Here is a 102584-nt window from a genome sequence, read left to right on the forward strand (position 1 = left end):
CTTTACCAAATAAAACAGTTATAAACAAGACCCCAGCTTTCCTACCATTCCAGCATCCAAAAGCAAAACAAGATGCTGAAGCTGCAGAAACACTTCCCAGATGTTTGTCATGGGGTGTAGGAGACTGGCTGGTACGATCGCTCGGCAGCTCGTGCTGAGGACAAGGATCATAAAAACCTGTATGTAATACTCATTGGCTTCTGATGGCTGTGTTTTGAATGTCTCATGTACATAACAAAATAATGACACACTAATCATGGTATCTATCGGGTTTCCGCTGGTGTAAGTACATGCAACACACCACAGAGTGTACCCTAACACATGCTAAAGGACTTATCCATTACAAATAATTTCCATGTGAACACAGTTTTCATTTAGGCAACACTTTCTCATATTCCAATATGTGTGTTAGTACATTTTGAAGGCAACAGTGCATGTATTATTATGCAGCCCCGTTTGACTCTTTAAAAAAAAAACCCAACAAAACAAAACTTGTGTGCTGGCTGCCTGTCTGCGCTGGATCACCTCCTCCTCCCTTTACCCCTCCCCCGTGCAAAAGTTGTTCTGTGTTCCTATGTTGTAAAATGTGCCTATATGTGCTCATGTTGCTGGGTTTTTTTTTACCGTTCCCAAACTGTACTCCCATACAGAGCACAGTCTGGGAACTGCCTTTTTTTCCTCCTCCTCTCCCCTTGTCTCTTTCCTTTTCCTCTTTCAAATAAGCTCAGTCATCCGGTTATGTCTGTCTCATTATATGTATTGTATGTTGTATATGTACGGACGGGATGGTTGCTGTAATTTCGTTGTATTTCGGTACAGTGACAAATAAAGCTATTCATTCATTCATTCATTCATTCAATGGTAGCCACAGATGGAACTTATTTCTTTCTTGTAATACAGTGTCCAGCGACTCAACAGGAGTGCTGGAAGTCATACTGGTTTCCAGTCATGATTCTTGCAAAAGGCACCTCTCTCCGTTTCTCTCAGGTGGAGAAAATGACAGAATGTGCCAACGACACGTCATGTAACACTGTCCCAGGTAGGGAATGTTCAGGCTGTTGCTTTCAACAGGGTCTTGGATCTCATGAGGCATTTGCGAAAAAACCTTGCTGCTGTGTGCTGGCTGTGCAGGAACAAAAGCAAATTCTTTCCGATAAATTAATATTTAGGTACACAGGGATATGAGGACAGCTGCTGAAAAGCTGCTCCGACTGCTGGGGAGGCCAAAGAAAACAAAACAACAAATGATATGTAGTGACAACAATAGACATGCAAGAAAGAGTTTGAGAGCTTTTATGATATATCATGAGATGACAGGAGGAGATTTTTCACTATCGTATTTCATATTGATGAACAGGGCTCAATGGCAAAAACGTGGCCATAACTGAAAGCATATTCTACTCAGTTTAGACGCTGCACAGCATGTCTTCCTTTGAAGAGCATCTGTGAACTGACTCTTTTAAAGATGGAGGAGGGACGTTCGCCCAGAGCTATGAGGTCCATCTTGGGGTTCCACGTTTACTGTATAGGAAATGTCCACTGCCAAGGTCTACAGTGTGTTTACCCTATGGCTGCCCAAACAGACTACTTGTATATATATATATATATATATATATATATATATCATCTGCTTTACGTGGACGTGTAGAAAATTCCTCCAACAATATACGCATACACACACAGAGCAGCAGGTGTGAGCACACTTGTGTACACACACGCTCACCAATAAACTAACATTTTGGTTTTCAGAGAAACAGTTGGGTCTCTGTATTTAGGTGTAGGGTTAACAGATTGCTTCTTGTGGACCCGCACATCAAACATTCCCATAAAGGCAGAATTTGGGGAATGCTCAATGGAACATCGTTTCCAAGTCTGTTTGAACCTGCCTGTGGTGGGGAGAGGACGACAGGATGCAGGCTTAGCAGGGCTAGCTTGAAGCTAAGGTTTACTGTAAAGTTTATGTGAGTGTGTGAGCATTAGCGTGTGTGTGTGTGTGTGTGTGTGTGTGTGTGTGTGTGTGTTAATGTTGCAAGGTGTTGGAGACTAATATGTACCTTTGCTGAGTGTAAATGTTTTAGAGGCATGTTGTGAAGCAGGCTGAAAGCATCTTTGGCATAATTACACAGTCTGTAAAAGCTGAAGAGGAGGCTCCCTATGAGAGGAGTACTGGCCGGTCAGTGTGAAGAGTGGAAACCAGACTGCCAAAAATGGGAAGTTGTTGACTAAACAGCTGTGTGTGTGTGTGTGTGTGTGTGTGTGTGCTGGCACGTTTGCATGTTTCGGCAAAGTGTTTTCTACAGTAAGCAGACAGTGATCGAGAATCGGAGTCCATGATTGATGGAATTTTTTCTGTGAATTTTTTTTTTTTTTTTTTTTTTACAAAATTTGGAACTCTGCTCATTCAAAGCCAAAGACCGTTACAGGTTTAAGAAATATGTTTTTCAGATTACCCTGGCAGCCTGCTGGTTAAGGTGCATACCACATAAACGTCCCCCTTTCCATTCAAGCCTGGGACCTTTATTGCATGTCTTACCCCTCTCTCTCTCCTGTGTTTCCTGTTTATAAGAAACATATTGTGCCACAATTTACTGCCATATGCACTTTGACAAAATGATTGGTCGTTCACAAGAGGTGAAAGAAAAGACACGCAACACACCGGAAAGACTCTATTTCTTTCACAATTCATCTTGGAATGATCAAGCTCACTTTTGTTTCTGAACAGTGATGTTTGATTGATGGTCATCAGGGGAATGACTAAACCGACAGCTGCTGGAAGAAAAACAACACAAACTTATCAAGTGTAACTGACACTGTGGCAACCACTGAATCTACCTTTGACTCTATCCATGAGAAGCAACAGCATCTACCAAGTCCAGGAGGCTCTTCAAAGGCTCGGACTCATTTTTAAACGTATCATTGAGGACGGAATCAAAGATAACGGCATCACAGAAACAATTTATGGAGATTATAAAGATAGATCCAATGGTTTGGCTGTCCAGTATATTTCTGAATCGCTCACTGACAACAATCCAATCAGACCTCTAAGTTTGATCAGGTGGTGGTTTTCTTGCTGGACTTTTGAATAAGCTTCAGATCTGATGAAGGTGCTTTTAGATATTTTGTAGCTTTATATAGATGTACGCTCAATAGAAAACAAACATATCTTGAAGGCTAATGGACAGTAGTGTACAGGAAACCCATAAGCCTTCGTGTGTGTGCATGTCAGTGTTTGTTTATGACTGCAGCATTATTAATGGCAGTAGTAGCATCAGTTGAATATTGAATAGACAGATATGTACTATTTTCCTGTTATTCTTGCCGTCAATTAAATGTCAAATTAGCCGATTGTAAGATTTTGGGCAATAATTTTATACATATCATAGCATCCAAGACAATGGGGCTTTCTTCCCTGTCTTTATTTAAAAGCGTGTACTTTCACTTTGAGATCACGACGTTCAGATTCTTTCCCTCAAAATCCTGTCGTCGCTCTCCCTGCTCTAACAGATTTCCTGCTCCAGTTTCAGCTCTTCTCTTCACACTCAGGCTGCTTCTGTGCACTCGTCAAATGACCTGCTCTCAGATTTCGGCTTTGCTCTCAGGTTTTTTGTGTAATAATAACCCTTTCAAAATTCCCCAACCAATAGAATACCAGGTGTAGTGTTGACCAATAATATGATCCCTGCCTTTGTGGAAATGTTCGCTTTACTTCCTAGAGCATCCTGTATGGGTGGTAACTCTTTAACTGGGTTCATCTACTCCTGCCCTCCAGAGCTTTTTTAAATGTACTTTTCTTGATTTCTTTACAACGTTTGGAATTAAAAAAACATTAATGTATAAACCAGTGCTTGTATGTTTTCTTTTTATTAATAGTTACATATACAGTGCCTTGCAAAAGTATTCATACCCCTTGAACTTTTCCACATTTTGTCACGTTACAACCACAAACTTAAATGTATTTTATTGAAATTTTATGTGATAGACCAACACAAAGTAGCGCATAATTGTGAAGTGGAAGGAAAATTATATGTGGTGTCCAAAATTTTTTACAAATAAAAATCTGAAAAGTGTGATGTGCATATGTATTCAGCCCCCTTTACTCTGATACCCCTAAATAAAATCCAGTACAACCAACTGCCTACAGAAGTCACCTAATTAGTAAAGAAAGTCCACTTGTGTGTTCTTCAATCTCAGAATAAATATAGCTCTTCTGTGAAGGCCTCAGAGGTTTGTTAGAGAACATTAGTGAACAAACAGCTTCATGAAGACTAAGGAACACACCAGACAGGTCAGAGATAAAATTGTGGAGAAGTTTAAAGCAGGGTTAGGTTATAAAAACATATCCCAAGCTTTGAACATGTCACAGAGCACTGTTCAACCCATTATCCGAAAATGGAAAGCGTATGGCACAACCGCAAACCTACCAAGACATGGCCGTCCACCTAAACTGACAGGCTGGACAAGGAAAGCATTAGTCAGAGAAGCAGCCAAGAGGCCCATGGTAACTCTGGAGGAGCTGCAGAGATCCACAGCTCAGGTGGGAGAATCTGTCCACAGGACAACTATTAGTCGTGTACTCCACAAATCTGGCTTTATTGGAAGAGTGGCAAGAAGAAAGCCATTGTTGAAAGAAAGCAATAAGAAATCCCATTTGCAGTTTGCCACAAGCCATGTAGGGGACACGGCAAATATGTGGAAGAAGGTGCTCTGGTCAGATGAGACCAAAATTGAACTTTTTGGCCTACATGCAAAACGCTATGTGTGGCAGAAACCTAACACTGCACATCAACCTGAACACACCATCCCCACCGTGAAACATGGTGGTGGCAGCATCATGCTGTGGGGATGCTTTTCTTCAGCAGGGACAAGGAAGCTGGTCAGAGTTGATGGGAAGATGGATGGAGCTAAATACAGGCCAATCCTGGAGGAAAACCCGTTAGAGGCTGCAAAAGACTTGAGACTGGGACAGAGGTTCACCTTCAAGCAGGACAACGACTCTAAACATACCGCCAGAGCTACAATAGAATGGTTCAGATCAAAGCATATTCATGTGTTAGAATGGCCCAATCAAAGTCCAGACCTAAATCCTATTGAGAATCTGTGGCAAGACTTGGAAATTGCTGTTCACAGACACTCTCCATCCAATCTGACTGAACTGGAGCAATTTTGCAAAGAAGAATAGACAAAAATTGCAGTCAGTAGATGTGCGAAGCTGGTAGAGACATACCCCAAAAGACTTGAGGCTGTAATTGCGGAAGAAGGTGGTTAGACAAAGTAATGACTCAGGGGGGCTGAATACATATGCACGTCACACTTTTCAGATTTTTATTTGTAAAAAAACTTGACCACGACGTATCATTTTCCTTCCACTTCACAATTATGCGCAACTTTGTGTTGGTCTATCACATAAAATCCCAATAAAATACATTTAAGTTTGTGGTTGTAATGTGACAAAATGTGGAAAAGTTCAAGGGGTATGAATACTTTTGCAAGGCACTGTAATTGCAGTGCTGGAGGAGAAAACGACATCACCTTCATGACTCAGGAGCGGAAGTCTAGTGGATCTAGTGGAAACAGAGTAAATCTGCGTGCAAGCAGGGGCTATTTAAGTGCAAGAGCAGGGTTTTGAGGGAAAGAATTACAAAATCTGAGCTTGAAATCAATAAATCATGCTCTCAAATGGAAAGACCACGCTCTCGTATAAAGATAGGAAAAAGGCCCCTTATCACAGTTGGCTCACACCTGCAGTGGGGCTGCCCTTGAGGATGGGGAAGCAAATCAATTTCAATTCCTCATGTTACTCTGTGAGCTTAGGCAACAGTCCACAAGTTTATGCCCCGTGGTGATGTTTAATAAAATGTCTGCTGAGTTCAGACTCTTAGATAAACTTGTAGTTGAACAGGAAGTGTCAGGATTATGTATGTAGACTACAGTATTGAAAAGGTGAAAAGGAAAAATGCATCAATCACATGAAATATACAGGCATGTTCAGAGATGTTTACACATTTTTAAGGGTTTAAATTAGGTTCCCATTAAAAATCTGACGTGAAATGTTGTCTGAAGTAGTGATGACTCAAATTCCAATATCCTGTCAACAAAACACCACAGAACATCAGAACCAGGATCATTCCGATAGCAAGCTGTGAGGCTACGTCATGAATGCTCCTTCATGTCATGCCAAACTGAAGGGTGACTCAATAGATGTTTCTCTTTAGTAAAATCTCCACCACATTGTTGTTTATGAAATTTGCGGTTTTATGCTGGTGTGTTCTGGATTGAGGTTTCATGGCACATATAAGGATATGGGAAACTGCATCAATGTTTTATTTCAACCGCAACCTAGTCAGCCAATCCTTGGCAATGTCTGTGGCAGATTGTGTGTAAACATGTCATGTGAGAGCGATCGCTGTATGCCAAGAGGCACTTAGATTTGGCGTGCTTTTTTTTTTTTTATAGCTATTACGTATCTTCTGCATTGTTCTGGCTTGTCTTTGTATTTCAAAGCTGAGTAGAAGATCTTAAAACTCTACCCCATTTTAACCCATGATAAGAATCTTGCAGATTTGTTCCGTTTATTATTGTCCTTTAATTATAAGTTCACAACTGGGAGCTCCTCCTTAAACCTCTCCATTCACATACTTGAATACATTTTTCTATATATCGCCACATTGGGATTTATTTATGTACATTGTGCCACTTTATTGGCACTAGAAGACAAACAAATGATGCAAAAATGAAAACAACTGAACACTAATGAACTTCTGAAGCTTGTTGTAGTGTTTCATGTAGCATAAGGAACACAACACAAGATGACAATATCCTGTTATTGTGTAACATGAGTCACAACTTAATTTCTCATGAAATGCGATTGGAAATCCACCCCTGATAAACCAAGTTCCAGCTGAGTTTGACGCACTTATACTAAGCTGCCACAGTAGTAGTAATACTGGCAGCAGTACAGGAGGTATTGTTATTGCCCAGGATAAATAGACTTGCTGCCCTTGACACATCCCATGCATGCTGATCTATTGCCCATATGGCAAAAAATACCAAATACTGCCTAAGCCTTTGTGCTCACAAGATTTTTTTATGTCCCAGATGTGTTTGGTAGCCTGGAGATAATAGACTCAGTGCTTGTTAGCGTGTGGATACTTTGCTGCTTTGTAGACTTTGGAAATACTGCAGTTGAGTTGATTCGATAGACTACTTTAGTGCCTGTTAATTGTTTGCATTGTAATTAAAATATATTTCTTTTGTCCAGGTCTTTTCTTATTTTGTCTTTTTTCCCCCCTTTATTTACTGCAAAAATCTTATTTGTTAAGCATCACCACAATTATCATGGTTAAGTGCATAAAAAGCTAATTATTTTATTAGCTTTATTAGCATACAGCCTAATATTCTTGGAGGATAATGAAGCATAAATGTATTAACTACTACTTGACACACACAAACACATCTGTTGAGAGCGTCCTGCATTATAGTGACCTGAGAGGTGTGCAACACTCATTACTAAAACACTTTTAAATTTGAAGTCTAGACACAAGTGTGCTGAGACAACTGAATCACTCAAACTCCTAGCACTAAGTGGAAGACATAGTAATCAATGGAGGAACGTTTGGCATGCACAAAGAGGGGTGAGAAGATTGTAATTATCTGAGATACAGCTGACTCTCAGAGACCCTGCCTGACGCAGCTCTTCAAGCTTGACACACACACAAGCATGCCCAAACTAAAAGAAGCTTGTAGCTAATAGAGAATCTTTAGCAGAAAGCTGGTGTATTTATATTTTTGCCAATATATGCAGTTCATGTCAAAATACAGTATGTGGTTAGAAGGTAGCTGAACTATGTGTTCACTCATAATTAGGACTTTGTGGTGCTACATTTTTATTACATTTCATATTCATAAGAAAAGGAAAGGCAAACAGGACTTGTAAATTCATTAATAAACATTATGAGTCTATGGGGTACACCAAGCTAAAACCCAAAGCGGTCAATGCAGCAACCCTGCAATAATTCCTACTTTCATGAAACTTATAGTTCAGTTCTGTTGAAACCGTTTTAGAGAGGTGTTGATATAACTTCGTAATCATATTGGAGGCTATAATTTGTAGTGCTGTTTACTTGTATTACATCATACTAAGAGGTGTTTTTTTAATCTTTAAGTCATAGACATACATAGGGTGGTGAAATAACTTAACAAAAACTTGGAGATATTCTGGAAAACTATGTACTGTTTTAATGTATTCTTAATCAACCACCTAAATGTGTGGAATCACATGTATGGTCCTAATTTGAAACACTGTGACAATATAGCAACTCACAGCTGTAGTAGGCCCTTTTCATGTTTTATACCACAGTGATGAAATCACAGATGTAAATAGTATATTTTAATTAACAATTAACAATGGCTGAATTCAATCACGGTCCTGGTGTTGTGCATGCTGGCTCATTGCCGCACTGTCACGGTTTGCTGGGATCCTTGAAAAGAATCCTTGTTAATATTATTAGTAACACCTGTGCTTGTCCTACAATGATATGTTAAAAATGGGCGCTGTAAAAAAGGCCAATGAAAAGTATAAAAGACTTTCCAAGAAAAACTATTAACATTTTTTTTTGTTTGTTTATTGCCACAAAAACAAGACCAAACCTTTTAAAATAAAAACGACAATGATATTTCCAACAACTTTTGTCGACAAAGACAAACAACATGGTTATTTGGAAGATGGACAATGAATATCTTAATTTAATCTCATTTAATGACCTGCATGTGTGGAATCAAATATTCTCCTGATTTGGAAAACATTATCCTCTGCCCAAATCAGTTTTAGCTAGTTTTAGCATCATCTTGCATTTTGGTAACGTCATGTCTTGAGGGAATGTTAGCTAACGTTAACATTTTGAAAGTAACATACCGAAAATTACTGAAAATTAGACAGGAGCAGTTAATCACACTATGAAAAAAGCAAGCCAGTAAACTAATATTTACAATACTAATCAAAATTTTGGACATGCTCAGGTGAATGGGTGAATTTTGACTGATATTGGTATTTTCTTAAATGTTAGCTAATAGCTTAAGGGTTTTAGTTGCTCCTCTCAAACTAAATCCAGACTGGTAGTAGTACAGTATTTTAGCAAACAATCGACTGAAGAAAGTTTCTGAATGAGTGACATGGACAGATTGGAAGGAGTAGACACAAAGACTAAGGATGTGTGTCTATGTGTGTGTGTGTGTGTGTGTGTGTGTGTGATCCACCTTAGTGTAAATTTGTCTTTGGCTTAACCGAAAGTACAGCAAATGTACATATGCCACACAAAGAACAACACATAATAAACATACACATTTTACAACATACAATAGTGCAAATGGGCAAGCAACAGCAGGTTATAGAAACAAATCATACCAGATAGGCAATCTTATAAGACAATAAACATTCCCTGATGCAGTCATTTTGTGTTCAATGACTATATGGCACGGGGAATAAAAGACTTCTTGTATATTTTCCGTCTTTCCCTTGGGACCCTGAATCGACAGCCAGCCGGGAGCAGCTCAAACTCTGAGTGTAATGGGATGTGCGGTATTTGCAGTTAAATGTTTGGCCTTCCTTTGTACAGCACACTCTCAAATATATTGCAAAGTTGTTTTTGTGGTTTGCCGATCACCTTCCCTGCAATGTTTTGGAGAGCTTGCTTTTGCTCGTTACAAATAAGTTGCTGTATCAAACCGTTATGTTGAATGATAAAATGGTTTCAGCCAGGCTCCTAATGCCATTTCAAGTATGTGTTGGCTAACGCCAAAACTCCTTAGCTTCCTGATTAAAAACAATCGCTTTCTTGGCTCTCTTAAAATGCTCACTGAGTTCTCATGAAAAGTTCTGGTCTGATCAATGATTGTGCCAAAGTACTTACTGTTTCTTCTATAGGCTAGTCATTGAATGTGACAGGGAGGATGTTACTGATTCCACTTGGCTTTGATGTATCATAGGTTTTTTTGTTTTGGCCACACTGATTTCCAGTTTATTTGGCTGACACCAGTCCTGCAGATAACCTGTCTGAAATAGGCCTCCTCATGTATGGCATTGTCTTCCAGGAAACCAACTAGGGCTATATCATCAGCATATTTGCACAGCTTGACATTAGTGCTCTGAACAGTTATTTCATTTGTGTAAATGGAAAACAGCCGTGGTGACAACACACAGCCTTGTGGTGCCCCAATGTTTAAAAAAGCTTGTTTGAGTAGACCACGTTCATTAAAACTCTCTGAGGGCGGTCAGTTAGAAAGCTTCTAATAAAATAAATGAGACCATCAATCGTCTTTAAAAAGTCATTGTAAAAGAGTGTCAATTTGCATAGTGTTGAAAGCGGCGCTAAAATCAATTAAAAGAACATGAGCAAATGATTTTAATTGTAGGGGTCTACTTTAGTGAGGGCCGTGTCCCCATTCCCCCTGTGCAATTTATAAGCAAATTATAGAAGGTTGAGTTGATTCCTGACAGAAGACATAAGATGGGTGCTGACTATTCTCAGCTAAAAGTGGATTGAGTGCAATTGGTCTAAAATCTTAAAGAAATGTTGCTCCAGAGACTTTAGGCACAGGTCTTATTTGGATTTTTTCCATGAGTTTGGAAAAATACAACTGCTAAAACTACAGTCTGGGATGAATGTATGAAAAAGTACACAATGTCATGTCTGAAACTATTTTCTTTAAAAAAAATAGCATGGCTGTTGTATTGGTCTGAATTTGTTTAAGCTAAGTGAATCAAATGAACTGGAACCACAGTGTACACTGTAGCGTACTTCTTATGTTTTGACATCTATGCTGTTGTAGAGTAAACTATTGTATGGCTGACTTAAACTTAAACACATCAGTGCTGATCCTCTGTGTTCACTATCGTCTTCCTCACTGTTGATTGCCCTTAAAGTCGAAACCCCCTCCAAGGTCTTAACAGATTGGTTTAAGTCCTGTTCAGAGAAAGTATTCTTGCCAAGGAAACATGAGCTTTCGTAGAGGCAGAATTATTTGCTTTCATGCCATAAAATGCGTAAGATTGATGTGGTATCTGATTTTTGCCAAAAGGAAGCCTGCTTCCCACACTCCACCTCCTCCTCCTCTTCATCTCTCTTCACAACAGACTTGAGCTGACATGATTTAAAAGGTGATGGCCCACTTCATTTGAACGCTTGACCCTGTTTGTTTCTTGGAGCTGTTGTGGATCTGTTAACTCTACATCTACTATTATACAACACTACCAGAAATGCAGCACATCACCACAGGAGGGAACAGAAGTCTGACAACTTTATCGTCCAATTACTCCGGGCAGGCATGCTGAGTTTTGGTCCAGTGGAGATTTTACAGACAGGCGTGTCTGCCACTGCACTGTAGTCAGGGTAAGGATGTCAAAATTTGAGATGAAAAGTGAGTCTTGATAAAGAGATGGATAGAGATATAGATGCTACAGTTTTTTGTCTTGAGTTCAGCACAATCTAAACTGACATTACTGTGATAAGGACAAGCCTGGATATATAATTGGAAAAGCATGAGGAAGGCACATATGTGTATACAGGTGTACTGCTCTGCAGCATGCATTAGGACCCACTGGATGCTTGAGTATGGAAATTATGTTTATGCTATGGCCTTTACAGTCATCACATCTCAAGCCAACTGAACATCTATAGGAGATTTTGGAGTGTGAAGAGTTTGGTGGTTCTTCAGTACAATTTAAAGGACTCACCTCCTTTTTATAATACTTTATACTTTTACAGCTCCTTTACATTCCAGAAGGAACTATTTTACTACTTTTTACTCTTAGTTGCTAATTACTTTTCAGATTAAAATTTTACATACAAGACTTGAGAACCTGTGAGCATATATGATGTATTGCTACTGATCAAATAATAGAAGGAGTCACGTGATCATGGTCTTGAGTCAAATTGAATGGGGTCCCACTGGGGTCCCAAAGTTAGTTTGGTTATATTTTGAGTAAATGCAACTTTATTTAAGAAAAACAATATATTAGCATAATATCAACTGGAAAACTCTTATATTACAACTACATTTTGACAAAGTGTCCCTCTGGGTGAGGAGTTGAAGGTGTGCAGCTGGTCATGATAACAAATACGTTGTGTTTCCTTTGGCTTTTTTCCACCAGTCATCCGGTTTTAATGTGACAGTACGCTTTTCTGCAGTAGTTGTTTGGTTTTCATTAGCAGTCACATAACCCAGCTCTGATTCAATGTAAGGAGAGTGAACAGTAAAGCAGTATGGATATTATAATAGAGAGAAAATTACACTAAATTTCATGCATGCCTTGTGGGAATCCCTCCAAGCGTGTGAAGGCAATCTGGATACAAAGTGGCGATAGCAGACTAAATTATGATATGGCTACTTACCAGAATACTTCTTTTATCACTCTCCACCACCATTATCAAATTGCCAAATAAGAGGGAACATCTTGGGAAAAAAACATCATCCCTTAAGTAGCATTGAAGAGACATGGATAATAATGCAATTTATAATAATATAACAATGATCTATATCTAGGATGAAATCAACATCTGATTGTGGTTTTAAGTCCTGAGTCAGGCAATATGTGATTCATATGGTGGACGGTCTGGTCGGCTTCTACTTAAATCATGCGTATGAAAGGTGCATGACACATAATAAAGCATGCTGTGCTCATCGTCATGCCGGACAGCGGCTGTTACTGATCTGTTGTCAGTCAGCAGCACTAATAAAATGCTCTTCAGGTAACAAAATAAAACAGTTGCCTCTTTTTCACTGCTGCTGTCTGCTTTACCGTTCAGGTCTTTCCATGCTTTAGAGTGCACACTCTCCAACTGTTACACATTTATTGCTGGTCCTCTGAGCTTGATTAGCACTGTGCAGATTGGATACAGAGTGCATAGACATAGCTGTTTTATTGTTATATTATGAGCGGTGTGTCTGCTGTCGACTCTCCGTTGCTCTGGCTTCAATGCGGGTCACACATCTGTCAGCATCTAACCACAACAAGCTGTTTTCCATCGCCTCTGCCCAGGCCGGCACATCATTATTTTGTTTGGATGCTGGCCCTGTCACATGTGTGTCACACTCTCTGGATGTTTCATCACTGTAGCTGGTGGTGCTCTTTCTTCCACTGCCCAGAGAATTCGTTATTTGTGATTAAGTGCTCCTATTATACAAAGAGGGTCATAATGGGTATGAATAATAAAATACTAGAAGTACTTTTCTGTGATCCCTGCTATCAAACATGTATTAAGTGCATTAAGGCTAGAGATGTTTTTTTTTCACAGGGAATGTGTGAATGTCTCATTGGATCTCAGGAGAAGGAGCTGGAATATGAGGTTGGATATGGGGGTTTTATCTGGTCTAGATCAACCATGTGCCATGCTGGCTCGAACTGTACATCTGAGAGGCCTGTGTCACCTGACATCAGATTGAAAAGTCTGAAAAGACAAAATTCACTATCATCATGCTGTAGGAGCATCACTAGTTTCTGGAATGTGAACATCAAAGAGCAGACAAGAAAAAACCAAAAACCCACACACACACACACACACACACATACACACACACACACACACACACACACACACACACACACACACACACACACACACACACACACACACACACACATTTTGTCCTATGGAACAGGGTGAAGTAGTTACAACAACAGAGAAGATGAAGGATTACACAGCTGTAAATGCGGCTTGCAGTATGAGATCCATGTGGTCAAAACCAAGACCATGTGAAAACATATGGAACATGAGAGGATATGAACTTTTTAATATTTTTATTATTTTTTATGAAATGGAAATGTGTGTGTTTCCACAGTCAAACATTCTGATGTCATATTTTAATCAGAGACCAATCTCAGAATCATGCCTTTACATATTATTATATTATTATAGAGGAAATTACATGTGCTAAAAATAAATGACAGGGAAGAGATAAAAGAGCAAACGATAAAGCAATCCTTTTGATCACTAACTTTGACCATATTATCATCATTTAATCTTAATCATATGCATAATTCACCGTTCTGCCTTTAACACAACAGCATCTAATTATATCTGAATCCAAAGTGATGCTCGAGTCTTTGCATGACACGAGAGGCTAAATGTCCCTCGCTCCTGTGACTCACTTCCTCACATTGTCAGAAATTCATGACGTTGATAACATTAGTCAACACTTGAGCACTGCAAAGTGATACGAGACGTCACTCGGGGAGTCAAAGGTCAAGGGATGGGAATTAATAAATGCTGGCTTGTAACAGAGACGTGCAGCCCGTGGCTCGACACCATCAGTCAAAGATCACCGCTTATGACGTCTGCTTATGGGCATGAATCACAGCCAGTGGCCTATCATACACAGTAGAAAAGCACAGCCTGCCCTCTGGAGAGCCTGAAATCCTCTTCATGTCTGGGAGCATGAGAACGGTTAGTCATCTAAATGTGTACAGTGCGTTAAAGACCCAAAGCTTCTGTGATATTTAGGATCATTAAAGCTGCAAGAAGCACTGTGATGATATGAGAGAGGCGAACAATTTAACATTGGTGAGTCAAGTTTTGTCCCAGGCCTCAGCTGCTCTGAGAGATTAGACATTTATGCCCTGAATAGAGTCTCTGTGTTTTCCTCCAGGCTGTGTACCACCACAGACAAGCTCAACCAATCAAATGGTCGAGGTTATCAGTTAGTGTAAGGGTCCCCGGTTGGTGCCGGGGTCTGGCGAAGATCCAGAGTGATTCAAGAGTATGGAATTCACAAAGCTAACACAATTTTGCCTGTTATCAGACATTATGTTTATTTTGATTTTATATTAAGACCTTTTGATTTTAACCTTTTCATCTTGTATTCTGTTATCTTATTATCTGTTGCTTCATATGAAGGAAAAGATAAGGATTACATTACATTGTACATTACATCTTGTGTGTTTCATCACACTTTTCTTCACACAAATAATGACCATTCACTTTTATGTAAGTTGTTTTGTTTAAACAGGTAAAACAGATGAATGCTTCTTGTTGTGAATCATTAAAATAGCTTAAATCAGCATGAAATGACAAAAAGCAACATTTGGAGTTCAGTTGGGGTCTTTGGTTTTGACTTCCTGATGAATGTCCAGTTTTGCTATGTTTAACAGCTACTGTAGTTGATAATGTGTGTCATTTGGTCCTGGGCCTGTAATGTACAGTAGGTTTATCAGAGCTTTTGGTTAAACAGCTACCTGTTGCTGCTGGACACGAGGTTGACAGAGCAGTGAGAATGAAGTTTCAGGCCATAAAACCAAAACAATGAGCTTAAAGATGCTAAAATGCTGCATCGAGCTGTAAATGCTAGATGATAGTCTTTTGGGTCCTGATAGACTGGAATTTGTGCTGCCTGCACAAACAGGTTTATTCACAATGATGAAAAATGATAAGATGCATTAAAAATCACTAATTAACAAAAAGTCATAAAAAATCATACTATATTAATTATTTACAGGATGATTTTCATGATACATAAACAATAAAAAAAAACAACCCTGAAACCTGCTCTTTAACATTACAAACAGTAATTGATCCATTGTTCATTTAAACATGTTATGAGTCATTTAATTAGTAATGTAATCAGTGCAACTAAAAATAAATGACAAAACAGTAAATTCTAAATTCTACATTGAAAAAAATAGTAGTAGTTTTCAAAATGAAAACCGATGACTTTGGGCTTTGAGACTTCGAAAAATGTTTCGGGCAGACACAGCGTTAATAATACACTGAAAAACGGAAAAAGGGACAGGCTGATATGAATGCTGTAGGTTCACATTAAAATCAAGTCTGGTAGATAGACGATTGTAAGCAATCAGAATTGTATAATTTAATGAGGCTGCATTTGTACTGAAAATCCCATTAGAAAGATTGGAACACATTTGTGGCAGCGAAAATTGTCATTGCCATCCACATACTGTCCATCTGTAAAGTCTGCACTGAACATTTTGGTCTGAATCCATGGAAAAACATCAATTGTAATGAGGGGTTACATCAGCACAGGGTGGATGTTTTTTTCCCTTCACATGGGAACCCAATTTATGGTTGAATTCTGAGGTTGAAATCACAGAGAAAGTGAAGGCACAGCTGTCAGTCTAGTTCAGACGGGACGACATGGATGAGACGAGGAACACACAGGGTGGTACGGTACTTGAGGTTTAAGCCATAGCGTTGTCTTGGGCTGCTGCCTGCATACTTTATCAGACCCAGTGGGCCGAACACTTCAAGGTCCATTTTCAACACTGTGTGTGGGAAAAGCTACTGCAGGCACCGTTCAGGTCAGTTTAGGCCAAGTTATTACGAGGAAATTAGAGTTCTTTTTGTTGGCATTGTTATGCCCCGTAACACAAGAATAATATACAGAGGATGTAGCACATAGTTGTTGCATATACTACAATGCAAAACAGGAAAGAGTGCTATATACAGTGGTATATGATATAATCAACTGGATCTTATGAGTAAGGTCAAATGATAGGGTGTACTTCTCTATAGAGGAGGGAAGATGACATCAAAACTTCTCACGATATAACGCCATGAAGTTTCCACTCATCCAACCATCATGATAAACTGATGAGCCAAAGAGGACAGGCAGATGTATCTTTACTCCATCTCTAGTACAGTACAGTAGAGTTTGGGGATATGGTAAGCTGTGTGGAGACTGGTGTCCACACCAGCGACACAGTGATTATGACTGACCTGAGTAAATATTTTACATGGTTAAAGAAGGGAATTAAGGTTGAAAAGGGGGTGAAAACCAACAGATCTGTAATTATATCAGTGCCTTGCCTTTTGAAGCCATATCGCCCGGTACGGCCGAGGTCACATAAGGACACACACTGTACGAGTACAAGCACAGCATGGTGCTATTCAAGGCCCCATAATGGGAAAACACAATCATTTAGCAGGAGTGAGCAATCCACAGACTCCACAGCCAAACACAGTGTGGTAGAAATGGCTGGTGTTCATATCCATCTGTAAAATGAACAACCAGGGACTATAGTGTAACATGCAGCTTAATAACACCAAAATGATAAACCGTCTCCATATTTTTCTTCAATTGATCTTGTGTTGAAACTCTTCCTGTGGGAAGTGAAAGCAAAAAGAGATGCTGTGTCTCGCAGGCTATCTGGTGAGTAATGGGAATGATACAGAGTGAGTCAGGACACCTGCTGCAAATGTACTTGCCTGTTGTTAGTATGCGTTAACTCCAAAAACACATGATATCTACTAAAAAATTATTAATTTTGAAAACATGGCCATAAGATTTAACTTCACTGATTTCATGCAAGGGATTGCCAATTTAATGAATACAATGCTGATAATTTGATACTAATTGAGGCTTAGGAGTGCTTCAGACAATTTATTTCAGGGAATTTGGCATTTGTGGTCTCATATTTTCCTCTGTTGCTGTCTTTAATTTGTGACCTCACAGGTTGATCACCTCTGCCAAGATTTTATTTTGAATTATAGGTTTTTCCTCAGCTGATACTTTGCGATCCTCTGCTACTCCAGCTGGAAGATTCACTATACAGATCCAAATATTAGCTCCACATTCTCACAAACCTACAGCACTGGCAGGCTTCCTAGATCTTACCTGTGTTCTTAATCAGATCGGCTGCTTGGCGTGCTGTTTGCTGGAATGTGGTGAGAATCAATTAAGGGAAACCTGTGGAGTTTTCTGCATTTCCAGGTCTGATGAGGGAGGCAGACTCAGGTCTATGGGAAGGTTTGGGGGAAAAAAATTATAGCTAAATCATATCGTATGTTAAAAAATATTTTTACATTATCTTCTCAGTTGGTGGTGAAGACGGAGTTCTGAGAATGTCTGAAAGCCATATTTTTCTTTCCCATCTGTAATGAATAAAGTATTTTGGGATATCAGATTCTCTGAAGAGGCTCTAGATTATTGCTTTGAATGTGCTGGTGTCACCACAAAGTCAAACTATATCAGACTGAATGTACATTTATTTTGAGTGTGTGTGCAGAGTTCGACATAACATGGCCCAATAGCGCTGAGCCAGTAAAAGGTTATGCAGGGCAAGCTGATCGGCCCGAGCCAGTGACTGCCGATCAGACATGACCAGATTTTAGGAGACGTCATTGTTTTCAAGGCATGTGACCAATTAAAAACATCACGATTCGCTGAAATTTACATGGAGGAGGCTGCACTCTTAGCCTGCTACACTCTAATCGATGAATATGATGGGCAACAATACTCCTGTGGCAATGACTGTGGTATGTTTGCCGACTTATTCATTGGCCATTTAGCATCGTCAAACAACTCTCTGTTTAAATGTGGCTTATATATGACAACATATACAGTTTAGTTTAAACCAACAAAATGCTTGCAGCTGATGACCAAGGAGTGTTTTTTTTACATTATTGAGGTCTAGCCTTCATCTCTGTGACTCCTGCTGGCTTTGTCAACATCAACTACAGAAATCTCTCATGAAGTACAGCTATTACAGCTATTTCTCTGTCTCTGTTTGTTTAACTGGGGTTAATATAGGCTTAACCCAGACTGAACACAAACAAATGCCGTTATGTTCTTTCTGAATACATTTCAGCATTTATTTGATTATTAATATTGCTAATCTTAATTTATTTAAGTTTTCTTATCAAGGTCATCTATACTTGCTGAAATGTTCTCATCACAAATTATGTTTTTTTCCCTGTGTGTTCCATATGCTCCAACTTTACACAAAATGTAAAGAAACTTACATTTTCCCACCATTCATTTACTGATCCAACATGTGCCTTATTTTATATTTTGCGTGCAAAAGATAAAGGATAGAGTGAACAGACAAAGCATTGAGTTAAAAATAAAGTAATATATCAACATTAGATATTGATAATTAAAGGAAAACAACCAAATCTAATGGGAACTTCATTGTTTTATATATTGTGTATTGTAAATCCCCAGAATGGTGGGGAAAAAAGTTATTTTCATTTTTGGTTGTTGGGCCAGTGAAAATATACAAGAAGCCAGTACAACTCTGATCTATTGCCCAAGAGGGCCATTGGGGGAAGTGTTACGTTGAACCATGGTGTGTGGTCCCTAATGAACATTATGAGAATGTCAAAAAGTGTGTCCTCCTGTTAATATTAGTGGGTATCATAAAATCTCATAAAAACAACCAACACTCAAGTTTTGGCAAATACAGAAATGAGAAGAAACTTGCAGCTTCTCTCATCTGGTCTTCCTTTCTCCCATTCGGCATACTTTCCTTTGATCAAAAATAATAATATTTTCATGACAGCCTTGTAAGATTAGATACACCCAGAGGAAGTTTTAAGACAAGCAAAAGATAAAGGATAGAGTGAATAGACAAAGCACCGGGTTAAAAAACAGAGTGGCTCAGCTGTATTTAGTGATGTGTCAAACAGGGTATACAGTACATGGAGATGAGACACAGCCCTCGGTTCAAGAAACCCTGGCAAGTCGATGGATAACCACACAAATACAAACATGAATCAACTGAAAGTCAGACAGAGCGAATAGAAAGGAGTTACAAAAAGGAAGGAAGAAAGAAAGAAAGAAATCGATGGGTTTCATCCATGAAATGAAGTAAATGTTTGAGGGTACTTGGAGGTGACCTTAATTACTGTTAATAAAAAATAATGGCACCACTTCAGAAAAATATACAAGGCTCAGAGGAACATTTATAGATTTTTTAAAAATTCAAAAAAGTGGAGCTAAAGTGATGCAGAGTATGACATATTCTGCAGTAGAAGCTGCAGCCTCTCAAATAGATGGAAGGAGGTCAAACAGCACATGAATAAAGACTCCAGAAGTAACAATAACATTCATAATTTCCACAAGGACATTAAATATTAGCGGCTGTGTAATAAATGTAGACTTACATTACTTTTGTTATCCCTGCACAGTCCATAAAACCGTGAAACCAGAGCACCTACATGTTGCAACCACTGAACATTTGTAGAGTAAAAACAAGACAATCATTTCCAAACACCTGTGGAAATTATTGGTGGAAAAGGTGACAATGTTTTTTTTTAAATTTGAAACATCGCAAACACTTTTTACGATGGCTGAGGTGGAAAAGTTGGCGTATCGAAAGCAAAATTTGACGATGAGCGATGGAAACAGATTTTGTGGTTAAATCACGACGTCCAAAAAATGTGGCTTAAATGTCTACTTGCGTTTCAGCTCCACTGAAGAGACGAAAAATAGCAACAGACAAAAACATCATATTTGTGTGGTCTGATGAGGAGACAATGTTTTCTATGGTATGTTTAACTGCTTGAGGTTTGACTACCACTATGTATGTATTATAAGAGCTGGAGAGGGTGCCGCTTCTCAACATTGCAGCCAGTGTTTCCCCTAGTGGCCACTTGTGGTACTGCAGCCAAAAAAAAAAGAAAGATATTTTTTTTGGTGTATGCGCCAACTGAGCAATTATTATAGGACTGAATGGGTGCCATTTTTAGTCTGGTATCCAGCTATGCCAACATGACTGCCACTCATTTGCAATGGTTTAATGCGCCTGACTAGAAAAATAGCACCACCAGCTGTTAATCCTAATTTTCAATTGCTGATAATATGGTTAAAAAAATCGGTTAAAATTTGCACTAAATTTGAATGGATACCTAGTAAACGTGGTTTAATAGGTGACCAGCTTATCAGCTATGTCCTGTCCTCATAATGATGAGGAGACTCTAACAGGCAGTTCCACTCACCCTCCACCTACCTGAATGTATGCTACCAGTGGCTAGCATTAGCAAGCTATCCAAGAAGACATGACAAGCAAAGAAGCTACCAGAAGACGAAGTCCTCCTGTTTTGGCTGAAGTTAGCTGCCACACACCTCTAGCTCTTGTAACAACCTAGCATGTTGTGGATTAGCCTCTTCACTGAATGTCCAGAGACTATGATTAACTTTTCAATCTATGGTAAAACCGTTAACAAGCTACCCCCAATACATCCATATAATGAAGAGATACAGGGATTTGTGCCTATATTATAATGACTGAATTTCTAATTGTAATCACTTACATACTATAGGTTACCAATTAATTGCAATTGTAATTACAGTAACTCGTGTTAATGTGAGTTTCGAAACAACCCATTCTTGATGAAGCCTGAGTTCTTGTAGAGATGCTAGCTAGACCGTTGCCATTTTACTCATTTGAACACAGGTGTAACTAGCAACATTTGAACTTGTTGCGTTGTTAAGATTATTATGTTGCATTCCATTTAGTTTGTATCATTCCAATTTAGTCAAGAAGTTAGAAAATCAGTTCTAGCAAGGTTAGGCATTGATAGTAATACCAGGTGATAAACATTTCGCTGTATTTTACATGTACAAAAACCAAAGCAACATGTCCACAGATAGAGGTTGGACAGTGCTGTGTGTATGACTGATTTAATGAGACACAAATAAGATAAAACGGCTGATAAACAGGATATTACTACAACTTTCACACTGTCGATACACAGGGCTACCATCTTAGATTTTGAGGTCAGGGCTGGTGGGGTACATTCGACTTTCCCAGTTAAGAATCCGACTTAAGAGAGCGTTCCAGTTGAAATTTCCGACTGGGAACTTGGAAATGCCGACTTCCAAAAGTGGGCAGACTTTTGTCTCTGCAGAAAAGCTTGTGTTGATCATCAAGCTTTTTTTTTTAGCTTCTAACTGGCTTCTTAGCTTTGGGGATTTTCCTGGAAAGATACCAGCGCCAAATGTTTAGAGGAGCAAATTAACTGGCTATAAACGTACTGGTTACTGTGTTATATTGATTGGTAATACATAAATAATGTTAATTTTATTCTCGGGGGACTTCATTCAACACCTCAAACCTAAATGTCAGGTCAGAGACAGACAGCAGGTAAATTAATACTTTTTTTTTTTTTTTTTAAATGTCACACATCATTACTTTGAAGAAAAGGCATCAACACATGTTTGAGGAGTCAGAGCTTAACTTCTCCCTAACACAGAATTAACATAATGTTAAACCACATGATCTCATTTAATCCAGTCAACATTTGTTAACATGGTTAACTATCTTCGAGTGCCGGGAAGTGGAGACCTCAAAATCTGTGATGTCATGAAAAAATAAACAGGCCTAAATGTTTGAGATTGGAGCATTAAAAATGAGCTTGATTTGATTGTGGTGTAAGTGCCAGTTCTTCTTTCAGATCAGGATTTGTTACTAATGTGAAGATGATGCTTGGCTCTCTTGCTTCAGCTTTGGAAAAACAGTTGTTCATTAAGCTTTGGCAGGTATAGTAAGCACATTGTAACTACATTGCGAGTGTGTGATCATTTTGATTGTCATGCTATAGTAAACAGACCATGAGAAATTACATCAGGTTAATTTTTTTATGGGAGAATTGATTAATGTTATGAATTTACTTTGAGGTTTCTGAGTTGAAAAATTAAACAGCATTCATTATTTGCTGATATTATAATAATATATATTATCTATGTATTTGGTAATTTATTTAACAGGGAGAATATATAAGAAATTATATATTTATTAATGACATATATTTGTTTTATTAGTACAATTTCTGGGTATTTTTAGTAGTTAATTTTTAGTTTTCCATTGGATAGTTAGATATGTGTTTTTATGTTTGTTATGTGTGGCTGTCTTGACTATGGATATAGCTGCTATAACCAAGCAATTTCCTGTTACGGATCAATAAAGTATCTATCTATCTATCTTGTGTGATAGGGCATCTAGGTGAAGCTAAATTGCAGCTCTCCTTATCTCATCTGGTTTTTATATCCCCCCCCCCCCCCTTTTGGAGGACAACTTTTTATTTATTTACAGAATTAAAAAAAGTCAAACAACATAAGGAAGAAGTAAGGTAAATAATCAAACAGAAAGTAAATATTTACATAGTAATACACCAGAGGCCTAGTACGAAGCTGGATTTTCTCTTATCGAGGTAACTTCAGGGTTAACCCTGGGTTTTCCGTCCTACGACGTTGGTTCACTTCTTACGGGGGTAAATTACCATGGTAACTTAAGCTGAACGGCTAACCTGCTCCAGAGCAGGTTATGTTCTGCATAGACATATATACGTAGACGCCGCGTTGACTGCTGCTACCGATAGAAGCGACGCGCCTACACAGTGGCCATCTTGGTACAGTGCCACTCGCTCCTGCAGCACATTACGTCTATAGAGGAATGACGTGTTTGCACTATTAAAAAGATCATACATCGCTCAATTGTCAACATATATTCACGCGGGTTGTTTGTTACAAACGCCGGACATGGGGGACAGACCTTCTTATATACAGTCTATGGGACAGACAGACAGACAGATAGATAAGGACATAAACAGAACAAAAGTAACCCAGAAAACGTAGCAGAACTTTGAAATATTTAAGGTAAGTGCAAGACCATAAAGAATCCCCTTATAAAAATATTTACAAGAATATTTACAAGACCTTTCTTTCATGAATCAGGCCTATGGGAGCTAAAACCCCTGAAAGAGAACTGTTTTGCAGTTTCTTTCTTGTGCTGCCACCGTGAAGTCATTTTTGCAATGTGGTGCAGCCTAATTTTAAGAAACACAGACACCACTAATCTTAGTAAGTTTGGATGGTGGTTGTCAATGATATGTTCCCTGAGCAAGAACACATCCTCTGTGTGTATTTGGGTAGTAAACCGGCATTTTTAAAATATCCAAGCATCCCGTTTCATAGCTACATGTGTGACGTTTTTAACAAATCAAACCGTTTGGAAATCGGTCAAGATTTCAGTGAATAATTCTACTTTGAGAGTGTGGAGTAGCTCTTACCTCCGTAGATGTACATGCACTAATGCCTCTGCTAGCCCTGTACCAAGATGGCGGCGCTTTAGGCACGTCTCTCCACAGTCAATGCGGCGTCTACGTATATATGTCTATGATGTTCTGGATAAGAGATCAACGAGTATAAAAGCACCAGTTCTCTTAGAAAATGGCCTGCTCATTCATAGAAGATCCTGTCCACATTTGTGCACGGACCGTGAGAGGTTAAAACTATCCGAAAGGTACAGATTTTCAAGCGACATTAAGGTAGTTTAATATTCAACATTCATTTGACATTCAAAATACAAACCTATTATGCGCTTCAACCATTTGAGTGAATGATGTCAAACCAACTTTATAACATACAGACTAATATCCCTCATGTGCCTCAAGGCTTATTTTTCAAATATCTTTTCGTCAATTTTTTAAAAATTAAAATGAATAAATAACCTTACCACCACTCCAGTTTCACAACTTGTGTCAGGAAACCTGACAAAAAGTCTCAATAAGAACATCTTGAGAGTAATCGCTGCAAAAGTGCAGAAAAGCAGAATTTTATTCATATTTTTTAATTTACCAAAATATATATTTAAAAAAATTATCCTTGAGGCACATGTATGTTAATCCAGCTTCATAGTACAGGCCTCTGGTGTTGTTAACATTGATCTTTGATGGTAAACAAGTAGGAGGAGGGTTATTGTGTGGCCTTACATATATACTGACAAACAGACCAGCAGACTGACAGACAAACAGACAGACAGATAGGTAGACAAATCAGACAGATAAAGAGACGGACAGACAAATGGATAGACAAGGAGGTAGCCTAACTAATTGGGGATTTTTGTGTATATGCTGCACATGTGTATGTGTGTGTGTGTAAGTGTGTGTGTACTCTGTATTTATAAGTGCTTGTATATATGTGTGGATATTTCAGTGATAATGATGATATTAATAACAACAGAAAAACAACAAAAAAATAAAATAATAATAATAATAGTAGAATAGATAAGAGAAAAAAAGAGGTGTGTTGCAAGTTTCTGTGGAATTGAGATCAGGCATTTGTAGAGGTGGATTTTTGAATAAATGTGGACCAAGTTTTGTTGAAACGGGGTATGCTGTGATTAATTGATGCAGACATTGTTTCTATTGTGATTTGATCTATTAACAGATTCTTCCAGTGTGTGATGTTCAGTTGAGTTCTTGTTTTCCAGTTTAGGAGGATTGTTTTCTTGGCGACAGCTAGGGCTGTGAACAGTGTAGTTTTAATGTGATTATGTAATTGTACAGATGATATGTCTCCTAAGATGCAGAGCTGAGGGGATAGGGGGATGCAGCAGCCTAGTATATGTGATAGGTGATCTGTGACTTGTATCCAAAAGTGTCTAATTGGTGTACAGTGCCAGAGAGCATGCATGTAATTTTCTGTGGTGTGCTGTGTGCAATAAGTGTATTGATCTGATGTAGTGAAACCCATTTTATGTAATCTCTCACATGTGTAGTGTGTTCTGTGGTTAACCTTGAATTGAATGAGTTGTAAATTTGGGATTTTGCAGTGAGTAAAGTTATTTTTTGCATATCTGAGACCAGAAATCTGCATTTGGAGTGATGGAAAGATCCTGTTCCCACTTTGAGGTTGGGAGAAAAATTAAAGTGTCAGTAGTGTTTAGAAATGTATATATCCTTGAGAGTAATTTAACAGAGCTGGAAATCTTTGAAAAGTCATCTATAATAATTGTTTGATCATGCATATTAAATGTACTGTTGATTTTGGGGAGAATGGTGGACTTAAGCTGTAAGTATTGGAGATATTGACTGTTACAAATGTCAAACTTCTGGATTAATTCTTGAAAATTGATGATTTTGGGATCCTGTACAATATGGTACAATATGTGATACCTTTGTGTTTCCATGACGTGAAGTTTAATGGTTTCCTGTTTATTGTAAAATCTGGGTTGTTCCAAATTGGTGAGCGAGTGGATGGTGCAACCGTGGAGCCTTTGATACGAAATATTTTCCACCAAGCTGTCAGAGCTGAGGCTATGGAAATATTCTGAAAACAGGTGTCATTTTTAATTGTTTGGCTGATGAATGGGAGATCTGGAAGGTTTATATTCTTGCATAGTGCCTGTTCGGTTTCTAACCAGTGAGAATCATGATGTGAAGAGGTGAGCCATTGTTTTAAGTATTTTAACTGACTTGACAAGTGATAAAATTCAAAGTTGGGTGCATCTAGTCTTCCTTGAAACTTGGGTTTTTGTAGTGTTGATAGTTTTATACGAGGTGTTTTATTTTTCCAATAGAATTGAGATATTGCTATACTGAGGGAATTAAGCCAAGGTAAATTTGGAAGTGAAGGGATCATGGTGAATAGGTAATTAATTTTAGGGATGACTGACATTTTTATTGTTGAGATTCTTTCTGACAGTGAGATTGGTAGATTTGTCCAGCGACTGAGGTCATTTTGTATTGATTTGAGTAATGGTGTGTTATTGAGATTGAACAGCTCTGTCAGCTTGGGGGATATGTGGATTCCTAAATATTTAATATTTCCTATGGGAAGGTGAAACTGTGAGGTGAGGGCCGGCACATCCCTTTGGTCCATGCAGAGGGGTAGAATGGTGGATTTTGACAAGTTGATGAGAATAATTTAATGACTGACAGACATTCTTGTAGTGATGAGTAGGTTTCCTGGAGGAGGATCAACACATCGTCTGCATAGAGGATTGTTTTGTGTTCCGTGGATATTGATCTGATACCTTTGATGTTATTGTTTTGTTGTATGCTAGCTGCTAGTGGCTCCAAGAAAATTGCAAAAAGTGACGGAGAGAGTGGACATCCTTGTCTAGTGCCATTGTGAAGCGTGAATTATTGTGAAGTTAACCCATTAGTTGTGAATAGTGGCTGTCGGTGAGGTATATAGTGCCCTAATCCAGTTAATGAATGACTCTCCGAATCCAAATTTTTGTAATGTTGTGAATATATATATATTTCTATCAGCACCTGGAGCCCCGCTTCACCTTGTTCAATAGTGCCAATTTCTTGTCTTCTGTGTAAGATCCCTGGCTTTTGTCATTCAAGTTGTATTTATACCAATCAGTCCAACTGGAAAGCATTTCTATAGACTCTTTTATGGTGCCTTGGTGAGGGAAATCACCCAGAGCATCACTGAATTGCATAATGAATTCCCCATATTTAGAAGCTGGTGGTTGGGCAAGCTTATACGTACAGTATCTGTCCTTGTTCTTCATTCTTTACTGGCAGCCGGTTGGGGTTATATTTGTTATGGTTCAGTGCCATTACAATATATATATTACACCAAATACAAAAAGTCTGCCATGTCGACTGATGTTGAGAATAGAATAATCTTGCCAACATGCAAGTCAGCACTGCTGTTAGTATGTTAAGATGCTATTACCCTCTTAATATGTTAGTTTGCTAATGCTAAAATTAGTGTGTTAAATGCACGTTAGTTCATGACAGGCTGATGGCATACCAGGCCAACACCATCCATAGAACACTCTCAGTATGTGGCTGAGCTGAAGAAATTCTCCCAGTCAGTGATTTGTATTTCAGTTTTGCACCACTTTGGTTCTCATAATATATGGTGTTATACTCACTAAGGTTCGTGCAACATATGATTCAATGGACACTTTTCTAATAGGCTATGGGTCAAGACTCTGCTTGGGTTTTTGATCCGTGAAGGACCAGTGGAAGGTTCCCACAAGTGCAGTAATATAAATGCAAGTGTGTATATTTGTGTGTTATGACACAGAGTTCATTGCTATTTCCCCAAATATTTGCCTTGGGTGTAGGGCTGGTCAGTGGCTGGGTGTAGGGGGCCGTCGAGAGAGAGGGTGTGTCTGCAGCGACTCAGTCCCTTTAGAAGATCAGAGCAAGTTCTGGCCTAATTACCAGCATGTTTATACCTACACATCTGGGCCGTGCCACCTTCTGCTGAGCGAAGGCGAACATGGCAGCGGGCCAACACGGACAAATTCATTCAGTCAGGGTTGAAAACATGTGCGCACCAAGAGGTTTAAGTGAAGTAACTGAAAGGCACATCACATTTTTGGTTCAGAATTGGAAACACAACCTTTTCTATGTTGTCTGGGACTGAGGATCAAAAGTAATGATCTTGTGCCACAGTTTGCCATAATAATTGATTTCTTTCTTTTTTTTTGACATATCAGATTGGGTCTGTCTGACTGACCTTGGTGTCACTTCTGGATTGGGTCTGGATTTTAACCATATTTACTCTATCTGATGCAGTATCCTTAATAGCTTAATAAAGGATCAACTTGTTAGACACTGATTTAACTGAACAACCCCTTGCTTTGTTCCTATGTTACTGATCTTTTTTGAACCAGTGTAGTATTGTTCCTTTTTTAATATTAGTTCACATATTTTATATTATCATATTTCAGATTAGTACACTTGTATAGTACACTTGTTTTATCATAGTTCATATAGATACCAAAGAATCCCTGCCAGTAGGATAAATGAGCACCCATTGATGGAAACTCTTCTGAAACTTAATGTAGCTTAATGAAGAATTGTGTTGTCAAGCTTCCACCTACACATTCACGCAGCATTGTTATTTTGACACTTTTATTTCACAGTTCAATCTAAGCTCTCACTTGAAGTATCATTTACTGTGCAGCTGCCATACAGTTTTCATGAAAATGAAAATTGATGTGAATTTATTCCCTAAATATAGGGCAGTAGAAGTGGAGTCCCCTACTATTTACTCATTTGTGAACCACAGACAAGTGAATGTGTGGCGGCTTTGATTCAAGTTTCACTTTAAAAGGAGTCTCAGCGGGGAGCCAAGGGAAATGTCTGCCGGCCGCACCCACACTTCCTGTATAAGCCTGCCTCCACGGAGGACTTAAACCCAAAACAGCTATCAGTATTAAGACACAGCTTCCTCTTATCAACACTGCCACAGGGAGATTAAAACTGTTTGTTCCCAAAAAGTCTATTATTACGCCTGAAATCACCCTTGTCACCCATGATTAGGGGGAACAAACACTTGTCTTAATTACAAGCAGCCACAATAATCTATGATTCATTATTATTTATTCAAGAAACGTGCCAAAAACATTCACTTAAACTAAATCCTTACCAGACACTTTACCGCAGCTATTCATAATGCGTGTCAAACCCTGCAGCACAACAATCAACTCCCTGTCACTGAAGAAAATAAACTAGTTTCTAGCTTGTGCAATGAGTGGGTTGTTTAACACTATCTCAATTTGAACTGGGCCGACACATTGAAAAGATCTGCACTGAGTCAGTGATATGAAGACCTTGCCTGCTGCAGGCAGCCATTGTTTCCTCCATTGTTCTCCCTGGTGACTTAAATAAAGAGAGTCTCCAAAGCCACACAGCTCTAAATATGTATTTCTGCTGTACTAATTAGAGACTGTCTGTCACGCGGGCACTGAGCCCAGAACGAGGGATGGCTAAATATACCAAAACAAAAACAAAGCTTCCAAACGGAAAATTATAAACATTTAGACAGAAAGTCATGGACAAAATTGCAAATGTAACTGGAAAGGTGACTTTTTGTGTGAGTTTGTTTTATTGAAGGAGGAGCGCAGCACTGACAGGAGTCAGTGGTTTGGTCACAAGCTTTCAGAAATGTGACTGTGAAGCAGGATCTGTTAGTGACTTTAAAAGGCAGGAAAGGTCATACTTTCACACTGTGATTCCTTTCTTTTATGATGTCTTACCATACAATTTCAGATTTTATCCAACAATGTGACCTCATTCTGACTAACATGTTTACCTTTCACATCATTCAGTAAATTTAGATAATTTTTGTAATATGTGAAGCAGTGTTGCTGTAATGTATTTTGTTTGGCCACTTGGGGGAACTGGAACCAGCTGTGAACAACGCACACATATTATTACCGTAAAGCGGCTCTGATGAATATTTTTCATAATCATACAACGATGTGTAATGTCAAAGGCATCGCTGGTAGTGATGAGCCTACAGAGATTAATGAAGTGACTACAGTTCCCCTAGACTTTATGGAGCTTTATAGTGAGTTTTGGCTTATTGTTAAACTGTCTACAACTTTACTGTTTTTAATTCCCTCTCACCACTCTCATAGTGTCATTTTCAGCAGCAACAGGCAGCTGTTTTCAGCGAAAAAGCCATAAAAACCTACTGTACTCTATTTGCACACCACCAAATGGCAAACAGACACAGTTAGCGACAAGCTGGTGGACATAGTGGAGCATTTAGCAGCTACACATCCAGATATTTCCCTCAGGAGTTGGTAGAGATCAAAAACAGAGCCAAAATGGAGTGAATATTGGACTTAGATACACCAGGTGGACAGAAACCCGAAATGAATCATAAAGTTGCTCCTAAATTGCTGGATGTGTAAATAAGAAACTAGTGACGGTGACGATACGATGTGACGTGTTCACAACTTGTTTTTGCTGCCCCCAAGTGGAAACAAATCAGTTGATGCAGGTTTAAGCTGTCCTTGCAAACTTGTTAGTAAACAGTTCCCCAGTTAACATCCAGCAGACAGGAAGCAACATTTGCATTAATTTCGAGTCCAACTGATGAATGTCGTGATGAAGTCCAATATTCAGGCAGGTAGTGTACAGTGGATTTACCAGAGCTTTTTCACTGAAAACTGCTGCCTACTGCAACTGGAAACAAAAGTTGTTGAGGGCCATGAGTGAATTTGGTTCACACTGTAGAGTTATGGGCCATAAAACCAAAATAATAAGCTGAAAGGCCTTAACACATGACAGTGATCTGCAGCGATAGTGATCTGATCTGCAGGAAGTATGGAGATATTCATTAAGGCAGTCTCATGGCCTACAGCTCTTAATAAGGCCACAAAATGAAAAGTGTTGAAGATGGATATTTTACAGTGTTCTAATATCCTATGCAATATATTTACAGACAAGTACTTCTTATGCTGTATGCCATATGCTGTACAGAATCAGAGATGGTACAATTTAGTAAATTATGAGGAAAAGTGTGTCTGAAATTCCCTTTTGCTGGATGTATCCCTGTATACCAGTGCCAAATTCATATGACACACCTTGGAAAATTGGTGCTGAAAGATTAAGAGATTTTTCAACTAACAAATTATAGAAATAATAAGTAAGATCCAAACACTGGACTACATTGAATTTTCTCTGCAAACATATGGATGTCCCTACTACACAAAAGATCCAATAGTCCTGACATTCCAGACAGTAGGGCATGTTAGTTTCCAGCGTTTTTCTGTCTGTGCGTAGTAGCAGAAGGGGAATTATCTAATTCACTCCTCAGCAGTGTCACAGGTCAGTAGCTTGCCATCATTTTTACCGTCTTTTCAGCAGCCCCTCTCACTTCTGCCTTGCTCCCAGCTCAGATACAAGTACACTAACTCTGCCTCCAGGAAGGTGAAATGATTTACTGTTCACACATTTCCCCCTCGCTAACCTCAAATGACTCCTCTCTTCCCTCCCTGCAAAATAGCGTTCCTTGAGATCCTTCAGCACCGCCGTTCAACGGCACATCTGACACATCTGGGAAGTAAGGTTGGATTAAGTGCTCTGTGTCTACAAGTGTTTTTGACAAATTAGAGTGTGTTGAGGGATGAAGAATGGAAGCTATGCCATAAACCTTGACTGGCATGTTCAAACTGTGGAAATATGTGACCAGCAAAAATTTAAAACAGTATATTTATGAGCTTGACTTTTAGGTTAAGTAGGAGTCATGTTAATATCAAGCTGTGTTAATGGTTTGGCAAAGCTGCTACTGCTGCTCCTGATGGACTAATATCATAACAACCTTACTAATACATTTTCAGTAGTGATGACTACTGGGCACTGTTAAAGGTCCTATGTGTAAGATTTGGCCACAATTTTTGTTTAGTTTAGAGCAAAAAAATTCCCTGCGGCCCAAAACATATTTACCGCATAGACCACCTCTTACTTTTTCTATAATGAATTTTTCATCTTTGGAGGTTTTACATTTGTAAAACTTTCCTCAAGCAGAAAAAAAGTGAGAAAAAATCTGTCATATCATCACAATGTAAAGTCTATGAGCAGTGCGGGAACTTGCAGGTGGGGCCAGTAGGGGAAACACTACTGCACATATTCAGTGGGCTGCATAATACGGGAGCAAACCTGCAAGCTAGAAACTTTTTTGGTGTATGTGCCAGTCGAGCAATTCTTATCGGACTGAATGGGTACCATTTTTTGTCCGGTATCCAGCTCTTATAATACATCCATGGCCATGAGACACTGGCAGTAATGCCGGAGCCAGGCTGAAAGCTGCTGTAAGTGGATTGTCAATATGTCACTTTATTAGGGCTGAAACGATTACTCGAATTATTTGAATAATTTGATTACAAAAAATGATCGAGGCAATTTTTCTTGAATTGAAGCTTTGTTTAATTCATTCCACTCGCATGCTGACATGCTCTGCTTGTGTTTTACACGGATGGTTATTATTGATACACATCGCGTCACTCGCTATGTCGCATAGCAGTTTACTAGAGAGTGAAAACTAGAAAGTGTGTGCGGCATCTAGTCTGGGGGGGACATGGGGCACGTGCGTGCACACACACACACACACACACACACACACACACACACCAAAAACCATTGGTTTTCTATCGCTTATTTACACGTCAGGTCTTCTTTTTATAATGTTACCGTGTGGATCATTAACTGTCTTGTTCTAGTTAGTGAATTAACAGCTTCTACCTGCAGAAGTATGAAATGAGGACAGAAGCAGGTTAACCTCAGGTCTCTACACTGAAATCCTGAGGTAGGAGGAGCTAAGGAACCTAGTGCACTAAATTTGTATGGTAGCCTAATCAGTCACACTAAAAGTAAGTCAGTTCATGTATTTGTTTCAGATGGCACTGAAGTTAAAAGCAATAAAGGGGTTTAGTTTTGATTTAGTATTGATTGTTCATTTTTAAGAGACAGCGTTATTTAATAAGGCAAAATAATTTATTCGATTACTCGATTAATCAATTAAATAATTGATAGAATAATCGATTACAAAAATAATCCATAGCTGCAGCCCTACACTTTATTAAGTTTTTTTTTTTTTTCAGGCGAGAAAGTAACAATTTAGATACCAAATATGTGGTCAGTTCATTCAAATAACTTAATAAACTAATATTTGGAAAGCTGCACTGATGTTAGAGCGGTCAGCTGTAGACGCTGTTGGGGTGACACGTCAACTAGTCGACTCAGCTGCATGATCAGATGAACTGCGCTGAGTTACACCAGCTGTGTAAGCTGGCATGAGCCATTTGGTAGCGTAGCACTTTGTAGTAAGCTAGATCAATATATGAAATATATCAATAAATGAGCTCTCTACTGGATTACTGTGTTGTAAAAAGGCATGCAGTTATTGAAAAAAAAAATGCTGTTTGGTAGAAAAAGTGTTGTTTTACCTTTAGTGAGTTCTGTGACATTTTATGATTTACAGCTGCCCTGCAGGCATGTGAGTAACTATTTAGTGTGAGTGATGTTGTAACTTATCTTATGGTGTAACTGCTTTCTGATCTGTGCAGCTCTTTTGTAATTCACAGCTGGTACTAATGTCTCCTTAGCATTTTAATATCGTGACAATTCTGTAGCGCATTTTCTCTGTAAAAAATAAGCTTTACACTATGTTGATGATGGGGTAGGGTGAAGATGCTGCTCCCTATTTGTCTTGATCATGTGGCCAATTCTTACACATTGCAGATTCAAGTTTTCTCAGAAAAATAATGTTGTGAAAGGACTGCAGTCTGGATCTGCTACAGCTGCACATGAATTACAGACTCTGATAGTTTGAATCCTAATGTAAATTGAACTTTCCCAACACGCCTTTTCCCCTTTTGTTGATGTCTAAGCTGATTAACCCCACAGCCTGAAATGAGTCACTTTCCCCAAGGAAGTTCCAGTAATGCTCCTCGGGGGGAAGAAAAAGATGCAGGGCTTTGCTCAACTGCAAATATAAATCTTGGACATGCTTTTGAAATCAAAACAGCATTTTGTGATGAGTGATACAATTGGTTTACACTTGTCCTTCCCTGAGTTTGAGCACTGCCACATGGACATCAAAGTGTTGGATGGAGATGAAGCATTGTGGAACCAGTTGATCTAGCACATCCACACTCTTTCACCTATCTTGAACCTCTCTACGGCCAGCTGCCGAGAAGTGTCAGCACCAGCTGACCACACACAGCAGATAGTGCACTGAACGGGATTGTATATTCACATAAAAGATAATAAACTCAAAACTTGGCAGTGTTTCATTCACAGACACAAACTACATTCATACCGTAATACATAACCTCCAAATGAAACCTCACACCTAAGCATAAACCTAATAGTTCAGACCCAATAGGGATTTTAATGTAGGATGGGATACTCCTACTCTAGTCATTTCATTGAATTCAACTCATCAGTCACCCTATGTGACCAAAGCTTGGACAGTGCAAAACACAGCATAGTATGTTCTGGTGGAACCATTGTGTGCCTATTAAAATCAATGGAAGCTGCCAGCGGGATGGAAGAGGCAATGAAAGAAAGAAAAAAATAAAACCAGGTTCAGATTTAAAGTGTGTGTAAAACTAAAATCATTCCAAATCTGGCTCTGCCCATTGAGGGTATCACAAAAAAGATCTGATTCGAGGCACTGAAATGAATGAGCTTAAAGGGAACCTATTATGCTCATTTTCAGCTCTATGTTTTTATACTGGACCTTTACGTAGCCCCTCAGTTCAGCCTCTGTCTCCAACAGGCAGTCTTAGCTCCTGTCTCTTTAAGGCCCCCCTCCTAATGAACCCACTCTGTTCTGATCGACTGGCTTCCCAGAGGCCTGCCATGAGGCAGCGGTACCACAGTAAATTTAAATTACTGCAAACCCAACAGTTCCTGCTTTACTGCTTCACATTAAAAGCGTTTAAATGACGGGACACTTTTATTATGAAAAATGTACAGAAATGTGCCTCACTGAATTAACAAACCTTTGTTAACAGAGCTAAAAAAACAATGAATATAAGAAGATATGGGGGTATTTGTAGCTATTTATTGGGTGCATCATTTAGACAAATTGCAGGTAGGAAAAGTAGAAGCAGATACAGCCACAGTGATGATGATGTTTGATGAAGAACTGCAGACGACCAGCAAACCTCTAAAAGGTAAATTACTTATTTTACTTTGCCTGCTGTGTAATGGAAAAACACTCACAGCATGCAAGCTTGACTCGAGTTATGGTTCGACGTGACGATACCCAAAGCAATGGAAAAATGCCATAATGTTAGCGTAGCGGGGAAGTGAACCCGTGCACTGTGTGTGGAGCAGATGACCTTATAAAGAAATCTATTATAAACTGATGTGAGCTGGGACTATTTCTACATGTGGTTACCTCATTATTTTGACACTTTGGCCATGGTTAATATGAACATATATAATCAGGAAAAGCATAATAGATCCCCTTTAAAGCAAAACAATTTCAGTAGGATTGCCACATTTTTCTACAAATAATGTTATGGATGTTATATTGACATATTATTTTACACATCTTGGCTTTAAATAGCATGAAAACTGAATCCAGTGTTGAATCCGCCAATAAAATACAAATCCTTTGGGAAAACTTTATCAAATGTATTAAGGTTTAAGTTTCATCATTTGCAGATAACTAAATGTATAAATAACAAAAACGCTAAGATTTAACTTAGATATGCGATCACGTTTAGTTTGGGAGAAGGCAGAAATGCTGTAGCGGTAACCTAATTAATGTTTTTAAGCTACACCTGAAAATAGGTGAGCAGTTCCAAGATCTGAAGTGAAAGGCACCACGGTACGTTTGCACACATTATTTTTCTCTAGCTAGGTGCTCCAAACACAGGAGGTCCAGGTTCAAGAACTTCAAGAACAGAGAGCACATTTACCAAACAAAAACTAAAGTTTCCATTAGCTTACAGTCAAGTCACGTACCAAATTAATATTAATCAGTTACAGCTGGTCTATATAGTGCGGTCAGCTTCTGCTAGCAATTAGAAACTTGCTAACGTTACCTGAATGCTGTGTTTGATCAAACGAAAGAAGAGATCAAAGATTTGATACGGGTTTCGTTAGCGCTGGCACTCACCGATCCTGGTATTTAGCCAAATAAGAGCAAATGAAACCAGTTCTAAGAGGACAACCCCACCCGTTACTCCTTTGTGGTCCTTGCTCTTGATGAAGTGATTTTGGATGTTATATATAATGCCACTACAACCTCCACAGGCTGTGAAAAGCCAGTTGAAAGATGGTGAGATAATTGTGTCCTGTGTGAAAAGAGTCATTGACTTAAACCAAAGTTCTAATCCATATTAAATAATCTCCTGGCAAATTTGAGGGCAGACAGGCTATGACCTTCTTGTTGAAAGTTTTCCTCATCTTTCTTTTATTGACTTTTGCTCCACAGAAACTCTATTCAACAAGTGCATTTAGAAAAGTTGAACCCAGTGCAAATAGTGGGGGAAGAAAATTAGATTAAGTCTGAGAATAACTTTAAGAATAATGCTTAAAAAGTTGTTCGATTTTCAAATAGAAAGCAGTTAGAGACTGCATGTTTTCCGTTGTATGTACAAAACAGAAGAGTAGTCTGGCAATGCATCTATCAGAGTTTTAATTATCTGCCCCAAAGAAGCCAATCCAAATTTAGAACTGAATCTGTTTCCACTGCAACCAGTGCTATGATGACATAACCTTACCAATAACTATGATGTTTCCTCCACCAAAAGCATTTTGGGTTTACAACAGTCAACTGTGTGCTGGAGCTTTACAAACATCATGTTCCCTTCATTGTCAAGACTTGGCCAGATGGTACACATTTGTATCGTATCAACTTTCACAGACAATAATGTGCTGCTCCCACCAAGCTGAAGAATAGAAATGCTTCTCTTGTTTAAGAGGGAGGAGGGGGACAACGTCTCATCCCTGACTTAAAAACAGACTCCCTGTTTGCAGTGGAGGGTGTAAAAGCGTGTGAGCTTCACATGCGACTCTCCTACAATTAGGCTTGGAAATTATTTCGTTGCCACACAAATTAGAAGCACTTACGTCAGATGAGACTGAACTACCCTCTGTGTCGAACAGGATGTCATTGGTACACAAACACCCCGTCAAGCCGACAGCCAGGCAAAATTACCACTGTTGACCAAGAGTGTTTTTGTGTCTCCCCCCGCCCTCGCCTTAGCAACCGTTTGTCGGCCCCAAGCTGACGATGAGTGTAGAGAAATTCTTAATATCCAGCTCATTTGTGTGTGAGGGAAAGTTCTGAGTGTCAGATGGTAAATGTGCAGATGTACATGTGTTTTGTGTTTTAGTAATGTTGTGAATGCTCTGTTTGGGTTTAAAGAGGCAGCGGACCACAGCTTGGAAACTCAAGGAGTATGTGATTTGCAGTGAACTCTTTCAATCTTATGGCATCAGTGAACTCATGTACAGTACATACTTTATATATGTGTGTGTGTGTGTGTGCGCGTGCAGGTAAATGTTTGATGGGGTAATGGAGCTTTGGATAAAGGGAACAAAAACAGCTGCCGTTCTCCATCCGTCCCTTGTGATTCCAACTGGCAAACACTGGAGTGTTTCTAAAAGCAAATACTGTACACATATCATTCACTAGCACTAGTTTATAGGTAGTAAATTGAAGATATGCCTTTATATTCAACATAACATCATTTTTAGAGCTTTGGAGAGGATTTTATTTCTGCCCTTGAGGCAGGATTTGTATAATTTACAAACTGTAATCTACTTTTCTATGACACACAATGAGAAGTGTTGACCGCAATACTACGAACTGAACTCAAATGCCCCTTTTTCAAAGTCCAACAAGGGCTTAGCATCATATTGCTCCATCACAAGGAAGTAATAAAACATACATCCTGTTTGGCATTAATATGTCCTAACTCTATGTTCCACGAACCTTGCAATTCAGTGATCCTGTTAGATCTGAACTGGAATGGGAAAAATGGGAACCCAGACATGGTAGCCACAAATCTGTCCTGGAGGTTACACAGCACATTACTCAACAATTCACCACAATCTAGTTATGTATGAAAGAAAAAATAATAATCTAATTTCTTTAAGCCTGAGAAAAGAGGATTGGAGTGCTATAAGAGCGACAAAATAGAGAAATGGGAAATATTAGATCATGCTTACCTAGCTGGCATTATGTCTCTTATAGCAAAACGCTATTGGTATATTGATTTTATATGATATATGTTGTGTTATTCTTTATATATGAAATTATATATTTTTTTAAATCTTCCAGTTTACAGTATTAATAAAGGGCATTTTAAATGTTGGGTCACATGTGTCAACCGTAATCCACATGATGTCTTAACTGTACATGGTCATATATCACCAAGGTAATGTTAGTAATGTTAAGGTGCTTTCAGAGAGTGAGCGGTCCCTGCTGCTGCTTTCATAGTTTCCAATGTAAACACCGTGGTAGGCAGGGAGAGTGGCTGCTGCTCTCGTGAGCACACATGAATGTGCCGCTGCCGTCAGAGTTGATAATGATTCAACTTTGTCAACTTGCCACCCTGGCTCGCCATGTGATCATAGCAACCGGGAGGAAAACACAATACCATTTCAAGTGTATTTGAGTTCCTCGAATTATACTCCACTTCACCAGCAGTGAAGAGTGAGAGTCTTGGCTATAATATTACTCACTGTTTCATCTATTTTAAGCAACAACCTGCTCTATTTTAGCAGAGTGATGAGATTATAGTTAGAGGAGAGCAGCAGCCTGTGGTGTTTGGTTCGGTTTGTTTGTTTGTTGACTACTGTGGTTGTTGTGCCTCGCCGCCACCCGTCAAACCAACACAGACATATCAGTAATCACTTGCTGTATGAAGGCGCCTTTTACACCTGGTGGTTAATGAGTGGAAATATTTAGTAACAAATCTCTAGTTTAATCTCCACTTAGTTAAAAAGTTATAAATAGGCTCAGTTTGAACTCACAACTCCGAGTTTGAACTTTGGAGGACTTGTCTGGAAGGCTGACTCAAGGTGACTTGATTTGAAGTGACTGACAGAGCCCAGGCACCAGCAGTCATTGCTGGAGGTGTTGAACACAAATTGTATTGCATATCTGAACTGTCAAACGCTGTGGGAATGATATGGTGTACTGCTCATTTGCTGTTTTCAATAAAACCAGGAGTGTTTTTCTTATCAGGGGGGAAAATGAACATGTCTCTCAGGAATGAGTTCCTAATTCAATTATTGATACAATGTAATACAAAAAGGAAGAAAAAAAAGACAAACAAGCCTGAACGGAAACTGATGTGGGATCCTACAAGAATTTTTTTGAACTCATATTTTATTTTCAAATTCAGGATTAGACTTGAAGCATACAAACATATGCTTTCACCTTCAACACCCCACCCCCACCCCCACACATACTTATCTATCAAAATAAACCATCCAGTGCAGGCTTACTTGTGGTTACTAGTCTCCAAAAATAAAATGGGAAGCAGAGCCTTCACTTATCAGGCTCCTCTCCTGTGGAACCATCTTCCACTTTCAGTCGGTGGTCAGACACCCTTCTCTATGTTTAATAGTAGACTTAAAACTCTCCTTTTTGATAAAGCTTATAGTAAGGGCCGGCTTCCCATGACTTTTTCTCTCCTCCACCTTACCATTTGCACACAGTTATGTACCATTAATGCATGCTAGTAGCTTGTCCTGGAGATTCTTCCTGGAGTTTTTATGCTTTCTCGTCTCACTGGTAAATCCTTCAGGTGGATGCTGGCTTCCATCAACAGTGGCTGTGGGGACCCCCATGGTCCTGCTCGACTACAACGACTGCTGCCATTACTATCCTTATTAATCATACTTCTATTATTATCATTGTTACTGTTATTACTGTTATTGTGCTTCTCTCCCCCTTTCTTTCTCTGTCAACCCAACCAGTCAAGACAGATGGCCGCCCACCTAGAGCCTGGTTCTGCTCGAGGTTTTTGCTTGCGGTGTCTTTCTGTTAAAGGAGAGTTTTTCCTTAATGCTGTTACCAAGTGCTTTCTCATGGAGGAATGTTGGGTCTCTTAAAATTAAAGAGTACAGTCTAGATCTGCTCTATGTGAAAAGTACCTTCTCTTGTGATTTACTGCTATATAAATACTATTAAATTGACTTGAACTGAATGCTAGTTGGATAAACACATTCCTATCAAATCCCATGAATGTTTGATGACACTGTAAAACATGTAGAACATGACATGGCAACCATTAAAATGTACAGTGGCCCACATTATAGGTTAAGCGGTTCTATAATCTCCAGTAATCTCTGGTTGTAGGGTTCAAATTGCATCAGAGCATCCTTGCCCCCCATAGCTCTAGTTGTGACCTGCCACCCCTGGGTTTTGCTTTTCATGTAAATATAGTGTGTAATAACACACTGTCAGAGCACAGATGCTATTATGGCCTTCCTACCAAGCAGAGGTCATCTTTGCCACCCCGCCCAAAGGAGGGGCCGCCTCACCACCGTGGTTAAAGGCCCTGCTTTCACCCAGACCAAAATGACAGACATGATTTTATCTTTACATTTTGACCAAGGGTTTGTGGTGGAGAGTGCTGAGAATCCTATCTGAAGCTTTACAATGGTTTCGCAGATACTCGCTAATTAGTGGAATTGTTTCAATCATTTTCTTTTGTTTTGTTAGTTTTCTTTGGTTACAATCCATTTTAATCTTTGCTCTCTTTAGTCTGTAAGCTGCTCCTGGGTGCTGCAAATGTTATGATAGGTGTGATGTTGGCAAGGTGAGACTGAGTCCAACGAAACTCTCGATTAAAAAAAACAAAGAGAAAGTGGGTTTTTTTTTCTGCAGAGGCAAGAATCTACTACATTCCTGCTTTGAGCCAATCCATAAAGACATTTACAAATGTTCCCCTTTGAAGGTTCAAGATGGTGATTGGCTGTGTATGTACAGTGGAAAGGGTCTGGTCATTGTTACTATGAAATAAAAACATTTCGCATCTATCACAAGCGTTGCGAATGTATTTATTTTTATAAGCCGCAATCCGAAATATACATTGCCAACTGGTTTTATTTAGCAGCACAGTTTATTACTTGGATCCCTAAAAAAAACACCAGCGATGCAGTTTTTTCTTCTACTGTGCACAAATCTGTTCTGGTCACTTTCACAAACTGTTTACAAAGTAACATATTGAAAGCAGTTGCTCTAAAAGAGTGGGCTTGTCAAGCGCTTCACATGTTTTTTGATCTCGAGACTCCAAAAAATACTTCCAAACAATACAAAGAAACGGCCAAAAGTACAAACTGACGAATGATTGAGACTTTATCAGAAGATTTTCCAGCTGGCTGCGTTGAGTTAAAACCATACGACAATTTCTGGTGTCCAGATTTGACGTTTGTGCAATACTTTACTTTTAAAAAGGCCCTTGCCCATGCCATGGGGAAAACATCACTGTTCATTTATTAGATGCACTTTGAAGTCGGTCTCACCTTTCTCCTAAACCGTGCTGATGGGTTGAGTTCAGTGCTTCAGAAGCAAATTAAAAGCAAAGACCTTGAGGCATGGGGCCATCTGGTCTAGGTGCTCCATCTTTATGCTCTTCACTGTAAACGTTTCATTAGCGGGCTGATTATTTTTGCCCTACGGGCTTAAACTACTTGAGGAGTAGCTGGTCATGAGGCGGCAATACTGTACAGATCGAGGCCAAGCAATTAGAAAGCTGCCAAATGCTTTGTGGATTGTAAACTGAACATACGCAGAAAAAAAAAAAAAAAAACCTGCCACGTGAAGAAAATATACAACACTACATAGAATAAAATAAATAAATTTAATGTTTACATTTCACAAAGAAGAAAGCAGTTTCTACATGTTTATGTTTTCTTGTATGCTGACAGTGTGTGGTTGAAAGAGTGCAGGAGACCCCGGTGCTGTGTGTGAGTCCAGGTGCTGTGTCTAAACATGCTCCTCTGATGAGATGAACAGGCATGAATACAAATAATAAAAAAAGACTTGCATGGGAGTGGACTGAAGTGTCATGAAGGTCCTGAAGGTTTGTCAGCATTGAAGAATCTGCCAGAATGTGGTAGATATTGGAATTAATGGCTTTTAACAATTGTTTTAAGACTAAAATAAAAAAAGGCTACGAGGAAACGAAACGCTCATTTCAATCAGTTGAAGGGGATATTTTTTAGAGTCTCTCCTGGAATAGATTCAGTATTGCAATTGGTTGTGCACACAAAGAAAGACAGAAACAGTTGTGTAAAAATTGGGGGGGGGGGGGGGGCTTGAGAGAAAAGTTCAAACCCTGCTAATGTTCTCACCTCTGGCCAATTGCTGTGTAAATGGTTACCAAAATGGTCAAAATGTGCATTGTTATACCCATATTTCCAACATGTTGCATCTTCCCTGTCTCTATGATGTTTGGATTCACTCTGCATTCAAGTGTGGTCATTCCTAACAACTATAAACACAGTTTCCGAAAAAGTCGGACATGTCATATAAACTACTGTTTTTCGAGCATAACCTGGCCCACGCTTTCATTGTTTCACCCTCATTGCCCTCAACATCATTTCCAGCCACAAGAAATAGCTGGTCTCAGCAAAAAAAAGTGCCAATTAACCAACTGTACAATACCTGCCCAGCACCAAATGAAGAAGTTTGCAACAAGGTGGTGGAAGTCGCAGCATTTAGAAGCTAGCCAAATGTTTCTCGACCAAGCAAAAAAGACAGTGAATATTAGATATTTGTATTGTGTAAATAAACGTGTCAACCGTTTGCTAACATGTTATCTGGAATAATTTCACAAGGTGATAATACAACATAACACACTTGATCATAACACTGAATCAATGACTCCAGTTGTACGTAGCTTTTAGCCTCTTTTACTTGATTGTAGTTTTTCTCTCACACCACCTTCAGGTCAAACTGTGACATTTGTAAAAAAAAAAATATAGCTACTTGATTTAAAATTGTTTATTTATTTATGGATAAACCCTGTGTATTGTGGTGACCGCCTGTCTTACACTTTATCGTCACTCCCCGGCCTTCATTTCTGGTTATACGTGCCTCAAAAGTTATTAGGCAAATTACGAGATTTTCATTACACTTTAATGGCTTGTTTTAGCTTCAAATTTGCTCTAAGTGATAATGACCCAATGAGGATAAAACTTAATGATTCCAGCATTTTGGTATCACACTTGCACCAGCATTTCGACTCGTATACAGAGAATTGTTCAATCTAACAGGCTTGTCAAGATATTTGTTTATTCCCTTTTGAATTAGTTAAATTAGTGACCTGGTTTGTAATGCCACCATGAGGTCAACCTTTACATTTCTAGCCCTTCTTTAACAATAGCATACTCTCAGTCACTCCACCTAACTGTCTTAATGTGATGAACAGTGTAGCATTTAGAGGCAAACACCCTTTGCACTTTTCCTCTTACTTTTCGTAAGACACTTGTGTTCCCTGCACACACTACCTGTAAGAGCAGTTGAGGAAACCATTGTTTCTCTCCAGCATCTGCTAATGGAGGCATTGGCAGAAATCCAACTCCTGTCTGCAGTTTTCATCGTCCTTTACGTTATAGTTTACTTGTGATTCAAGATTTCTCAGAAACACATGCAGTTTAAGGACACAGAGTTCCAGCAATAGTCCTGATTGATTCCATGATGGTAAAAGATGAACAAGAAGTTTAACAAGGAAAGAATTTTTTCATGGAAGCGCTGATAAAATGGAAAGGTCTTTAAATTTTACAGCAGGACAAAGGTTTGCACAGTGATCATGATGTAAAATACTGACTTTTCCAAAATTTATCATTAAATACAAGTGCTACTGCAGTGTTTTCCCTGTATGTTTTCAACAGCAGTGCGGCTGCTAAATGATGAACGCCACTGCTGAAATTTCACAGTGTTCATAATACTGTTTTCACGACCATGCAAACCACGCACACTTTCTCTGCTTCGAGCATCTGACTGGAGCTGGTGGTGAGAGAATGTGAATTGGTGTCATGTATGGTGCATCTGCTCTGTGTTTGACCGAGGGTAAGCTCAGCTCCTCCACCACACGCACGCACGCACACAAATTCTTGCAAACTTGGCTACCGGCTGAGACTGCAGCCCCTCCCTCAGCGAGCGCTACCTGAAGGCAGTAAATCACATCAGCAGCAGAGGGAGGAGGATAGAGGACAGCAGGAATGACTGATACTGACTGATGTCTGTGTACTTCTTTCTTTCTGAACTCCACTCAGTATTTTTATGTCAAGAATATTTATTTTATATGTTAGGTTTGTTTCCAGGGAGATATTACTCACTTTATACCGTGACTTTGCTGTTGCAAACAGTGCTATTGCTGCTTTAGAAACAATATTGAGTTATTTTAAAAATAAAACAATTCCTATCCTGTTCTCAATTAGGATAACTTCAGCATTTACTGCTTACTTCATCAGAGAGCAGAATTCTTTCTTTTTTCCTGTACTGTGAAATACTACAATATGTATTGTTTTTTTTAATATATATACTGTAATGATAATAGTCCAAAATGATGTGAAAATGCAAAATGAAAATGGTCTCTGGGATATTTATTACAATGACACTTATCTGGACTTCCACAGCCCTTCTGCTGTCAAAAGCTTCTGTAAATCACACAAACATGACCCTTTGGACATTGATAAGCCTATCTGAAAGAAATCGAAGCAAGTTTTAAAGTAATTTTACTGCCGGTGTTCACAAATATGGGTCCTGGTGGCGTGGACAGTGCACGTGCACAACAGCAACGCTGCTGAAAAAAAAACTCAGGGGGAAACACTGGCTAATGTAACTGAAATATGCTAGTTCTTCTTCTGTTTTTTTCCCCCTAAGGCTTGATTAGGATGAGCAGCTGGCTGATGAATCACAATTTAATGTAATAAATGTGCTGGTCAAGTTGTAAAAGTCATCCCGACATTGTAAATTTTCCAGAGGTCATCAGAAGATTAATCAAACTCACAGACTTTGCTGGTCTATTATCCTTTCCTCTAAATCTCTTGGACATAGGGAAACCCTTCAACAGCTGCCAAAATGACACCTAGAGCACGCAATGAAATGGGACAATGAAATCTCAACAAATTCAAAGTAAGGGAAGTCGTCCAAACATATGTTTTCACCAGTTCTGATTATTTTATTTTCCTTAAAAACCACAGGTCCATTATATTAGTACAATAAGGTTCAGTTCATGTCAAACTAAATAAGGATTAGAGCAGAGTCGGAGACATTCAATCAAAAGTAACAGCACAGAAAGGCAAACGGTTACAAATTCAACCAAATTCTACTTCCAAAAAAGCTCCGACTTTTATCTGTGAGGAAATTAAATGATGTGCATTATGTCGACAGCTGATGCCAAAGTAGTTACATCGTATAGAATGGATTACGTCTTCACCACGGTCGTTATTTTTCCCCCTTGCAGCAGAATGAGGCTCCCTAATCCAGAGGTAATGTAACAGTCTTTTGGCTGGAGGACACAGAGGGACATGGAGCCCATCTGGATACTGCTTCCTGATTGGATGGTCAACAAAGTGTCTTTTCCTGGCTGCTCTCCACCGATTGGATGAATGAAGAGGAAAAGGGAGAACGCGGAGTTCAGGGCTTCCAGAAGTTGGCTCTGGGAGAGGAGAGAGGTTGAAAAAGTGAATAACTTGGCGGTCTACAGTGGATGGCAGATGAGGAGGAAAAGCAGGGCTGGAGATGCGATGGAGAGTGGAGAGGATGAGAGGTGACATGTGTTGACATGTTGATTTAATTACATATGTTATTGATGGCCCCTTCATACTTATCAATCTAGGCCAACATACTAATGGCTATGGCTCAAGATGACAGTGACAATTAAAAAGAGATTTAGAATAAGGCTTGAAGATTGATGGAATCCCACCTTGCAGGATTCCTGAACGCTTCTGCAACTAATAAAAGACAATAGTGTAACCTACAGTGTGAGGTTACGCAACTAGATGAGGCATATCCATGATATTAAGGCCCTGTCAACACTTGGCTCTAAAAATGAGTCTTGGGTGGTCTGATTATAAGTCACTGGCTCTAAATACAGGTGTGAGTGTGCCCAAAACAGATGCTTCGGGTTTAAAACGCTTAAGCCACATTTGGAGGCTTTAAGGGCAGCATTTCCACATATGTAGAGTAAACACAACCCAGACCGCACTGAAGGCCTTGCAGGAATGAGTGTTAAAATTTTGCTGCTGTTCTCTAACACACTTTCTATCAACAGCTGCTAATGCATTCTGATAGAGTGAAGGGGGGCGTCCACTGCCTTAGCACTCAAGACAATATGCATGTTAGGACAAAACAGGATTGTGTCATATTGGAGTCCATTCATAAAGCTGGTCAGTGTTTGATCAAATGACTGGCAGTTGAAAAACAAGAGGAAGTCATGTGGAAATTAAATATGACACATGAAATTTGTTCTGACTTTCATTAAAACTCTTCCTTAGTGAAAGGAACCCAATGATCCTTGAGCAAACCAACATTTACTACAGTCTGCCTCTAGGTAGAAAAGTTTTCTATGCTGAGCCAAGTATGCTGCGCTGAAATATACTGGAAAAATATGCTTGATGGATATTATTTGAATATGTGAAGCTTTAAAAGGAGCATTCTGTTGATTTTACACATCAAGATCAGTTTTCTTGTAATTATGGGTACTATCATGATTAGGATTTTATTGGCTTGAGTTTGAAAACCACGATTTTTTCAGAAGGTTTGAGTTAAAAATTGGGGTTGTGGAGTTCGAAAGACATCTGCATTTATCATGTCAGGGTGGGTCTAATACCTATAAACAGAGATCTACAAATGAATGCCGAATCTGTAGGCAATGGGACAAGATTTTGGTACCAGATGTGTTCTGGTTTCTGTTTGTAGTTAGAGTTGTTATGTTGTTTGAGTCGGCTTTTGTTGCATGCAGGTGAAAAGTCCCTGTGGCGAGCAAAAGGTGAATACATTGGCTGAAATGCAATATTGGAACCCATTGGCTATCATCTGATGATGATTTAGCTTTTTAAAATGCATCTGCATTCATTTGCATTTATGTCTGGACTGTCTCAAGTTGCTAAGTACACTGTAAACAATGACCAGTGCACAGAGGAGGAAGTCTTGGCCCAGATATCCGTTATATGGACATGTGCTGGCTACACTGGAACACTTGAAATATTGTCCATTGCCACCAGCGGCTAAATCATTATCTGACAGATAGCCAAGAAGGTTCCACGATTAGAGAGGGTCTAATGAAAGAGTCTATCAAGATGCATTATGGGAAGGGTAGGCTTGACCCATACTAGGGACTAAGAGTTAGGATGTCCTAACCTCTCTTGTATTGATCCACCAACTTTGATTGTACTGATTCACCAACTTAAGCAATGTGTTAATTGCTTGAGTGCCCCGTTCAATAATCACATTATAAAAATAACACTACCAGGGTTTGTCGATGAGATGGACTTATTTAAGTCTGTGATGGTAATAGTTGTTATAAACACACTCAGCAGTGCAGGCACAATGTTAATGCATTTTGTTTAGTCTTAATTGAGTTGCTTGGTTTTATGATTGTATTTGATTCCATCATCTTGCATGAAGCCCAATTGTTGGCTTCTGCACAATAAAAAAAAAAAATCACTTATTGTGGGTGGATAAAATGCATGTCAGTAAGTTGTCTAAGGAAGCAACAGTGCCCTCTGCCTTTACTCGAGGTACACGTGTGTAAATCTGCACTTTGACTATTTAGCAGTCAAACCTTTGGGACATAAAATGCAATCCCATATCGACACCTGAGGTTCATTTAAGATTTATAGTACACTCTCATGCCAGGTGTGAACGGTGAATCAAATAGAGTATACCATGTCTGAAAGGGTCGCTGGAATGCAGATTAGCAAGTGATGTCTGGATAAAAATAAAATATATGTCTAGTGGTTGGATATATTAAACAGATGAGTGAAAGGGCATTAGGAAAAAGAACCCAGAATGATGGTTGTTTGTTATAGATGGCAGGTTAGACAGCGTTTCACCGCTACATTACTGGAATAAACGCTGATTATAGGTTAGGTGTTGGCAGTAATGCACAGTAAGTGTAAGAAAATGACATAATGCCACTTCATAAATTTACTTCAAATGAAGCTGTCAGGTGTTCCCTACCTGAGTGGAGTTCAGTAGTTGATCATCTTCTTGATTGCTTCAAAGCACTTCCACTTGTCTGGGATGTAGAAGGGTTCAAAGATGTGAGGGAAGGGGGTGTCGTAACCACAGACCCTACTGATGGGAGCCTCCAGGTTAAGGAAGCACTCCTCCTGGAATTAAAAAATAAATAAAAAATTGTTGAAAACAAGTACTCTCAGTGTGGTTTGAATGCTGTCAGTGTGCAAACATTCTTTATTCAGACTAAGCCTGAAGCCATGCTAACATGTTCAGACTGCGATGGCTCTGACAGACAGCAGAGGCTTCACGTAGGCTCTGCATGTCACATGGATTTTCAGTCGACCTGTCACTGGGGGCAGTGGCATTAATGTGCAATGCCCCAACCCCACCAATATTCCATACTGAGTTCACTATTGTGCTTGCTGACAAAGAAATGAGATTCAAAGTAGGAGTTAAGATTTAAAAAACAATAAAAATCACCAAGGTCAAGAAGAAATAATAATTGTAATAAATGAACAATGCGGGTGTGTGAGACTGGTGAGCTGGATGTGAAAGGAAAAAATGGTAGAAATGGAAATGTACAGTGATCTAGAGAAGAGAGGAACATTTAGGGTTAATTACTGATCATTTGTCAAAATTTGTAGGATTGTGCTGCTTGTTTGCATGACAGTTATGGGCCTCTGAAATGAAAGGCCTGCAGCTTTGATCACCTGAGGTGTTTCACAGTTTTGTAAGCAGACTATCATGGTCACAGTCTGAGGGATTTGTCCCAAACACGCTCTCACTGACAGAACTATAGTCATCTGGTTTACCTTTCTCTCCATATCCCCATTTTCCAAAACTGTCAAGAGGGAATATGTAATATTAACTGAAATAAGTATGTAATGTTCCCTTCAGAACCAATGAAACAACCACTGAATACTATTTTTTATTACCATATCTGACTTGTACAATACAAGCCAAAAAGGCTCATTCAGGCCCCTCTGAGCAGGCAATTTGGTCAGAGTGCAAAACAAGCCATCATTCATGTCTCTACACTGACTTTTGACCTCTTCCCATGGAGACAAAGCCGAATGAAGTTGGCCAAAACACTCCAAATGGGACAAACCCCCTGATGAGTTGAATGAACACACTTGGACGCATGCACACAGACTTGCAGAAACAGACCTGAAGTACCCTCTGTCAGATTACACTGACCAGCAAACAACTGAAGCAACCAAAACAACAGTGTAATAGTTTACTTCGAGGAAGTTGCACAGCACCCTTCCTGTACTTGGCCTGTTTGACATCTAACAGATTTTAACCTGTTTCTTGTGACACTGACAGCATCGCAAACTCAGCCGTCCATGTAATCCCACAATTACAAACCCACCAATTGGCCGCCACGGAGCAGCTTGGCGTTTGGCAGGGCAGGACTTGTATGTTTCACACTATGTTTTTCATTTCTTATAAAACATCTGGCAGAGACGAGCGATGTCAGACTTGATGAGGAGCCTTTTGTGCTTTGGTACTTTTACAGCCTGTTAAAATACAACACAGAGAAACAGAGGGAGAGACTGCAGCAGACGCTTGCTGCTCTGTGTGCCTGTGGAGTTGACATGGTACAGTGAGAGGGTTTCAGTCTGGATGGCTTAGGATGTATTCATACATTCAAAGGACTGCCAAATAGTAAAAGAAAGTACAACCATAAAGTTTGGATGCAAGAGGTAATTACTTTAACAGTAGTGCAGTAAAAATATCAAACCTATCAATCTCGGCTTGAGACAGCATGAAGGACATGTGGCATGGTGGGAAACCTGTGGCAACTCTAAAGGGCTTTGACAAACTACTGTCAATGAAGCTGATTGGATTACCAATTTTAATACAAACCAAACAATCTTTTGCACTAAAAATTGATCGTCAATGTATAAAGGACTATACAAAACATTTCCAAGTGAGGCTTCGAAAATACAATTTCAAAGTGTCTTCAGATCTTTATACTTCAGCTTTGGTGATGCAACAGTCAATTCTTACAGGAGATTTCAAAGTTTTAGAAAAGACTCCAGCCATTTAAGGATGTTTTCAGACCTGAGTTTATTAGTCCGGTTGAATCGGACTCTGGTTAGTGTGATCTGTTTGGGCAAGTCTGTACAGGACACATGTACTAAGACCCTTTAGATAGTCTGGGCCTCGTCCCAAACAAACTCCTGCGAGGTTTGTTAGCAGTGAGAACATGATCCGACCTCAATCCAACCCAACTACTAGCTGTGCACTACAAGTTTGAGTAAACAGGTGTGCTTTGCATACTGAGACGCGGATCAGTGAAATCAACAGTTGCTAGCAGTTAGATAGAGAATAAATTGAGGTCTGAACTAGACTAGCACAACGATCAGCATTGCATTTTTGATATTTGGGCATACAAGATCTTCTTCAGGACCTTCATCGTGTGTTTAGGCTTTGCTTCTGTCCCAGAGACATGTGACCAATGAATGGAGTGAAAGCTGTCACGTGACTTGTAGTGATGCATATTGGGTAGCTTGGTTTTTTCTATGTGTGTAAAGAAACCAAGGGATTATGGGGAAAATGCACCAATTTTCCAACTCATCAACTGATTTGAACCAGAGCACACAAGCTACAGGTTTGCAAACACTCTGATGATGTGTAATCAATCATTTGATGCACTGTGAGCCAGTGAAGGGAGGCCAGCACAAGGGTGTAGTGGTCTCACATTCTGGTGGCAGTATGAATGAAAACTAAAACCCAGAGCGAGCTCCAGACACCTGATATGCTGTGCAGGGCTCTGTGCTGGCACTGCTATCTCCCGGCAGCTGGACTCCCGCACCCTAGGATTGGCTGTCTGCTCCACCCGGCTAATTAACAGTGATTAGGTTTAATGAATGTAGAATGAATGGAGACAACTAGTTCAACAAACCCTCCTTTCCTCTTTATTGCTGCTCCCTCCTCCCTCTTTCGCGGACTCCAACAACCTGAGACTGATTCTCTCCAACAGGCTGTGGCAGATCCTGACAACAGCCACTATACTAATGATGATGTGAAACCTAAACTGTAATCTTGGTATTTTCCATGTATTTCCTTCAAGTTTGCTTAAGCGCATTGCTTTCATGTGCTGACAAATGTCCACTGCTGCAGGGTTTATGAAGTGCATTTAAACTCAGCTGCATATGAAAAAAGGGTAAAATAGCCAGTGGTTCTGGATTCTGAAAATCTTTGAAAATGTTAGGCTTTTATTGAAAGTTACAGTACTGCCTGTTTTATGTTTCTTCCTGAGCTCTTACATCCTCCAGGCAGCTACGTCAGGACTATGTCATAGATTTTTTAGGGGGTCATGGTATGTTCAGAAATGTATCTTAATTAAAAGACTCTACATCCATGATCTCACTGTACCAGTTAAATCTTGTTTTAGGTTATTTAAACAGTAATAATCCCTGCCATAACTGAAACAGACACAGACTGGCTTTTTCCAGTAACTGGTTGTTTTCTTGGGCAAAGTTCGATGTAATTCACTGGAAACATACAAACTTGGGAAACGTCAAGTTGAACAGGAGCGTACTTGAATAGAGTGGGCCTGGGGCAAATCTGGATGTTGCTGTCATACTCTAAGAATTGACAGGCAGATGGGAGGCCCGCACAACATTACACTCATAAGAGGATTTTGTCTTGTCAGGTCGACATTGACACAATCAGAGAACTTTCATGAATTTGCTCCTGTGCAAGCTTGAATCAATTTTTTTTACTGCATTAACTTGACAACATAATAAGCAGTGAATGAGACTTTTTCCGAGGTATTTATGGGCCGTGGTGAAAAAAACAACAAAAAAACCCAGCTTTTCCTACCAATGACCGAAAATAATAAAATGCTACCAACTACCTTGCTTTCTTTTTTTCTCAGTGTATTGATGGAGGTAGCAGTGTGATTATCCATGTACATCGAGATTACAACCTCAAGAGCTATTCTCTGCCCTACTACAGACGACCAGGCAGACAGTAGCAGGGAGTTCTCTCTTTGGTCTGGATCACATCTGCAATCTCCTCTAAATACATTTACTGGAAGTGGGAGCAAAGTACAGTAGTATGCCTGCCTGCCACCACAGCTGGACGAAGAATGGCCACACAACTCAGATTTCATTCAAATCGGTGTTTATCTTTTGGGAAGTGCATCATTATATGTAATATACTTAAATGTCGGAATAAAAATATGTCAACATGGCATTACCAAAAAGCTTGCGTCCTGCAGTGGCACAGGATTTAAAAATACTTCACAGCAGGGGCTTGGAGTTGCAGGGATGAAGTCCCGTCTCAAAACAATCAGTTTGTCTCAAACACCCGCAGATTGGGGGTTGCAGTCAGACAGAGAAGTAACAATATCATTTGCGGATGCTTGATTTCAACTGAGAACTGGCTGGGATCACAGATACTGGTTTGTAAAACCATATCATGTTACAAAACCTTTTATTTAGTCAAAAGAAACAGACTGTATTATTTAACCTACTGTATAGACTGTGGGAGTGGCAAGCTAACATATCCCTTATCTTTATAAGACTTAACATTAACCTCTTAATCACACTCCAACAGCAAAGCATTTGCATACTAACAGGCTAAACATTAGCATGCTATACTTACATAAATCACTTATACTTGCTATGATGTTTTTAGGTTTTAACTATTTCACAGAAGACATGATATTCTGATTTTGAAACTGGGAGAAATAAAAATAAAAAGTACCATCTCCAACAGTAGCCTATTTCAATAAAACCTTGTTCTTTTCTAAGTCAGCTGCAGGAAATACCGACCTTAAAAAGTATTTTAAAATTGACGTTAAACTTTTTTGATTTAACTAGGTTTGAATTTATTTTCTGCTCCAGGGTAATGCTCCAAAAATACCAAAGTTGTCTCAACATTTTTTATCCGTTCATCTCAATTTATGGTGTGCATTGATTTTAGTTCATAAGTTGAGCTAGTTCAGAAGCTGAAACGACTCTAGGACCCCTGCAGTTATATGAAGGGACCAAATGTCTAATGAGTCAATCAGCTTTAGGCTATAAGGCAACTGACAGGGCCTGACAGGATTGAGCAGCAAGCGCAATATACCACCATTATATAACTTTCTTATCCAGCCTAGTGGTACTTCTACCCAATTCTACAGTCTATAAAGGGGCCTTCTTGTATAAACGCTATCCTTTGAAGGCAGTTTAGTGTTTCCCCTAATGGAGAAAGACGTGGGGCGACTGCCATGACTTTTACAGTAGGGCACCATGCCTGCCGCCTAGGGCCTATGCTGTCTCCCAGTCAGACAAGCCAGACAGGCAACCAGTAGTTAGACTGGGATTCAGAAGGACTATATGGCAGAAAACGTGCAAACTTTCATCCTCAGCTAACACCAACTGAGCCAAAATAGAGTCTGCAGTCTTTGAACCGTGTCCCAGAACAGTACCACAACTCGGTAGGATGCTCAGGGCTGGACGCTGGATTCTGTTGGTTTGAATTACACAGAAATAATGGAAAGCTCTACCAGTGGAACTAAAACCAGGAAATTCAAGGGCCTCATAGATAACTGTGAGAACCCCTGAGTGACGTTGCTATGTGATTCAATGCAGTATGATGTATGGTTGGGTGGAGGACAAGCTGTAGTTAAGACTACTTGAGACTTTTAATACTGTGGGGTATATGAGGCATGTGATCTGCACTTATCTTGCCAAGTAGTTGAGAGTTCTTGTAATACACAGTCTGTTAACGGTAACACTTACGCAGCACTTCATTGTTTTCTTTAATGACCAATGAAAAAAATAACTTTTTCCTCCAAACCCAAACCAATCAGGCAAAGAATCTCTACTCTGCAAACCATCAATTCTGTGATGGCTTACAGAGTCGAAGAAAGAGGGGTGATTCACCACTTCTCTCTTTGCATCCCCGAGGTCCATAAAAGCATCGCCATTGGCCACATCTCATTCTGCCCCACTTTGTCCTATCCAGTCATCAGCCAAACATTCGTGAAAGAGCCAGCCAATGACACATAATTAAATCACGAGAGCTGCAGCCAAAGCCTGATGATGGTCACTTGCCAGGTCCTGCCAAACTCTCCTCTGTTCTTAATACAAATGGGTAAATCAAACACATAGAAGGAGCTTTATGTGAGGGCGCAGGAGCCTTAGGTGGATAGGTAGTAGTTGAAGCCACTCTACAAAAATAATAGTCTACAGCTCCCAGACAACAGTGCCTAGACTATACAAGGTTTACTGACAACCAGTGTCCCTTTATCTTGAGCCTGGGAGGGGTAAAAACCACAATAAGCGAATAAACAGGGAGGTGTGGTACCGCTCCACACTGCTGTTCCTCTGTGCAAGTCCTCCTGCATCCTGAAACCCAACTGCCTTTTATTTATTATAACAGTCATGGTATTTGCTGATGACCTGTGACTCAATGTTTCTGCTCAAAGCTGTATTTTTGGTAGCATTTATATTCCATCCCATTATCTACGCCAAGTGGGACCGCACAATCAGTCATATCAACATCGGCATAGTGACTCATACTCCTTTTCAAATTCATTCATACATGACAATTTTTCTGCTGAATTTGAGCTGGCAAACTCAAACTGCATTGACGAATGAGGAGACCACATTAGAGCATGTGACAAACTGTGCATTGGCCGAAACAAACACAAATCATAGCGTGTTTGTGAGTTAAAGAAAAGTGACACTGCACAAGAAAAGCTCCGGAGGAAGGAGAAAAATGATGGAGGGTAATGAAGGAAACTCCTGTGATGACGGTAAGGAAGAAGAAGCAATCTTAACCAAGTCTGTTATGACAATATCTTGAAAGGGGTCATTTTGGCATGTATACAGACAGTGGCTCCAGCATTGTGAAAGCAACCTAATGACTGGGCTTCAGTGTTTTAGTCACAAACTATATAAGATAAGATTAGTCACACAATGGGAAAATTTACAGTGTTACAGCAGCAAGTGGATAGCAGAGGTAGACAGGGTATCAATAAAAAGAATAAAAACGAATAAATAATAAGTACACAAGCAATAAGTCACAAAATAGCAACATTATGTAGAAGAGTAATATTGGTGTTGTCATAATGATAATGTACCTCAGTGTCATATTGATATTGCACAGACTTTAAAGTGAAAGAAAAAATTGCACAATTGTAATTTACTGAAAGTAATAGTATACCTGAAATACTGATAGACACACTAGAGTACATTAAAAGGTGCAGTTTGTATCTGACTTTAGGGGAGCTTTTTTTCAAAATCTTTGCCATTTAGTGTTTGTTTAATTACTGTGTTTTTAACCATCTTAACCATTTAATACAAAACATTATATAAACTGCACCTAGTGACATGTAATCTAAAACTATGCAATGCACTTTAACATATCATTTGAAGTCTCTATAAAGCTCCTAAGAATATGTTTTTGTTTATGCTTTGAAAGAACGCAATTATAGTCATATTGTTTGTTTCACTTCTCTCGGCATCAAGACAAAAGATAATCCAATGAATGTTTTTATTTTACAAAATACCTTCCTTAAGAAACTAATTAAAATAAGAAATTCAGGCATCAGTTCTGGTTCAGATTCTGACTTTTAGTCCAGCAATGTGGGGCTCTAAACCGTAGCCAGCGCCACATCCCAGTTATTTTATGGTGAGTCACTGAGGTTTCGACCAAACTCTGAGTCGTAGCAAGGCTCCGCCCAAGATCTTATCTCTGTATGCAACACCCTATCACCCCCCTGTAGAACGAAAAATGTAGAAAAATACACTTTAAAAAGCTGGGTTCAGGTTGCCCCTCTTCAGAGGGCAGCAGCTGTAGTCATCTTGCATTCAATATGGTGACCCAGTTTCATGGTGAAGGAAAAACAATAAAAACAGCCAAAAAAAAAATCTCTTAAACCACTCGAAATAAGCCACTTCTCTACTCTGTAAATATCAAACATTTGTATTTTTCTTCTAAATCTGGTTAAAACGTCACACGTGGTCCGCAAAACAAGACACACAAAAGACTGGCTGTTGGTTTTGATAATGCCAACCATGTTCATCTGGGCGGAATTGGCAAAAGACAAAGCTTGATGTTGTTTATTAGCTGAATCAGATGGTTCTTTATTTAGAAATGTTATAGCCTCATAAGTTGGTAACTGGCTGAAATGTGTATGATGTTGATGACACCCACATTGTCTAAGAGGATTTGGCTTATTGACTATTTTAAACTTTTGTTTTTAGCTAGTAACTATAGTAACTAGTAGCTAGCCTTATTATATGTAAGCCCTACATTATGGCAGCTCTGTGGCAAGTTATCATATTTCTGAGAAGGTCCATCTGTGTGCCCAAAGCAAGCACATCACGCTCCCTTTGAAGAAGTAACTATAATATAATGTAAAGTTCAGCAGTGGTCCTGTCTACATCTGACATTAACATGCATCTTGGGTAATACGATCACAAATTAACAGCTCTAAGCAAAGCTGTGAAGACACCCAAGATGCACTGAGATCCAGTTGCTCAGATCTCATTCAGAAGAGGTTGCGTGTGGCCACATTCTTTTAGATGTGTGAATGCGTATGTGTCCTGGACCACACTGAAGATAATACAACTCAACTGAAAGTCCTTTACTTTGTTGCCTCTTGGTATGTGTACTCTCTGTCCAAAGCCGTGTTCAACTTTTTGTTTGCATTTTTCGTGTGAATTGGAACAAAAAACAAAACAAAAAATAAACAAGAAAACCCCAACCAAACCCACTTCCCATTTCTCCCCAATCCTTCAAGTCATTTTTGTCTTCAAATAGACAGCTAGATTAGAAATTAGACCAAAATCAGAAAATAACTTCTTTTTGCTTGTCTGGCTAAAATACAAAAATATTTCAGAAGCGAAACTTGGTCGCTGGATAGTTTCTCTGTCCTGTCAAATTGATAATTACAGTTTTTAGTTTTGCTGTGCTGCTCGACATGATGGAGGTCATGATTAATCAGAAGGACGGCTGCTTTACTCCAAACTATTTCACTGTATGAACCTGGACTGTGTGTGTAACAGCTGACCTTTTGGATGAGAAGAACACAGAACATTAATTAACATCAGATCCTGACTTGTCGGCATGTTGGGAGATTTAGATAATCAATGAAGTAATGCTGCTGTGCCTGGTGCGTAAATGCACACAGCATCTTTCAATGAAGAGACACAGCTGCAAGTGGATGGCTACATATAACTCTATAACTGTTATATATATTTGTCCATACCCTGTACTAGAGAAAATCAAGAGGCATTTGATTGTCATGAGGGGCACACAATTCACTGAATATTTGTTTATTCTGTTATAGAACAAGTTGAACACAGCTTTGGGTGGAGGGTAAACGGACCCCAGATCCTCCAGCTGGTTCAAAACAGCAATGAATGTGGTCTTTGTGAACAGAAATGATGTACAGTATGTTTACTTGCATGTAGGGCGGGAAAGTGAGAACTGATCACAAGTTGTCACTAGGAACGCATGTGGAGACACATTCTAATGCCAGGTGTAACCAGACGTTCTTACAGCTGTTCATTTGTGATTGGATCACCCAAGATGCATGTTAGTGCCTGGTGTAAACAGGGCTAGTGTGACAGAGAACTGCTTCCTTTTAAAGCTCAGCTAGAACCAAGAAGAGCATCCAACTGCAAATCAATGCAATACACCAACAACATACGTCACTCCTATACAATGTGAATACATGGAAACGTGGAAATGATGAGGATGACTCACTGGCCATTTAAGCCCTCAGTGAAAGGGGGAGAAAACATCTGACTGACAGTAAACGAGGAGAGGATCGATTGATTTTACAGCTTCAACTCTGAGTTTGTGCATATTATGAAGGAAACCATTCACGGTAAGTGTTGTGCAGACAACCAGATGATTTGTGAGGAGGCGTGTATAAAGGGGAAGCGTCGTCACTGTCGAGATGCAAATTGCTCATTGAGAGGACAGTGATACTCACTGCTAAGAGCCTCACGAGCAGAAACACCCCACATACTGAAGACCAGTATCTCACTATGCACAAATAGATGTAATTAGGAAGACAGGAAGGGGAACACTTTTCATTTAGTCATGCGTCACACTTAGCTTAGAATTTGTCAGCACGCAGTCTCTGGCATGTCTTGGTTACACTGTCCAGGCCTTTTGTATTGTCAGCAACAGGCAATATTTCGTAAACCTTATATGGTTAGTAAGATCCACTGTATCAACACTCTCAGATGAGGATCATAAACTTACAAAAACAGCCTCTGTGTACCTTTGTAGACAACTGTTGAGAATGAAGCTGCTCCTCAATATATGAACTCGGTCTACTCTGAAATGGCCTCAACTTGCATGTCAGTGATATCTGACATGTTCTATCACAGCCTTTAAGGGAAAAAATGTTTTTAGAAATTCAAAATTGTGAGATTTATTGCATATATGCTCACAAATTTTCAACACACAACATATATCAATGTTGAGGAGACATTTTTAAGCCTTAGTTATGTCAAAAATGTATCGATAAAGCAAAACAAATATATTGATGGATGCTCATTTTTTTCTAACTTCTACTCAGGAAAATCATAATATATATTTTTGAACTACAGTTCCCTCAATGCTTCGGGGCTGTGTCAGTATAATGTTTCAGTGGACTAAGTGAGTTAGCTGTGGGCAACACCTTTAAATCATGTTTTTGTTAACATTTTGTCTAGTTTTCACCATGAAAATTGCTGCTGTATTAACTATAAGGAGTTCCTGTTTGCAGTATAAATACAGATGTACAGATAAAAATACTAGATTACTTTTAATAATTAAGAAAACCTAAGAAAGTATAAGTCAGTCAGAACTGAACAGTATTTGTTTCACGTCATATTTGACAGAGTTTTAACTCTGAGAGGAGGGAGAGCATTTTTTATCACTCTGGCTTTTATGGGTTGATATAAGTAAATAGAAGTATGTTTGTGTAATATAGTGAAATGTACATTAGGTGTTCTCAGCCCTTTAATATCACAACCCTTTTCTAAAACAGCCCCTATTTGATAAATATTAAATCCTTAAGATGCATACAAAAAGATGTTTTATGGGTTTAGAATTGTAGAATTGTTTATATTATTCAAGGGAAGATTATGTTAATGACAATCTTGTGACAATTCGTAATTCGTATAACACTCAAGTGAGATTAAAATAAATCCTTTTTACTATTTTTTGGGGAGAACACCGGGAAACTCCCATGTTTGAGTCCCAGCATCCTGCCCCTGCAACACTCCTGTACATGGCTACAGACAGGCAGATGTAAGGGCTTCTTAGTGAGCAGTAACATGAAGTCTCTGTTGCTCTGGGCCATTCAGTGAAAGCCTATTTTAGCTTTATTACAAAGTGGGACTTTTATTGACAAAACCATTGCAACCTATTAAGCCCAATACCTTTGAAGGCCACCTCCTACCCCTGGGAGCTTCAAATCCCAATAAAATCTAATCAAACACAGTGTGTTCCAGACACAGACAAACACACACACACACACACACACACACACACACACACAAACATCTTACCCACCAGATCCGTGTATACACTCACCTGTACTGTAGAGCTGATTTCAGCTGCAAAGCCTCCGGTTATTGGTGCCTCATGACTGATGAGCAAACGTCCAGTTTTCACCACCGACTGAAAAACAAAGACACGTACAAATGATTATAGAAGGTTCTCAGTTTAGCTTCAAAGCATCAAACCAGCAGAAACTATCTAAGCTCACTCAAATCAAGTAAATTATATAGTCAGCACATTGATAATTAGGATGATTATGACTGAATTAAATACATTTTTATATTCTCAAGCATCTTGTTACATATTCTCATATGTTCAGGAGTGGCAGCATGTATCCGCACACTTGATAAACATTTGAAAGTGGTCTGCAGTTGAACTCACTCAGGCAGTTTAATTATTACAGGAGGGCGAATGGAAAAAGCATTAAAGTGTTTGTCAAATGGTCAACAGGCAAACAAACTTCTCTGCTTGGACACAAAAGAATGATTGTATGATGGATGTGTGCTTGTGTGAGAGAGACACTGTAGAGGTGAGAGCTTAACTACCGGAGGTGCCACTGGCGAGGCGGTGCGTGGGCGCCGGGAGACAACGGCTGTTACCAAGTAAGGGTGGTTCACATGGCTGCCTGCTGTGGTATGCTATATCTGCTTACCACCCTCGGGCTGTGTGTGTGTGTGTGTGTGTGTGTGTGTGTGTCTGGCTGTGCCACTGTGTGTATAAAATGGATATGACACAACAGTATGAGCTGGAGGGCTGATTTAGGCTGGTACGCGGGGCCAACGGGACAATCATGGACATTAGAGGTCTCAGCCTCCCAGGCATTTGCATTTGGGTTTTCTGTAACCTGACATTACTGCAGGATGCCTCTGCTCCACCCGTTATCTGCCACAGCATAAAACCAATACTATACTATAATCTCATCCACTTGCCACCGGTCCAGACCAAAGCTATGTCTGTTCTCTGCAACTTCAGCAAACATTTTCTCTCCTCTACCCAGTTGTTGTCTTTCTGATATAATTCATGTTAGTGAAGACAACGGAAGACCAAAACTGATTATTGAAGTTGTGATTTCAATACATTTTCAGTAAGAATGAAGCACAAATGTATGTTGACTATTATGTGCAAGTGGAGAGGAATCCCTGCTGAGTGTATATGCACTGAAATAACAGCACTATACGATGCCCTCTTCATTTAAACACAGAGGGGGTAACTCTCTCAAAGCCACAAACCAAGCAAAGCATCCAACGTAACTACACTCACTGAAAATAAGCAGCACATGGCCATATGGTGCTATAAATTAGGCCTGACAGATCTTTTCCCCTAACAGGACCGCATAGTATCAAACACAGGGGCATTCTGGGGCTTCTTGCTGATGCTAAACAGGCAAATGTTTACATTGCTGAGGTCCTGGGTTTGGCTGTGATTGTGAAGGATTGAATAACTGTGGAAAAGCTTGTACCACTATCACACATGCTTGTATCGGGGGCCCGTGAGTCAGCTCTGTGTCATTCTCTGAGACACTTCACGAGATGCCAACATGCCTCTTCCTGGTGGGGCACAGTGGAAACACTGTTATGTGCGCTGAGCTATTTAGAAGCTAGAATGTGAACAGTCTTAAAGTTTTTCATTCAACACTAGTGTTGAAAAGCTAACCTCAATGTCCGCGCCAGGTTACCAGGCGTGCATATTTAGCACTTCGAGTTGAATGAGTTCAGTGTGCAAAAATCACTGATTATATGACACCGTCTTCAGGAATGTGGAAGTTAATAACAACACTGGAAGACAATAACAACAGTTGGCAATCTGCAGGGTGAGGAGGAATCAAGCGAGGGGTTGAGAGTAGGGCGATGTCTTGATATGACATGTTGTTGTTAGGTTCGCCTGAGCACGATGACTCATGCAGGTCTGGCGAATAAACAGTGCCGCTGCCCGATCTTCTACCCCCGCCCTGATGCTGAACCCATTCCTCATCTTACACACACTGCGCAGACACACACACAAAAACTGCACTAATAAAACTTCCAATTTTACACTGGGACACCAGCGTGGCCCTGATCTCCCTGTTGGTCATCTCCCTGAGGGGATACGGTATACCCATCATAGTGCTCGCTGCATCAGGAGTGCATTCTTCAGATGCTTTTGACACAAAAGGAGGCTGCCACTGTTTTTATAATATCGTGGGATAGAATGTCAGACACTGGGGGCTCGGGGAAAAACTCAGTTAATAGACTTGCCCCTAAACACTCTTGCTTAAAACACAATTGACGGTTGCCGCCAAAGTTTCCACTAGCTGGGCATAAGCGACTTCGGCAGGCTACTACAGAAGGAGGAGTGCATACCATTGCATCACATGACAATATGCTCGAAAAATGGCAAAATGGAGTCATGTCTGGTGGAAGTAAATTGGCAGTGGGTGCGCTGGTACAGCAGGTAATGCAATTCATAAAATGAAGTCACTGCATTTGAGTCACAGAGTAACAGGAGAAACAATAATACACACTGTTACATTAACACTATGACACTTTCTCACTGAACTGCTGCTACGTGTTGCTTTATGAACTCAGTAAGGTACAGAACCAGAGATATTTGATTTAATCGCTTCCTTTTCTGGACTTGGTAGATACGCATTGCACTGCTCAACCTCTGTAAGTATAACAAGGCTAAAGCTGGATTTATTTTTGACGCAAGGGAGTATGTGTTTTGATTTGTGAATATGGGACTATTCTATGCTGTCTGTTTTGTTCACTATGATACAGAGTGGGATTTGCAATGAGCAGTTTACAGAGGAAATTGCTTTGCTAGAGGTGCGTTTAAGAGCAAACCTTTTTTAAAACATCGGAGGCTCGTGGGAGAAAACTCAAACTGACCAAATCCAGTTCTTGTGGGTTGGTACGTGCCATTTCTGTTGCCAACTAAGTCTGAAATGCATTTTTAAAAAGGTTGACTACAGCATAGTTACGGAGTCAACATATAGCCACCATAGCTACAGTGGTAAGGGAGCAATCCATTTACCACAGAAGTATAAATGAAGCTTAATTGTCTATTGCCAAATAAAATTTTGGAACTGACAATGCCACATACTACAAAGAAGAGGGGACACTTGCACACTGTCTTCACTTACTAAATTAAGATACTTTAATATATGTAATGTTTCAGTCACAGACCCTTTTCAGGTATATGCTGGCAAATGGAAATAAACATCTTTATAAACAAAAGGCAAGGTCACAGTGACCAATTACCACTAACATTTCATTAGTGGTAATGTTGCTGCACCTTGTGATTCAGAGTGAACTCCTCCTACAATTGGTCAGAGGGCATCATTTGACCTCAATCAGATACAAATCTGTATGATACTTCAAGTTGTATCACAGATTTGTATGTGATTGAGGTCAAATGATCAAATGACCAAAGTGGTGGGCCATCTGTCTAACCGACCGAACAAGCAAACAACTGACCGACCAACCGACCTTGCCATGCCTAAATTAATTCACAAACTGTTCCTTCTATTTTAACATTTGTTGGGTACACATTTCTCTCCACTTTAATGTACTGTATTCAGTATTTATTTTAAGGGACACGTGTAATGGCTCCTGCTGTCAGAATGTAACCTATTCATGGCCTCAATGTCCAACTCACCTCCATGTCTGAGGGTCCATTACACAGTCTCAAGAGATGGAAACAACACACACACACACACACACACACACACACACACACACACACACACACACACACACACACACACACACACACACACACACACACACACACACACACACACACACACACACACACACACACACACACACACACAGTGTATCATTTTTACATCTCTGACAGGAGACTGTGACAGCACTCTAACGTCTACATAGTAATTGTGGTTGTAGCCTTTAACCCAGTTGCTTCCGGTTGCTGGATGGGTTTTCAGGAGACAGAATCATCCACTCTCATTGTGCGGTTTGACCCTTTTCTCTAAAAGTCATCCAGTCCTCTTATTTGCCCATGACAGCCACCTTTCATGTCGGTAAAATTGGGACTCGGAATGGGGGCAAAGCCGTTACTTATAAGGCAGCGGTGGAGCCACAGGAAGTACGTTTGGACAGTGCATGAAGATGATCAGTTAGTCGAATCCAAGGGGGAGAAATTATATGCCTAGAATGAGGACAGGACAGTTAAACATGTCATGAATCTTTCAACACAACCTCAGGAAGACGTGCCGACTGGGGGACCTCTTTGTTATGGTTTTACACCATGGACTCGTGCCTGATGAGTTTATTACTGTGTGACTCATGTCCTCTGAATCAAAGAGCATCCTCTTACCAAAACAAGAGCAGTTAGAAGAGCTTGTTTAGACAGAGAAACTGACTCTACACCAACATTAAGGAAGATACTGATGGTAGACAATCTAAGAAAAGACGCAAAAAAGAGGCAAGTGGGGAAAGCAGAGATGCGAGGCAGGGCCTGAGTGTGAAGTTGAATGTGGGTTTATTCTGGAAACGATCCTGTTCTGCTAGTGAAGTGGATCTCTTTCAAAGACTAAACCAAAGCCATAAGGGATTTCTACAGTAAAACAAAAGCTAGAGGAGATTCAGTGTTGACAAATGGAAAAGGGTGAAAATAATTCAATAGGAGAAATTCATGGATGAAATGTATAAATAAAGTTGTACCAGAAAGTGGTGGAGCTGCTTTGTCCCATAATTTCATGTATAGAAAACTAATTTTACAATTTGTGTTGTGAAAATGTTTGACTTCTACTGTGTTTGAATTGTATTTATAACTTTTTCACAGTTCCAAGTTCACTACAATTTATTTTGAATGTTTCCTAACACTGTTTCCCTTCTGAGAAAAGCCAACAATCTGCAGGAACGTTGAGCTATAAATTAGTAAACTTGTCATTTACTACTAAAATTTCCCCAGACAGTAATTACATGACAAAACAAGGCTACACACCCACAGCCATACTCGATTTAAGTGGTAGCTCGGGTAACTGCGGCATCACCTCAGTGACACCAGTTTCGTTTTGGTGGAGGGTGAACATATGTCAATGTAAGGCCGGGTAGATAAACATGTAATTGCTTCACATAGCTTTCACACAGCCAAAAAAGAGAAGTTAGTGCCTTTAAGTCTAGAAAATATTTGGGGGTATACTTAAGCAGTTAGCTAGCACCCGCACCAACATTAGACTGTTACTGTTTTTGGTCGGTGGAATACATTTCTTCAACTTCTGTGCTGTTTGTTATCAACTCAGTATATTATTGCTGTGAGTGCTTGAAACATCCAGCTCCCTGCCTTGGCCCTGGCTCTAAGACAGAAAGAGTTGGTGGCAGCTGGTGGTAGTTGGGCAGGGCGACAGCTCTGGTGGCTGCAGCTTTACTACTCATTGTGCTACAAGGCTGTCATTAGATGCCGGAGTCGTTCCGCTGGCTGAAGGGGAAATGTCATGTTTACTGCCATTCCCATACACACCCAAACCTAATGAGCAGCGTGGAGCTTGTCCTGCCGCAGTCGCTCCATCATCGTTACTTCTACGTTCCGTCTCTTTCCTCCATCAGGCTCCTTCCTTCCTGCACTTCTTTCCTCCATGAAGTGGTTTGTCTCATGCTCGTCACTCGTTTCCCCACCTTCAATCCGTCCTTCAAACTGTCCATTTATCTTCCTCTGCTTTGACGGGGGCCTGTGCTCTCAGTTCCAGCGCCTCACCACTGAGAACCTGGCGACCAGTGACCTGGCATGGCCTCAGAGGCTAAGGTCAGAGCTGTCACTCTCCCATGGCATATGTACTCAGTCACACACATAGACAGATTGGGGAGGCCCCAACAAAAGCATGTGCAACACCACATAACCACACGTGCGGACACACATGGCTTCCCCATTGCTGCTCGTTCAGGATTGATTGATAAATGACAGCGAGTCACTTTCACGGGTTATCTCCTACCACAGATGCTGTTGTGGTATTTTTGCGTTAAGTGTTATAAGGTCATGACATATAGGGACACACATGAAAGTAGAGAACAGGAAATCCAACCCTTATCACAGGGCAATAACTCATTCAAAGAGGACAGTGTACAGACTGTGGGGACGAGAAGTGAATAAAAACAGTTCATACTTGGAGCTAAATTTGGGCTGCGGTTTGACTGGTGCAGAATCCCATAATGTGCTTTCGAATGAGTTCTAAAACTTTTTCAAAACACATGCAAGAGTCTTTCCAGGGGAAGTTGCCAACACTTATTTGATGGATCTGTATTTTTTCACGCCACTAAATAGTCCAAGAATTATTTAAAAATAGTGATGATGACAAAAACAAAATCTGCTGTGCTTGTACTGTATGCACACACACAGAGACACGCTAGACTGTAAGTGACTCCTGGTCTTCCCATATAGTATGTCTTCTCTTCCCTCAGGCCATCCATCAAAATGTGACAGGAAGAGAAAGTTTAGTTCTGTACCGCCACCGAGGAGTCGTCCTTGCCGCTGGATCCGCTGGCTTCGCTCTCTTCCCGCCGACCCTGTAATTGCGCAGCCACCGCAGGGTCCTAACTCATGCGCCACCATGTGATCTCCATGACAAATGAGAGTCGGGACGAGGCTCGACTACTTGCTGGGGCCTTTAAAGTGGCGCTCTGCGATTAGCGGAGAAGGGGTGAGTGCTCGGCGAACCAGAGGCCCCTGTTAAATCACAGCTCAGAGGGAAGGCGGGAGCGGGAGGAAACACAAACACTCGCTCGTTCTTTTGGTGCCATACAATCACTCGCTCTTTCTCTCTCTCTCTCACGACAGAGAGAGGGAAAGTGAGAACCAGAAAGAGAGAAGGGGGTGAGAGAGCACGAGAAAAATGAAAAAGCAGGAGGAGAAAGTGTAGGAACAGCCTCTGCACTGGGCGGAGGGCCAAGCCATCCTCCAGAGGAGCCAGGACGCCAGAGGAGACCTCAGACAGAAATAACTCCAAACATCCCATAAAGACCCATTAAAACCAATTCAACTCAATTACTCCCTGACACACACACACGCATACACACACACACTACCTTTCTGCCCTCCAACCACACTGTACCCCTGACTGTGCATCAGTGTGTACACACAGACAGAACTACTGCTGCACACTCTGATTTGATGACAGCTCTTTGTGAGCATCTCACAGGCAGCTGCATGAACGGGCAGACAGCGAAGCGATAAAAATCAATCAACGATTTTTAAAGGGTCTATAAAGCCACGTATAACATAACAAAGGAGGAGTTCCTGTGGTTATAACATCTTTACTATTTCTTGTAAGGAGGAGTTTTTCTCAGTAGGATAACTTGTATATAAAATGAAATTAACTATAGTATCTGGTGTAAATGGACTTGAATTTTCTAATGAGATGGAAAATGTTAAATGCACAGTAGTATGTCATGGTGAAAAGCAACGTCCTCCTCCACAGTGGCCTCCTTGGTTAGGCTACTCAACACTACAGGGGGTGGAAAGAATAACAGGAAAACACTGCATGGCACGATATAATGCTACAGCCTCACAACCACAAGCGACATTGTGAAGCTTAGTCTGGTTAAAGTCATGTAACAGTGTTGAATTGTTTTTATTAGAGGTGATTGATTTATTGAGAAAATAATCAGGAGATTAATCATTGAAAAAAAATGAATAAACTATTAAACTTTTGTTGGCTGTGTTTAAAATGTGTTAAAATTAAAATATTAATATATAAGTGGAAGTCAATCTTTATCTGACAGCATTTCTTTATTTTTGCCAAAAGAAAACTTTTAGAATTTTTGTGTGAAACATTTAAACTTCTAATACAAGAACAAGCCTACTTCGTATTGCATCATTAACTGTTTTAATTTGGCAGCATTTGCACCTACATACTGTACAAAATAATAACATTAGTGCACTTTTAATATAAATATTCATTTAAAACATATCCAAACCTCCCTAGCAAATAAAATGAGAAATTAAGTGTTTCCTGCCTAGATGATATAAAAAAGGGAGTCTGCACCATTGTGTGTCAATTTTGGGGAGATTTAGTTCCAATGATAACAGTTGAAAGACAATACTGTGAAAGCTGTGGTGAGTTGTGGTGGTAGGAGCATCACAAGACAATGCCACAGCTCTATTAAACACCACAAAACACAATATGAGGAAGCTATGAAGGAGAATAGTCAAACACCCCCCCCCCCCCCCAGCTCTGTATAAACCTCCACACAGGAAACGTGTTTAATGTGTCCAAGTAGCCATAACATTCCTACAGGAGCACAATAATCTTACAGAGGCCACTGCATCTGGCTCCCAAAATCCATGTCCTAAATCTATTGTCTCCTTTACAGTGACTGAACACAACACCTACCATCATTTACCGTGCTGAAGAATTTAGATTGGTGTCATCAATGGATATTATGCACACAGAACATATTTTTTAAAGAAGGGATAAAAAGATCTATTATTTTTCCAAAAATTTGCAGCATCCAAGAACTCCTGAGCATGGACAAAAAAGTAATATATTATATCCCGCCACCATTACAGTAGCTTAGACTGGCAGGGATACTGCGGCTCAGATGCTCCAGAGGATTAATAACCGTAGTTTCAGAATTCCAGACTTGAGACTTTATCACTGACTTGGACAACACAAAAAATAAATAAAAATGGCTCAAACACACTCAATCCAAAAAAGCTTTCACATCTCAAGTCAGGTAGATATTTCTTAGAAAAATCCTGTCTTCATATACTGATGTTTTCACCAGAAGCAACAAAGGTTAAGTAAGAAGAAAATAACTGGATGGTAGATTTGATCAGTGATGGCTGAACAGACAGAACTTAATAGCACAATAGATCCCAATATTGAGTGTTGAAAAGGGCCAGACGTCTCCAATCAGCAGCATTTCATTACAATAACAATGTGAGCTGGTTGAAAAAAGGAGGGAAACATTTTATATTAATATTGATTGGGCTACAATCGAGGGCTACCACAAAAGTTGACAGCATGTCTCTGAGTACTGTCAAGCTTCAGATGTCAGTCAAATGCTGCCATGGGAAACACCCAACCAGAGGCTTGAATCGTTGATGCTGTTTCCACGATATAATACAAGTCAAATATTTTAAACTGAACAACTAATGTGAGTTCAGAAACAATAAATGGAAGGTCTGAGTAAATAAATATGGGTTTAAATAATTTTTAATAATTCCCAAATGTGTTTGATAGTAGAATCCAAAAGAATGTAATAATTAAAAAAAAGAGTCATGACTCTTTATTTGATGCAAGTCCATGATACATTAATAAAAGTCTTGAAATGTTGATGTGAGAAACAAAAACCCATAAAAATCTCTAATCAATGCCGAGGAATATTTTTATTACAGTTGGTCTGATTACAGTTATGTAACTGACCTCATGATTTATTACTGACTTTTAAAGGATCTGGAGAATCCCTGGGCACAGAATATCTGGTACAGTGTGTTGTATCCTAGTGGATGTCTCGGATGTCTTGGATGTCTCTCTGTCCTTGTGACTTCAGACACTGCCTTTTCCACTGAGTCCCTGCTATCAGCCTTCATGCTGACCTCGATGATCTCAATCTGCCCACACCTCTGGCCAAGGCTCCTTAACTAAACCGTCCTCTCCAGTGGAAAACTGACGACCTGGCCCAAAGAAGCAAAAGCCTGTCCAATCTAAAGGGCCTTTTGCTTTTAGAAGCCCGTTTCATAACAAAAACTGTCATCGCCATCATCATTATCATCTGGTATCAAAATTGTGTTTAGCCAACAATCACTGCACGAGAGAGAAGGAACAGGAGAAAAAAAGTGTAACTCCGCTTCCTCATTTTAATTTTTGTGTCCGTTTTTAAACAGTCTGCGGTAATTAATCTCATCTGTTTGATCTGCATGAGAGACAGCCTGGGTTGAGCGATACAGTCTGTCTCTTTCAAAAACAACAGAACAACCGCGGCTAATCCTCACAATGTGTCTTTATTCTGAGTGTCTGTCAAAACTATGAGCCTATATGATTTTTCAATATGTCAATATGAGTGGATTTGGCGAATATAAAGCCACCTTTCTCCAGTGAGTGACACGGGGAAGAATTTGAGAAATCTCCAGTGCCTAGCTGAGGAATGTGAACATTGGTTTCAGCCAGGAAGGAGAATGGAAAAGAAGTCAGTGAGAGACGGACACAAGTGGGGGGTGGCTGAACGGGAGGAGACACACACAGAGAGAAGATTAGTATACCTTGAAAATTTCAACACGCTTCTTCCAAGTTAAATTTTTAAACACATGCATTTGCTTCAGATAAATGATCCTAATGCTTTAAAATGAAGCTTTTTTCCTGGTGTTACATTAGGCCATACTTTTCACCAGCAACACCAGAAGTGGATCTGGATCCATCACCGAAAAACAACCATGACTAATTTTCCACTTATATAACTGCAGAAACACTGCTACAGCACGACACATGACAAGAGTTATGACACACACTGTCCAAAAGGCAAGTATGACCCCTTTCCCCTTAAATCCCCCCGCCCCCCTCTTCTGACTCCATTCTCTATCCAGCTCGCTCTTGCCCCACATGTTTTCTTTCTTTCTCTCTCTCCACAAAGTCCTGCTAGTTCGGTCCGCAGCGCCCAGTGTTAACATTGTAATTACAGACGTGGGCTACAATAATAAGAATGCAGGCAGTGGGGCCCAAACCTCTGGCCACTTTCTTCCTGTGCCATTTTTTAAAAACTTTGATTGTTTCCAGTGTGTGTGTGCGTGCGTGACAGCGGGCCAAAGATATTAGGAGTGTTGTGGTGGGCCAGTGAGCGCATACTGGCTGAGACCCCGCGACTGAAAAGGAAACACAGGCACGATCCCAGTCCGTCTGCGGGATAATCGCTAGCAGGCTGCCTGCCCCTTCCCTCGCCCGCCTCCAGACCCCAGATTGAGATTAAGGTAGTCAAGCTCGCTGCCATGGTGGGTGTCAAATCTGGCCGGGTGTCATCACGGCAAAGACACTGAACTACAACGAATCCAGACGCGAAATGTGAAGCGCATCTGTGCTCAAAGTGATATTTCCTGACTTTTTTCATTTAGAAGAAATTGACTTTGTAATCTCCCACATATCGATACGACGCTGACTGAATGTACAGCCAGTTCATCAAAGGTTTGACATCTGCTGCTCTACACACTCGGCGTCTGGTATGTTTTTCCTGGGAACAATCCTCTGGCACACAGCAGGGGTTCCCATCTTTTTTCTTAAAATCCTTTTCCTGCGAATTCCAAACATCCTACAGACTAATAATGTTCTCTGTGTGGAATTCTCATTTGTTGGATTTGCAAGCACTTGACATGCTAATAGCCAACTTTGAGACCAGTTGTTAGAAGCTAAGATGTTATGGCCAATTACCAACGAGTGTTAGGAAATACCAGGCACGCACACATTAGCGTTTAGCATTTGTGGATGATTAATGCTTGTAATACTACTTTACTCTTCTTTTTCTCCTCTGTTCTCCCCACCTCTTATTAGCTTTAATCACAAATTTCCTCTAAAACTTGGCATGTCCACTATATTTTATTATAATTCTCTCAATTATGATTGACAATACGGCAAAAAAGATCTCAGACGAGCCACATGACTGCATAAGTGCATAAAATAAGGCTAAACTGGAATGACAAACGATCAAATGTCTGTGGCCACAAACACTCTGTGGCTTCTATCCTGCTATATTTGTGAGTGTGTTACATCCTGAATATAAATATAAAATGATTTTCTGAGGAATCCTGAAATACATCATTATTATGATCTTCTAAAGAATCCTGGAATCGCCGATGTTTTAGTTTGGTCTGCTTCTTTAATCCCCCAGTACAGTCAAATGGGTCAAATTTGCATTAATGCCATTACTTAGAGTGTCGAAAGCTTGATGTTTTCCAGCTGCTTAATAGTAAGAGCTACATTATTTACGATTTGTCAATAATACACTAGATACTCAAGCTAAGATAAACCACAAACCACTCTGTAATCTTACTTTTGTGTTTATTTTTATTCTTAAAACACAAATACATGGATGTATTTGTGGCTTCTTCTTTTTTTTTTTTTTTTTAACCAAATCCTACTTTTGTTATTTTCCCCTTCAAATTAGCTGCGAGACGCCACAATCTTTCCACATCCCCCTCTGGCAGCTGCTGCTGAATTTAAGAAACACAGAATTAGAGTTCTAATCGACCATTTATTTTTTATAATAACTACAGCAGCTTTAACAAACAGAAAATCTGTGAATCTAAAGTTTGGTAAAATGAATACAAACTATAAAGTAAAAACAGCTTAGTCATGTCATTTGCCATTCCTTGTATTATGAATTTAGATGTAACATCAACGTACTATATGAAACCAATCATTACGAGCAAGCATTAAATCTTTTACAGAACTTTTACTGATAATCAATATCAAATAGTCTTATTTTGTTATTTGATCATTTTACTGCTTTAACGCAGTTATTTTAAGTTGTTCTTTGTAGGAATCGTCATCATTCTCATCAATTATTACAAAAAAGAAGAAGAAGTATAACAAGTATATTATGGTAACAAATACACTGAAGTTTATTTAGCCTGCCGTATGTGACATTACTACTGTCCAGATATTTTTCCTGTTGCCTTGCCCGTATTTGAATAACACTGCTCTCAAATAAAGTGGAAACAAGGCTGTTTTGTTAATAACATTGATTGGAAGAAGCAGGCAGGTCCTGGGCCATCATCTGGAGGCCACCTGTTGCCAGCCGTAATGTGCAGCTCCTCATTATGATGATGACAAGCTTGAGGCTCGTCTTTCAGATTGGGAAACAAAGAGAAAAAAAGATGGGCCACCATTTCTACTGTAAGTTCTCGAGTTGGCTTTCATGGAAACGCGAGGCTCAAAAGGGAAGCGCTGAGTGCTGCTGTAACGAGCCCAATTCAAATTATCCCAAATGAACGGTGATGCCGCCAGGTTCAAATTATGTTTTCCATCGACGTTTCCATCGTCTTGAGCAAGGAGGTGCGGTACAATCAGCGAACAAGTTTCAAGGTTGGGTTTCAGCGTCAGCGGCTCAGTGACAACATGAATTAAACCCGCTGTGCCACGTTCAGGCTGCGGGGCTGCCAGCGGACTCGCTTCAACGAATTTCCATGTGGCCGCTCAGAAACCTGGCTCGGCTGGACTCATTTTAATATCTGAACACGACTTTAGCTGAAACACAAGGATAATGAGGCTAGTGAGAGTGGTAGATGTTAAACTCTGGTGGGATAGGGAATGTGTCCAGTCCCTGTAAAATATAAATTTGTCACTTTTCTCTGGCTTCCTAACAATAAAAACGCTTAAAAAAAAAAAAAAAAAGATTTATTTTTTTTCCACTGACCACCTGACAAATAAAAAAAGAAAAAGTGAAGGCTAAGAGTTGTAGAATCGTTAATAAGCTGACATCATCATAACTTCTCTGCGACTGAGCTCAGGGTCTCTTGTGAACTGAGCAGAGCCCTTGATGTTTATTATGGAGTTATTAAAAAATGTTACTGCCAGATGTGGCAGAACAATCTTGTGTCAAAAGTTGGGGGGAAGCGGAAAAACCCCTGGCGGATTCCTGCCACGAGGAAAGCTGATCATCAAACTGAAAGCTCACTTAAAAGGCAATGATCTGAAGACTCCAACATTATGATATTAGATCAAATTTTCCTAAATATTTTCAGAAGAGAGTTGGGATGAGTTGGATTGGGGGTTAAAAAGAAAAAAAATAAAGAAAAAAAATCAGTGCATCAATATTGTTTGTTTGGTTTTCACTGTTTCCCCACTGAAGGCAACAGCTAGGCTCCTTTATAAATGATGAATATTACAGCGATGGTTTAAAAGTGAGGAAAACTGCCTCACAATCTGTTTTTATTCTTTATCAAATCGTAGTTTCCATCAGAGGAATCCAGGATTAGTTTTTCATTAATACAGGAAATCAAATATTATTTAAGTCTCATCTTTTTAATGATTATGTTCCATATTAACTTGTGGTTGCAGTTTTGGAATTTTTTCCATCAGTCAGTGGTGCACAGCTATTCTAATGTCTCTTTATGGGAGACTTTAAATGACAGATCATTCACCCCATATAATTATGGTAGGTATTATTAAAAACAATGACAACCACAGCAGTGGAGAGAACAACACATTGAATGTGACACTGAGCAGAAAATGCTAGTGGCTCCCTCAGTCCATTTGTCCTCGGATCTTTTTCCACCTCGATGCATAAACAAATAAACAGACTGTGAGCATACAGTGTGCTGCCTGACTGCCGGCTGCTTCCTGGCGCTGTATTTACCTGCGAGCCGGCTGACTCGGGGACGCACATTAAAGCTTGAAGCCATTATGAGAGAGTGAGGGGAGGGGAGAGCTGTGATAAGGAGGTCTTATCTGTGCGGTGAGTCAACAGACTCCGGAGTACTCAGAACACGCAGACATTGCAACCTGCATCACTTCCAAGAATCGGTGCAACAGAACAGATGCTGCTGCACATTCCTGCTTAAGAGCCCCCCCGCCTCCCTCCACCCCACATCTCCTCTTCCTCTATCAGGCATCCATAAAACTCCTGCCTTTGTTTTTGGCCCCGGACAGAACTAAATTAATGTCCTGTAAGACGTGAGATACTGCTGCACTTGTGCACTGCAAAGTCCTTAAGTGACTCCTCCTGCATGTGTTTTGAGGGTTGAACAGGTTCAGCCAAATCGGTTGCATCACTAGGAGGGCTGAGATCCAGACTGCGCTGCAGTCACAGAGACTTCAGCTGGAGCGTGGGCCAAGAGACACATCTATTGTGGGAGAAAGTTTACACACACACATTTAGGAGAAGACAATGAGATGAAGAAAACTATTACCAGGCACACCAGGGACCTACAGGCCATCTCATGTCCTGATAGTATGAGAAGCTGCACTGAGCCAAAACTCTAAGTATTGACACACACTGTAGCTGCTTCAGCAAATCAAGATGTCCCAACAGCAAACCATATTAATGAGAAGAGCTTGCTTTGACACGTCGTAATCCACACAGGTTTGCACAATGCATTATTAATTCCACACTCGTCAAAATGATATTCTATTAATCGATTAATACAATAAATAAGAGTTATTGAACTGGCTGTTTTTATAGAGCTACAGTTTCTGTGTTTGCAGAGCATTACTGTGTGTGAGGATCCTCGCTGGAAGTCACAAAGCCGGTGTTCATAACATAGAGCCACTCTGTGATTTCACTCTGTTCGCTGCATAGGGGACACTCGCCGTATTCGCCGATGCAATGTAATTGAAAACAGATCCAATTATTCAACAATTTTAATGCATGAAATTTACCTTTTTAACCCATCATGTATGCATGAAATACTTGCAAAAAAGCTGCAGAAAGGTAGATACTTAGAAAAAAGTCAACACTTGGAAAAAGTTCTCCTGTCTCCTCCCTAAAAGAGAGATGCATGCTCGCTGAACAAGGTCATATAGAGTACAAAGCCTACACAGCAGTGGATTATGCTTCAGGAGTGATTTGATTTGTGATGTTCTTATAGAGATATTTGATGATATTTGATGCTTTAAGCTGTGACAGTTCATTGCCATTGGAAATTGCTGTAGCTGACCAGAATTTAAGCTGCAAGTTTTTTGATTAAAGAGTAAATTATAGCATTATTTACCTTTCACCCCTAGAAGAGGTGAGTGGATAACACTCATAAGACAGATTTTGAACGCAGTATCACTGAAGGTCTATTATAGGAGTCGATGGGACTTGCAGACTAGAAAGCCAGCACAGACTTGCTGAAAGGACATGCCCATACTCATTACAAAGAAATGATTCTATGGGATGAGTCCAATAACACCCGAGAGAGGGAGAAAGGCAAAGAGAGATAAAGGGAGACAGGCAGAATAATGACAGAACAAGCTTTGTGCTCAGCGAGTAACTATGAGATACCAACACAACACAGGCTATGAAAACAGCTTTTCTCACAAGATATCACCAATGCTTACAGTGACAGCCTCTTGGCCTGCTGCAACATGTGCAGTTACCTTTCAGTAAAAGTATTAGTGATGTAAACTTCACTCCTCTGAGCAATCAATCAGAACCAAAATGAAACAAGAAGAAAAAAAAGTACATGCTCAACTCCACTCTGAGGTTTGCTGTACAATAATACAATTATAATAATACAAATGCAGTATTTATACTATATCAGTGTAAAACATGGATCAGGGATATGGGGTGAAAACAATCCAATTCGTCCATGGGTCTCAGATAAAATACAAAATACATAATTTAACATGACTTTTTCTTCAGGCCTTTAACAAATACAAATAAAGACGACAATATTGATTCAGTGTAACCAGTGTATTAGAACTACAATTATTTTATAAAATGACTGGGCTTAAATATACATATAAAAATGTGAACTTGCTAATTCACAATTTAATTACTAATTATAAAAGTAATAGCCAAGATATTGTAATTCATAAATCATCATTGTGAATGTTATGAAATTATTAATGTATACAGTAGTTTTATATATCAGAATTTCTATATTAGAATGTGATTCATGTTCCCATCAGATTCGACTTCGATACATGCGCTTGGTTAACCAGCAGCCAGTTCAGTGTTTCTAAGAGATTTATTTAGCTCAGTTCAACAGATCTGCTCATGTACCAACTTTTTTATTATGTTACGGAGTACTGCATGTGCAGGCTGTACACAGAGTTCACAATCGGGCTCCAAATGGTTGTGCCAATGACATGTTTATAAGCCAAATCTGCCTTTTCTGGCTTCTATGTCTGAAACTACTATTTGATTTTCACAAGCAGTAAAGTTTTTCTACATTTTTACCATCACAGTCTTCTTTGCAATGAGCAATAGCTCTCTACACTGCTGCACCGCTGCAACAGAGCTTTCCCTATATAGAGAAATTGGGGCATGGTAGTATACTAATAACTAATCATGCCTGTCAATTTAGAATGATTCTAATTCACTGACATGCACACTGTAGTAAGAAAAGAAATTGCACATGTCATTTCAGTAGTTGAAGTAAGAACATTTCTACACACATATAAGTCAATTGGAGCCTTTCTGTGGGCCTACATAATGACCACATCAGCCAACAGGTTTGTTTTGGATAGGCCTGTCTGGAGGGGCAGATGTGCCTGATGGTAGACAGAGCAGTCAGTTGTGGAGGTCCATGAGGTGCTCCAGGTGCATGAGCTGCTGCCCAACAGGACCTGCGTGTGGTGCTGTGGGAAGTGTCATCTACAATCATGGTTAAAGAACCAATGACTGTATTACACAGCAGCCCTGGTTAGCCTCTCTGATCCTTCACCAGCCGCATCTGGAGTCTGGAAAACCTGAGAGTGAGGCTGAATCACTAACGATGGACTGATTAAATAATAGGGGTAGAGATTTTTTAAAATGTTTTAAATTTTATTCTGCTGACTGGTCGCCTCCAAGCCGAGTCAAACAAATGTGGATCCATGTAAGATCGGACAGAAATGTTGGCTGAACTGGCATCGGGGTGACAATAAAAAGCGTGCGCCTAACACGAGAGTCTTTACACAACTAAATCTCCACACATACTCTGACCAAGGGAGACTTTCCACAGCATATCATCTGAGCCATGGGTCTGGCAGGGGTAAACCAACCATTTTGTTTATCCCTTAAAGAACGACTATTACATTTACTGGACCGCTCGAGGCAGCGGGACAAAATAAAATACACTCACTTTTTCTGTACTTTTACAGAAATTTCTGCCCATGACTCCCTTTGTCAACATGAGGGTTGAATATATTTAGATCCAAGTATAGCTGCTGGCTGCCAGAATGGATCCCTCAGGAAACAGAAAGATGGCACGTCCCTCCAAAAAGCGCTGCCTTAATGATCTCTCATGCTAAAAGACACATAATTCGTCATTTATTTTATACATGCGCGCTCAAAAACAACACACGGGGATATATATGTATATAGAAAGTCAGCTCGCCACACACAACACACATACACACACATCCTCGAATGAAAGATATTCAAGGTGTTCAAATGTGACTCTCAGGACATGAAAAATTTTAATTGGCTGCCAGCAGCCGGATGTGTGTCTGCGGCCTATCTCACTGTCTGCACACTCGCTGCATCTGACGGCGAGTTAATAAGCAGTACAAAAGGACAGCTTTAGAGAGATGTGTGCATGCCGGAAGAGCCGGACACCAGGTGTACAATCTTTTGAATTAAGAAGTTGACACAACGTCTTGGCTACTCCCTCTCTGAAGCTAAGAATAGTGCTGGTCCCCAAAATGTATTTATCAGGAGATGACACCTTTCACACAAAAGACTGCAACAGCTCTTAACTGTTTATTTACTGACTAAAATAAACTTGATTTTTGACTATTGTGTGTGGGTTTTTTTTATATTACAACATGTCTTGTAATTTAAAAGTATCATCAATATCATCAATAATGGGAAAGCTTAAGATAAACAACTACACATCCAAGAACTTGAAAATACGAAATTCATAGATGCTGATAACTGATGTGAATCTAAACAGGGTAAGGCTGCAGCGATTAGTCATTAATTGATCAGTCGTTGAACAGAAGAAATGTCAACAATTTTGCTAATTGCTTCATTGTTTCAGTAATTTATCGATGAAAAGTGTTAAACATTTGCTTTTCCTGCTGCTGTAAAGATGTCTGTGTTATCTGATTTATATAGTATTGTAAATTGAACAGTTTTAGATTTCAGATTTGAACTGCTAGTCAGACAGAACAGTCAGTGTGAAAACATTACCCTGGGCATTTTGTGGCATTTCCTGGGCTGAACAATTAATCAATACATGATATATAGGGACGTGTTGTCAATATATATATATATATATATATAAAAAAAAAACAACCCCCAGACAGATTCACCTATAATTAAAAAAACAATCTTCATTGCAGCCCTAAATGCTGCAGTATAAAGATATTCCACTTAAACTAGGTCTGTGTGGGTGGGTTCCTGTGTGATGAAACACTTTTTAATGTCAGAGCATCAGCAGAGCTGCAGCCACAGAACCATCGAGATGTCATGCCAGCCCAGAGCAGCTGCACAGCACCCAGTAGTTAGGGCACCACTGTGCAGGGTTACTGAGGACACGAAGGGACGTGTTTCTCATTATTGTACGCATGTCTATTCTCTTCATAGCTGCAGAAAGGTCCGCATTAACCTTTGGGAAGAATTTTTCCCATTTTGACATCCAACAGACTTTGAGTTAAAGTAATTTCTGGCAAATTATAATAAAACTTTTTTTTTTGTTGATACAATAATGATAATTGTCAAGATATTTTTCTCTTGATGACGAAACATAAATCAGCTTGATAATATTTCCGTGAAGCTAAATGACGCTCCTTCAACAGAAAATTACTGCACTCAATCAAATCATATGGAAAAAATGCTAAATGTTGACACAATGAGCACAACATAAGCCCTCCATATGCAAGTCTAAATACATCTGTAACCATGTACATTGACTTGGATCTGTTCTAAAAAAAAAAAAAAAAGAAGAAGAGGGAAAACTTATTCCAAGCAATGTAAATAAACACTGGCAAATTATGTTAGTGTTATACCTTCAACACCTTTTATGCATTAAAAGAACAGGACATAATATGTATTTATATTCTTACTGTATATGTGTGGATATGTATTTATACACAACAATTCTGATTCCATCACCGTTTCTGTTGATGAGCCTTGTCGCTGTGATGCATTAGCAGCATCACAGTCCTATGTTTGTTTTCATTCTGACTAATGCACATCTGGATATTTGCTGATGTGCTTCAGAAGAATTAAAGGTGACAATAAAAGCCTTTAATGTGCATTCCTATGCATTAGTCTGTGTGATAATAATCATGATCTAGCCTGGAATTCATTTTGTGCCTTCACTCAGATTTGATAATAGCTTGATTAAAGGCTTTTTCTGAATCCAGCCAGAGAAAACAACAGGACGAGAAAACAACAGGACAATAAAAGGGTCTCAATGGAGGAGTAGGGGGGGGGGGGGGGGACACATGGTAGAGATACCAGGCTATCAGAGTAATGCAACAGTGAGTGACAAAACTGCCAAAAATGAAACAGGAAACAGAAACTGGATCTGTGTGTGTGGTTGTGGGTAAATTGATTCATGTAATTGAAATCAACATTGAAGAGGGCATTTGTTAGGAAGAAATGACAAGGAGAGATGTTGTTGACAAGCTCGAGGTGGCAGTTCTGGCATTAAGCCCACTGAGCAGCCCATAAACACACTATTCAATTTCATGGCACTTGTTTTAATGGGGCTGTACTTCAAAAAAATATTACCACAATCACTCGAGAAGTGCTCTCTTTGAACAAACAGCCTGTAACTGACAACTGCGCACTTCAAGATGCAAGTCCTTCAGTGCCCGGCACAATACTACGGTCTCTGCCATCAGTTCCAATTGACTCCCTATTAAATTACTACCCTCCTACCACAGTTTCGTCCTGTGCTTTAACCGTTGGTTATAAGATTTGCTTGGCAGGAGGGGCAGCGTGATGCTAAGCTGACAAAGTCGTATGTTTCACCAGAGGAGCATGGAAATTGGACGATAAATATACCAAAAGTTAAAATGTATCTGGTGATTGTTGACACAGGAAGACAGCTTGTGACATATTTTGGGAGGGAGGGGGCATTTAAAAAGCAGTGTCTTGAGAGTGGAAAAACTGTGAAGCTCTTCGAGATCCACCTTGACACACCAACACACATACACACACACCTACCTTGGTTTTCATTACCAAAGAGCTTTTTGAAACCATCAGACTCTGTGTGGCTGCTATCCCGCTGGTTTAGTCTACTGACCAGGAAAAAAAACTGTTCTATGCAAGTATTTCAAATTAAACAGATTACCCACTGGAAAGCAAACCCCCTTGTCAAAGCCCTCCAAAACAAAAATGTTTTGTTTTGCTTTGTGCCATAGCCTGCAGTAGACCGAAACAACATAACTAGTAGTCAAATCTTACCAGCTGTGGAAGGAATCCTGTTTATTAAGCAAAGAGAACCACACTGTCCAGAGGAACATTGGGCCTCATTTATGAATGTTTTCTCATTTGTTTCTTGTATTTTGTTCTTGTAAAAAAGGCAATAAGGGATTCAGGGATGCAACAAACTCTCTAAACTGCCTGAACTTGTCAGAAATTGCTTGCTTCAGCCTGATGAATGTCACCTGGTCATGAGGTTTGTGAGATGTAATCATTAGCATAATCCATGCCCCTAAAATTGTCATATAAGGCTCCATGTTCTGCTCCGTTTGTGTGCAAGTTTTATTCACAAAGAAGTTTCTAAAAGAGTAAAAACACTGCTTCAAGTCACGCTTTTAGAAATGACTCGGAACAGTTAGAAAATATGAATCCAGCTGACGTGTCATAAGAGCAGCTCTGCACTCTGACAGAAATAAAGAGGGGATGATTTGACGTGAAGTTAGATGCTAAAAAAAAAAGTCTTTCTGAAGTGAAGTGGTCTGTGATGGGAGGCGGTCATGTGACAGTCACAGAGATAGTACAGAAGATTATAGTCTACAGGTCTACAAGGTGATACTAGACAGAGAGCTGCAGAGAGACACACATAAGCAGCTGTCAGAGTGAGAAGTTTCCTAGCAACTACTGAAATGTAATGAAATGATTTTATTTTGTACATTTCAGCCCTATATTTAAACACCAAATTAATTCAGATTAGGACATTATAATTGTAAGTCAAAGCAATGAAGGCAGGCAGAGATGATCTATTCATGACTTGTAAGACAGTTCTGGACGCTCGGAAATTTCATTCATGCCCAAAAGAAAATTCTACCAACGATAACAATGATGAATGCCACAAATGCTCCTAAATCACTCGCACATGTATTTTAAGAACAAATTTGTTTGAGTGAATGAGTGCTTCTTGTATGAGGCTCATTGCCTCTGCACCACAATGAACACATCTACAGTAAAAAGATAATTCCATAGAACAGCTCTTCAACAGCAACAGTATTTATGCCAAATGCTGGTCTAAATGAGAGTTATCACTTAGGACTGGCACTGAAATATTTTGCTATCACCCCAAAAATATTGGGATAGATAAAGAAAACAGTTGAGAGTTTTCTTGTAAGCAGCGTTACTCAACAAAATACGCTGTTTAAACAACTGTCAGTCTGCATTGTTTACATCCATCCACTAGCTAACAGACTTCCTGCATTTCATGGCGTGTTAATGCCATGTGTCACATAGTGAAATGGTGTGAAACCAATTGTAAGACCATGTATCATAAAACCTGTATGCGTGTACATGACATCAAATAAAATATTTAAACTCAGTAGAGAGTGAGAGTTTCTATTTGTATCTCCTTAATGTTCAGATTTATGTAGTCTGTGAGACATGTCTTCGCTCAGGATGCTGGGATGTGCTGTGTGTGTGTGTGTGTTTGTGTGTGTCACCTTGCAAATAGTCTCGACGTCCCAGGGCAGGATGGTCTGTAGATCGATGACCTCGCAGGACACTCCCAGTTTCTCTTGAGCCATGTTGGCCACTTCCCTCATCACATGGATCTGAGTGTAAGGAGAAAACTCTAATGAGATCATTCAGTTTACAGTCACAGTGGGCTAAGTTTTATATCAGCCTACAACAAACGTTATATTCCATGTGTTCTGAATCTTACATTTCAGTTTTTATAGATTTACATTGAAACATCTATGGATGAATGGATGGATGTTTTATTACATCTGATAATGAACACATAACTAATAATGTAGTAGTGCAATTTGAGATATGAGATAAGCATTGCAATTGCTACATAAACGACAATTAAGTATGGAAACAACATTTCTTTAGTTTTTAATAGCAGAGCTGATTTGCTATTCAAACAAAATAATAGCCACAATGTGTAATGGATAAGAATTGGGACACACTGCAAGCTTTTTTGCAGCCATAATATAGACATATACAACTACATTTAAAATGTTATCAGAACCTACTAGTCCTTGGGAGTAAATAAATATATAAAATAATAATGAGAAAGAAATATAGCATTTTTATTTATTTTACCTTCTGCTAAAGAAAGCAAAGCCTATCATTACTCAATGTCTAATAAATAAAAAGCTAAAACACAGGCTGCAAGTTAGTCTCATTACTGTGTCATTGATGTAATAAAGTACTTGAGTTCATAGAGACAATGTTTACTGGCAGGCGTAATTGGCTGCTCCCAAAGAAAAAGTGCTGTGATCAATCCGAATCGTCACAGTTGGAGGAGTTATTTGAAAGATAGAGGTGCTGGCTTCAGCCAAACAAATTAGCTTGATAACATAAAAGCATTTACTTTGGAGTGATACTGTTAGTACAGCATTTCCACAGATAAAAATGGACTAAGGGGGAAGAATACTTCCTCTGTTTGGGTCACCACATACTGTTGCTGTGAGAACTCCGCTCTGTGCGAGTTGTTTTCTTTGCTCTCGTCTGCTGAGGACTGACAAATGAGAGGAGTAATGAGGTGGGAAAGGGAAAAGAAAGAGTGGCATTTGAAAAAAAAAAAAAAAAGCACAGTTTCCGCTATTTTACGGGATCTTCTTTCTTTCCTCTCTACCCTTCAATAATAATACTGGCTTTGATGGAGACGTTTTTCCCTTCAGTGCCCTCAAACCCCCCTCCCTCCCACGTCGCAGGTACATTATGACCTGGATAAGCCTGTTTAAGTGGCTGGATACAATCAAACTCGGGGCTGACTCCCGGAGAGTTACAGGCACCTTGATACCAAGCTACAGAAAATAAAATCTCTGGGATGAAAAGAAAGACAACAATGGAAAGTGTGCGGCAGACATGGACTGTTAACACGTGGGGAACCGAGAACGGCCGCGTTGTTGTGGAGATGTCTGAGCAGATATAGTCCCAGACTGCTGGCTGAGAGACCCTGCTGGCACAGAGGGGGGCTTGTGGTAGACTTAAAGTTAATCCCCTGCTTGCCTCTGCGGCTTTAACCATCATTTAGTGTTGATGAGACTCCACTTTTTTTTCTTCTTTTTTCCGGTGACCATGGAAAACGATCCAAAGATAGGTGACAACTTTAAACTGCTCAGGTAACCCGGTGAGAATCGGTGACTGATGCGTGACCTACCTGCGTCCCCCATGCAACCATAGTGATGTCACTTCCTTCCTGTAGGACCTCGGCCTGCGAGAGTGGGATGGTGTAGGACTCCACAGGAACCTGCTCCACTGAGAAAACACACACACACACACACACACACACACACACACACACACACACACACACACACACACACACACACACACACACACACACACACACACACACACACACACACACACACACACACACACACACACACACACACACACACACACACACACACACACACACAGATTAATATTCCAACAGTGCCATGATGTGCTTACATGGAAATCCATTAAATGCGAGCTCACACTCAAAATAAACAGGGGTCGATTCTGAACACAGTCATTAATCAATTCACTATGTTCCCTGTGGTTAAACATGCAAAATACTACGAACCCAAACTGACCGTGCCTCTATGCCTCTAAATAATAGAGCAGTTGAAAAACTGGTGAAATGACAAACCATCAAGAAAACAGAAATTCCTGCTAAAGAACATTTTCTCTGGCCTGTTTCGAATGCTTCTCCATGCTTTTTCCAGGACTTCATCTCTCACCAGAGACAGAGTGCTTTTATCAGCACAATATAATGCATGATCTAATGATAACTTTCGCCAGCTACAAGCTCATAAACCTGATTAATCTTGACAACAAAACATTGGTGGGATGGGATATCAATCAGAAAAGGGGCCACAGTATGGGGACATCGGTCCAAAAGGGGGAGCCTTGCAGCCAGGGTCTCTTTGAACTAAAATCCAAGACAAAGTGCATGTAAGTATATGGTTTGAATAACAGTTAATAATGTCTTGGAAAACTTCAGCACGGTAATGGAAATCATTACGAAGCAAAAACTTATCATAAACTCAAACTGCCGTGACTTTTGAGCACTAAGCTTATTAACAATATTTATACTGCACAGACACAACATACAATCGCAAAATGTAGCGTTTGAACTGTGTTTGAGTCTCGTTCACGACTACGGCTTTGGCTCCGGAACACGTTGAGGACAGGATCTTGAAGTGTGAGTGGATTTTTTTTTGTGGGGGGGGTGTTGGTGTTGAACTGCTAAAAGCATTCCACATGAACTAAAAATGACATTTAGGCACAGTAATTATACTCTGGGGGAGATGCGGGGCTTTGAGACCTTTCTGGAAACCTTGAATGACTTCCATGAACCTTTCGAGACTTCGAGAGGCCGTAAAGGAAAGGAAAATGTGCCCATGTCAACGACTCGCAACATAAATAGCTCGGGCTAATCATATGCAACTCCTGGTTTGGGCTTCCAGACCAGACAGAAAATAGAGCTTTTGAGTGGAATTATAGCATTTTGCAGAATATTAAAATTGAATTATGAAAACTAGGTTATGGTTTAATAAGTGGAATCTCAGGCCCTACAAAACAGCATGGCCTTGATGGGACAGATGTGTGGTTTTTATCCTCTTCTGAAAAAGCAGAGAGACCGCACATGAGCATCCAAGCTGTGTGCCCCCCCTCTCTCTCCACCCCTCTCCTTTTTTTCCTCCTCCTGTCCTCTCTCGGCTCTCAGGCATCTCTCGCTGGACCAGCACTCATCCAGGAACCGCTCTGCTTCCCTGGCCGTCGGTGCCATTTCCTGAGTTTTTGGATCTGGTTCACCAGCCTGCAGGAGTTCAGCCTCACTTTATGTCTCACTCTCTCTCTGAATGACGTCTTTATCCTTCTCTCTCTCTCTCTCTATCTTTCCTGTGTGAGTAATGTCTTTTCGTGCATCTTCTGCCGTGTATGTGAACGGTGTGATGGGTTCATGTGTAGTCTGTCCTCCTGCCAGGTCTCCATGGTGATGGGAGGTCGCATGGTTTGCGTCTGGTTCTGTTCTGGTGGCACCTGAAAGCTGCTTGGCCATCTCTTCATCACACGCTTCATAAATATTATAAATCCATTTTATTCTGTATTCTGTCATTTCTGTCATTTCTGTTCTAGTCTGTACAAAAACGTCTATCGCACATCTGTCCCTCCTGATTGAGGAATCCCTCTTCTGTTGCTCCTCGTCAGGTTTCTTCCATTTTTTTCCCTTTGTTAAAAAGTTTTTTTAGGGAGTTCAAAATGAGGGTCTAATGACAGAGAACGTTGTATTGTTGTACAGACAGTAAAGCCCCCCTGAGGAAAACTTTTGATTTATGATATTGGGCAATACAAATAAATTCGACTTGGCCGCTGCAATTAAAAACATGACTTTGTAATCCAAGCAGAAATTACTAGGAGACATGTGGACCAGGCACGAGAGCTATCTCACTCTGCCTGTTTGGGAAATCACTCCTGTAATGTGACCAGTAACCCCTCTGTGTGTGTGTTAATTCTTATCTAACTAACATGTTTCTGAGGACTGAAACAGGGATCAGAGCTTATATGATTGGCTGAATGATGATCACATGATTGTGCTTTCGAGGTAGATATGGGGAAGCCTCTAAGCGTGAACTAAGGAAGAGATTCATCAACGTGTGTTTGTATTATTTAATTCCACTCATTCATTTAGACCATAAATCATGTTGTGTGAATGATCAAATTTAATTGCATAGCCAGAAGTGTCTGCTAAACAATCTGATTTAAATCCTTTACCTTTCACTTAGAATTTTATTCCAATTAAAATGTATTAAGATCTTGTGTAAGGTTGTTTGTATTTTGTTGTGTATTTAATAGTATCTTGTTCATGGGAAATTGTGAAAATTAAACCAACAGATTGTGATGAGCCCACACTCATCTACTTTAGAGCTGCATCCAAAATCATAATGTTCCAAGCCGACTCTGCGTCACCAGATTAAGCCAAATATATAACTTTTAGAAGAAGGGTTTCACTGAGCTCCTGTGCTTTAGTTTTCCATGTTCTTCTGATTCCTGTTTCTCGTCATCCTCCTTATCTACAGATATGTTTACTAAGTAAGAACATTCTCTCACAAACATATCTCGACATTTGTTATGTTATGTTATTAAGAGGACATTGAATGTATAGTTTGTATTTGGCTGCATGACACGACATGGTGGTTACATGAAACATGTCGCTGGTTTACTATCTCATCGCTCCCCCGAGAGGCTAATAAAGCGAGATCCAAATGAACCGAGCAAAAATGCAAACAAAAACACTGCCAAAAGAACTCAATCACCTGCTGCTGGCTGCCCTATTGAACCACATCAATCATGACACATCATGCTTGTATTTTACTATCATATCAAGTCATTACTCAGATACTGGATCCTACAAAGCTTTGACAAACAGTTTTATTGTTAGACCACAGCTGTGTGGTATCAAATATATGAGTAATAATGAAAGAAAGTGAATATCTCCATTATATATTCCGTGCATATCTACACTTTTTGTTGCCAACACATCTCAGAAGAAACAGGCAAGCCATTATAGTGTCTGTATAAGTGTTTAAAAAAAAATAAAAAATCATTATTAGTAACATATGCAGGTGTGAAGGTTACAATTTTGTTGCCATTTAATTAAAAAGTGAAGACACTGTGTGGGAGATGTGATGAATGCTGATGAGAGGCTTCAATATCAGGCGCACGCTGTAACATGAGAAATATTTGGGACAATTATCACTAACCCAGTGCCATGATTGAAACAGTCTCAGTAGTCTGTTGTAATATTTCACAATCTCATCTGGCTCTTATCAAGAAGAAAAGGCTTCACTTTGAGGCCGGTGGTACAAATCTGTTCCACTTCTGACTTTTATTAGTATAATGACCTTAAACAACATCTTCGAACCTCCGACGTCGCCCTGCTCATACATGTCAAATTATTATCATGTGGCCAAGGCCAAACTGTTCTGGAAGAGCCGCCAACAACTGTTTAGACGTGATAAAGACTTCGCTGGATACCTTTTTTTCACGCAGCGGTCCGCCAAAAGTCATGCTGGACTTAACGTTTATCCGCCCTAGCCTAAACAACCATGTTCCCTCAGTTTAGGGGGGAGAAGGGCAGAGAGGATTCAGCTGGCACTGTCGATGCTTCACAGCTCATTTAGGCGTTCAGCTTCACGCTCATGATCCTGCTGATCTTACTCGCATTGTTTGCAGTCAGGCGTGTTATTTTGTTTGTCTCGTCTCGCACCTCTTAAAAAAAAAAAAGGTAGAATGTTTGCTTTCAATAAGGAAACCGGGCAAACAGACAAAGAGAGGGCCGGGTGAGGGTGATGCAGGATGCCGGGAGAAGCAGGAGGATAAATGAACAAAAATGAAGGAACGTTTGGTTGTCGTGTCCGCTTCAGTTTTAGGTTTAAGTATGATCCGGCTTACCTGCTGCCCTGTAGAGGATCTTGGGCTCAAAGAAAATGCACGGGTTCTGGTCGGCGATGCAGGAGAGGAGCAGTCCCTTGGCCTGCACTGGACCACGAGGTATTACAACCTAAGGAAAAGACAGCACATTTCATTAAAACCCAGTAGTGTTGGCATGGCAACTGAACTTTCACTACTAACTAAATATTGCAACTCCATGTTCATTTTCAACATCCAAAATGATGCATTGTAATATCAGAGAAAGCTGTTAGGGACTATTCAATTTACAGAAAGAGTGACTCAAAACCTGCTAAAGTAGCTATAATCACTCCATATCGGTGGTTCAATCATATTCTCGCCTATTCCTCTCTCTGGCATTGTAACTGTGAAATGGTTTTTAGGTCAACATTTGGGTATCGCAGCGATGGTAGACCGCGGCTGAATCGAGCCTGTCAGGCGGCGTGGTGGGACCGACCGGCAGATGGAGCAAATTGTGCTGATAGTATACAGAAAGATTAACATTTATCAGCCTGACCTTTTGCAGAGAGACAACATGTTTATTGCTCTCAGCGATGGTTACACACAGTGGATGAGCTGTAGCTGTAAACCATCGAGTCGTTTCCAGTCTGCAGCGAACGAGAAACTTTCATAATGATGAAATATGTATGTATGTTCCCGGGATAAACAGTAAGAAAAAGACAGAAAAGAAAAGACAAGGATGTTACATCTGACATTTTAACATAGACTTGTTGACTCTGTGCAGATGCTGCTCATTCCATCTTAGTGACATTATCAGAGCATACTGATGCCTGCTCATTCCTGCATGCAGTAAAGATTGGATTGAGCACATGTTTAGCACATTTCTATATGGCACCATGAGGAGTATGGGAGGGGTGTCTGTCATCAGAACAAAGCTACAGCATAGCACTGTCAGTCAAGAGAGCGTTTTTTTTGGAGTCACTTCAGGCAAAATCACTAAGTGGTTTGATCATTGGTTCCCATCTAACTGACTCCACAGTCTATAGAAAATTAGCACTGGTGGAGACTAATACATTCAAATATTGACATGTTACTTCAAAAATACTGGGATTACTATTGTAATGTGCAGATCATTATCGGGGCTTTAGAAAACAACACTTGTCACTCTCAAAAGATGGTCACAGATCCAGGTCTTCACTGATCTAATATGAATCCTGCACTGTTTTTGTGGAGAATGTTGCAGACGGGGGGAAAAAAAGCTGCATAAAAATACACTTGGGGCCTTTTCAAAAAATATTATTGATCAAAAATGAGTGTGCATTAAAACCATTACAAATCATTTAAAACACTTTTTGATGCTTATAGCAGTTCAAACTAGGGCTGGGCAATATGTTGATATTATATCGATATCGTGATATGCGAGTGGATATCGTCTTAGAATTTGGATATCGTAAGTGTTTCCTTTTCCTGGTTTTAAAGGCGGCATTACAGTAAAATAATGTGATGTTCTGAACTTACCAGACAGTTGTAGCTGTTCTATTATTTGCCTTTTACTCACTTTGTCATTATACCCAAATTACTGATGATTATTTATCAAAAATCTCATTGTGCTAATATTTTGTGAAAGCCCCACTAGTCATCCCTACAATATTGTTGCAATATTTAATTTCTATGTTTACAATTAACACTTTGCACATATTTTAAAACACTTATTTCTAAAAACTCATTTCTTAAATGTTTATTTTTGCACCTTAATGTGAAGAGATGATTGCTAAGTGTTCATTGTGGTTTTAATTGTGATTCAGACTTATGTGTACATTTATTTATTTGAGTGTTTTTCATGGTTGTGTTGACATTTCTTTTCCCTGTCTGCCTTGATTGATAACGGGTGATTAAAATCAGATAAAGGTTAAGTTTACAATAAAAGTGTTTAAATTGAATATTTTCCCCCCGGGTCCTTATTTTAAATAGGTCATTAAAAAATATCAATATTTATCCATATCGACTGATATGAAACACTTTTATCGTGATAGAGATTTCAGCCATATCGACCAGCCCTAGTTCAAACGTCCCACTGTGTGCCTGCTATATTCAAGACATATTAGAAGCTTTGTTGTTTCAAACACATTGCTTACATGTTTTTATGTGTTGAAAGCCTACTTCCATAAACATGTCATTTTTGTGCCCATTTCTCACCTTTGGTGTTTCTCTCTCTATCTCTCTCTATTACTCTCTCACCTCCACCATCACCGCTGTACCCAAATCACCAAGGACTGCATGTCTCAACTATTGCCGCCCCATTACCATGACCTCTGTGCTAATGAAGTGTTTTGAGCCCCTTGTACTGTTCTAACTCTGATCCATCATGGACCCACTCCTAGACCCCAGGGTAGTTCACCTACAGAGTCAACAGGTCTGTGGACGGTGCTGTAAGCTGGGGTCTGTCAAGACCAAAAGCTCAGGCCACATGAACTCTTTCTTCCCATCTGCCAAGAACTTGGACCCCTACTGACATGGACTCTATCACATTATAGTTAGTTATAGTTATATTAATGTAACAAGCCATCAATGCTCATTTGCGTAGCAGTGATCTTTGAACCTAAACGGCACATTATATTAACGCCACTTGTATTACTATTATTATAAATAATGGATACTGAATATACTGTTTACTCCTGTACATTCATCCTCTTCTATTCTCCTTAATATTTAATATATAGCTGCTTCTCTCAACAGAATATAATTTATATCCCACATTTTCTTCTATTGTAAATTCTTTTATATACATTATTTAGGACCCTTTTAATCTTGTGTATATTTTGACTATATATTCTTGACCACTACATAACAAACAGCACCAAGCTGATTCTGATACAATTTTAGAATGAATATAACTAATGACTATAAATTTGAACTGCACTTCATCAATGTAATCAGCTTAGTCTGTACGCCTTGATGTTCTGCCATGTTCTGGGGCAAGACGTGACATTTCCTAACTGAAAAAAACAACAGAAACAATTATTTAAAAAAAAAAAAAAGAAAAAAGGAAAGAACCACCAGTCAGTGTGTGTAATGAGCTGCACGACTGACCTTGATGCCGGGGCAGTGGGCGAAGAAGGCCTCGGGGCTTTGAGAGTGGTAAAGTGATCCGTGGCCGACACACCCCCACGGAGCCCGAATGGTGAGGTTCCCACAGTCGAACAGGTTGCCAGAGCGATAGCGGTACTTAGCTGCTTCATTGACTATCTGGAAAGAGACCAGAATAGTTCAGGTTAAAACAAACAAAATGAGACTGGAAGATGAACCTTTGATCATCTTAATGGGACACCTGGGTTGTTTTTATGAGTGAAAAGACAATTAAAATATTGTAATGAAAATATAAGAATATAAAGAATGTGTAACAGTGGAAAAATATTTATTTCTTATGAATCAAGACTACACTGGTGAACACTAAAGCTCAGCTGTATGTGCAGATCTCCTCTGCTATTTCTTTTAAAGCCATTAAAACCCTACTTTACTTTTAACAAGCAAAAATCACCAAGAGTCTGGTTTCTTTTACCTAAATCTACTGTTTGTGATACTGGGCTTCATCCAAAAAGGTGTCCCAAGTATTCCTCCCTAAAACTCAGGTGGGCTATTAATTCAGGTTTTATGTCTCTCTGATGTCAGTTTGGATTGCTGGACAGTTTTAAGCGAGAGCACAGAAGCAGAGAGAGGGACCCCGCTCAAGACCTGCCACCAAATATCTACTGTTGCTCTGCGCTGCAACAGGAGCCTGTTAGATAGTGTCTCCGGTAGCACGTTCTGTTTTATGTTTCCTTGACATTAGCAGGCACACGCTTACACATTTATCATGTGGAGGGCGAGAATACACAGAATGACACTAGTGTCGACATGTATGAATGGTAAAACAGCGACGCGGCCCACTGTCCTGCTCAGCCTTTTAATGCCACATTAATCTTTCTCAGGAGAGCAGGTGGATGTGGAAAAGCACTTCTGTTGATCACCTGATTTTACATGATATATTATAGAAGATGAAATAATAGAGATTAGAGCTCTGTTTATCAAACACAAAGGTTTTTTCAATCTTTAAATTCTTTTGAAGATATTCTATTTTGTATGTTTGTAGGCTCAGAAGTCCCTACACAAATGAACTTCCGCACATATCAGCATGGATCGTTGCATTTGTAGTTGTGGAGGTGTCACATGAAAGCAAACCGAATTGTTATTATGCAATAATAACCACTATTGTTAGGCTGAATGTTAGACTTTTTTATTCAGTGATTGCTCTCTCTTTGTTGATTTGTGTGCAACAACCATGATCTCTCGGTTGCACACAGTCCAAAGCTCTGCTGAAGTCAAACAGAGTGTGCTCTAAAGCTCGACCCATATTATCAGCTGACATTGGCCTCTATATCGGATATAGATATCGGATCTATTGGTATCAGTGTTTATAATGTCCAATATTTAATTTTATTTTTTAAACTTCTTTAAGCATCATTTTATTCTATATTTGATCATTTTTCTTTATTAAAGTTTACTATATACATGTTTTTTGTTCTGTTTAAAAAAAAAGTTATTTATGATTATTACATTTTTAGTAAGGTTTACTCTTTCAGTGCACTGATGTCATTTTATACAATAAAATGTAATGTTAAACTGCAAAATATCATGCCTACATTACATATCTTTGTCACGAGTGTTTTAAAACCATATCTGAGGGATCACTGCAAAAAATATGTTTATGTATATTTTCTGTTTATATAAAATGATCAGCAGACATATTAATATTGGAATTGTTTTACTCCCATTCATTCTTATTTTTAGGATAAGTGAAGCCACTCAGATATACTATCCTCTGGCATGTAAGTGGTAATGTAAAAAAAAATACCGATTGTGTAAAATGAAAAAAGGGGGGAAAAAAGGGAATGATTTTTTCAATAAATGTCTCATTATGGTTAGATGATGTAAACAGGAAGTATACTGGTGCCATGAAGTTCACTCCAACATCTATATTTCTTTTTTAGTTTTTATTTGAAAGGAAAATTATACCATTTCTTGTTTGAGATGTCCAAAAAAACGCCAGAAAACTATTTTAACACCAGCGTACTTTCCTTCACTCGAACTCCTATCCCTTAGACCAAATACCTAGAAGCTAAGTGCCAGTGAAATTCATCCACTGCTGACAGAGCACATCAATATAAAAACACACATAAAATACCTATAAAATATATTTTGATACGCATGCATTACTTTGCAAAGTCGTACAAATATTTACAGACTTCTTGTCACTCCAAATTTTAAATTGTGTTGACACAGAGTAAACCTGTGGTAGTATTTCACTGAGCGAGGCAGTGTGTCTTACCTGGTCAAAAGCAGGATAGATGTAGTCAGCAAACTGGATCTCAGCAATGGCGGTGGCACCGGCAACAGCTACACCGATACCGAATCCCACAATCCCCTGCTCGCAAAGGGGAGTGTTGAAGACCCTGTCCTTACCTGGAGACAGCAGAAGAGAGGAGGAAAAGACAGACAAAGAGGATGAAGTAGAGGATAACACTTGCAGGCTATTAAGTGAGGGAGTAAACTGGAAAAATGAAAAAAGAAGCTTGGATTGCATGGAATGATTCATTTGGTACCATTGATCACACTTGTAGAGTGATTCAGTAATTGCCTGTCTTTTTGGGGTTTTTTTGACAACAGAGAAAAGCCCACGCCAAAAACTTGAGTGATGAGACAGCGAGGAATACTCCTCTTAAATGCCATGCGGTCCTAAAATAAGTGAGGTGACGAGCTGATGACTCCTCCTCAGCTGTAGTTTTACTGAGCTTGGATGCAAACAACCTCCACGGAGTAAAAACAGAAGAAAAAAAAAAGATATATTTCCACTCTCCACCCTATAATCTGAAAGAGAGCCGCAAAAGTGCCGACTCTAAATTTGGATTGAGAATGTTATTTTTTGCTCTTTGTGTATTTGCCAATCCGCTGTTTTTTTTGTTTTGTTTTTTGTTTTGTTTTTTTTGGATTGCTGGGAAGTTTGAGTCTGAGCAGTATTGACTCTGCTTGTATGTACCATGCTCCTCTGTGCTCGCAGAGTTCAATTAGCGACCGTGACACTGCAGGCCCCCAGAGGAATGAACAATTAAGTGATCAAAATTTAGTGCCTCGTCTCTCAGACTGTAGCCGACCTCAGACGCGCAGCTGATGTGAAAGTGACAGTGAATAACGTGTGTGGGTTGCTTCTGTGTGTCATCAAAGCAACAAGTAGTGAGTCAACTAATGTGAGGAAAATACAATCTAGCGATGTTGAAATAATACTGCGTGTTTGTGAAATGCATCCTCCTAACGACTGTCTGAGTCTAAAATGTGTTGCTGTCTGACATTGATGCTGCTTTCAAGTTATAAAAAAAAGAAAGAAAAAAAAAGAAAGGCTTAATGCATCAGTGAGAGAGAGAGTCAAAGGGTAGAGTCTTGGCTTTTTTTCTCTTTTCTTTTCTAGGGAAACAGCACTCAGAGGTAGCGGCAAGCCCGCGGCGGGAGAGCTGGATCGCTGAGGTGAATGCATCAGCCTTGTAAAAAGCCATTCGTATAGTGTCCGCCCCGCATTAACCTCTGTTCTGTATAATGGCTGCGGGTGGCAGAGGTGTGCGCACCATCCCTTTCAGTAGTGAGAGGGATAAAAACAGCTTTGTGATCGTCACTGTACACAAGGATGAGATGGAAAATAATGATCCCTCTCCGAAAGGTCAACACTTCTGACGTCAATGAAAACAAAAAAAGGCAAAGCCAGCTACTGTTGGATTGATTTGAGACTCCTCGCTATTAAAAACACACACACACACACACACACACACACACACACACACACACACACACACACACACACACACACACACACACACACACACACACACACACACACACACACACACACACACACACACACACGAAAAACTGGAAACACACATCTAATTATTTTATACTACTATTATAAACATGAAAAACAATTATGCCCACTGTGACCAGACACTTTCCATCTTATCAACCAGTTATAGAATACCTGAAATCAATTGAAGACACTGTTGGCTGTTTAATACCATTTGGAGAGAATAAATAGGGCTAGCAGATTGGTTGTTCAAGCTAATTTGGATTAAAATGTTTTATATTGTTCCATACTTAAAAGGAAAATTAGTTATTCCCACTCATTATTATTCCGCTAAGCACCAACACTGGACATCCATACAGCCTATTTTATATTAAAACTTTGATGCTAAAGTCATTTCAGTAGGTATTTCTGTTCTGACTATTAATATGGAGCCACCAATTTCTTCTAAAAGGGAAATCCTTACTGGCTAACACTGAGAAGACACACCAATGACTAAATAAACTATTGATGCACGTTCTGTGGACACAAGCTTTGAAGAAAGTTGCATGGGTTTCATCCCAAAACGCCTTTTTCTTAATGGAGGACGTTTTGACATTGGCAGTAGGGAAGCACAGGTGGAAACAATAAAATTAATGACCGCTGAATTCCATTTAGCCACTTCAGTTTCATAACTCCGGTACCGTGCGTGCTGGCTCACTGTCGTGACTCAATGGGATACTGGACACTTGAATATTGGTAACACCTGCTGTGAAAAGTTTATTGAGAAAAAACCCTACAGTATCAATGATTTTACATTTACTGAAAACACATGCTGTGACCAGGCTGGATATTTGATATTATTGATCAAGTTTGAAAAATATTATAAGATATCAGTTGATATTATTTCTTTTTTTTTTTTTTTTTTACTGAAATTCATTAAAAATATTCAATAATGATTCCTACACATTTTGTTTTGAAGGAAATGTGACCAAGTTTTAAGGAGTACCACATTTTACTTGCTGTGGTGAATAAACTATGTAATGGCCTCACTGTTTTTCATAACTTTGGCATTTCTGTGCTGCTGTTTCTTGTTATTCATCAGTTGACATATACACGAATTTTACCAATTGACTTTTAACTGCAACCTCAACAGTTTAAGGTTAAAACTCATAAAAAGCTGAGCATCATCAGTTTCTGTCACGTGTAATTAGTGCTGATTTACCTTTTAAGAACCCAAATCATACAGAGCAGTTGCATATGAAGGCAACAGCCCTCACATACTACTTAAAACACATCCTTCTTCACACATTCACACAAAGCCAAAAACATCAGAGAATGGGCTTTAATCAGCTCAGACATTTTTACTTATCGCGGCAGGAGAAGCACATGTTTAACACTCTCTGTGACACTTTTACATGCAAGTGTCACAGTGAGCTGGGCCTGTGAGCCAGCATGCACCATAGACCTTTTTTTTTTAACCACAGAAATTTCAAATTGTCGCAGCGGGAAAAGCACAGTAGGAACTGATGATGACATTCAAGTATCCCAGGAAGCTGAGCCGTGGAACCGTCGGGGTCGTGAATTTGGAAGAGCTAAATGTGATTCGGCCATCATTAATGTCATTAACTGGGCTTGTGCTTCTTACTGACTTGACATGTGAAAACCTCTTACTGTGAAAAGGATCTACACCAGCCAATAAATGGATTGTAGCCACTAAATATGCTGTTTATTACATCTGTGCTTCTGATGATATGACTGTCATAATGTCTGTCTGTGTTACCATGACTACATTATAACCTGTAGGATTTTTTAAATGTAGCATTTCAAATTAAAGTAACACATATATCCTTACTAACCACTGCGATACGCACCTTACTGTATCAACTTTGCAAGGCTACTCTGCTACAATGGACAAATAAGTGCAAACGGATCCTTATGGTCCTCGAGGTGAACACTGAACAGTAATATGACCTTGCTACAGAGGTAGGTGAGGTTCTTCAAAGTGCTCTGCTGTCACCTAGTGGCATAATCGTGTAAAGCAGACACAGGAACAGGTTGCTGACTGTGTTTTTTTTAGCAGACTCAGCGGTAGTGGCGTTTGAATGCAGGGCAATCAAAAAAGTGAATGAACTCCTCACCGTATTTGTCTCTCAGGCCCACTGTGCATCGGAATACTCCACCAAATGCCACGTCCTCCCCGAAGATGACTGCAGGTAAGCACACAAAACAGCAGGTGAGAAAAGTGCACAGGGGAAAAAAAATACACTGTAAAGAATCCATATGGAAGATCTGAACGTGAGGTCGGAGAAAGCCAGGAGCTCCACCTACAGCTCTACTACGGTTGGGGCTTTTAAAAGTCTTGGAAAAGAGGACTGGGCCAATATTTATCAATCTTCTCAGAGTAGGAAATCACACCTAACTGGCAAAGACTTTGCAAAAAGTGACTCATGTTGTTCTATTTTTAGGACCAGGAATAAAATCAGTTCAGCAATTTTCTTTATATAGGAAAATACTCCAAACTGTGCTGATATTTTAGAGTGCTCCAGCTGGGCCCTAACCTGTTTTGAGTCACCAGGAGATGGCGCTCTGTTAGAGATATGCACAAATTTTACAAACAAAGGAGAGATGTTCACTGGTGACACAAGGTTATTTAAATATACAGTTAAAAAATGGTGGGTTTATTTATTATAATTATTTATTTATTTGTTTAGAATGACCAAATATTTCAGATTTCAGATTGCTGTCTGGGAACTACAACACCTCATCATCATATTTCCAACTTTGCAGCTAAATACGTAGTAATGTTGTATATTGTCACACTCTCTCTCTCTGAGGAGTCGTTCTTCTACATGCGGAAAGTCGGTGCAGGAAGCTAAAGTTTAAATATGTCACTCACAAGTCGTACTGAGTGTTTGTAGTTGTAGAATCTGATTCTGAGAAGTTAAATAAATACTGGCCTGATATAGCAACATTTCACACCTATTATAAGGGGATTCATTACACATTGTTTAGATAAGCACCACAAACTCATTACTATGGAGGACGCAACTGATCCTATGCTGCGTTTGCTATTGTTACATAGGTCTTAAAATATATTGACTTACAGTAACAGCAGGTCCCAGGAGGAGAGCATGTGTAACTACACATACATATACAGTCCAATTGTAAGCCAGTGCATACTATAGAAAACTGCATGATTGTAAGTAAAGTAACAGGGCTGATGTTCTGGAGATTTTAATCTAATAACATATCTCTTGTTTTAACGTCCTACCTGCTGTGGGATCAGAGGCGAGAGTGTTATCCAAGGCACTTGTAACGGACTGGAACAAGTTCATCTTCGTGGTGGGGCCTGAAAGCGACAAACAATATTTTTTTTTACAACTTGACACAAGCACCAAGTCGTTATTGTACATGCAGCGATTGGATTTGACAAGCAATTTGACACAGTTACAAGTAACCATACCAGTTATTGCAGGAAAGAAACAAAACATTAAACCTCCAATGAACAAACACTTCTTTGTAACAGAATGAGGAAGAAATTACACTATTTATTTTTCAGCACTTAGTTTAGTTAATGCCAACATCCTGCTCACATGTACAGTAGGATAAACAAGAGGCTCAAACCTCAGCTGTCCCACATTATGAAACAGCTCCAAAACAGGTCTGGCTGGACCCATATAGATATCACTGTTGTGTGTGGAGATGTTATTAACTCTTTAATGTCTGTTTTAAGGCAGACACACGCAATTCAACATATGAGTAAAATATAACCTATATATATAACCCACTAAGCAGTGTTTTCCTCTTAATAAAATGTCAGCGTTGTAGTTTGACTCTTGCCAGTACTATTTTCATTCACTGTAAACAACCACATAGGTCTGAAACAAATGTACTGAATTTGACAAAGCTGAGTTCAGTTACTTCTATTAAAAATATGCTGCTTTATAAATCACTTGAATGTCAAACCTATGTCACTTCAATTAAGTACTCAGGTATTTTTGATTTATCAAATGACTGAGTTAAGTGGTGACTTTCAGTCGAATGTGTCCAAGCCTAAAATTATCTTAAACACAACATTTAATTTTCCGCTGCTATGGGTTTGTCAATCAAAACAATAACAAATGATGCCCTGAGGTAGCGTGGGATCATGGGAGTTGTTGTTTTCAGCGTTAAACAACAACTACTGCAGTCTCTTCCTTTGGTATTCATCGTTCAGGAGGTTTTGTACCTGAGTAAAATTATTTCCAGAGGTTTCCTTCTCCTCTTCTCCAAAACAAACGGATTTAAACTGGTAAAAACCCTCAATAAAACTGTTTCACATTAAAACACTATTGGGAGGTCCAGAGAGGTTGTGAGCCAAGCTGCTGCTAACATTTGCTCAGCTTGTTTCTCAAATAATTTCAGATGCAGACATGTAATTACTGAAATACAGTTACACTATATGATTAAAAACGACCAAAATCTAAAGAGTGATATCACTGTCAACACTTGACGCATGCGCAAAGGGAAATATGACTTTCCCTGTGCCATTGACTGCTGACCACTGAAACGGATCGACTTGTTCAAAATTACATGTTCTCGGTTTGAAAATAGTTGGAAACATTTGGAATAATATAAGTACACAACTTAACAAAATATTTAACAAGTCTAATCGTTTTTAGACATTATAATGCGGAAAAGTTACGTATTAAACCTTAAGTTATATGTGCAATAAAGGATAACGTTACATTTGTCTGGTCTTTTTTGTACATTATGTACATATAACGCTGTCGCCAGTTAGAAGTATTAACATTTCATAAAGTTAACGTACTTTTAACGTGAGTAAAACGTACAGGACATACTGATATAAAAGCTGAGCAGCTTCCGTCTTATGAGGAATTTGACATTGTACATGTTAAAGTGGTCGAATATACGATATATGAGACAGTTTGCAATACAGAATAATTGTATGAAATCCCAAATGTTTAAATACGGCGTGCTTTGTATTCAACCTCTACAGACTGTGCTTTTACCCTACTGTCATCTTGTTCAAGCTTGTCAGAAGAATAGCAAGCTTAAAGTAACGTTGCAACTCTTTCACGTTATCCGACTAAAACATGTTATAAAAGCTGTCAGTATTAAGCCACTTGTCCTTTCAACAGTTAAATAATACAAACTTAACTCTAAGTTAATTCTCTCAGGTTAGGTTAACCTAGCTGATGTTAGCTTCGCCGGTTAGCCAGCCACTCACCATATTGTGTCGGGACGGGGTCAGGATGATACGTAAAGTGTGCTGCATGCCTGCGTTGTGTTTTTGTGCGGGAGCTGCAGCTCGGCGACAGCTTTAGCAAAGTGCCACCGCCGGAGATGGAAAGTTTCGGGTTTGCACCTCGGATAAGAAACCGTGCTGCAGCCGCCATCATTGTTGTTGTGGACAGTAAGGGCAAAATGAATCAAACTGTGAAGATCGTCTATAAAGAGGAGGATGACCTCACTTAGTGGCGAGATCCTGGAGGAAAATCCGGTATCAAACCCAAATTTCGAGCTATGATAGATTCTTCTGTCACTTTGTGGCAATATAATAAAATGTGTCCACTACTGTATTATCTTATTACATTTTGGACACAGTTATAGTTGTTCACACTCAGTGTAAATTTACTACAACTCTTTGAAATGCTAGCCAAACATTCCGCAGTCAATTTATGTTTTAATTTACGAACAATTTCAGTAGTGATTTTATCTCAGAATACGTGGTCATAAATCCAGGTTATCATATAAGAATTTTGTCGAAAAAAGTGCAACAAAAGCGGCTGTGAAAGGGGAATGTCGAATCTCTGTGGTACACGGTAAAAGTTGCACAGTGAGACGTCTTACTTTTACGTCACTTGTCAGCGTCCCGGTACAGACGCGGGTTGTGATTGGTCAAATAGGAGGGTGGTGTGCGTGAACGAGATTTGGGCTCATGTCCACAATTCACTCTTATCTTCCTCTTAAGAGCAGCAGCAGCAGTGTCGAGATTTTATGACTGCGATTTGACTTATACGTAGCAAATCACTCTCAATCACTGATGTGCTGTCGCTTGCTCTCAAACCATAGAACCATTTTTCAATACATACATCAGTACAACAGGCAACCAGTGATTGTGTTTTTGCTATTGCCATTGATTGTACAAAGGATTCACTTTCACTAAAGACCATCAGAAAGTGTCTTCCTGTTGCCACAGTCCCCATATGATGTTTTACAGTTTTCACTACCATTTTCCATATTACCAATCAATCAATCTTTATTTGTATAGCACCAAATCACAACAAAGTAATCTCAAGGCACTTTACACACAGAGCAGGTTCTAAACCGTACTCTTCAGGTTAATTTTACAGCATAATATTAGGGTATATGTTTGGGTTTGGATGTCATCAAACAAAAATGAGCGTTGGAGGAGTTTACCATGTGTTTTATGCAATTTCGCATCATATCTAGCACAACTTCCAAAACAAGTTGTTTATAGATGCATAACATGTGGATCCAGAATATATATCATTTTTAGTTGTATATGAATGCCAACTCTCATTCAGACTTGTCTGTGTGAACGAAGAGACTTCACCAGCTAGTAAATGTCATGTCACAGAAGTACGTAGTTGAATGCATCATAAATGGTCGTCTCTGACATTTAGAGTCTCTGAGTCACCAAAAGAAAACAATTAAAAACAGAAAAATGTTGAATTTCGAGTGAGCTGCATTTTGTTAGACATGCAGTATCTAAAGTGCACCCTTTATCTCTGTTCCCTTCCTGCTGTTTTTCTTCATGAATCTTTTATCAGAGCCTTTGTTTCTCCTGTCTCTGGTCTCATCTAAGGGGTTTTCATCATATTCATCATCTCATCTCACGACTAATGCTGGGGTTTTACCTCGTCTCATTGTTCTGCTGGGTTCCTTTGGTGTCTTCTTTTCATTTTGGGAGTCTTGGGCTCATTTAAAATTGGCTCTGAAGGAAAAACAGAACTCGCAGAAGGAATAACCAAACAGAATCCAAGAGCAGAACAAAAAAAATGTGTAAAATCAGTAGTTATTAAATTCATATTTTCATATTGCAGTAGTGCTGCAGGTCATCTCTGTTGCTCAGTGAACCAGTCATGTGATATTCTGCATATGATGAAAAATTCAAATCCAAGTTGAAATTAGATGCATTTTTGAAATCCAAATGCAGATGCATAAATTTGGTCATGGCAGTAACGGAAATGACATTTCAGAGACACTTCTTTACCAAAATTATTTGATTTAGCCTAATTTTTGCTTAAAATATTTCCAATTATATGTGTAGATATTTGTGACTTTTTAAACCAAGTGATAGAGTCTTCTCATTAGAGCAATGATTTAGATGAACTAGCTTTTCATAAAAGCCACTAGATTTGCACTGACCAGTAGGCCCACAGATATTTCCATTTCCATTATGAAATCATATTTAATCAAAGAAACATAAAAACAGATCGGGTGTACACACTGAAGTTTTTAAAATGGGGTGCACATGTATAGATTTTGTCATGCCAGTAAGGGAAATTTCAAATAGATAACCAAAACAAAGAATACATTTGCTTCATAGTTACAATACAGTAACAACAGAGATGAAATACATTTTCTGAGAAACTTTTGTGAATGTTTGTGTTAACAAAGAGAAGAGACAGGCAAAAATGACAACTTCATGCAGTAAATCCCATATTTAAGTGGCTCACCAAAAAGGCTGACACGAAATCTGCGAGGATGTGTTACAGCACCACTCCAAATGAACCTCCTCAGGGGTCAAACACCACAAATAAATCCTCCGTTTGTGGGAAACATTTTGTCCTTGATAATATGTTGTATAAAAATGCTTCATGCGTTTTCTTTCCTGGCAGACAGCTTGCTGACATGCAGCATTAGAACCTCAACTGTGT

The 102584-nt window shown here is 39.6% G+C and overlaps 1 protein-coding gene across 1 annotated transcript; it reads right to left on the reverse strand.

Moving 5' to 3' along the window:
• Positions 1–44924: 44924 nt before the first annotated feature.
• On the reverse strand, positions 44925–100110 carry bckdhb (branched chain keto acid dehydrogenase E1 subunit beta). The gene is made up of 11 exons (XM_062421994.1): positions 99908–100110; positions 97949–98026; positions 96816–96884; positions 93178–93311; positions 90903–91058; positions 87855–87963; positions 83566–83663; positions 81896–82006; positions 59503–59589; positions 47953–48104; positions 44925–45427 (listed from the first exon to the last, which is right to left on the reverse strand). The coding sequence occupies exons 1-10, from the start codon at positions 100077–100079 to the stop codon at positions 47964–47966; spliced, it is 1155 nt and encodes a 384-aa protein (XP_062277978.1). The 5' UTR covers positions 100080–100110; the 3' UTR covers positions 44925–45427; positions 47953–47963.
• Between the last annotated feature and the right edge of the window lie 2474 nt (positions 100111–102584).

Source organism: Scomber scombrus, chromosome 7 (assembly GCF_963691925.1).
Source record: "Scomber scombrus chromosome 7, fScoSco1.1, whole genome shotgun sequence".
Lineage (NCBI taxonomy): Eukaryota > Metazoa > Chordata > Actinopteri > Scombriformes > Scombridae > Scomber > Scomber scombrus.

Excerpts from the sequence above, each read along its gene's own strand:
- bckdhb (XM_062421994.1), bottom strand. The coding sequence starts at position 100,079 with ATGATGGCGGCTGCAGCACGGTTTCTTATCCGAGGTGCAAACCCGAAA. Across the intron at positions 98,027-99,907 it reads CCCCGTCCCGACACAATATG|GCCCCACCACGAAGATGAAC; the intron begins GTGAGTGGCTGG and ends TGTCGCTTTCAG. Across the intron at positions 96,885-97,948 it reads CGCCTCTGATCCCACAGCAG|TCATCTTCGGGGAGGACGTG; the intron begins GTAGGACGTTAA and ends GCTTACCTGCAG.